Source organism: Bos mutus, chromosome 28 (genome assembly GCF_027580195.1).
Source record: "Bos mutus isolate GX-2022 chromosome 28, NWIPB_WYAK_1.1, whole genome shotgun sequence".
In the NCBI taxonomy this organism is placed as follows: domain Eukaryota; kingdom Metazoa; phylum Chordata; class Mammalia; order Artiodactyla; family Bovidae; genus Bos; species Bos mutus.
The window spans coordinates 6,976,064-7,113,128 of NC_091644.1; the positions used below are offsets into that span (position 1 = coordinate 6,976,064).

The window sequence follows — 137,065 nt, forward strand, 5'->3', positions numbered from 1 at the left end:
TTATGCCAAACTTATTCTGAATTAGGTGCTGGGGACTCATTATTGAAGGATAAAAATTAAGTTCAGAGCCTGTCTTCAAGGAGTTCATTTTCAACCTATAAAACAGCCCTCACATAGGATAAACATTTTTTTCTTTTCTGATCTTTGCCATGGTAGGCCTGTAAGATGATGTCATATTGTTCCTATTGGTTAAAATTTAGAGGGATTTGTTTTGTTTTGTTTTGGTCTGGAGACTTATAGTTTACTTGCCAATGAAATGAAGTGAAAGTGCTGGTTGCTAAGTCATGTCTGACTCTTTACCAGCCCATGAACCATAACCTGCCAGGCTCCTCTGTAGAATACTAGAGTGAGTTGCCATTTCCTAAGCCAGGGGATCTTCCCAACCCAGAGATTGAACTCTTATCTTCTGCACTGCAGGAAGATTCTTTCCATTCCACTACAGAAATAAGGTTACTATAACTGAACCTAAAAGTTATTATTTTGAAACATATATTTTAAAACTTTATGATACAGTATGTTAAGAATGATTATTTAAAACATGGAAGTAAGGCAAAATCATAGGTGGCATGTCCTTCCAACGTTATATGAGAATGGTGTTTAAAAGGCCCTCCAAGGATTATTTAATAATATAAAGGGATTGTACTTTGTACAATTCATTATTTACTGTTGATTAAAAGTCCTAGACTTAGTAAGAATACATGTTAACCTATAAATCTTCATCCTGTAGGGATACAAATAATTTCCGTCTGGATAAAGAAAGATAATACCAAAGATTATAATTTATCGCCCTGTTGGACATAGACCAGGCTTTTAAAATCTGACCTAGCAATCTTCCTCTAACATTTGTTCAAAATACGTATTAAAACCTAGACCCTCGAAATGTTCTCAGAACCACCTTTGCCACGTTCCAGGCTGCTTCACTAATAAATAAATTGAATAAAATCCTTAACACGGTTTCATTTCAAATTTTAATGAGATACATTTTAAATTTTTTGAAACTTCTACTTTTATGAAGGGGGCGGGGGGTGGGTAGGTTTCTTCTTTTTAAAAAGACATCAGGACTTCCCTAGAAGTTCAGTGGTTAAGACTCTACATTTCTAAAGCAGCAGACGTGGGTTTGATTCCTGGTCAGGGAACTAAGATCTCACATGCCATAAGGCCAAAAAAATAATACAAGGACAGCAGTGGCCTTGTGACTGGTACTGAGGTGCTGGACATAAGTGATGAGCCTCCTCTGGAAATAACACTGAAAAGTCAAACATTCATTGTTAAATGAAACCCACCAAGAACGATGCCCAAGCTTCTGCCTCCCAAATATATGACCAAAAATATTTTAAACGATACAATCTTTATAAAAGTTTTTGAAGTATAGTTGGTTTACAACATTGTGTTAGTTTCTGGTGTACACCAAAGTGAGTCAATTATAAACACACACACACAGAGTATTTTCCATTTCAGCTTCTTACAGGGTTTGAGTATAGTTTTCTGTGCTATACCATAGAAGCTTGTTGCTTATCTATTTTATAAACACTGCACTGTGCTCAGTCGCTCAGTCGTGTCACACTCTTTGCAACCCCATGGACTGTAGCTTACCAAGCTCCTCTGTCCGTGGGGATTCTCCAGGCAAGAATACTGGAGCAGGATGCCATGCCCTCCTCCAGGAGATCTTCCCACCCCAGGGAATGAACCCAGGTGTCCCACACTACAGGCAGATTCTTTACCATCTGAGCGCCCAGGGAAGCCCATTTTATATATAGTGGTTTGCATCTGTTAATCTTAGACTCCTAATTTATCCCTGCCTCGCCCCCTTCCGCCTTTGGTAACCGTAAATTTGTTGTCTACGTCTGTGAGTCTGTTTCTGCTTATAAATAAGTTCATCTGTGTATCTTAGATCCCACAGACAAGTGACATTATGCATTTTTCTTTGTCTGACTTAACGTGATACAGACAAGTGACATCATGTATTTTTCTTTGACTTAACGTGACAATCTCCGGGTCCATCCATGTTGCTGCAGATGGCATTATTTCGTCCTTTCTTATGGCTGGACAGCAGCCCACTGTTTATGTTTACCGTATCTTCCTTACCCATTCATCCGTCAGTGGACACTTAGGTGCTTCCATGTCTTGGCTATTGTAAATAATGCTGCTATGAACACTGATATGCATGTATCTTTTCAAATTAAAAGTTTTCTCCAGATACATGCCCAGGAGTGGGATAAATAAATAAGTATTTTTGTAAAAATCAATAAGAAAACAAACCAATTCTAAAATAGGGAAAAAAGCAAAACTGACACTCTACCCAAGAATACGTACAGATGGCAGGGAATTCCCTGGCAGTCCAGTGGTTAAGAGTCCACGCTTCCACTTCAGGGGGCACGGGTTCGACCCCCAGTCAGGAAACTAAGACCCCATATGACACTCGGTATGGCCAAAAAAAAAAAAAGGTACAAATGGCAAACCAGCATATGAAAAGACGCTCAACAGCATATGTCACTCAGTTCAGTTCAGTTCAGTTGCTCAGTCGTGTCTGACTCTTTGAGACCCCATGAATGGCAGCATGCCAGGCCTCCCTGTCCATCACCCCTAGAGAACTGCAAAATAAAACTACAATAAGAGGTTAAGAGCTAACTATCAGAATTGTTCTCCTAGGTATTTACCCAACTGATCTGCAACTATGTCCACACAAAAACATGCATTCAAATGAATGTAGTTGGTTTATTCATAATCAGCAAAAACTGGAAGTAATCAAGATGTGATTCAACAGTGGAATGGATAAACTATGGTATATCCACAATGAAATATTATTCAATGATAAAAAGAAATAAGCTATCTAGCCAGAAATAGATATGGAGGAATCTTAAGTGAATGTTGCTCTGGGGAAAAAAGCCAGTCTGAAAAGGTATGATTCCAGATTGGCTGTATGATTCCAACTCTATGATAAGGCCTTTATCAGATATGTGTTTTGCAAACATTCTCTCCTAGTGTACAACTTGTCTTTATTTTCTTAACAATATCTTTCACAGAAATTTTTAATTTTAATAAAGTCCAGTCTGTAAGTTTTTTCTTCTTTCTTTTGGTCTTGTGTCTAAAAAATTCATTGCCAAAACCAAGGTCATCTGGATTTCTCCTATGTGACTGTGTCCTTTAAAGAGCTATTTTAAAGTCCTAACCTCCAGTCTCCGTGAATGTGAATTTATAGGGCATTTCCAGGTATACCCAGGTAAGGATGAGTTTCTAACCCAATGACTGATATCCTTAAAAGACGAGTGAAATTTGGACACAGATACAGAGGAAGAAATCCATGTGATAACAGAGGCAAAAATTGGAGTCAAATGTCTACAAACCAAGGAACTCAAAGATTACTGGCAATCATGAAAAGAGGGAGGCAAGGAAAGATTCTCTTATAGAGACTTTAAAGCCAGCAAGGCTTGCTGACAACTTAATTTCAGAATTTTGCCTCCAAATGTGAAAGAATGTATTTTTCTTTTTTTAAATCATCCAGTTTGTAGAATTCTGTTATGGAAAACCTAGGAAACTAATATATATTCTGACACCAGAATGTTGTGCTGATGTAATAATTACCTAAAAATGTGGAATTAGGTAATGGGTAGAAGATGGAAGAGTTCTGAGGTACAGAAAGAACTTCGATTGCCTTAAAAACACTATTGACGCAAATGCAAATGTTAGGGATTTCCCTGGTAGTGCAGTGGCTAAGACTCCAGCTCCCAGTGCAGGGCACCCGGGTTCAATTCCTTGTCAGGGAACCAGGTCATACATGTTGTGTGGCATGGTCAAAAAAAAAAAGAATTTAATTTTTAAAATTAAAATATATAAATACAGATGTTAAAGGCAATTCTAGTAAAGGGGTTGGAAAGAAAAGAGGGGAATTTTAGAAAAAGAACATATCCCAAACATATAAGAAGTTTTACAACTCAAAAAGAAAATCAACACAATGTTTTTTCAAATGGGCAAAAAATTTCAAAAAAATAAATTTTTTTTACAAAGTAAAAACACAAATGGTACACAAACAGATGAAAAGATGCTCATCACCATTGGCCAACAGAAAAATGCAAAAGAAAACAATACTAAGATATCACCACATACCTATTTTTAGAATGGCTGAAATGAAACATACGCACACAAAACAATATAAAGTAGTTTTGGCAACAATGTGAAGCAACTGGAATGCTCATTACTGCTGCCTGGATCACTTATTACCCTGTTTATTTTCCTTAGAAGCACCTGTCATTACCTTAAAATTTGCTTACGTATGTATGGAATAAGTCAAAATTTATCTGCTTATATGTTTACTGTGTATCTCAGTCAATATAAGGACCATGAGGCTGGTGACTTGGTCAGTCTTGTTACCATTTTTGTCATCTCCGCACCAAGAAAGATGGCACAAACTGGGCACTCAAAACATATTTATTAAGAGGCAGGAAAGAAAAGAAAGGACACTAAGATAAGTGAACGTGTGGGGGAAGGAGCCAGTCACAGAGCACAGAGGACGACATGCAGTTAGACTGTACCCTACAGAGGACGACATGCTGTTAGACTGTACCCTACAGAGGACGACATGCTGTTATAAAAGAAGATGAATGCAGACCACCAGAAGGCTCCATGCAGAGGCCGTTAACTTCAGCTGCGTGTCAGAATTACCTGGAGAGCTTTGCAAAGTGCCGATCCCTACACCAGATCAAGTTGGGAACCACTGAGGAAACGGAGCCTAAACCACAGAGCTGCCTGCATCTGGGTGTAAATCTGGGACAAGTCACTTAACTTCCCTTTGCCCCAAAATTCTCACCTACAAAGTGGAAATAATACACACTTCCCGGAGTCACTGTCTAAAACTAAGACTACAGATAAAGTTCTCAGTAAATGATAATTCTCCTCCCCAGGGAAAACTTGATGAAATCTTCACTGCCTGGTGATAAATACTAATTCAATCATTAACTTATTTCAGACAGTGCCTGAAGCCATGAAGTTAAAGGCACTTGCTCCTTAGAAGAAAAACTATGAAAAACCTAAGCAGCATATTAAAAAGCAGTTAACATCATTTGGCAACAAAGGTTCATATAGTCAAAGCTACGGTTTTTCCAGCAGTCATATATGGATGTGAAAGTTAGACCATAAAGAAGGTTGAGCGCTGAAGAATTGTTGCTTTCAAACTGTGGTGCTAAAGAAGACTCTTGAGAGTTCCTTGGACTGCAAGGAGATCAAACCAGTCAATCCTAAAGGAAATCAACCCTGAATAATTTTTGGAAGGATTGATGCTGAAGCTGAAGTTCCAATACTTTGACTACCTGATGTGAAGAGTCAACTCATTAGAAAAGACCATGTTGCTGGGAAACACTGAGGGCAGGAGGAGAAGGGGCAACAGAGGATGCGGTGGTGCGATGGCATCGCCGACTCAATGGATGTGAATTTTAGCAAACTCCGGGAGATGGTGAAACACAGGGAAACCTAGTGGGCCGCGGTCCATGAGGTCTCAAAGAGTCAGACACAACGCAGCAACAGAACAACAATCATCAATTCGTATTTTTCTTTCTTACTTGATTATTAAATTGAACATCTGCATTGGGCACATTTAGAAATACAAACTTTTTTACTCTCCTGATAAGATGATGTCTGAAGCCACGTGATTCTCAAACCTGGCTGTAGGTTAATTACCTAAGAAGACTTTTTTTTTTTTTTTTTAATATCACTTGGCCCAAGTCAACTGACTTAGAATCTCTGGGGTGAGTCTAGAACATCAATATTTTTAAAAAAGTTTAACTCAACAGTGATTTTAAAACACAGGACTGAAAAGCACTGATTTGCATTAATGATATCCCATGCTAACTGCACATAAGAATCATTCAGGGAGCTCTTAAAAAACAGATTGAGTCCAGAACCCCATCATGACTTACTGATTCAGAATCTGTGGATGTAAAGCCTATCATTTTGCAAAGCTTCATAAAACTCCCCCAATTATTCTGGTGCAGACCCACTGGGAACCTTTACTTTATGCCATGCATTCAGTCTCCCTGTTGTCCACCAGAAAACATCCTTTAGGACTTTCACTGGCCTCCTGTGCCAAGCCTGCTCAGTGGCTCTTAGTCAGCAGATGAAGTGACACATCACAGTAGGTCTTGATTTTACAGATCTTTTCAGAACATGTTCCTGTGATGCCCCTTGACCCAATCATTTACCACACACTGTGCCCAGCACTAGCTATATAGTCCACTGTCCTTTCTAACCAAACCCCTGTGAGAGGCTGCTGATCTGGTGAGGACAAAATGGAATCACATTACTCCCCAAGCTTTATTTCCCTCTAAATAGTATTGCAATGCCAGGACAAATTAAATGAATATCACTGGTCAGATGAATCTGAATGAAATCCAAGTTGTTCTCTGCACTGAGAAGAAAACTGATATGTTTGCTTCCCTCGGAGAGGTCATAAAAGTAGGGAAAACAAAGATGATCCCTGAGTTAAGAGCATTTCCAAGCTCAACCTAAATCCAGCAGCAGAAACTTCAGAAAATGATTTTAGGGGTGTCAGTCAGTACACACACCACCATGGCTGCGCGACCAGGCATTAATTTAAGTTTATTAAGTATATTAATTCATGTGATCCTCACAAGAACCTTATAGATAGGTATTATTATTATTCTTATTTCATGGATAAAAACAAAAAAAAGGAACAGAGGTTAAATATTTTGCCCAAAGTCACATAGCTAATTGGTAGCAGTTTCTGAATCCAGTCAACCTGCTTCAGTCCATTATCTTGTCTACTCCACTAGTATGGTATAGATGAGTGATGGCTAAGTTCTTAGGAAAAAAAAAAGTTGAAGTCTGCAGCAGAAACTAGATATCAGACCATGTGTACCTAGGGCAAGTTACTTAACGCCTCTGAGCCTACTTTTGCATCTGAAAAATAGAGATGATAATAGTACCCGCCTCGTTGAGTTGAGGTGACAATTCAACAAGACTATGCATATAATGTGCTTCTAGACAGTGCCCGGCACTTTTAAGCGCTGTCAGGGTCAGCCATTATTATTATCTGTATCATAATACAGCCCAAGCAGTCAGGGAGAAATTACAACCTATGAGGCTGAACATTTTCCCTGCTGATCTTAGATCTGTGGATTCCCATTAACAGCAGAGCCAATAAAACAAGTAATAATAGACATTCACAAAATCTTACACTGTCACTGAGGAAAACCCCCAGCCCCTCCAGTCCAAGGTTATGAGTTGGTCTGGAAATGGAAAGCTCTATTTGCTACAGTTTGGCTGTTTTTAGAAAAACATGCTCAAGTATCAAGTTGTATGAATGTAACCGCACCAGGAGCTAGACTTTCAAGTAGCTGCAGACTGTGGTGGACGTTGGTTAGAGAATATGTCACGGGAGAAGATTCAGAAGATTCCCCTCCGGTGGTAAATGTCGCTTTCCTCAGTCACATTTGTATAAACAAAAGAAAAACAAAGTAAGGACTCAAACAGGTAACAGTCACCATATGCTTGCGACCATACTAAACGTTTTCCATGTATTACCTCACCTAATCTTCACAACACTTTTCCCACCCACAGGAAGCCAACAACCCCACTGGGTTAATCTCACTTTTAAGTTCATGAATACACATCTCAAACAGGCACTCAGTGCTGCCTAGCAATCCAATTCCATTTCCCTTAGTTCAGTTTCCCACCCTCCAGAAGGGCTACGTCACATGTATCTCCTAACGCCTCTTCTCCTCTCCCCTGCTGCCCTTACTCTCAGCGGGTGGCTGCCTTCATAGATTGTGCCTCTACCACCTGTCTGCATCTGTACTTTCCTCAGCTTCCCCTCTAGATATGATGGAATGTATTTTCCTATTCATTTCAAAGCCAACTGCTCACCAGCACTGGGGTCTCCTCTCTGAGGTATTCAAGTACTTCCCCTGAAACGTTCCCCTTTCTCATCTGCATCTCATCTGTTCCCCTTTCTATGAATTCAATCCCACGCAATGGCACCCCACTCCAGTACTCTTGCCTGGAAAATCCCATGGATGGAGGAGCCTGGTGGGCTACAGTCCATGGGGTCACTAGGAGTCGGACACGACGGAGCGACTTCACTTTCACTTTTCACTTTCATGCATTGGAGAAGGAAATGGCAACCCACTCCAGTGTTCTGCCTGGAGAATCCCAGGGACGGGGGAGCCTGGTGGGCTGCCATCTCTGGGCTCACACAGAGTCAGACACGACTGAAGCGACTTAGCAGCAGCAGCAGCAGCACATAAACGGAGAAGCAATGGCACCCCACTCCAGTCCTCTTGTCTGGAAAATCCCATGGACGGGGGCGCCTGGTGGGCTGCAGTCTATGGGGTCGCTAAGAGTCGGATGTGACTGAGCGACCTCACTTTCACTTTTCACTTTCATGCACTGGAGAAGGAAATGGCAACCCACTCCAGTGTTCTTGCCTGGATAATCCCAGGGACGGAGAAGCCTGGTAGGCTGAGTCCATGGGGTCGCACAGAGTTGGACATGACTGAAGCAACTTAGCAGCAGCAGCACATAAACATATTCTAGTTTCCCTTATCTTAAAAGAAAATTCCACTTGACTTTAAGACCCCTCTATTCTACCAAAGTTTTTCTTCTTAAAATGATGAAAATCCTCTTAAGTGCCAAACTATTCTTGCATATTCACCGTGGATGGCCACCATCTCCCTCCGGCTTCCCTTCCTCTTCTCTATGTACACTCCCAACCTAGGTGGTCTCACCTAGTCCTTTAATTTAAATCCCACCTACGTGGTAATGATTCCAAAGACCGATTCTAGCCCTAAAATCCCCTAGGACTTTAGACTCAAATTTCCAATGGCATATTTGACATACCACCTTAAAAGTTGACTAGGTGGTTTACATTACATATGTTTTACCACAATGAAAAAAAAAAATATACCAGGTGATTGACAGATAGAGTGATGGAGAGATGAAAAACAAGCATAGCTAAATATTAATAGTAGGGTCTAGGTGGTAAGCATATTCAATGTAAAATTCACTGTAAAATTCTTTCCAAGTATATTGTTCCTATGTTGTATGTTGGGGGAAAACCTATTAGGAGTCTCAACATAATATATTCAAAACAATCTTTGATTCCATCCACCTACAGCATTCTCCCATCTCATTAAATAGCAAGGCAAAAGTAGGCAAGGCAAAAGCCCAAAACTCAGCCTTGAGTGGCTCTCTCCCACCTGGAATATAATTCTATGAAGGCAAGTCCTAGCACACAGGAGGTGTTCAAAAATACCTTGGAATTAATCATGAATTAATGCTCTGTTTCTAAGTCCTACAAGCCTCACTAGTCCTTGAGTGAGAATGGAGCTCTTGGCCTCCAAACCTGCCCAGCCCAGGGAGCAGAAACTGTGTCATAAGACCCGATTATGGCTTCTTACCAATCATAGCAGTTCCATGCTCGTCAGCGAGAGTTCAACGCCTTTCTTTACCACAGAACCAACGTGACTCCTGCCCCAAACCTGTGACACACAGGACCCATGACACATGTCACAGCACAGCTGGGCATCACACTGCCCAGGCTATCTTCCCCCAAGGATTCAGCGGACTCTGACCTCACTTTGCCCAGGGCCTGCCCGAATCCAGCCCAAAGACCTCTCTGGGGCCACAGTCCACTCTTCAGTGGGCACCAGTGGCATCTTCCTCTCAAGACCATTGGCTGGACCCAAGTCAGCCCTCTCACGCTCCTGTGCAGCAGCCCCTCTGCCCTCCCCCATGTTCCACCTGGCCCCCACTACCTGTCCTCACCTGGATCATACCCCGCCCAGCCTGGCCCCAACCGCCCCGCCCGCCAGCCTCCAGCCCCCTCCCTAGCCAGTTGGGTTCACGCGGGAGCTCTCCGGCCGGGCGAGATCGGTGCCATCCAATCCTGGAGGTTCCCGTGGGCCTGCGCGCGGAGCCTCGCCCTGCTCCAGAGCCTCTGCAGCAGTGCTTCCCTCTGCTGGCCTTCCGAAGCACTGCCGCGATCACCGCGGACCCGGTGGTGGATTTCCTGTGGTCCCTGGTCTGCTCCCCTGTGTATGCTCCTTCCCAATGCCAGCAACTCTCTGAACTATGCCCACATCCACTGAACCACTGAGGACTGTGTTCTCTGGGGGTGACCGCCTGGTTCACACCTGCCCCTAAGTTTCCTACTGAGTTGCAGAGGAGCCAGGATAGGGTGCTGGTTTGCAGTGTCAGGATAAGGAAGGTAGTGTTTAGGCACTTCCGACAGGATAGACTATTGGAAAAGAAGTCACTAGCCTGTGCCAGAATGCGAGGTCATTTAGCTGCTAAGTCGAGTGAGACAGTTTCAGCTAGGGTGGTCAGTGTAGGGGGAATTCAACGTATAGACATTGTCTCAGTACTACAAGCCGGAATTGTTTTATCCTAACAAGAGCACCTCTCTTCATTTGGTCCTGACCAGAGCCACTCCGGTGAACCTAGTTCCTTAAGGCATGATGAGACCTGCCTCACTTAGCCCACAGCCTGATCCAAGGGAGCCATATAACTGAACTGAGCTGGAACTGAGCAAAACCGGTCACCCTCTGTCCCGGCATAGGGGTCAATTTCCTGCTTGGTGAGTCACAACAGCTGCCTACTCTCCACCAGAGACCTGGCCATCCCTCCAATCTCAGGATAGGATTCCTCCTTAAAAGATGGGCTCCTGTTGGTGTTTCTGTTGTTTCTCCTAGTGTCTAATGCCAAAAGTCTGCGCACCATCACTGTTTCACAAATCTGAGCAGCACAGATGAATCAGAATGTTCTATTGATGTGTTCCTACATATTAGAGAAGTGTCACGCATGGCATAGGGAAATCACTGAATGGAGACTGAATGAACACTTGGTGGAAGTGGTCCCTGAGGTCTCATCCTGTCCCTCAGCTTTCTCTTAAACCATATCCTATTCCCAGTGGTTACATACCCAAGAGGCTGCTTCTGTTTTCACCAGTGAAAAATTTGAAGAATTATAAAGTTAGTTTTTCATCAAAATGTCTGTCATTCTTTGGCAGTCTTGCTATCACAAGTATTACAAGGAGTCTGGCAGGCCAAGATTTAAGTTCCTCCTTTGCTACTGAGAGGTCCCCTTTCTAGCCTGACTGAGGAGTTGGTTGTCCAACTCCGTGGACAATTGCAGAGCAACAGCTTGGTTGTCCCCTCCCTGCTGCCCCCAGATACCATCTTTTCATACCCTGCTCAGTTCCAGGTCCATTGTGGATCCCTCAGAAGCTCAACTAGTGTAGCAGCAGTGAGCAGCACAGAGGTGATGCAGATTCTGGAACCTCCGTCTGCCTTCCTGACCCTGGTCTGAGCACCCAGACTCCCTCAGGATGAACTCTGAGAGCCAGGCATACTCTGCTCTCCCCTGAGCTAAGACCCATCTGCTCCTTTCAAGTGCAAGAATTTACTGCCCAAATGGCCACTCATCTCAAGCTGTGAGTCTCCAGACACAGTCAGAAAGGACCCTTGAGGGCCTCCCAGATTCCAGTAAACAGCTTGCACCCAGAACCTCAGGACCCAAAGTCATGTCTTCACAGTCCCTAAGGCCCGTGTTCAAGTTCAGGGTTTTCTAAACCTTTCTTGGGGCCAGGGAAGAGCAGATAATTAAGAACAAGCAATGCTGACCAAAAAAACAAATCATTTCAGCCACACTGCCCTTCCACAGGCTCCCAGTGGTACAGACCTCTACTTTACAGCCTGGTTTATTTTTGGATGGTGCTCTTCACACCCAGCACCACCAAGTGTGAGTCAATGGGGACTGTGAGCTTGGAAGAAGCTGCGGGCCTTTTCTGTGTGTTTCTATCTCTCTGTTCAGTCTTGAGATACTTCACATAAAAGACTCTATAAAAATAAATTGTGGAAAGTACAAGGCCAATAAAAATCCCAGTGGAAGCTGAACACTAGTTTATTTAAAAAGCCGAAGAACATGCACTTACCTCGTTCTGGATTCCCAGCTGCCTAGTTCCTGGGCCTGGCACATGGTCAATGCCCCATAAATATTAATTGATCGATCCATTAAGTTGGTTGCTCACCCATTTGCAGAGCAACAGTCTACCGCTCTGCTTGCACACACACACAAGCCTAAGGAGAGAGTCCTTAGGCTATGATGGGAGAGTTGCTAAGTTGGCGGGGGAGCCTGCCACAATGCCCTGCCTTCTACTTCCAGCTCTGCTTATTAAGAGTCAAATAACGATGTGGCAGGAAGTGAATTGCAAACACTGCCAAATTCTAAGAGAGGAGCTGGACACATGCCTTTCAGGCCTCATGTATTTGGTCTTCTTGGTCTGTGCCAAGCCCTGTGCTTTGCAGCAAAAATCCAGATGTTGCCATCTTACTGCATCTTATTAGCTGGACAGAATAGGGTGCATGCAGAAGGCAACTTCTTTGTTCCTTTCTAATGTCTTTCGAACTCAGTGCTCAGATGCATTTTTCCCCGTGGGGTCTTGCATATAAAACCTTGGGCAGGTCTAACTTTGAGCCCCCAGAATAGTCCTTTTCAGTGAAAGACTCCTTCTGACTTCTTATCTAACTCCTGGGCTCTCTCTATCTTGAGGCCAGAACTGCTTTGGGCTAGAAATTGGCATGGGAAATGGGCACTTCAGTTTCTCCTTTCTTACCCAAATTCACACCCACATTCTACCCTCCAGACCCAGCATCTGACACCTCTGCATCTGGAATCCAACACAGGGCCCTCTGCTGACTGTTTGTCCTGAGAAAATCCTGGGCTTTCCCTAAGAATTTCCCCAAGAATTCCTTTTTGAGATACCTCCAATGGCAGCTCTGGGTCTTGGGTAATGTTGCCATTCGCCAGTTGTTTATAACGCCCTCCCTCTTTTCAAATGAAGAAAGGGCCGCCTTCAGGTCATTCTGAAACTTCCTATAGAACACGCCCTGCCAATACATGAGCAGTCATGGCATGGTTGAAGCAGAGTAAAGAAGACCACTTTTCAAAATTAAACTTTTTTATTTTGAGATTATTGTAGATTCACATGCAGTTATATGAAACAGATGATCTCCTTACTCTTCACTCAGCTTGCCCCAGTGGTAGCATCTTACAAAACCAGCAGGACATCACAACCAGGATATTGACATTGATGGATCCATCCTGTTGTTCAGATTTCTTTTGTTTTACTTGTACTCATTTTTATGTGTGTATTTTAAGTTCTATAAAACTTAAAATTTACATACATAATACTGTACATCAGCTGTGTTTCAATTTTTTGAAAAAGCTCTACATAATTTTATCATGGGAGTAGGTTCGTGTATCCACCACCACAGTCAAGATACGAAACACTCTATCACCATCAGAATGGCGCCCCTTTATAAGCACACCCACTTCCCTCCTACCTGCCCCTCCTCCCCACTTCCTCCTAAATCTAGAGTAACCACAAATCTATTCCCCATTTCTATAACTTTGTCACTTTAAGAATACTATATAAATGGAATCATGCTGTGAAAACTTTTGCGATTGACTTTTTTTCCAGCATAATTCCCTGGAGATGCATCCAAGCATGAACCAATAGTTTACTCCTCTTGGTGTGAATGTACAAAAGTTTGTTTAACCATTGACCTGCTTGAAGGGCATCCAGATTATTTGCAGTTTTTGGCTCTTACAAATAAAGTTGCTATAAACATTCATGTACACGATTTTGTGTGAATATGTTTCCATTTCTCTGAGATAAATGCCTAATGTGCAGTTGCCGAGTCCTATGGAAATTGCATATTCGTGTTTTTATAAGGAATTGTCAGTCTTCCAGAGTGACTGTATAATTTTATATTTCCACCAGCAATGTATGAATGCCCAGTTTATCCATATCTTCACCAGCATTTGATATTGTAATTATTTTTTATTCAACCATTCTGATAGGTGTATAAAGATATCTGTGGTTTGACTTTGCATTTCTCTAATCACTAATGAGATTTAACATCTTTTCATATGCTTCCTTGTCATTTATATATAATCTTCAGTGAACTATCTGTTCATTTGCTATTTTCTAATTGGATTTTTTATATTATACTGTTAACTTTTGAGAGTTACATTCTAGATACTAGTCTTTTGTTGGATACATAGCTTGCAAATAATTTCTCCCAGTTTACAGTTTGTCTTTTCATCCTCATAATAGAAACTTTCACAGATAAAAGGATAGATTTTTCATTTTTCCTTTTATGGACTGTGATTTTGATGTCAAGTGTAAGAACTCATTGCCTAGCCCTAGAACCCAATCCAGGGTTTCCCAGGTGGCACAGTGGTAAAGAATCTGCCTGCCAATTCAGGAGACACAAGGGATCCAGGTTTGATACCTGGGTCAGAGGTATACCAGGTCAGATACCTGGAGGAGAAAATGGCAACCACTCCAGTACTCTTGCCTGGAGAATCCTATGGACGGAGGAAACTGGAGGGCTGCAGGCCATGAACTCGCAAAGAGTTGGACACGACTGAGTATGCATGCAGCACAACAACACGAGAACCCAATCCTTTCCTTTTATTCTTCTAAAATTCTCACGGCTTTACATTTATATTTGACTCTGTGATCCATTTTGAGTTTGTTTTTGTTTAAGGTGTAAAATCAATAGGGTTAATGGGGGATTTCTGTTGTTGTTTGGTTGTGGTTTTTTTTTTTTTTTTTTGGTCTATGTATGTTCATTTATTGAAAAGCCATTTTTTTCCCATTAAATTTCTTCTGTACCTTTGTCAAACATTAATTGGGAATACTTGTGCAGGGTTATTTCTGCATTCTTTATTCTGTTCCATTGAACTATATGTTTATCTCTCTGATAGATTATACTGACAAAGTATAGATTATACTTCGATTATTGTGGCTACATAGTAAACCTTATTATTTAGTACAGTGATTCTTCTCACTTCAGTCTACTTTTTCAAGATTATTTTAGCTGTTCTAGGGTTTGCACCTTTTCAGAACATTTTTAAAAATAAAAATATAAAATAAAATTTATAAAATGGATTTCAGAATAAACCTATCTATGTCTACAAAATGCTTTCCTGGGAATCTGATAGGAATCACATTAGACCTGTAAATTAATTTGGAGAGAATTGACATCTTTACCATGTTGAGTTGGGAAGGCCATTTTTGCTCTGCAGTTTAGTGATGAACGTGGGTATGTTTGAGCAACCTAATACAAATAGTGTGCTGGCAGATAATAGAAGCTTAATAAATATTTTTGGCAGAAAGGAAGGATGGGAGAGCCTGGCAAAATCTTGAAAAGCTTGCATCAGTGGTTCCCAAATTTAGCCACACATACAATCCTCTGCTGACAGTAAAAGTACAGATTTCTGGGTTTCACCTCAGCCTACCCTGCTGGTTCCGACTCTCCAGGGTTGAGGCCAGTGGACCTCTATTTTTAACACTCTCTATAATTGATTCTCAGGTACAGTCAGGTTTGAGAACATACGATACAGAAACTAGACATGGAAGCAGTTTGCAGGCAATGAGCTGAGTCCCTTAGGACCACACTGTTCTTTTTGATATTTGCCCTGAAACAAAAGAAGTGGCAGCTGAAATCAAGTTCACTTAAGGCAAATGAACAAGTCCTTCAAGAAATATGGCTCAAAATGAGTAAACAGCCTTGGAGGGAGGGGGAAGGTCCTTTCCTATAAGGAGAAAGATTAAATTCACTTTGAAACTGTAGCCACCCATTTCTTTTTCAAAGACAAAATAAGAAACCAGAGTTCAGAAGACTGCAAGCAGTTGCAAAGTTGTAAATACTGTTATTTATTCACTGCATTGCCTACTTGATTAATCCCCTAACCTTGAGGCCCATGAAACTGTGCATTAGGGCCCCCAGGGAGCTGACTCCAGCCCCCAGAGCGTTGGAAACATGACTGTTCAGATGCCTGCAAACTTCTTTCCAAATAACCTATCAGTGCCTGCAAACTTCTTTCCAAATAACCTATCAGACTTTTCTATTATAAAAGAAAGTGAAAGTGAAGTCACTCAGTCGTGTCCGACTCTTTGTGACCCATGGACTGTTGTCGGCCAGGCTCCTCCGTCCATGGGATTCTCCAGGCAAGAATACTGGAGTGGGTTGCCATTTCCTTCTCCAGGGGATCTTCCTGATTGAACCCAGGTCTCCTGCATTACAGGCAGATTCTTTACCTTCTGAGCCACCAGGGAATCCCTTATATTATAAAGAAAACAGGAAATTATAAATAAAATTACATAGAGAAGAGCTCATAAATTAAATTTTTAAGCACAGGCTTCTTTAAACCTTTGTCATTGTTTTTGTTTGTTCTTTCTCTCTGCTGCTTCAATTTTTTTTTCAGTGTAAAATTCATTACTTAAGTAATAAATATATAAAAGTAAAGGAATTTTTAACAAAATATTCCCCTAATTCCATCACCCAAACACTGGGCAATTTCTACTAATATTCCTTTGGTTCACCTTCCCTGCTCTTCACTGTATTCCTCTGTGTGCATACACACATTTCTGTTGCTTTTTATTCAGTTCAGTTCAGTTCATTTCAGTTGCTCAGTCGTGTCCGACTCTTTGTGACCCCATGAATCACGCCAGGCCTCCCTGTCCATCACCAACTCCCGGAGTTCACCCAAACTCATGTACATCAAGTCGGTGATGCCATCCAGCCATCTCATCCTCTGTCGTCCCTTTCTCCTCCTGCCCCCAATCCCTCCCAGCATCAGAGTCTTTTCCAATGAGTCAACTCTTCGCATGAGGTGGCCAAAGTACTGGAGTTTCAGCTTTAGCATCATTCCTTCCAAAGAAATCCCAGGGCTGATCTCCTTCAGAATGGACTGGTTGGATCTCCTTGCAGTCCAAGGGACTCTCAAGAGTCTTCTCCAACACCACAGTTTAAAAGCATCAATTCTTTGGCACTCAGCTTTCTTCACAGTCCAACTCTCACATCCATACATGACTACTGGAAAAACCATAGCCTTGACTAGATGGACCTTTGTTGGCAAAGTCATGTCTCTGCTTTTGAATATGCTATCTAGGTTGGTCATGACTTTCCTTCCAAGGAGCAAGCGTCTTTTAATTTCATGGCTGCAGTCACCATCTGCAGTGATTTTGGAGCCCAAAAAAATACAGTCTGACACCGTTTCCACTGTTTCCCCATCTATTTCCCATGAAGTGAGGGGACCAGATGCCATGATCTTAGTTTTCCGAATGTTGAGCTTTAAGCCAACTTTTTCACTCTCCTCTTTCACTTTTATCAAGAGGCTTTTGAGTTCCTCTTCACTTTCTGCCATAAGGGTGGTGTCATCTGCTTTCAACTAGCATACAATTTGGAGTTCTTATGTCAAACATTTTCCTAAGTTGTGACTTTTCAGTATTTACTTTAATTACTTTCTTGGCTGCATAATATTCAATAGTGCTAATACACCAGAAGTGCTCTCTTTCACCATGTTGTCTTTAGTATTACCATATTTTATTCTATTACCATTTCTATTCTATACTTTTTTTACCAAAAACAATTGTTTTTATACTATTACTGATATATTCTAAGGCATTCCAGCCATTTTTAGTTTGTTGTTTTAATCAATAATAATGAGATGAACATCTTAAACAGACATTTTCTTATTCTGAATTATTTCCTTGGGATAAATTCTCAGGAATATCATTGTTAGGTCTTTGGGCATAAGTATCTTTATGACTTTTGATATTTCTTAGAATACCAAAATCACCAAAATTTTGCCAAAATTGGATAGTATGTTTTTTAATTTTGCAAATGTGGTGGATGCAAATGTATATGTTGGCATTCATTATTTTTTATTAGAATGTGTCTATCATTTGTATTTTTATCATATACACTGTCTATTTAAATACTTTATTACCCTATTATAAATTATAATGACCTTTCTAACTATTATAGATATTAATCTGTATTCACAATTATGTAAATGTTTCCCTATCCACTGCTCCTATTTTTACATTAATTTTGTCATTGTTACTAAACAGAAGTTTTAACTTTTCCAATACTGTCAACTTTGCAATTCTTGTTTGTTATACGCCTTGTCTATTGCGGGCTACCAGAGAAAGTTACTATGCCTGTGTAGATCTGATAAAACCAGAGTCTATTTTCTACCAGTTTTCCTATGCTTGTTTTAAATCAAACCGTATGTAGTTTTCGTGGATGAAGTGAATTTGGAATCTAAGTCATCCCTTCCAGCTGTTTCTGTTCTGCCTGTGGAGCTGGCCTCTGCCCCGCCCTGAGGCCCTGACTGCCGTAAGCCCCCGTCACAGAGCACTCGGTGCTCCTTGGCTCACACTGTGGCCCACCAAGCCTGTTTCTTCTGTACACTTGAGAGCTCCAAGTTTCAGGACTTTAGTTTCGCTATGGTGGTGGCTATCTGGTAGCAGTGGATCTGCCATGTCACTCTTCCTTTTTCCTATAGGGTCCCGTCTTATTTTTCTTTTCTGTAATTTTTAGAATCAGAGCCCCAAAAGGAAAATGTTCTTAAAAGAATGTATAACTATTTGGAATTGCATGGGAAAAACACAGACAGATAACAAAACATATTACTCCCATGGCCTTTGAGCCAAGTCTCTCATCAGATTCCTTCAAGGAATCTGGGGGCACTTTGAATACCATGGAGATTCCTTCAACCAATGGAGAACCCAAAAGTACCAGCTGCAACAAAGCCTGTGTCCCAGAAAGTGTGACCAGTGCTCACTTGTGGTACAGTGAGAATGTACCCTTCACTGGTTTATCTTGATGTGAGAGGTTGATTCTCAAATTCTTTCACCAGAGGAAGTCCCACTTTGAGCTCGCAGGGGCATGTGCATGCGCCTGCATTCACACACACACACACGCAGAGCTTTATTCAACATAAACCCCAGAACTAAAGAGGGTCGCAATCACTATTCAAAAAATGAGTTTCAGAAGTGACAGGCATGTTTTTTTTTTTTTTTTTTGAAGTTACTTCTTAAGTGGGCCAGACCTTCCATCCCAGGTCACCTTCTCAGCTGGCCTCCTTCCTGATTGTAGAGTATGTGGGTACATTCTTTAGACCAACACCTGAGGCTCTTCCATGTGATCAGGGTCAGAAGTATGTCCAGGCAGAAACCCTTGGGTTCTGCCTCTGGAGACTGTCCTGCTTTTTCTGTTCACCTAAAACAATAGTAGCTTTTACTGGATTGCTTTGCCATTTGGCCAGCAGCCTTCCCTAAACAGAACAGTTCAATTGTCTTTTTAATCTTACTGGACAGCAGTGGTTTCTTTAGCCTCGGAAGAGAGAAGCAGGAGGACGCATGACATGTGATGGAAAGACGTGTGTGTTATACAAGTCCACGTGGACGGGCACATTCTAGGGGAAATGTAAAAATGCACCAAAAGGGTAATCAGACAGCAGAGGTGTGAATCTGCCCCTCATGGCTGCATGATCTCAGACAAATTAAATAAGCCTTCTAAGCTCTGTTTAAAAAAGAGGGATAAGAATACCACTCAAAGTTGAAGATTCAGTGAAGTCATTTATAGAAAGTACCTATATACTATTACTGTCTTAATATCTAAAAGAACCAAATAAAATAATTTGTTACACAATTTTAAAGGATGCATGACTCCATCCATAAGCAAAGTCCCATTATACCCTCCAAAACGTCTCCGTACTTCCAGGATGAAAGAGAAAATGTATACAACAGAGACCCTTAACCTTTGGGAGATTTATTCTCCTGGAGAACTTGGAGAATGTTAAAAGTTACTTTTTCCAAAGATGCAGCAAGTCAACATTCTAACTGTAGAGCTCCCCACCTGCCTCAAAGCACACCTGTGGGCAGCTCCATGGAGCCCAGGCTGGGAACTCACGCCTTGAGCCTCACCGCCCACAGGCCCGCCTTCTGTCAGCAGGGAGAATAAGTGACCACAACAGGAGTCGGCTTAACTACACCCCAAGCCATCGTCCATCTGAGGGCTATTCAGTCACCCTGAATCTTGACATCTCTGCCATAAACCAGTGCTTCTCCTCACCCCAACTCACACCCCATGCTCGGGCACAAGCTCTTTGTCTACAAGGGAAAAAAGAAAGACAGTGTATTGAATGCACTAATAAGGCTGCATCATCTCACTGCTGTAATTTCCTCCTTTATGATTTATGATTAAAAGCAGCTAACGCTTTTTGAGTTCTTACTACACGCCACACAGTGTGCTAAACGTGACTCAAATTGTCATCTAGCATGCCCAGGAACAGCACACAGTGGATTTCATTATCTCCACGTGGCAGTCAGCTAGCTGCATCTTAGATGCTTTAAAGAGGCTTCCCTTGTGGCTCAGTTGGTAAAGAATCCGCCTGCAATGCAGGAGACCTGGGTTTGATCCCTGGGTTGGGAAGATCCCCTGGAGAAGGGAAAGACTACCCACTCCAGTATTCTGGCCTAGAGAATTCCATGGACTCTACAGTCCATGGGGTTGCAAACAGCTGGACGTGACTGAGCGACTTTGACTTCACTTCACTTCACTAGATGGTTTAGAGTCACTTGCTGCAGGTCATCTAGTCAGTGAGTGGCGGAGCCTCGCTTGGAGCCGCGCTCTCACGACTCTGATCTCTGCCTCCTCCCTTCAGGGCACTGCAGATCTCCTAGGACATTCCATAAGTACTGACACTTTCGGTCCTTAACTGTTTCCCCCTGGATCCCCAAAGCATTGCTCACCCTATTTTCTTTAACTCTCCAGCCCTGAGGAGCCCCCTCTAGGAAGACTGCCCTCCATGTATAAGCTGCTCTCTGCTTGCTTTACACTTTTGTGAACCCATAATGCATCACTCCTCGGAGAAGGCAATGGCACCCCACTCCAGTACTCTTGCCTGGAAAATCCTATGGATGGAGGAGCCTGTTAGGCTGCAACCCAGGGGGTCACACAGAGTCGGACACGACTGAAGTGACTTAGCATAGCATAGCATAATGCATCACTCCTAAAGTTGTCAGAGTGTCCAACTTTCCCATAAATGGCATGCAGGGTCTTCAGAGCCTCCATGTCATCCTCTCTATTAACGCGTTGCTTCCTATTTCAGATAAGAGCCAGCCCATTTGTCATATTTGAATTTCAAATATCCACCCACCTTATCAGCTTGCCTGCCACTGTCCGTTGAGAGTCCAGTTCAGTCATTTGTGATGAAAATGTAGCTGGGACACAATATAAATGAAAGTGAAAGGCTGTGTTTCAATTATACCTAAATCTTCACAGCCAGTGCCTTGGTAAGTTTCAGTGTGTCGTGAAAATGTGTTGACGCGAACGCTTCTTGAATGTTCAGCATTTTTCAAATACTGGAACTACCTGTGTTGTAGGCACGTGAACAGAATTCTAGAGGTTAACCCTCTCTACTTGCAGCCTGACAGTTTTTGTGACACTTACTCCTCCCGTGTCTTCATCAGTCTGATCTGACTCCAGCCTGGTCATCCCAGCTTCTGGTAGCAGTTCGTGTAAACAGTTTGGCTTTCTTGATCAAGAAAGAGCTCACTGTGTTAAAACCACAGGGGACCTTGAGAGGGGCCACATCACATGTCACCAAGACTCTTCTCTGAAATACACTTAGCCCACGGGAAGGCATAAGCGCACAAAGTAACCCACCGAGAGACAGCGCTGAGGAGGGACAGAGGGCCTGGCCGCGTGCTGCAGGTAGCAGAGGTCCATGAAGGGGCCCTGAAGTGGGAGGCCTGGGGCTGGATTCTGACTCCATCACTTACTTACTGATGACCCTGGGAAAGTCCTGAATGTGCCATCGGAATAGCATGAAGTGTCAGGGCATAGGGCTGTCGCCTTGGAACATGGAATATGATACGTACCACGAAGAGGTGTGACCCCAGGGGGGAAGCAAGGGGAATGCTATAATGCCCATGGACCATCACCCAGCCAAAGTAGAGATGCGGACTCCCTCTAGAAGAATTTAGCCCAGCCTTATTCCACCCAGAGTGCTACCCACCTGAGGGGGCCGTCATCTGCGTCCTCAGCCTCCTCGAAGTCTTCCCACTTGCTCTCACTCTCATGGGACACTTCTGGAGGCAAAGACTGTGAGAAAGTACTCCAGGAACAGAACTGTGGTAAGAGAATGGTCCCTGAATCTGCCTCCAAACATTCTCCACAGGGTAGCTGGTCTGCCAGTGAAGGGTTGATAGTAAGATACACTTCATCCTTGGAGGTAGGAGAAGGGGTCCCAGGTGGATGGTGCATGTCCCGTTCCTCATTATCATTGTACAGTTCAGGACTAGAAAACAGAAATCCACGTTTCTTCCAGGGTTGATCACAAATCCCGCTCCCCACCTTCCCTTGCCTTCAGGATGCGGTCATGACATGTCACAGGCAACTGTCACAGGCTTCAGACAGTTGCTGCCAGAGCCTCCTCTGGGGTCAGGAGGTGAACAGTGGACAGGGTGCAGCCTTGACCTTGAGGAGTCCGTGATTTACTGAGAAGAGTAAGCGGTGAACAGACGTTACCATCAGGTAGTTAGTGCTACAGTACAGAATGCTATGAGGGTGGGCGAGCTCCTTACTGAGTCCAGGAGATGGTGGGGGGACTCACTAGAGGACACGGATCAAAAGCAGAGCTCTGACCCATGCTTCATATGGGAAGAGAGTCAGACCTCAGGCAAGTTTATTAACTTCTCTAGAGCCTCAGTTTTTTCATCTGAAAAAATGGGAAGGTCGCAAAACATATGGGAGTGTTGGAATGCTTAAGTTAAATAATTCTGATACAGCCAGCCGTGGCTCCTGGTAACAGGGTAAGTTCTCAGTAAATGGAGGAGGCCATGATCACTACTATGATTATAGTTCTTTCAACAGAAGAATTAGATGGAAAGGGCCAAAGCAAGAGGCTCAGAACAAATCCAGCAGGTGACCTTCAAAGTACTTTGTGCAAATATCAGGTCCTTTTCTGAGCATTGCAAAAGTGCTTATTTGGAGAGGCAGCTAGCTGGAGTGACATTTACTCCCTGTGTGACATAGGAAGCAGGTGAACAGCGAGGCTCATTGGCGACGAAAATGCAGAAGCAATGGTGAAAGAATAAGGCTTCCAGGGGTTTCCAAAAGTCACCACACACTCCTTTTTGATTAGAAAGAGCAGTTCATGAAGATGACAGAGCATTTTGCACAGGGCTTCCAACATGCAAAGAAGGTGCTCAGAAAATATCTGTAGAGAGTCTGGTTAAAGAAGATGAGTAGGAAAATCTACAAGAAATGCAGACAGGTTGATCTTTGTACCAAACACACAAGTCCTTGTTTATCAGCCTCCTTACCCACACCCATATCAACAGATTGGTTTTGTCAGTATCCCCTGCCCTCCCCTTCCCTTTCCTGCAATACGTCTTTCCCTTAAAATCAGCACTGGCAACGCCCTATAGCCAAGAACTCCCAAACACCCATACAGGTGGCCCTCCTTCCGGTAGAGCCAGAGTAGCTGTCTCAACCTGAGTTTTGCTGTCAAAGAGACATCCTTTCTGCTCATGAGAGATACAGGGTTCAAGTAAATGTGCATTTCATGTAAATATACACACACTCATGTGCTTTAAAAGGGACTATATTCTGTAAGGACATTCACTTTAAGGAAATATTTTAAAATCCCTAAGCACTTGAAGAACTTGGTTTAAAACCTTAAGCTACTCGACCAAATTGTGTAGAAAAATGTGTTTCTTTGTAAGTATAGGGAGGGAACATCATGGAAGCTTTACCAAAGGGCAGGAAATCCAGCCTGGTGCCCAGGCACACTCTGTCCCCCTCCCCCAACCCCCTCGGTAGCCAACCTGTGCCACCTTCCCTGTGCCACCTTCCCTGCCAAGAAGCAGGTGGCAGCAGGGCCACGCCTGGCTGCCTGCACTTCACCTCCCACGACTGTGCTCCTCCAGTCTTTCTAATGATCTCCATGCTCTCCAGATTGGATCTGGGGCTCTAGCTGCTGGCCCCACCAGGAGAGAGATCCAGGGAAGCCATCAGCCTGAGGGGCAAGAGGCAAAGCTGCTGGGTGTCTGGAGAAGGGATGGTGATCTCCAGGGTGGCATTCTGGCCATTCTGGTGACATTCTTACCTCAGGGAGAATCACTGCCCTTCCATCCACCCTTCCACCCAGGCTCCCGACTGCTCTTGGAGCTCTGACCTGGGGTTTGTTTGTGGATGTGGGGAAAGAGGGGAGGCAAGAAGAGGCACAGGAAGTCAGATACTGTGTTGCTTTCTTTCTTGTTTTGCAGAGCCCTACTCCTGTGTGGCAGTAGTATGTGTACAGCGCGGTAAAAGAAGAGAACAGGGCGAGAAAAGTAGAATTTCATCTTCTCCATGAACACTCTGGGTTTGCAAGGGTGCTGGCAGCCACTTGACTGTGGAAAGTAACCACCTGGTAGATGGTAAGATCTGGCAGTTTGCTGGGAATTTCAATTGATTGGCATCTGTCTTTAGCTGGAAATGGCTGAGGAAAGAGAAGGAAAACTGACTGGTGTTGAGTTCTTGCTGTGTGCCAGGCTCTGGGCTAGCGCTCTGCATGTGTTATTTCTTTAGAAGGCCACAGCACACTTTGGAGTTACCGAGGTCTTCATTAACATTTGAGAAGCCTCAAGCTCAGAGAAATCAATTCATCAGACACGCTAGTAGGTAGTAGAGCTGAAACCAAGGCTATATGATCAAGAAGTCAGTCATCATTTTGATCTAAACCACTGAAAGAAAACTTCACTCGTGGATGCCAGAAGCAAAGAGGCAGTTAGTTACCTGGGGCAGTCGCTTCAGAACTGAACTGTGGACATTCAAGGAAGATCCACAAAGAACCACAATCCCACCTTGAAATCCTAATTCTGATGCTGCCCAGGAGCTGGGGGAACTGTGTCCAGAGATTGCTGGTCGTGTGCCATGGCTTTCCTTCTGTAGGGGGCAGCCACTAATTATGCGTGCTCTAAGTGCAAGCTAAGGCTCTCTTGGAGGAGAAGCTAACACAGTTGAATGTTGTTTGCCTGGCACAACACAGTATACTTTTAAACAATCCTATCTGGATGCTCCTAGGAAACAGGCCTGGCTTCTGTCTGTCACAGATCGAGCCCTGTCTAACTGCATTACCCCACTGCTTTACACTTCCTGTCCCTACTAGTCCCTGTAGATTTGCCCGTATCAGCCTTCTAGGAGGCCAACAGTTAAAAGCCATTTAGTGTCAGTGGGTTTATACAATGTCAAACATGAAGCATTGTTCCCCGTTGTTTGGCTGCTTTGTGCCCGTGCATCTAACTAACAACATGCCTAGGAGCAAATCGTACCCTCTCTCCGTATCCGTGCCCCTCTCTTTGCTCCTGACAGGTTTCCAAGCACCTTGGATACGTGTAGTAAATACTCATCCAACTGAATGAAAGAGTTTGTTTTCGATCAGAACAGGACTGAGAAGGACTCATCCACCCACTCAGGGGTGGATGAGCACAAAAATGCAGACTAAGTTAAAAACAAATGGCTATTAAAATGAACATCACAGGGCTTCCCTCGTGGTCCGGTGTTAAAAATCTGTCTTGCGGTGCAAGGGACACCGGTTTGATCCCTGATACGGGAAGATCCCACATGCCTCAGAGTAACACACCCAGGCACCAAACTCGAAGCCAGCACTCTGGATCCTGTGAGCTGCTACTACTGAGCCCATGTGCTGCAGCTACTGAAACCCAACTGTCCAGAGCCCGTGCTCTGCATGAAGAGAAGCCACTGCAATGAGAAGCTCTGCACACCGCAGGAAAGAGTAGCCCCTGCCTCACTGCAATAGAGAAAGCCTGCGAACAGCAACAAAGATGCACCACAGCCAAAAAATACTATTAAATAAAGAGATCTTTTTTTTAAATGAAGGTTTCAGTCTGGTTTTGAAGATGTAGGGTTTTTTTTAAGCTTCTGTTGATTATAAAGCATCATATTAGCTATAGAAATGATGATGCACACAACGGAAACTCTTTCTTATCACAAAGCTTCAGGAGGCCATGAGGGACGCAGAACAAAGGCTTGTATGCGAGGAAGAAATCCCAAGGCCTGCCATCTGTAGCCTCCAAGGATACTGGAGGACCACTGGGTGGGGTTTGCGTTCCCAAAATCTCACAAGTTGTGATTACCTCAGCTCCAGATTTCATGTTTCTCTTCTTTCATCCTCCTCTCTCAATGCCCAGAACCCTCCTGGCCCAGCAAGCATCTGAGCCATGTTATTAATTGTTTGCTTGTAATTTCTAGCAATGACATGCATACAATTTACAGTATGTCTGAAAATGGACTGAGCCTTACCTTCCAAGTCTCCTGATATCACAAACTGAATCACAGTTTTGCCTCAAATCCTTCTCCAAAGAGGTAGCCAATGTTGGTGCCTCCATTTCTTGGTGAAGTCTGCATAGATGAGGGAAGGAATCCCGAGGATCAGTCAAGGAAGTGGCCCAGGGTCTCTCGGTGTCTTGGTCCCATTGTGCCTCTTGGGTGGCTTGTTGGAAAGACTCTGGCCGGAGACCCAGGCCCTCCCCTGTGTCTGGGGAGGCACTGTCCCTCCGGCTGTCCCCCTGATCCAGGCTGGGGCTCTGCTCCAAGTCAGTGCATGCTGCCCTGGGGAATTCTTTGTCTGCTGCGAGCACAGGTGTCTATTGAAAGAAATACTATGGATTATTGGATCCATGGTGCACATTGAGCCAAATCTAAGTGTTGCTTTGTACCCGTGGGTACCGCACTTGGTGCCAATCCACCCCTTTCCGTGCTCTTAAATGAGAGCCTAGTCTTGCTATTTCTGTGTCCACCTCTCCTTCCTTGCACCCACTCGAACCAGGCTTCGGTCTCCATCCCTCAACTGAAAGATACTAATTAGGATCTCTAGTTACCTACATCTTTCTGAAGCCAAAAGATAATTCTCTGTCTTCATCTCTACCTCTCAGCAATGTTCAACATAACTGGACCCTCCTCCTTCCTGAGAATGTCCTTTACTCGTTTACTCTACTTAAACACTGAGTTTACCCTAAGCTCCACCTTTATCCGAATCACCTCCAAGGCTCCTTCTCAGTCTCATGCGTTATCTCATTTCTTTGGGGTGTCGCATCGCTCGGCCCTCTTCTTGACTTTTTTGGTATTCCTCCCCGAGAAGATCTCATCAAATTTACAGCTCTCAGTGGCATTATCTGCTGGTAATTTCGAATTCACATTTTCCAGCCCTAGCAGATATCCCCATTGAATGCTCTATAAACATTTGTTTGCAGGCTATCAAGAACTGCTGCTTCTTTCCACGTACCTTAAAGTGCTCCCTCAAGCACATCCTGTCTCGGTAAGTGGCGCCACCTTCATTCATTCAGTTACTTGAGCCAACTCCACTCCCGGTCTTCACACCAATGTCTCGTCCAAAAATCATCCCATGGGCTCTACCTCCCAGAGTATCCTAAATCAGTCCTTCTTACAGCTATCTGGCTACAGCCCGAGCCTAAGACACCATATGTTACGTGAATCACTGCCAGATTACCTGCTCCACTCCATCTCTCCCGGCAACCTAAGTGACCTCTCCGAAGTGTGGACCAGATGAGGCCACATTTCCGCTTCACCCTTCATCCTCCCACCTCCCCAGCCCAGTGCCTTCCCATGGCAGCAAGGATGGGATCAGCACATTACCAAAACCTCCAAGCCCTACCTGATGCGGAGCCCAACCCCCTCTACAACTCCTCCCCCTCCACAGTTTCCTTCATTAACTACTGTCCAGGCACAATCCTTATCTTTGTGTCCTTCAAAAATCTAGGTCATTCCTATCTCAGAGCCTTTGCACTTGCTATTCCTCCTGCCTGAAATGACCAACTCCAGATGTTTACAGAGCTGCCTCCTTCTCGTAACTATTCTAGTTCTAAACCAAAGTCTCCCTTTCTTGTTCTTCAATCAGAGCTCTGGAACCAAGCGAATGAATGAAAATTCTTCTTCCATGTGGCCCTCAGGTATGAGGAGAGAAGAAGCATGCCCACCATTCCTCGCCTCAAACCCTCTCCATTGGACACTTCTGGGTTCTCTGGTAGAAGCTCTTCTCCAGGACAGGACAACTGTTTCCCTGGCATTTACCAGATATCTGAACAAAGACACAGGGTACCAGCCCCTTGGCCTGCTGGTCTCTGAGTGTGTGAAATGTGACCCTCTCCCACCCCGTTCACTTGCCTAACACAAGTGCTGTCATCTACCTTCTTTCCAAACTAGCAGCTCTCTGCTTTCCTTCCTATAGCTCTTGTCTCACCAAAGTTGGTATAAAACGACCTCTTAGAGTCCAAGCATCAAGAATACGTGGGTCACCAAGTCCCTGTGCTGTCTCTACCAACTGTCACCCTCAGTGAAAAGTGACTGATTGTGACTGATAAGCCATGGACACGGCTTGTGCACGTCTCAGATGAGGCATCATGAGACCTAGAGAAGTTAGGCAAGTGCCCAAGGTCCTTGCCGCAAACACAGCAGGTACAGATGATTCCAGGTGTCCACGCAGACCCTCCTCCGTGAGTGAGCCCCTCCCCAGGAATTGTGTTCAGCTTAAGGGAACTGCCTCAGCCAAAGCTAGGCCCCTCCCTTGGGCAGCTCATACCCCAGTGCTGTTTGGTACAGATAGCAAAAGTACAGGCTCTTCTGTTCCAGTTAAGGACAGCTCTGAGGGGCCATCTCAGCTTCAGAGTTCCCTCTGGGGCCAGCTGAAGCCCCTGTTGCAGCTGAAGCTCATTTACTTCCCCTTCCGCCCAGCCCTGCTTCTCTCACCCTCACAAGGGTGTCCCGAGAGCTGTCCCCGTCCACCTCCGGCACAGAGTCTGTGTCCTGGAAGCTCAGCAGGTGGCAATGTGCTGGGTAACACTAAGTGTCATCCCGGCTAGGCCGTAGAAAGTGAAAGTGAAGTCACTCAGTCGTGTCCGACTCTTTGCGACCCCATGGACTGCAGCCTACCAGGCTCCTCCATCCATGGGATTTTCCAGGCAAGAGTACTGGAATGGGTCGCCATTTCCTTCTCCAGGAGACTACCCAGATATTTGTTCAAATACAAATCTAGATGTTACTGTAAAGGTATTTTTTAAATGAGAGAGTTGTCTATAAATCAGTAGACTTTGCGTGACACAAATAACCTTCTATAATGTGAGAGAGCCTCATTCTGTCAGTTGAAGGCCTTAGGAGAAAAATGACTGAGAGCCCTAAGAAAAATGAGTCCTGCCTCCAGACTGCCGTAAGAGTCACACTGTGACATCAACTCTCTGCTAGATATCCAGTCAGCCAGCCTATTCCACAGAATTTAGACTGGCCAAGCCCCACGACAGGGAAGCCTGGTGTGCTGCAGTCCATGGGGTCACAAAGACTCGGATACGACTGAGAGACTGAACTGAACTGAAGCCCCACAATTACCTGAGTCAGTTGCTTAATCTCTCTCTCTCTCTCCACACATGCACACACATATCCTATTTGTTATATTTCTCCCAAGAACCTAATACAGGCATCAACATAATAATCTGAATTTTCCAGATTCCAATGCCTGTCTTCTCTGCACCAGACTATACATGCCTAATCCATGTTTTAGAAGGGTGGACTTAGATCCTTCCTATTTTCCCCTCCATTTCATTCTTCAGAATGGAAATTCTTACCTCCCCTTTGTCTGGTTTTATATGCACTCTCCTTGTTCCTGGTTTCCCCTCTCTGATGCCTGGCTGCCTCTGATGCCAGAGAACCCAGCTCTAGAAGTTTCTCAGTTAAGATTTAAGTATGTAATCAACTACGGGAAGACCTAAATATTGGGACAGACAGAATCAGGGAGAGGAAGGGAGAAACAGGGCCTTATGAGCTTGTCACAGACTCACTGAGGTTAGGGTGGTGAGCTACATTCCTGCCCCAATGAAATAAGACGGCATTGAACCCTATTCAAGGCAAAAGTCAAGCTTCTCAGGACCCACCAGACAAGAAAGGGGTGGCTGAACATGATGCATGTGGAGAGAGCAGAGGGCAGCACCCCTTACCTGCCAGCCCTGGTCCATCTCAGGCAGCGCACCTGGAGGGGGTCGGCAAAGCAGGAGCGTGACTTCCTGTGAGGCGCCTCGAAGTAAATGGAGCACCTCCTACCAGAAAGCAAAACCTATGGTTAGTTATGGGGCTGGCCTGGCTGTGGGGGTGTCCTCCTCTGTGTTCCCCACTATCTCTCTGGCCCCTCCTCTCCCTACCTTGTTCTGTGTCTTGGCTGCAGAGAACTTTGGAGAGCAGGGCTGTGGGCCTGACTTCCCCAAACGCATGGATCTAAGGCCACAAAATGATGAGCCAATGCTGAGCTTTAAATGACCAAGGTCTGCTCAGGGCCTTTTCATAGCAGTGTCTGCCAATACTGATGCCTCTTCTTCAGAGAGAAAGAGTGATTCTAGCAAATGACTCTTCCCATCTCAATGTTCATTGCTTCTCTACCCAGCTCATATCAGAAGCTATCGGTCACAGAAACACCACCACTCCAATCTCTAAAGCCTGACCCTCAGCTCCAAGCTTCTGCCCAGGCTCAGCTCAGGCCCTCGGAACTTCTCACCTGTGACACTGCAGTGACCTCCCCTCTGCTCCCTGGCTCCTCCACCCTCACCACCTCCCTTCCTACACATTGCTAATGTGCAATCGTTTTAAAACGCAGATATCATCAGGTTCTTCTTCTGCCGAACCCCCTCTCTGGCTCACCTCCCCCTCAGCATAAGCACAGCACCCAGAACCTGGTCTTACCTGCTGTCTCTCTCCCACTTTCTCCTCCCTGTACCCACATCTGTAGCTCCCACCATAGTGAACCTCTTGCTCCAAGCCATCCTCTCAAAGCCCCAGGCGTGGGGTTGCCTGAGGAGCTCTTCTTACCTAACTAGACCAGGGCTTCTCAACATCTCAGCACTACTGGCACTTTGGGCTGAATAACCTCATTGTCTGAGCTGTCCTGTGCATGGCAGGATGTTGAGCAACATCTCTGATCTCTACCCACTAGACACCATTAGCTGTGACAACCACAAGCGTCTCTGAGCTTCACCAAATGTCCCAAGAGGCAATTTCACCCCTACCTGGGAACCACTGATCTGGATCCTACTCAGTGCCCCCAGCTACAATGGACTGCCACAGAGGGGGCTCCTTCCCAGCTCCCTTGTGCAAGCAGTGGAGCGGGGCTTTTCTCTCTCACTTATTTCCCGCAGTGAGTGTTGTTCTTGTCTATCCCACCAGCCCCATGAGCTCTGAGACCCTACAAACTGTCTGTCTGTGTGTCTCCAGTTCCTCATACAGTTGCTGGCCCAGCAGCAGTTCTCAGAGGACAGTTCCTGGACCAGATGAAGGATGCAGGGCGGATGGAGACATCCCCCCTCTAATCTTGTTCCGAGGATTCTCCACCCTTCCCCATCCCTCCTTCATGCCCCTTGCTCTGTGCCCTGGAGGTGGACCTGCATCGTGAGCTACAGAGAAGCTTTCTGCTGGGTTCAGCCAACGAGTGGGTGAGAAGGGGTCAGATGTGAGGAAGAGGGGGATGTCCAGGTTGGCTTTCCTGCCCATGCGGTTATCATGGAATCATGATATCTCTCAGCTAATTTCATAGCTCATGTCAGCGAGTCTACTTCACCCAGCTCACTCAGTTTCTGCACTTCGGTAACTGCTTCTACCCACTCCCTCTGGACCGGGGGGAGAGGGTCGATAACTGCATCCTCTGCTCTCAGCCCCAGGGCTCTACGCTTTCCCTTGAGTTTCCCAACAACCTCCACACCTTCATTAAGCTTTCTCATATGGTCCAATTTCTGCCAGGACCTTGACTGATACGTACAATATTTCACTGAGATGTTATGCCATAAACATCGTTGTTGTTGTTCAGTCAGTAAGTCGTGTCCAGCTGTTTGTGACCCTATGGACTGCAGCACGTCAGGCTTCTCTGTCCTTCACTATGTCCTGGAGTTCACTCAGATTCATATCCATTGAGTCAATGATGCCATCTGACCAGCTCATCCTCTGCTGCCCTCTTCTCCTTTAGTGTCCACTTTTTGCCTTCTTTTTTATTACGTTTTTTATCATAAACACAACAACCTACACAACTCTACATGTCAAAGCTGTAAATTTAATAGAGAAATGGGAAAGAGAGCAGAAAAGGACCTACCGTGGCCCACTGAAACTTCACGCCCACTTCTGGGAGTGAGTGTTAGGAGACCTTTAGCACAGAAGTCAGAGTTTTATCTCGAGTTTCATTACAAACCTAACTCGAAACAAGGTTTACTCAAGGTCAGATACTTAAGAATTGAGATGAAAATTTTAACATGAGGATGTTCTGCCAGTTTCTGTCTTTATGTGATTCAAGCTCAGACTCCAGGTGTGATCTCCAGGAGCCCACAGTATTCCTCACTGAGGGTGGGTGGCCCTGAAGGGAACGTCCTCAGCCCACAAACCTTAGTCCACAAACAGGACTGCATCCCTCACGTCCTCCCACCTGGAAGTCCAGGCCTTCCGTGGACCTTCCATTCACAGCCAGGATAAGGTCACCAACTGCCATGGCCCCGTTCTCCTCTGCCGGCTGCCCAGGGAAGAGCCGCTTAATCATCACGAGATCACTCTTGAGGTGGCCGCAGTGCTCGCTCTCCATCTGCACAAAACTGAATCCCAAACCACTGGCATTCTTTTTTAGCTTGACTTCAAACTTGGGGCCTGTATCACGGGATGTGAATGAGATCCATCCTTCAGTAAATTACAGATGAAATTTGCCAGCCTCAAAATGCAAATTGTCAAGTAGATGAATTATTTCTGTTTTATGTTAAAAGATTTCACTTTGTTCACTTTTATACAGAGTCTGTTATACATTTTATAGGTCAATGTCATCCAGTAGAAATATGTGAGCTGCATATGCAAACTACATATGTAATTTCAAAGTTTAACCCAACATATCTAACGTATTACCTTTTCAACATGCAATCAATGTGAAAAAAATTATTAATGAGGTATTTTACATTCTTCTTATGAACTAAATCTTTAAAACTGAGTATGTATTTTATCAATTTGGATTGGCCACACCTCAAGTATTCAATAGCCACATGGGCAAGTGGCTATCATATTGGACAGAGTAATTATAGATAGCCAACAAAGTTATATGTAAAGATACAGTGTATAACCATCTACAATAGACACATATCATTTAGTAGAACTTTTATCTCATATATTCCTGTTACCCTTTTAGAACCCCAGTCATCTTTTAGTGTACTTGAAAAAAACTTCTGGAATAACTAGACCATGACAATAATTATGCCAACTCTATGAAAACGTTTTTGCTGCCATTTTGTTTGGCCCTATGAACTGACCATAGACAAAACAACTGCTTCTGGGCACCAAGGTGGACACAGACTCAGGAACTTTCATAGTCTGGCAGCTAAAGAGGTCTCTAGGCCTCCCCTGGCCTGCCTGTACCACCCCAGTAGAGGGACAGAGCACTAATTTATAAACTCGGATTTGGGGCGAGAATGAAAGTGTCTGAAGCAATTAGGTTCGGGTGCGTCACATGACCAACTTCAGCAGCATCATCATCTGACCACCGTAGCTCACTCTGTAGTCGGTTTCTCAAAGGCCCTCCGTGGAGTGAGCTGAGGAATGATGAAAGAGCAAACGGGCTTGTTTTACGCACACGCCTCTCCCTCCACCACGTGTATTCAACCTGACTTATGCCTTCAGAAAAATCTCCATAAAGGGGTTGAAGCTCCAAATCATGATATTTTAAGGGAATAAGTGTATTCCAGCAGGAAACAAAACCATAGGAAAGTCAGAAAGGCAACCCATCAGAAGATGTGCTACAGCGTCCCGGTAAACTGATCGTGGGTTCGCTTTTTTAAATGCTAATAACTAGGCTAGGTTTCTTAGCACCTTCCTCTCCTCACCCACCTCAGCATTCCTCAGATTTTGCCACAAAAATCTTGGCTGAAATATGGACATTTGGTCAGAAAAGGCATGACCCTTTCATTTCAATTTCAACCCCAAACACTTATACACAAGCATTCCAGCAGCTGATCCGAAAACCTCAGAAGGCTTTGGGGCAGAATTATACCTGGTCATCATATTTTGGACACTGCATTTTTTTCCCTAGAAATATTTCATTAGATTGCCTTCCATCACATCAGAAAGTCGGCCCCATTATAACCACCACTGCTCATTATCTTTTGAGAACCCAGATGAAGCCTTCCTGCTTTCCCTTTGGAGATGACAATTCAAAAGCAGCACAGGATGACAGGACAATAGTAACACTCAACTCTCTCTCCTCTCACCATCTGTCGCCGAGACACTGCTTGCGGGCCTTCCAGGCAAGACTGTTGCCAAGGAAACAGCCGTGCACTCCTCTCCCATCCTGTCATTAGCAGAAGGACACTGCTGTGCAATCCTGGGGCCTCTTCTCTCTAAGACCAGTCTTGCAACCTAGAAGTGTGGGTGGATGAACTCAATTTACACCTCATATGGAAACCAGGAGGCTCTCCCTCCACACTGCAAATGCTTCATAATTTTTTTGATACTTCTAGTAGCTGCCTCATTTGAATCTCAAATCCAAATCTCCAATCTAGCCTATTTGTTGGGGTCCAGAGCCACATTTCCAACTGTCTATTGGACAAATGATCCTGGAAGTAATGCATGTACTTCCATTTCAGTATATTCAAGTCCAAATCATCTTCTTTGTCTCGCTCACCCTCCCTGCCCACTCCTCATTCTGCCTAAAACACTTCTATTCTTGCCTTTGCTCTCTCAGAACCCAGACCTGTCCCTCAGCTAACCTCCCAGGGGCCACTCTTGCAGTAGCCCAACTCTCTTCCTTCCACCTTCCAAATACACATCTGGCTTCCAAGGCTTGCATGTTCTCCACCAGAAACATCCCCCACAATGTTCCCTTCTCCATTCCCTTCTCCCTTGCCAATGGCCAGCTGAACTGGAGCAAGTGCCCTCTCACTTGACGTCCTGGACCCTATCTCCTCTTCCTTCAGTCCATTCCCCTCAAGGTTATTGGTGGATTAAAATAAGACAGAGTTGAACGTGCAACACTCTTGATTAAAAGTCTCCAGTGTTTTCCATCACCTAAAATTCAACCCCTCGGGACAGTATCCCAGGTGGCTTAAGTCCATCCAGCCTCCCCCTTTATTTCTGGTTCAGTTTCCCACCCTCCTCCCCCACACCATATGCTCCCATTACCCAGAGCATGACCCTATCACCTGGAAGCTCTTGATTCTAAGCTTCCACTCAGGGAACCCAACCCTGCCAACATCCTCCTGCAGCAATGGTCATTCAGCACCAAGCCTGTGACCCCAGAGTGACAGTTGCTACCTGTCATCACCGCTAGTAGGTTGGCCAAATACATTCTCTGAGCACGCCCATTAGCAAAGTTCCAAAGAATACAGAATACTAATAAATGATGACTCTGTTTTCAAGATATGTCAACCACGGTCACCAAGACAAGTAAATCTCACCACAAACTAGAAGAATGCTTTGGGCAAGGAAGCAAAAGGAGGCCCTTCCTTGCCTCTATTTGCCAGAGGGGGTCCTAGGGGTTCTCTGCATTTCTGCCAATTGCTCAGTTGCCAAGAGGGAGACCCCAGCTCTCTGGCTTAGGACACTGTGGCAAGCAGAACCTCCCACTCCCAGGTGGAGGATGGGACAGAGAACAACAACATCCAGATGCTGCCTGGATACTGCACAGAAAGAGAACTTTGAAGTTAATGCTCTGTGCATCCTGATTTCTACGTCATTGTTGTTAAAGGACCCCCAGGACAGTGTGTCCTATAATTACAAAAGATGATGGGACTGTCACGAACTTGGGGTGTGCTGGGGTGTCAGTGCATGCCAAGACCAGTGCTGAGAGGCCCTGAGAGCAGATGGAGGCATTGGCCAGCTACGGCTGGAACTGAGGGTATGAGAGGATGGCCGGAGCCAGGCAGGAGAAACCCCTTCACTTCATCAGCTCAGTCCAACTGTCTGATTCCAGACTCTAGGCAAGTGACAGTAAGATTTTCAGGGCTCTCTGTGGGAGGTGAGCTTCCCTGCCTGGGAACATCTGCCTGCTTCCCTCCTGACTTTGACACCTCCAGGGAAAAGTGCAGCTAAAAGGTAGATGTGAAAGGAAAAAAAAGCAAACAGAAAAGAAAGTCGCATTTGTTTCCTGCCTACCCCTCTCGCACCCAGAGGCAACTGCAGCTTCCAATGTTGCCAGGAAATCTCTGGAGGGATGGGAAGCTCCCCAGTAACCAGTAATGTTGCACTCACCTGTCCAGAGCCCTTGAGGCACTGCACGGCCTGCTTGTGGGTGAGGCCGCACAGACTCACTCCATCCACCTGCAAGAGCCGGTCACCTGGGAGGGGAAGATGTCATGTCCCCGAGCTCCTCAAGCTGCAGGAAGGACTTGGGAGACCCTGCCCAGCACCTCTCCATGCAGCCTCAAGGAGGAAGCTGGGAGGAGCCCCGACTAGGCCTGAGTACTGGCCCCTATGAACACCTCCACACTCAGTGGTCCAGAAACTTCTGTCATTGGCTCAGCGTAGTTAAGCCAATTAACAAGCACGGCCTTGTCCTTTTCTCAACTTCCCATGAGACTATTTTTGAAAGTTTTTGCAAGTCTCTTACAAGTAACATTCATATCTCCAGGACATTTTTTATTTCAAAAAAAGGTCAGGGAGACCCAGTTGATGCCAGGGACACTGAAATTCTAGTGGAAATGTATGTAGGTAAGATCTCAGTGCATTTTTTAGCTCCATTCTGGCCATTTTGGAGAGCAGTGAAAACTCTCCCCCTTCCTTCAGAGCAATGGGCTTGAGGAAGGGCAGATAGGAGGCTTGCTGGAGCACTACTCCCATGAAAGCCAAATGGCCACAAGCTTATTTTAAAATCTCATATTTTTAAATCACCTGTTTCCCAAGTATTTTGAGCCCCATGTTACGTGTCAGGTAGGTGGGCTTTTCCAGGTGAAGAGGCTGAGAGCTAGAGAGACAATCATTTGTACAGGAGAAAGAGTGAGAGTTGGGCAAGCCTTGCAGGCTGCAACCCCCAGGCCAGGGATCCTCACACCACAGAATGCAGAGCCCATCCCTCACCCTGCAGGATCCGCCCTTCTTTGGCAGCTGGCCCTCCAGGAACGATGGATTTCACGTAAATACCTCCACAGAACACACTTGTGTTAATTCCTCCCTGGAAAATACAATAAAAAAAAAAACTCACCAGCCATTTGCTCCCCTCCTAAAGGGGCTTCCCCAACCTCCCTGACTCAGAGAACCCCCATCTGCAGTGCAACTCTACCTATCACGTCCTATTTATGTGACACCATCTTATATATTCACTTGTTCGTTTAGGCTATATTATCCCCTGAGCAGGAAGGTGAGATGCTCATAAGAAGTATAACAATATGAGCTGGATAAGAGAGTTGTGCTGTGTCCAGCCCAGCACTGGCCCATGGCAGATGCTCAGAAATGAATCATATCAATGCTCCACTTTGTGTCTCCATAAGCAGAGACCAGCAAAGGTGGATACAGCTATGATCCAAAAGGCTGGTGCCTGGCCTGTCCCACACACTCATGTGTTGATCTGTGTATGCAAAGGTAGAATTCAACTACACAGCGTTCTGCAGTTTACTGTTTTTTTAACTTAACAATAGATCACTAAGGTCCATACCATCACTAGACAAAGACCTAACCCTTTTTCTTCTAGTTTTTCCATGCATGTATGTACACACGTATAAAGATTCAGTGGGGTTATATCATCTATGTACAATTTTTATCCTCACTCCTCCAGGGTCCGCCAGATGGAGCTCCAGAATCAAATGCAGTGTCCATGCTGAATAGAAGTCTTGCCAACCTGACTTTGTCCTGGCCTTGGACATGGGAGCTTGAGGCCCCGCTGTGTCCCTGCTGTGGATGACTGGAGACAACCCCACCCATCTTTGGCTTGTGTCCCTGAATCCCCACCCTGCCACCCTCTCCTTATTGTCCAGTGTAACCTTAATTCCAACCATGCTCCTTGGAGTGTCTGCTCATCCCAAGCTTGTCATTAGTCCTCCAGTTTCACCTACAACTCCCATTCCTCACTGAGGCCCCCACAGATTTCCTTGGTTCATCACTTCTGGCGTGCTGCTTGTACCCAATGGGCACTGGGTTATTAGAGACTGGCATATGAGTGTAATGCCCACCAAGGCTCCAGATGAACATCTTTCAACTATTTACTTTTCAAACTCTTAGAAATTCTTACAGTCACGCTGAATCCAAGTGTCCCATCTTCTTTAACCAGCTCCACAAAGTAAATTTCGCTGGCATTGGTTTCTGAAGGTGATGGAGGACAGGAAGAACCAGCACCCTGCACAAACAAACAGAAGGAGAGAAGGTGTGAAGGCACGGGCCCTGCCTGAGCAGATGGCATCTCTTACCTCTCCCTCACTCTCAGGAGATAGAGAAAAAAAATTGCACACTAAAATAATCATAAGTTTCAGGGTTGGGCCAACAGAGGATTCCTTGTATTCCAGGACTTGTCTCCTGGTCACTCCAGCCTTGTTTCCCAATCCACAGGACTGGAATGAGCGATCTCCTTCTAACAGTGAGTATGAATGATGCCTGACGCCTAACAAGGACTCAATCGATTCCCTTCTGTTTCTACTTGAGATGCAAATATTGTTATGAGAACTGAAGTCATTCAGACACTTCCTACACACGACACCATTCAAGTGAGGGCATGCTGGATACCAGACACATAGTAGCTGCCCCAGCAGAAGAAAACCTCGGGAGGATCTTCAGCCATGTCTAGCGAGAGTAGCTGCATGGGTCTCTACTCTACAGTGAGTGAATGCATGAGGGAAGGACAGAAGAGAAAATCATCGACCTCATCCCAGGCATTCTGCTCAGTGCTGTGACACATGATATGTTAAGTCATCCTTCCAATCATAACCTTAATTGAGCACCCACTATATGCCAGGTACTGTAAAAGTTGGGGAGGTGGCAGTGATGAGACACGCATGCCCATATCGAACACTTCTAATGGGGAAGGATCTTCCAATGAGCTGTGCCAAGATGGGGCCACATACTCCCAGCCTTTTGTCCTATCTGCCTCCTTGACCTAGCTTCTTCTTGGTCTGCCTTGTCAGAAAATACAATTAGCACATAGAAAATAAATAGGCTGAAGTAAGCTAAAAAAAAAAATCTTGATACTAATATTTGGTCTTTGACTTTAGTTCCTGACACAGAACTCTCAAATCCCTTGGAATTTTCTGGGTGAGGAGAATGTCTTTGGTTCTAAAGAGTGGACTCTGACTTCCTGTACAGTTTCAGGATGGGGACTGGTGACCAGAAAATCAAACCATGATTAGAAGCTTGGAACTTTCCACTCCACCCAACTCCCCATGCTCTGGGGAGGCAAGAGGAGCTGGAGGTTGAGCTAAAGATCCATCATGTCTGTGTGCTGAAGCCTCCATAAATATTTTAAAAGTATGGGATTCATAGCTGCTGTGTTGATAAACGCATCTACGCAGGAAGTATGGCACACCCACACTCCAGAGGGAGAAGATCGCGCTCTCAGGACCCTTCTAGACTCCATCCTGTGCATCTCTTCATGTGCCTGTTTCCATTAAAAACATCCTTTACAGAAATCAGCAATGGCTGATTTCCATTTGAAACTGAACCGTTTCTGAATGAAACTCTTTTCCTGGGTTCTGTGAGTTGTTCTAGGAAATTAACAAACCCAAGGAGGTGGTTACAGAGAACTCCAGTTTGCAGCCGCGTCGGACAGGAGTGTGGGTAACCTGGGACCAACGACTCGACTGTGGTCTGAAGTGGAGCCGTTTCAAGGACCTAGTCCTTCACCTGTGGGATCTGGTGCTAATTCCAGCCCATTAGTGACAGAATTGCTCGATGTGGAAAATCCACAAAACTGGGGTCACGGTGAGATAAAGGAGAACAGAGGTTCATTCTGGACGCAGGGCTTTGAGGCGGAGTGAGCCAGAAGACACACAGCTGACAGCGCTCCATGGGGCCCAGAGCAAAAGGGAAAGAGATCTGTGGGGCAAGGAGCCCTTTCCATCAGTGAAACACAGCTGGAGGGTGGTGGCCCAGGATCTAAGGCAGACAGTTCTCTGCACCCCGAAGCCAGCCTTTCTCTTCTTCCTCCTTGGTGTGCTGTCAAGAGCAAAGCCAATGAGTTGCAGCCTGAGGGCCAACTAGAGGCCAACAATGCGAGAGGTCTGATTGTCCCTGCATTGGCCGCAGCAGCAGCCAGTCATTACCAGCCGCCGTTTTAATTAGTGGCCGGGGCCACTGAAACCTCGAACACTGGGCCCCGGCACTGCACGCGAAGTTTTCCCTTTTGCCTTTTACATTTTTCTCAATAACCATGTACTGTGAGCATTTATTTCCATTTTGAAGATGAGAAAACTGAGGGTCAGAGAAGTTAAGTAACCTCTATCCGCCTGACGTGGCAAATAGAGAACAAAGAACTTTTGAGCCAAGGCTGCTGGGCTCCACAGCCTGTTCTCTTTACTCCGGGCTCTAGAGTGAAGCAAGAGGATGATTACCTTTAACGGCAGAGCAGACAGCTGAGGGCTCAACCCGGGCATTACGCTCTGAGTCTGAGCCATTTCCAGTTCTTCGATATTTCTCTCCCGGTCTTGTGTGTGTGATGAAAGACTTCCCTGGTGCCCATTGCTCAGGCTGTCTGTAGAGCATACCCCTGAATTGGCTGTGCTGTTCTTCTCCTCGCTTGAGGTATTGCCACAAACACCTAGAAAAACAAGCCAAGAGGAAATTGACAGCCTGGAAAAAGGCTGGTGTCTCGGTGGCATTTCTATGTGGGGCACCGTGTTTTCCTCCAGTGATGGAGAGGTCTTTCATAGCAGCTGGGAGCCGGGTGAGTTTAGCACCTCACAAAACATGATGCATTCAGAGTAGAGGAAGGGAGGATTCTGGATGTGCTCTAGAAGCTTAGATAGAGCTCGTGTGACCCAATTATGAAAACGCAGGAGCAACAGACAGCTATAATGGCAGTTCCCCCTAACTAAGCTCTTGTCATGGGATGAGCACCAAACACACACATACATATGTATCTTTCCATCTGTTTTACATGCCCGCCAGGAAGGTGTGACCCCAGCTCAAACATAAAAAAGCAAAGTGAAAAGGATTAAATCTTGCCCAAGACCCCATAACCAGCATGCACTCTTAAAGCTGGCCTCTTCCAGGGTCCCTGCTGATTGCACCTGTAATCACCCTATGATTCAAAGACCAAAGTGTCCAGTCACTGGGAGCAGCTTTGCACTAACTGATGGTGGACTCCTTTCTGGTGAAGACTGGGCCACTGATTGCCTTTTACCCCATGTCTTACCCGTGAGCTGACATACAGCAGAGGAAAGAACCTGAAGAACCAATAGGCAAAACCCTGGGCAAGGTGATTCCCATTTCTGGACCTTGACTTCCTTCTATCTAAAATAGAAATAATATCAAGCACTTCACAGGGTTGGTGAGGCTTAGAGATTACATACAGAGAAAGATGTTTATATATGGAGAGAGAGGGGGAGAGAGAGATTACAGCTTAGTACTTGGTACCAAGAGCCTGGATATGTGTATTTACTATTCATGCGTTAGTATCAGTGATTCAACTAGATCCCCGTATATACGAGAAAGGAACACAGTTAGATTTTCTTTAAATCTGGATATATAGACACATAAGTAAGTTTACGACTTTTGATACAGACTCATTACCACCCAAGAAGGTGCCCAAATCCAGTGAATGAACTTAATTTAATGAATTAGATTAGAAGTTGTTCAATCCTAAAGGTATTCGGTAGAGAGTGGTGGAGCCACCATTCGGTAATGCCTTATTTCTGGCCATTTTATTCAGATTCTGCTGCCATTGTCCTCTGGCAACGTTGGCAGCATCGGTTCATTTTCTCCCGTACCCTCGACAAGAGATGAGGACAGGACTTACAATTGTATTAAAATGTCAAGCTGTGCAACGTATGTCCTGCCTAATGGAAATACAAGCTAGGAGACCTTCTACGGGTAATTAAAACTCATTTTACTGTAGATGGTGATGACTTCTCCTGAGAGAATGATACCTGTCTTGTTCCTGACCTCCAATCTAGAGCACCTCCCCCAGTAGCACCTCAATCACATAGAAACTCCTGGCGATCAAGCCTCTGCCCACAGTGACCAGCTGGAGTCTCTGTGAAAACATCTTCCTCCAAAGGCGGCAGCTGTGTCGAGGATCTCCAGCTGTGACCAGGCAGTTACTCACAGGTGACAGGTCCCCAGGATGAGAGTGCGTGTAACTCAGAGGCACTGTGGCTGCTCTATCATCTAAAGTTCTAATGTGAGACTGTGATTTTGAGCCTCACAGATTTGGGGTGCCACCCTCCAATCCTAGCTGGCACCCTTGACACAAATGACTCCAGCTCACCTGCATTATGTTTCTCGATTTAAGAAAAGGATGATTTGATTTCTCCTTTCTGTCCCTCCTGTGGAACGTGTAGAGGGAAACCAAGGACAGCTAAAGTAATGTGGGAAGGACAGTGACAATATACAAAAGCCAATACAGCGGTGAGCTGCGGCTGGTATTTTGGAAGGGCTGGGCAGGCTCCTGGGTCAGCTCTAAACACAGGGTGAAAGGCATACGTCTGCGGCCCCAGCTTTGCCGCCTCTCCCACTCCCCGTAGCTGCTGGGCCCGGGGGGGCTGCAGCCCCGGGAAAGCCATCTGGGGATGGTGTGCACACGTGCAGGAATGAGAGAGATTTTTCGGTGGGCACAGCAAAGGGGCAACAACATTCAGGACCCAGCACTGCTGGCTGGTGTGGCTTGAAGCGTTGCTGTGCATGAGAGGGAATTATACAAAGCTCCTCGAGCGCGAGCCTTGCTTTGCAGGCAGTCTGCTGGCAAACAGGATCATCCAACCAAAAAGCAGTGGAGGGCCTAGGTGACTGGGAGGGAAAGAGATGTTAATACGCCCCATCACTTCCATCAAGCCCCCACCAAATCTGCCCCAGATAAACATAGTAATATCATTTTTTGATAGTAGATAGTCGTGTAGTTATCTAAAGGATGAATAAAAACATCTTAAAAAGAGAAAAACAAACCTTTACTCGATTGATCTGTAACACGCTAAGCCTTGGTGAAGTAAGAACAGAATGCTTGTTATGTGAGTAGCCCCCACCCCCATCTCCTTCCCTTTTGATTGCCACACCTATGCCCCCAGCTATGCAGAAACCCCGCAGCAGCCACTTTCAATAAGGACTTGGGTGACAGAAAGCAGATCCTCCCTTCTCATGCAAGAAAACTGGCACCGAAACACGCAATGGCTGCATCTGATAAAGAACCAAGGCAGGCTTCTCCCGTTCAGCAGGACAAGCAACGGTAGAGCCTGTGCTGGCCCTGAAATTGTGGAGTTTATTGATTTGTGCCAAAGCCATTACCACGGGGAAAGTAATGAACAAGACCTCCATGACTTAAAATCCCAGTCCCAGAAGGTAAAGATGCACGCCTGAGAATAAAGAAGACTCTCCAGCTTCTGAAAGCAGATGAAGACATACCTTTTGACTGAGAAATGATTAACTCTATGTTGTCAGGAGAATTCTGAATCATTCTAACAGCCATATCGAATGTGAAGCCCTCCAGACTGATGCGATTCAGGGCTAGGATCTGCCCTCCTGGAAGAATTAGACATCTCAATCATCCCATCAAGAAAATGAAAAAGAGCAATTCCTTAAAGCAGCATCTCTTGCAATTTAAAAAGACATACCTGGTTTGATCTTTTTGGCTTTTTCAGCTGGTCCCCCAGGTATAATAGAAGATATAAAGATGCCAGGATCCACTTTGCCTACATCTTCCCCTTCATTAATCACAAAACCTGTAGTCCAATTATATTAAAGAAGATGATGATGATTTTGCAGCTCAGAGAGGTTGGGTTATTTACTTGAGATTATGCAGCTGATATTTGTACCTAGGCCCTCTGATCTTCAAACAACTCTTTCTACTCTGCCATGACGCATGGAGAAAAGTAGATGGTCTCCCTTTCAGAAGCACAGCTAAAGCCCATCAATGTACATGGATTTTGCTCCAGTACATAATCAGAGATAAGAAAAAGATGATATTTAATCAAGTACTTTCTCTCAGTGCCTTATTTCTTATAAGGTTATAATAAGGTTCTTAGGGGTCTTCAAATGTGGTAAATTGTAAGAGGTGAAAAATATTGTCTATTCTTCTCCATCACTAAGAATTTCAATATACTAAGATATGGTGTTAGGTGAAAAATTGTTTTTCTACCTTGTTCTTAGATTTTCAAGATACACACTCCGAAATCTTATAGGATCTAAAAAGAAACTTTTGTCCCCAAAGTCCCATTACTCATTAGGGATATTTAAAGGGAAGAAAAAGAAGTGATCACTGAAAAAAGGCAAATTGGAAGAGGACAGGCAGGAAAAGGGAGTAGGAAAGTCTAAAGGGAAGATGGTACACACTTCCTTTCTGCCCAGAGAGAGAGAGACTGGGACTCCTCTACCGGGGGCCCTCTTACCAAAACCACGGTGTGGGTCCCGGCTCAGAGTCACATGCACAATTTCTCCATCTGGTTCAGCTATAAAGCTCCTTCTCCTGTTATTTCGTGATCCTAGATATGAAAATAAAGCCACACATTGTGCTTTTTCCCAAAATTATCTGAGAGGTAATGCAAAGGGTGTGAACAGCATTTCACACACACACGGGTGTGCACGTGCATAATACTGTGCACCGACCACAGAGCACATACCGGATGAGCTCACTGGGCCAGCGGTGGCTCATCAAAAGCAGAGGAAGGCAGGGTGGGCCATGTGCTTGTTCTGCACGACTTATTACAGCTATTCTTTTTCTGCACTGGTCTTAGGATAAGACAGAATTTGAGCAGAGGTGACTTTGCTGACAGGGCTTCCCAGAGAGTACAATGGTAAAGAATCTGCCTGCTGATGCAGGAGATGCAGGAGACATAGGTTTGATCCCTGGGCTGAGAAGATCCCCTGCAGGAGAAAATGGCGACCCACTCCAGTATTTTTGTCTGGATAATCCCATGAACAGTGGAGCCTGGAAGACAACAGTCCATGGGGTCACACAGAGTTGGAAACGGCTGAGCAACTGAGCCTGTACAACCCTGCTGACGATGAAAGCCAGAACTAAAGTTGAGCGCAGAGATGACACAGCAAAGCCTTCCTCTTGTTGGCCCCTCACCACCAAGCGTGATGTGGCCTCAAAGTCCAGCGGAGGCACCCTGCAAGTTTGCCCCCAGCTTGGGTCTTGCAGGGGACTCAAGACAGAGCCTTAAGGGGCATTCCAATTCTGACCACAGAGCACATGGACAAATCCCCAAACGGTAACCCACCCCTCAAAGATTTCCACATCACGCCCTCCCACAGGGCACCATAATAGGACTGGCACACAGGTCATGTAAAGAGCCTCCTGGTGGTATTCCAGATTCAGCCCCCAGGCTTAATGCTCACAAATAATATACATATTAATATTTATCAATATGTATATTAATATCTTCATAACACAAATATCTTCTCTAACTCAGGAACTTTTATGTCCCACTGGGGACCTTCCTAGAGGATATATGACGAAGAGGGAGGCCGTCTGCCCTGATTATGTTTTCTGATAAGAGAAAGTGAAAGTGTTAGTTGCTCAGTCATGTTTGACTCTTTGCAACCCCATGGATTGTAGCCCACCAGGCTCCTCAGTCCATGGACTTTTCCAGCCAAGAATACTGGAGTGGGTTGCCATTTTCTTCTCCAGGGAATTTTCCAGGGATTGAGCCCAGGTCCCCCACACTGTGGGCAAATTCTTTACCATCTGAGCCCCCAGGGAATAGCCTTTCTGGTAAGTAGTGGGAGATGATATTCTGGGACTGCATGAAGAGTTGTAACAAAAATGAATGAAGCATTTTTCTAACCATGCCTCTCCATGGCAGGTATTCCTCACACTGGACCAGAGTGCTCAGAATCTTGGCCAGTGCTCACACATTTCAGATCAATGTGCCCAGCCCAAGCCAAAGGTGGACAATAAGGGCTCTTCTCAACCATAAGTACTTTTGAGATTAATGGAAAAGCAAAAAGACTGTGAACATTGTTGGAGAAGCAAAATGAAGTGATGGCAAAAGACTGAAAGCAAGCTTAATGGGTAAGGTTTCCTTTACCCCTGCTTGGCCGATGGTTGGCCTGTACCTGTGCGCATGCTCTGAGCAGGCTGCCTAGAGAGAGGGTCACAAGTTGTTGGCTTCTGAATCAAACAGAGGCGCTCCAGCTGCTCTCGGCCAAGGCAGGGGCTGTGGGGAAAGACAACAAGTTTAGACAAGAGGCCCCTGGGAGGCAACTTCCCACCATTCAGAGTATGTGTGGTGGTCCCATGCTCTATTGGTCAGCAGATCTCTAGATGCCATCAAAGGCTGACCTGGTTATTCCCTTTTCATGGAAAGTTATCAGTAACCTCTGATGAAAGAGATGGGAATACCAGACCACCTGACCTGCCTCTTGAGAAACCTGTATGCAGGTCAGGAAGCAACAGTTAGAACTGGACATGGAACAACAGACTGGTTCCAAAAAGGAAAAGCAGTACATCAAGGCTGTATATTGTCACCCTGCTTATTTAACTTATATGCAGAGTACATCATGAGAAACACTGGGCTGGAAGAAGCACAAGCTGGAATCAAGATTGCCAGGAGAAGTATTAATAACCTCAGATATGCAGATGACACCATCCTTACAGCAGAAAGTGAAGAAAAACTAAAGAGCCTCTTGATGAAAGTGAAAAAGGAGAGTGAAAAAGTAGGCTTAAAGCTCAACATTCAGAAAACGAAGATCATGGCATCCGGTCCTATCAGTTCATAGCAAACAGATGGGGAAACGGTGGAAACAGTGGCAGACTTTATTTTTGGGGGCTCCAAAATCATTGCAAATGGTGACTGCAGCCATGAAATTAAAAGATGCTTACTCCTTGGAAGGAAAGTTATGACCAACCTAGACAGCATATTAAAAAGCAGAGACATTACTTTGTCAACAAAGGTTCGTCTAGTCAAGGCTATGGTTTTTCCAGTGGTCATGTATGGATGTAAGAGTTGGACTATAAAGAAAGCTGAGCATCGAAGAATTGATGCTTTTGAACTGTGGTGTTGGAGAAGACTCTTGAGAGTCCCTTGGACTGCAAGGAGATCCAACCAGTCCATCCTATAGGAAATCAGTCCTGGGTGTTCATTGGAAGGACTGATGTTGAAGCTGAAACTTCAATACTTTGGCCACCTCATGCAAAGAGCTGACTCATTTGAAAAGACCCTGATGCTAGGAAAGATTGAAGGCAGGAGGAGAAGGGGATGACAGAGGATGAGATGGTTGAATGGCATCACCGACTCAATGGACATGAGTTTGGGTAAACTCCGGGAGTTGGTGATGGACAGGGAGGCCTGGCGTGCTGCGTTTCATGGGGTCACAAAGAGTTGAACACAACTGAGCAACTGAACTGACTGACTGACTGATGTGAGTCATTAAGGGTTGTGAAAACCTGGCATTCATAAACTAAAAGTAGAGGAGATTACTGAGGACTCTGATTCAGCTTTCGATTGAGAAGGCCGGCTGCCATGCAATGTTGCCAGTCCCCTCATGGGCATGTCCTCTAGTGAGAGAGTCAGTTCCTAGGCAGGTTGATAAGGAGTCTAGGGGTCCCCAAGGAGAGAGGGGTCTGGAATTCTCAAGGAGGAAGAAAGGACAAACTTTTTTTCTTTCTCCACATTCCTTAGGATTATATAGCAATAATGTATCCTACCTGAGGACAGTCTCTGGATTAAACCTTCTGGCTAATTCTGTTATCTTAAAATGTAAATTATGGGAGGTCTTTACAACCTCCAGACATTCTTTGGATTATATAACTTCGTTGTTAACACTAGCAAGCGGGTAGTCTTTCTGCTCCCTTCTGATGCCTATGTCAGAAGCTTTCTCTATCTCCTTTATACTTTAATAAAACTTTATTACACAAAAGCTCTGAGCGATCAAGCCTCGTCTCTGGCCCCAGATTGAATTCTTCTCCTCCGGGGGCCAAGAATCCCAGTGTATTCGCGTGATTCAACAACAACCTTTCACTAGCAGGTCACTGGAAGGGTATTTTGCAGTCAAAGCATTCGCAGATGGCCTCGAGTCAGTCATGGCTTCTTTGAGCTTTTAATCTATCAGGTGAGCTGAGCTCACCGTCCCAGTCATCCCCAGCAGTGGGCTGGGCATGTAAATAACACAGTCTTGGAGGCTTCAGACCAGTCCAGATGAGTACCGTCAAGAGGAGAAGAATCAGCCAGCCAAGCCCTGCCTTAAATTTGTAACCCAGAAAATTGTGAAATAGAATAACGCGATGCTTGCTATTTTAAGCCACTGTGCTTTGGGGTTGTTCGTCACACAGTAATAGATAGCTTGGCTTCATCATTACTGATTGGGTTTGCAGTATATGGTGATGCATATTTGCATCAACAGATTGGGAGCCATAATTTTCTATGAATTGCTTTAAGATATAATATATGCATCACAATCCAAATCAACCACCCTTTCCTCTTGCTGAAACAGATGTATAACTCATTCCAAAGAACAGCTCCTGTAACATCTTCATTGCTCCTGTAACGTCACATGCTGCCTGTGAATCTGTGCTATTTTTATTGCACCATGTTAGTGCAATCCAACTGATAGGCTAGTTTAAAATTTATGGATCATTGTGTTATAATGTAGAGTTATGTTGATAAGCTCATTATTTTGCCTTGCAAATTAAATTACAAGTGATTCATCAACAAAGAAAGCAGCAGTAGTGTAGCAGTTAGGAGTGCAGATTCCAGGGCCAGTTGTGTGTGTTCAAGTCCCAAAATGGGAGAAAATAGAAACTACTCTGTAGGGTTGTGAAGGCTAAAGTCTTTGATGGATACAGTATTTAGAACAGTACCTGGTTCATGACAAACCCGAAAAGGTACTACAACTTGCTTATTTCGTCCTCATCAATTTCGTATCATCACCTAGCTCTTTCTCCGCCAAAAGATAGAGCAGCATAGCAGGGAGACATGGGATATCGGCCTTAGAGTGTTTAGCATAGATTTGGCCCACAGACAGCCTTCGGGAAATCTCTGTGGAATTAACTGGTAATTACCCAATGAACACGTACTTCCCTGAGACATCTGACCTCCTTTAAACAAGGTCTTCACGTAGGGATTGCTCCAGAGCACCAAGTACACGGCGGTTCAGGCCCAGAGAGCAGACGTGTCAAACCCACCTGCCTCTGAGTCCTTGGGCCCTTGTCCCCTTGCTGGTGTCCATGGTGAAGTTATCCAGCGACCTGCGCAGCAGGCCCCCCGCGGCATCCTCCAGCCCAGGTATGAACAGCGCATTTTCTGAGCTCGACAGTCTCTGAATCCAAGTGAGTTGGTTGGACTGGGCCAGGTGTGCAAGACTCAGACTGGCCATTTGCACACACTTATCAGAGTCTGAAATGTGGCAGAAACAGATAAACATAAATACCCACAAGAATGATGCTGGTTCCATCACTCTCATGGCAGCAACACATCACAGGCCCCAGGTGCTGTCCTGGCTTTACTTTGTCTGCAGCGAGGGACCTATTTTTCCTCATGCTGGCTCGTGGAGCTGCTGTGATGAGCCCTGAGAATGCCAAGTCTGTCTAGTTAGCACTCACTAAGGAAAGAAAACTCAGACACACAGGTAGGAAGAGACGGGATACCCTCCATGCCCTGGCAGCTGAAGGACTTTGAGGCACAGTTCATGGCAGTGTCACAGCGCCAGCAGAGCCTGGTGTAAAATTAACTGCCGCCACCCGTTCTGCTCGCTGCCTTTACAAACCATCCTCCAAACGTTAACAAATAGGTCTGCAGATTACCTGAGCTCCCAAGACTCCTCTCTGCCCTGTGGAACACAATCTTTCATCTCTACACAGCTTAGTTTCCTTACTAATAAGATTTAAGATCCGATTTTCTGAAATATGAATAGATCAGATGTGTTGTCTTCCAGTTTTAACAACGCCCTCCCTCTCTTCTTACAGAAAGAGGTAACAAATGGTTTTGATGAAATCCCTAACGTGAGCCCAGGAATGTGAGTGACTCTCACCACTTCGTTCGTAAGAAACTGGATTTGATAGATAGATTCCTTAACTTAACTAGGATTTATACAAAGTCCAGTTTGTAATTTGAAAAAAGAAAATGATGACTATGTTCTGACTATCAACAGATGGCACGACCCTGTTACGACCAAGAAGAAAAGAATGCTCAGCCCGTGGCACTGGTGTGGCTCCAAGCTGTGTGTGTGAGCGCGTGTCTGCACTCATATCTAAAGCAGTGAGGTGCCTTCAGTGAGAGCTTGTCCGTGAGCGTTTACTTCCTCTAGGAGACAATCCCCCTAACGCACAGCGGGCCTGGTTCACTGTCCGTACCGCACCCACTGAAAAAGGTAGCTCTTTTTTTCTTTTTGGCCTCACAACATGGCATGTGGGATCTTAATTCCCTGACCAGGATCAAACTTGCACCACCTGCAGGGATCGTAACCACTGGACTGCCAGAGAAGTCCCAAGGTAGCCTTTAAAAAATATTTTGGGGAAACGTTCTGTGTCTAGGAGGCACTCAGCACCATCATTCACGTACAGCAGGCAAGGGAGATGGAGAAGGAAATCGCAACCCACTCCAGGATTCTTGCCTGGGAAGTCCCATGGACAGATGGGGCTACAAAAGAGTCAGACACGACTTGGCGACTGAACACAACAGGCAAGGAAGAAAAGAAGACTGAACGCAATTTGAATATGATACAGCAGCAATGGCAGTGATATCCACACTAGCAGCCCACCCGTCCTGTGTGCTTGTCACATGCCAGGCACAGTGGTAAGCATGTTATCTGTATTGTCTCACTTAATCCTCACAAGAACCCTGTGGGTTAGATATTATTATACCCATTTTATAGATGAGGAAAAGTGAGGCTAAGAGAGAGTTGACAATTTGCTCAAGGTCCCCAGGGCTTGTAGGTGGTAGAGCAGGACTCACTCAGCTGGCTTTATAGCCCATACCAGAAAATGGATGTACCGAGGCCGTGGAGATGAAAACAGCACGGGAGATTCATCTGAGGCATTTCCAGCCCCCTCCGATTGCCAAGGTCTAAAGGGACAGTGACCTTAGCCTTAATTATGGTGGATATTTAATACTCACAGGGAGACACTGTAGAGAAAGAAAGTGATGACAGGGACTCAGCTCAAAAAGGTTTTGTGGGATTTCAAAGAACCCTATGTACAGAGGTTGGCGGTATGGGAAGAAGAGGTGTGCCCAAGAGAGGAAGGCTCCAGAAGGTAGCAGAGGAGTAAGATCACAAAGGGCCTGCATTCCCAGCAGAGTTCTATCCCCAGCAGAAGATGGGGAGCATTGGTGCGCCAGAGAGGAAGCCACAAGGAATCGGAGAAGGGGACTAGGGCAGGACGGCGGCTGGTCACTGCAGGTCTGTGGAGTCTGACAGCCACAAGCTTGCAGAAGGGCCACAAGCACCCCTGAAGCTTTCGGCCAACTGTCTGAAAGGACGAGAAAAGGCCTGTGGTCCCCCTCTGCGATGCTGACAGATTCTCTCTGATTTAATCCTGAATTTATGCACTTGTAGAAGCTCGGTGATTTTTCTCTCACCCCAGGGAATCAAATATAACTATAAAGTAATATGCTTGTTGAGACAATTCACAGAAGAATGACTAAGAAACATTTGGAAAACGTCCAGCTTCCCAACAGTCAAAGAAATGTCAAATGAAACAACACCAAGGAATCATCTCTCCCCATAAATGAACAGAGATAAACATGATGATATGTCTTCCAGCAAAGATGCAGTGAAGCAGGCACGGTGATACTGGGCACGGGAATGGTGCTCAGAAAACCAGCAAAAGCCCTAAAACTGCCCCTGCCTTTGTGTCCCAGATTTAAATGAAATCTAGCTTAAACAAATAATACAAGATACAAAAAAGTTTTTCTCCCACTGATGTTTGCTGCAATATTATTTATGATATTGGAAACTGAAAACCAAATATAAAATCAAAATAGAGGCACAATGAATTAAATGGTTGTATTTCCACACCAATTATCCATCCATTCATTCAAAAAACGTGTGTTAATATTAACCGTCTCCCACTTGATACACCTCTGTTTCATGTTGGAACAGTAAAGGCGGGGACCCTCTCCCTACCCTCTGGGAACTCCCAGCTCACTGAAAGGTGGAGGCAGACACATCCACAAATCAAAGGGGCTGAGCACCACGCGTGAGAAGGTGGAGCCTGCACGAAAGGAGGAGCAGTCAGCTCCATCTGGGAAGGGAGCACAGAGGCGGTTAACTGGCAAGGACTGCAAGGAGCGGATTGTCCTTGAACTTATTCTTGGAGAATCAGACTTATCTTGGTTGTCTGAGCCTGGAAGAGCATGGCAAGTAGAGGCCATGCAAATATTAGATTCCCCAAAATTCCTATTATGGTCGAATCTGTAGTTTGAGAAAACAGTGTATTATGAGCAAGACAGGCTTAAAAGGACTAATTTTGCTAGTAAGCCCATGGAGTCTTTATAAATATTTTATGTTCATTGATATCAGGCAATAAAATAGATACGGATGATGTCTCACACTTTATTTTAGCAATAGCAGGTAAAACATAATTTACATTCATTATTTCTAGCTCCCTGGAAACATCATAGAAATGCTAGTCTGTGACTTCAAAGACATATTTATATATTTGTTTGGTTTTGCTGAAAATAATAGGCCACTTTTATTTTCTGTATTTGGTTCTGCATCTGAATGCTCAACAATTTTGTTTCCTATTTGATCCCCAGGATCTCCAGGATGCCAGGATGCAGGGACGCAGCTCCCCTGTGAATTGACTGGTGCCAAACAAAACCCCTTGGCATGCTGCAGTCTATGGGGTCCCAGAGAATCGGACACGACCGAGTGACTGAAAACAAACAAAACCCCCACAAGCAGGAAGCTTCCATAACGTGTCACGAGGAGCCATAAACATCAGATGTTCATTCTAGATGAGTGAGAACAGCACGTCCTGTTGGGGCACAGCACGAACCCGCTGGATGGGCAGTTGCTCAGTTGAGGACACCGAGGCCCAGAAAGGCAAGTGAGTGTTCACAGTCACGCAGCTAGTACCTGGCATAGCTCTGAGTCTGCTGGACTCCAGGGTCCACATTCCAAGCCTGGGGTTCATCTGCGTCCAGATCACCTGGGTCTTCACAAGGGCAGATTCTGACTCAGGGGCCTGAGACTCTGCCTTCCTAACTGGCTCCCAGGTGACGCACACACAGGGACCACTCTGGGAATATGAATGGTGAAAGCACTATATTATATTGCTCCCTTTTATAAATGAATAGGAAATAATGGTGAGAGCTCAACAGTAACCAGGATACACCCAGCCTTCAAGCCCAACTAGCTTTAGGCTGAGAACGTAGTGTGTACTCACCACTCGTAACTCCAGGAGAACTCATCTGAGCATTAAACCCATGCTGGGCGCAGCACAGGCCCAGCAGATATTTACAGGTCTTGACTGAATCAGCGACAAATGTGTGCTTTTTCCCAGTGACGCTTGTGATGATGAACTTCTTCCGCTGCGGGGAACAAATGCAGACTTCAATCCACTGACCATTCTCACCCATCCATCGAAGTATAACTATCCAGAAAATAACCAAATGCAGGAGCTGTCAGCTGGATACCAATGTAGGCATCCAGAAGGGTATGGCAGACATTGTCTGACTATGGCCCAATATTTTTTCTTAGTTTAAATACAACCCCTCTTTTTTTCCCCCTTCATTCATAAATCAAATGTTTCTTTATTGAGCAATTGGTATCTGCCAAGGACTGTGCTAGGTGAAAAGAATATGAAGTGAGTTCAGTACAGGCATTTCCCTCAGCAAGAAGTGAACATAATCTCCACGTGCGTCGGGAAAGGCCACTGAATATACTTATAGTTTGCATTGTCCGAACTCCTGGGCTTGGAAGGCAAAATCTCAGCTAGCAGGTTTACAGAAAAGATAAAATCACATCAGCAATCTCATGTTTTCATGCTGTTATGTGCCAGGTTCTGTTCTAAATCCTCTCTGTGTCTTAATTCATTTCGTCCTAGAAGCTACAGAATGAGAGCAGTCCCATCATTATCCTTATTCTACAGATGAGGAAGCGGACGGAGACGCCTCAGAATGCAGCAGGAACTGAGGTCATATCACCAAGAAACACTTCCTCCGCATTTATACCTTCAAGGCCCATGCGCAAAGGGATAATTTTTGTACCGCTCACTGAGATAAACTGGAGAGGAATATCTATCTGGGGCTATCTATATCGAGCTTCCAGGAAAAGATCCTTAATGTTTGCAATATATAACTCTAATAAGAACAATGAAATATACAGTAATAGAAATGCTATTAAATACAAATTTATATATAACTTCCAAATAAAATCTCTATTCTAGATATTTCATAAGAACCTTGAGCTTGCTCCTATAAAGATAACTTTATAAATACAGGTTTTATGCTTGAAAGGGCATTCTGAAACTCCTGCACTTCTTTAAGGCTGCTGCTGCTGCTGCTAAGTCGCTTCAGTCGTGTCTGACTCTGTGCGACCTCACAGACAGCGGCCCACCAGGCTTCCCCGTCCCTGGGATTCTCCAGGCAAGAACACTGGAGTGGGTTGCCATTTCCTTCTCCAGTGCATGAAAGTGAAAAGTGAAAGTGAAGTCGCTCAGTCGTGTCTTACTCTTCACGACCCCATGGACTGCAGCCCACCAGGCTCCTCCATCCATGGGATTTTCCAGGCAAGAGTACTGGACTGGGGTGCCACTGCCTTCTCCGTCTTTAAGGCTAATCCCTTTTAATTTTTGATAATTGCCATTCCCAAGAACCTCCATTCACACAATCAAATATTAACAAAGGGTGACAACTGTTCATTACTTCCCTTTTAAAAAACTTTTTTTTACCATTAACCTAATTTCAGATAATTTAAGCATTCTCTAAATATCCTTTACTTTTATTAACAAATTAATGTTGAATCTATACTAATGTGAATGGATTTTGAATTCAACTGAATTATATCTAGTATTTTATATTTAATGCATTTTCTCAAACATTAATAGATGCTATCTAACTATCCTCACTAATTTTTTCCTCAGTATTCAAATTATAATGTCTAAACTCCACTGGCTGATCATTTTATCCATACTTTTCCAAAGTTGAATATTTGCTTAGAATCCATCTACTTTGTCAATATGCATTGATATGCTTATATACAGTCATGACAATTTTATATTAAATTCACTCAGGTATTAAAAATCTTAGATAAGTCATTTTCTAAAATTGAATAATTCTTCTTTAACAAATCTAAAAAAAGAGAATTGTTCACATGTGCACACGTATACACCACATCTTTCTTTCAGACCATAAACTCTTGCCAAACCATTGTGCTTTCGGACCCCAGTGCCCTAAGGTATTAAACACCCCAGAGAGGAGAACTGCTATCTCATTTCTTGGCATGAAGCTGAAAATAGTCTTGACTGTAGTGGTTTAGATTTTTTTTTCCCACTTTGATAACATCATTTAATGGGAAATCCATATCTTCAAGCCAACTTTCACACAAGCAAACTGCTCCATGAATAAGATGATGAGTAACTTGAATCTCAGGGTTTTCAGCACAAACACAAAAAGTGTATTTACATCTGTGTTGTTACAGAATAAAAATACTTGGTGTTTCTGTAACATCATGCTTGTTTCAAAGCATGTTTTATCATTTCAAATATTTCTTCCCTTGTAATTTTATTGTTGTTCCTTTGCAGGCTCATTTATTTGTTTGGCTTGACACATCTTTGCAGGATAAGATTCTCTCAGACAGAGGCAGATGTGCCCAGGTAAGGAAGTTGAAACTCCAGACCCCTACTTGGGAAGGCCATTTCCTGGAAGGGACCCAGCAACAGCTTCCTGTGTTTTTATAAAATGTAGAAAGAAAGATGCTTTCACCACAATCAATTAAAATCACTGACTCTTCTTTCCACTGGAACTCAGTCTTATTTTTCTCACCAGAGATAACACTGCACGATGGAGAAGCAGACCCCGCTAAGGAGAAGCAGAAATGAATGGGGCTGCTTTCAATGTAGAGTTAATGGGATTTATTTACGTGATTTACAGTCTCTTCTGCAACAGTGTATTGCCAGCCATCCCAGAATATTCCTTCCATTGGACCAACTCACCCAAAATCTCAGCATAAAGACAGGACCCGTAATCATGTAAAAATTGACTATGCCCTACAATAACCAGCCTCAGAAGTATGTGGCGTCAGCCCTAGAGAGGAATAAGATTTGAAATGCAGAGCCAGAGGCCAGTCTGCAGGAAACATTTTCAATCATCAGAAATGAAAACCTGTAATTTAATTCTCAAAAACATCGAATTAAGTGGGATTTTTATCCTATCAGGAATGTACTTTGTAATTGTACATATACTGCCTTATCAATACAGTGCACATATTTTTCTTTTTCTTTTCTTGATGGGAATCACACAATATGAAATTTATTTGATTTTCCTGTGTTGGTAGCCTAGAAACCTGCAGTGGCGCTTCAAAGAGCAAGAATGTCTGTCGCAAAGCTGCATGTTTTATGGATCTCATCAACAATAAAAACAACTTTCAATCAGATGTGCTAGATTTCTCTTCTCTCTAGAAAAAAAGATATTACAAAAGTATCATCCTATGGAAAAGTACAAAGTGTGTGCCACCAAAACATTGAAAGAGAAAAAAAAGAATTATAGAGTTTATCCGGAAATTCATTAATAAGAATATTAACTTTTTTACTTTGGGGATTTTGCAGTAGTTGATCTTTTACAATTCAAGAGTTGTGGTGATTAATTTTCTCATTCTACATGAGCAGTCACTTTAAAACCTTGTTTGTTTTTGGAAATTTGCATCCTTGTTTTTAAAGAGAGCCCTACAAATGCTGTATCCTCCCAGGCTTCGCGCATTTCTCTCCAGACATTTTTAACTACTATTAATATCCAAGAACAGTTATTAGCATGGGTAAGTTCATTATTTCACAATGAATGCTTTCGTGATTGAATAATCTTCTGAATTGATGTCTCTGTCACAGGCGGGCTGCCAATGTACCTACAAATCATATTCATTGTAAAAATGGCATTTTTTTCCTATTTCCTTGGCTACCTCTCTTTAGGATGACAAAACATGTTAGCAATTGTCTGAAGCATTCTGGCTTCCTCTAGTAATTAAGCTAATTTGAAACTAGCTTCCTAAGTCGTAGCATGAAGAGCTCAAGTCATTTTCTGTGTAAGATGCTGGGTTTGTGGCAAGCAGCTGGTGACGTTACTTCCCATGATGACTTTTCCATAAAAAAGGATATTTATGTTGAGGAAGAGACTGGTCATCAGAACATGGAAATCCTAATTAGTGACTGGGTGTTTTTAAGCTACAAAGTTTGTTTTGTGAACCAGATGACTTTCCAGCTTTAAACAAGAAATTCTTTGTGGTCACAGGGAAAACAAATATCTGTAAAAGTTAAACCAACTTAAATATAAAATACTTCAGGGGGCTGTTAAATTTATGGCTTCAAAAATTCTAGTTTTCAAAATTACTTGGTAGGTTGTCTGCACTTCTACAAATGTTTTAAAAGAAATTACACTGAGAATTGAGAATTTTGAACAATCAAATATGAGATAGAGAAAATAGGAAGTAATAACAGTATTGAATATTCAATAATCACGACCCCACTGTGGCCTGCCAGTCTCCTCTGTCCATGAAATTCTCCAGGAAAGAAAACCGGAATGGGTAGCCATTCCCTTCTTCAGAGGATCTTCCTCACCCAGGGATCAAAGCCTGGTCTCCTGCATTGCAGGCAGATTGTTTATCATCTGAGCCGCCAAGGAAGCCCTCATTGTGAGTCGGCTCTTCACATCAGGTGGCCAAAGTATTGGAGTTTCAGCTTTAGCATCAGTCCTTCCAGTGAACATTCAGGACTGATTTCCTTTAGGATGGACTGGTTGGATCTCCTCACAGTCCAAGGGACTCTCAAGAGTCTTCTCCAACACCACAGTTCAAAAGCATCAATTCTTCAGTGCTCAGCTTTCTTTATAGTCCAACTCTCATATCCATACACGACCACTGAAAAAACCGTAGGCTTGACTAGACAGACCTTTGTTGGCAAAGTAGTGCCTCTGCTTTTTAATATGCTGTCTAGGTTGGTCATAACTTTTCTTCCAAGGAGCAAGGGTCTTTTAATTTCATGGCTTCAGTCACCATCTGTAATGATTTTGGAGCCCAAGAAATAAAGTCTGTCACTGTTTCCACTGTTTCCCCATCTATTTCCCATGAAGTGATGGGACCAGATGCCATGATCTTAGTTTTCTGAATGTTGAGCTTTAAGCCTACTTTTTCATCAAGAAGCTCTTTAGTTATTTGCTTTCTGCCATAAGGATGGTGTCATCTGCATAGCTGAGGTTATTGATATTTCTTCCAGCAATCTTGATTCCAGCTTGTGCTTCGCCCAGCCTGACATTTCACATGATGTACTCTGCATATAAGTTAAATAAGCAGGGTGACAATATACAACTTTGATATACTACTTTCCCTATTTGGAACCAGTCTGTTGTTCCATGTCCAGTTCTAACTGTTGCTTCCTGACCTGAATACAGATTTCTCAAGACGCAGGTCAGGTGGTCTGGTATTCCCATCTCTTTAAGAATTTTCCACAGTTTGTTGTGATCCACACAGTCAAAGAATTTGACATAGTCAATAAAGCAAAAGTAGATGTTTTTCTGGAACTCTCTTGCTTTTTTGATGATCCAGCAGAGGTTGGCAATTTGATCTCTGGTTCCTCTGCCTTTTCTAAATCCACCTTGAACATCTGGAAGTTCATGGTTCACGTTCTGTTGAAGCCTGGCTTAAAGAATTATGAGCACTACTTTACTAGCGTGTGAGATGAGTGCAATTGTGCGGTAGTTTGAGCATTCTTTGGCATTGCCTTTCTTTGGGATTGGAGTGAAAACTGACCTGTGGAAGTGCAGGTCAGCAGTGGCCTGCTGCAGGGGCTCTGGGTGCAGCAGACCTGGGTATGGCATAAGCCCTCTTGGAGGAGGTCACCATTAACCCCACCATAGAACCACCAGAACTTACACAGGACTGGGAAAACAGAGTCTTGCAGGGCACAAACAAAACCTTGTGTGCACCAGGACCCAGGAGAAAGGAGCAGTGACCCCACAAGAAACTAACCCAGACATGGCCATGAGTGTCCAGGAGTCTCCGGCAGAGGAGTGGGTCGTCAGTGGCCCGCTTCAGGGCCAGCTGCTTCAGGCTGCATTTGGAAGGCCCCGAGTGCAGCAGTGCATCATGGGACCTTTTGAAGGAGGTCGCCACTGTCCTTATTACCTCCACCATCGTTTGGCCTCAGGTCAAGCAACAGGCAGGGAACACAGCCGCGCCCATCAACAGAAAATTGGATTAAAGATTTACTGAACATGGCCCTGCCCATCAGAACAAGACCCAGTTTCCCCCTCAGTCAGGCTCTCCCATCAGGAAGCTTCCATAAGCCTCTTATCCTTCTCCATCAGAGGACAGACAGAATGAAAACCACGATCACATAAAACTAACCAAACTTATCACATGGACCACAGCCTTGTCTAGCTCAATGAAACTATGAGCCATGCTGTGTAGGGCCACCCAAGATGGACAGGTCATTGGGGAGAATTCTGACAAAACATGGTCCACTGGTGAAGAGAAGGTCAAACCACTTCAGTATTCTTGCCTTGAGAACCCCATGAGCAGTGTGAAAATTAATTGTAACTAAATTCAAATAAATGATGTTCAAATGTTATTTCAAACACTGTACATTTAATAGGTGTGTTATTACTGTAATTTTTTTTTAATGACTGACAAATGTTTTCACATCTGTAGTCCATGGGAGACAGGCCAGATGCCTCCCCACTATGTGTGCAAAGGGAAAATTAAAATAAAAGGAAAATGTTTCAAAAGCATGCAGACTCCATTGCACCTACTTCAAACTCTCCTTCCCCATCTGCCACTCCCAACCTTGCCACTCCCAAAATCAATAGATTCCCCAAACTAAAAGAACTTCACCCAGAGGGAAGGTGTAGTCCTTTAGGCTAGTGGCTGCCACTGGAGGTGACAGGGGCCTGGGTGAAGGATGGCAGAAGAAGTGGCCTCTAGGGGACTCAAATCCCCTGGTAGACTTCTCCCAAACATGCCATAGTCAACGGAGTACAGGTTAGCTGACAGGCTGTGAGCTTAACTTCTTAGGAGAAGATCATCTGACCTATTGTTCCTTTAAAGGGGTAAGAGATCAAAGGAAAACAAAGCCGGGGTCATATCAACTGAGTGACACTCACATAAGCCAAAATCTTTTCAATTTCTCTCCACTGGAACCGTAAAGTTGCAATTCGGCTGTTGTTTCTCACTTCGTATACGATAACACCCTTGGCACAGATCCCCAGAGCCATTTCCCCTTCCAGCCGTGTCTTCTCTGGAAGAACTTGGTACACCAGCACACCATATTCCGGGAGCTGCTGAGCGACCTAGAATGAGAACAAGGCCAATTAAGAAGAAACAGGCACACTGGTCTAAAATAATGGATTTCAAACCATTCCATGAGGAAAAAAAAAAACAAAACCTTAACAGATGTTCTGAAAAAAGGAGTAAGATTGCCAAATAAGTTTCGGAAACACTAAGCTACACATATCTCCTTACTACAGCATTTCTCTGCACCTCTAATATGATGGTGTTGTTATATTTTATTAATAGAATGAAGGAATCCTTCCCTAATGAAGTACCTTGAGACGCTAGGAACACTGATATTAATTATGAAAGGGATACCAGAAAATAATAATATCCTGAACAAGGTTGTAGAATTCAGATTCTTCTGAATCATCTCACAGGGATTTCTTTTTCTAAAGCCTACTGCAGTACTACTGATACAACCCCTTCATTTTACAGGGGGAAAAACTGAGGCCCAGGCACAGAAAGCAGCCTTCCAAATGATCAGCAGCACTATTAAAACAAGATAACATCCTGCAGAAAAAAGGAGCAATCACTGGCATTTCTCAGCATGTGGCAGTGATTGGGTGGGGTCCCCACAGTCCAAGATCTGTCTTCAGTTTTCCAGTTTAGGAGACAGAATTTTGTCAGGAACCTGAGGGTCAGTCAGAGCTGGGAACTGCAGCAGGCTAACCAAAATCTTCAGAGACTGGTGTGTAAATCTAATCCAGATATTCTTTTTTTATGTCTGAATGGTAATCATGTCTCTGTTCTGGTCTCTGCCATCTTCATCCTCACCTGGTAGACTCCAGTTCTTACTAGAAGACTGATGCACCTCGGCTCAAGGCAAGTGGGCTAAGAATGTGTACATGTGCTCTCCACACATTTGAAACTCTCTCAGAAGGGTTTCAGGGGTGAAATCCGGTGCTCATCCTACCCCAGAGCAGAGGGGACAAAATCCTGCCCAATCTCTCTCATCCTCACAAAACTGAGGACAAATTATGGCTTTGGAGAGCTCCTTTCTCGAGCCCTTTTCTGTCTTTTCTCCCTGTACTGATAAGTAATCTATGCAGATAGGTCACACTGCCTACAAAACCTATAGCCTTTTGCATGATCTTGATTACATTTCTGCAGCCAGAATCTCGCTGTTTCTTTCAGCTTTGGAAAGAGCCTGTCATCATCACTGTCATCGTCATCGTCTAAAACAGTATTACCAGACATCAGTGCTGAAATGTCCAATGGCCAGACTGAGCATGTGCCTAAAGTACGACAAAGCAGGGCCAACCCAAAACAACTGCATAAATTCTTTTAAAGAATTTGATGTGATATTTCTAAAAAAAAAATTAAAGCACTAAAATAGTCATCATTAGAATAGAATCAATAGAATAATAGACTATTCGATAGAATAGAATTCTATCGAATATTCATCATCAGTAGAAGATTCTATTCATCAATAGAATAGCCTCTATTAGACTTTCTTTTATTTTTTAAATTGTTTAGTTTTGATTTTAATTTTTAATTTTTTAATTATATAGAAAGGGATATGATATTGAAGTACTTGGACCCACAACATTTTTAAAATGGTTCAGTGCTGTTCTGTAACAGAGCAGGACCCTACGGGGCTTTCCTGGGACAGACTTCCTCATCCGGTCTCTTTCACCTGCTTCTCGTTGGTAGAAAACCTTTATCTTCCTAGGCCTGCCCTTCTTTGACCTATCATTGCACTTCCAGGAATCTGTCCTAAGAAAATATACCAAATGACCAAGATCAAAACCCTTTGATCAGAGTGATGTTTGGTGCAGACTTCCAGAGTTGGGTTGAGAAAACTAGTTCCTTGCAATAAATGTTCCTAAAGGCCCTGCCTTATAGAGTACTTGGAGAAGGAAATGGCAACCCACTCCAGTATTCTTGCCTGGAGAATCCCAAAAGCAGAGAAGCCTGGCTAGCTAGTTACAGTCCGTGGGGTTGCAAGAGTCAGACACGACTTAGTGACTAAACCACCACCTATAGGGTCCTACCTAAAAGGTATCACCTAAAGGTAAGGGAAGCTGGTGGCTCAGAGGTAAAGAATCTGCCTGCAGTGTAGGAGACGCAAGAGATATCAGTTTGATCCCTGGGTCTGGAAGATCCCCTGGAGAAGGAAATGGCAACCCACTCCAGTATTCTTGCTCAGAAAATCCCTTGGATGGAGGAATCTGGTCCAGAGGGTCACAAAGAGTAGTACATGACTGAACAACTAAACACAAAGGTACCACCTTAAAAGGGATTATTGGGCAAGCTTTGCAAGGGATATTTACAAAGCATTTGTATTTGTCTGGGGAATGCATAGGTTATAATGCTAAGTGGGAAAAAATACAAGGTACAATCAGTATGACTTCAACAACAAAAAGAAAATATTTTAACAGCATATGGCAATCCCTAGTTATGTGGAAAAATGGCTCCATGGTTGAAGAAGTTTGGAAAACACCAAGTTAACCTTGAACAAGTTGTTCTGAGATTAACATGCTAATATAGGTGTGAATCTTGCCAGCAGCAGTACCCAAACTGGACTCTCGCCAAATCTGATGAACTAGCAGCGTTAGTCATCAGTGAAGCTCAGGCCAATAGGTGTCATCTGATAATGGAAAAGGGAGCCACCAGGAGCTATAATTAAATAATCCAGGAAATGTTTATTGGAGTAACTGGTCTCTGTGCTGAGTTCTGGGGATCCAAGGCCCTCTGGACATTTACAACCTGGAAGAAGGGACAAGAAATGAACAGAGATGTCTGTGATGTAGACTGTCAGCAGTATATGCCAACATTGTATAAAATGTTTCTAACCTTTGACCCTGTGATTCTACTCATGAGAGTCTATCCTTAAGAAATTAAGCAGAAATGCAGCTAAAGACATATGCAGAAAAAAATATGAATCTCAGTGTTGTTTAAAATAGTCCCATATTTACAATAATTTATGTGCCAAATAACAGGATACTGAGAAAAAATTTGGGGTACCTCATGTGTTGATTCAAAAGAAAGTTTCAATAGTGAGATGAGATTTAAAAACAGCCCACAAAACTGACTATATAATATAAATCCAGTTTTAAACGTAAGTGCATGTACACATGTGAATGTACAGACAAAAGAGGGAAGGATGAACACATACAAATGGATGGTGTTGTCTCATTGGGGAAGAATGAAGTGAAAAGTGAATGTGCATTCACTCAGTTGTGTCTGACTGCAACCCCATGGACTGTAGCCCGACAGGCTTCTCTGTCCATGAAATTCTCCAGGCTAGTATACAGGGGTGGATACCCATTCCCTTCTCCAGAGGATCTTTGTGATCCCAGGATCCAACCCAGGTCTCCTGCACTGCAGACAGATTCTTTACTGTCTGAGGCATGAGGGAAGCCTATTTGCGTGTGTGTGTGTGTGTGTGTGTGTGTGTGTGTATGTTAGTCGCTGAGACATGTCTGACTCTTTGCAAGCCCATGGACTGTAGCCCACCAGGCTCCTCTGTCCATGGGATTATCCCAGCAACGATACTGGAGTGGGTTGTCATTTATATATATATATATCTCACTTTGCTGTATATACTTGAAATTAATGAAGTATTGTAAATCAACTAATTTGAAAATGATATCCCCCAAAAAAGTTTCCACATTTTTCCTTGAGTTGGTGGCTTCCTTTACAACTACTGGTCATCCTTCAATGAGAGGAAGAAGGGACACAACGAGCCAGGCACACTAAGCCAGGGCTGCGCAGAGGCCTGCAGACCCAAATCCTTGGCTTCTCTGCTGGCTCTGTGGTCCTGCACCCTCTCTCCACCAGAGGTGTGCTCATGGCTTTGAAGTCCTCACTTGTTCATTGTCAAGGGAATGCTGCATCCACTTAGCAAGGAACCGGAACAAAGGCTGGATTAGGGAACACACTGAGCGCCTTTCTCCCAGAGCTGCTCAAATGAAACACTCAAGTGTTTATACTGTACTAAGTGCTGCAGAAAGTTCCAAGTGACTGACCAAAAAAAATATAGCCCTCACCTCAGCAGTTCTGCTTTCAAAAGACTATCTCTATCAAAAGCTAGAAAACGGAATGTTTTTGTCTCAGGAGACATTGTAAAAAGAAATATAAAAGCCCTGGAGTTCCCTTTTTAAACTGCTCCCCAACTCTAGAAGCCCCACCAGGGACATCACCCTGGGGATGCTCGGGGGCCCCTCCCACATGTCTCTCCCCCACCCCCAGCTCTATCTGCACGGGCAGAGCGGCCAGCCCCTCCCGTCCTGAAGCAGAGTAACTGGTACTGTTTCTGTTCTCACTGGGCAGCTATCAGCTCTCACAGTGCTGCAAGCCTCTGGGTCCCCTTCTGTCCTCCCTGCAAAACTTAAACTCCCCAGAGGCAGAAAGCACGTCCTTCCTGTCTGTTTCCTGTAGTGCCTGGTCCACTCCGGGTGTTAAGTTGTGAACTGAGCAAAAGCTGTGCATCGGAGGCTCTGTGCACCAACATAAGAGACTTCGCTTTTGGCTCACACTCAAGTTTGCACTTCAGATGTCAAAAATGTCTCTACAGTAAATGTGGCCTGCCCCCACTCACAGAATATTGACAGTGTGAGCTCCAAGGTTGAAGAAAGGGCCTGCCATGCCCACCCTGGCCCAGTAAATCCTGCTCATTTGGGGGATCATTTCCAATGCCATCTACTTCCAAAAGTCTCGAGCCCTGTGCTTGTACCTCCCTGTGGCTCTGAGCACACCCAGCCCCAGGGAAATCTCTGGAGGGTATTGCTGACTACGTGCCCCCTCAAGAGTCCAAAGGCCTCACCCTCAAGAACTCCAACTCAGCATCCTCTCCCCAAAGCATGGGGCTCAGACGATGCATCTCTGAGACTTCGACTTGGGCCCGGAGAGCCGTCATCCTCTCAATGAGACTTGCAGGGATATAATCTTCAACTCGAAAATAGGCTTTGTTCTCTACCTGCTGGAAAGATGCAGAAGAAAAGGGACACAGCCAAGACAGCTTCTATAAGACTCTGAGCAGAACAGAAGCCTGTCTGCAGTCGCAACTCAGTTAGGGGCCCCAGGAAAAGATGCTCTTTTGAAGTGCCCACTGGATATCATATTCTACCATAGTAGAGATTGAGCCAAACCACGTAACAGAAACAGAAGGGAAAGGGGAAAGAAGCCACCTGTTTTTGACCCCCTTCTGTATGCCAGGAGGTCCCCAGAACATATTAGCTCTTTCTATCCTCCAGGTAATCGTAAGAGGACAGTATTATTATTGTCATTGCCAACATGAGCCAAATGAACAAGAAAGAAAGTCATTTAACAGAACTAAGTTCACACCATTTGGAAGTGACAGAAACAAAGCCCTCGCCCGTTCCGCAATGTCACGCCACTTCCCCAATGGCACAGTGAAACCCTGGCTCTAAAGCTGTGTTCCTATATATTCACTCAGCACTTCTATCTGCATGCGCTACCAGCACACTTCCCCTTCTCTCAAGGGAGGCTTGTCTATGGCACCATCTCTTCACAACAAAGTGATCAAGAAGCGTCCCCCAAACAAGAGAAGATCTGGCACCAACAGCCCAGGCCTGAGCCTTCGGCGCCGACTCTTCTGGAAACCTGAGGCTGCAGCCCTGCTAACACTGTGGCTCGCCATCACTCACTTTGCAATACTGAGTTCCCTGGTACGGACTCTGGGGCACGGAGAGGTACACAGACATTTTGGAGGAGTGGTCTCAAGGTTCACAGGAAGGAGTGAGGAAGGTAGAGCTTGGCAGATAGAGAAGCTGACCCTTCCCTGGTGTTCCTGAATTAGCCCATCCTAGTCTCAGGAAGCCAATACCAGCCTAATCTTGGGCAAGACGCAAGCTGAGGGCAACTGTCCATGAGGGAGGCAACTGGAAACTGGGAGCATCTGGCCTTTTCGGGGCTGGGAATGGGCACGTTGGTCTGATGAGGGGGTCTGCCAGGAACGGCACAGCATCCACTACATCCCCATGTTCCTGGTCTGGCACAGGAGTCCCCATGTGGCTGGAGACAGAATCCTCCAGCCTAGGGCTGGCCCATGCCAGTTCTGAGCTCAGCTCAGAGGAAGAAATTGCTTGGTAATCCAGTACACAAAAAAGCGTTCAGAATGCTGTTAGAATGGCCCCGACCCGGAAACTGACACCAAATGCTGGCAAAATGTGGAAGAGCCGGAAGTCATTCAGTTACTGGTGGGAGTGCAAGATGGTTAAGCCTCTTTGGGAAGACAGTTCTTCAATTTTTTATGGAACTAAACACATTTGTGCCATATGATCCAGCAATCACCTCTTTGGTATTTACCCAAAGGAGCTGGAAACGCGCGTCCACACAGAAATCGGCACATGGGTGTTCACAGCAGCTTTATTCACAGCTGCCAAAACTCAAGCAAAAGAGGTCCTTCAGTTGGTGAGTGAATAAATAAACTCTGGCACATCCAGACAATGGAATATTATTCAGCACTAAAAAGAAATAAGTTATCAAGCTGAAAAGACATGGAGGAAACCTACATGCATATTACTAAGTGAAAGAAGCCAGTTTGAAAAGGCTATGTACTGTATGATCCCAACTCTATGACATTTTGGAAATGGCAGGACTATAGAGACTGCGAAAAGATCAGCAGTTGCCAGGGGTAGGGGAGGAGGAGGGGGAGCACGAAGGAGTTTCAAGGCAATGAAAGTACTCTGGGGAATTCCCTGGTGGTCCGGTGGTTAGGCCACTGCCAGGGCCAGGTTCAGTCCCTGGTAGGGGATCTAAGACACTGTAAGCCACGTGGTATGGCCAAAAAAAAAAAACCACTATTCTGTATGATTCTGTAAGAGTAGATATCTGTCATTATCAATTTGTTCAAACGTAGAGAATGTACAACACTAAGAGCGAACTCTAATAGTGACTGTGAACTCCGGAGGATAAGGATACATCAGTGCGTAGGCTTATCAGCTGCAATAAATTGGAATTGATAGAAGGAGACGATGGGAGTGGGGGAAGCGTATGTGGGGCCAAAGGGCACGTAGGGAATCTCTGCATCTTCCACCCAATTGTGCTAAGAACCTCAAACTGTTCTAAAACAGAAGTCTATCAAGCATTTTTTAAAATTGTTTAGGACATTAAACATTTTTTAAAAGTGTAGGACCTTTGACCCAGCATCCTTTTGCTAGAACTAAAGAAGTCAGATCAACAGAAGTCAGCATGAAACTAAAAGAGCTCCAGCATCAGTATTTCTTTCTTTGTCAGTGGTTATGCGCACTTCCATGGAGCCTCTAGGTGACGCCCACGAGCGAGAAAACAAATAAGAAAGCCAAGTTCCGGCCCTAGTGAGGCACGCCACGTGGTTATCCCAAAAGCTCATTAGGAAGGCCAAGGGAAGACATACTACTGAGTGAGAAAGCAGAATGCAAATCAAATGTGGCAACATTTACAACTGCATAAAATCCCCATGTGTGATCAAAGGCTGGAGGAGAATGCACCCAGAGGAAATTTGTTCTGCTGCAATGATGTGATTAAGGAGATTTATTTTTGTACCAAACTGTCTTTGTCTCCCTTTTTAAAATGCAAATGTAATCATGTTACTTCCCAGCTTACAATTCATCAGTGCCTCCAGTCTTTCACTGCAGTGGTTTCCAAATCATGTTTTTTCCCCCGGCACCAGAAACATTTATCAGACAAAATATCCACCCCTTAGAAGGGCACACGAGGTTCCTTCCTGGATCTGACTGGCAGCACTGCCCAGCCTCGAGGCCCATTAACTAAGGCTGCCGTGAAATCCTTGCAGCTCCGGACGGGCCAGCCCCCTCCTCCTGCTCACTCAGTGACCCAGATGTAGGGAGAGGCCTGCACTCTGAGACCTCCTTATGCCCTTTGACATGCCCACTGCAGTGCTGGCACATAGGATAGCAGGGCCCTAGAAATGAGTCCCAACTGTGCTCTCACTAGCTTACCTAACCTCACAGAGGCACAATTCTTCAATCTGCCTGCCAGTGCCCCAGACACATTTTCGTTCCCTGATCCAGGAAGATCCCACGTGCCTCGGAGCAAGCATGTAAGCTCGAGCACTGCAATGACTGAGCCTGTGCTCTAGACCCCGGGGGCCACCACTGCTGAGGCCACGCGCCCAAACCACTGAAGCCCTCGTGCCCTAGAGCCCGTGATTTGCATCAAGAAAAGCCTCCACAGTGAGAAACCTGTGCGCTAGAGAGTAAGCCCCACTCACCACAACGAGAGAAAAGCCTGCACGGCAGCTAAGACTCAGGAAAGCCAAAAACAAACAATTAAATAAAATTATTTAAAAAAATTTTTTAAATAAAATGCAACGGAAATAACACCAGCTTTGCAGGGTTGACACAGGCTTAGATGATGCAAGCAAGGAGCAAGCCCTCCATAAATTAGGGTTGAGCGAGTAGATGCCCAAATGAACGGGTATGTGTAATCTGTTACTTTCACACACACGCATGCATGCACACGGGCGTGCAAGAAAGGGAAAAGGTCCGCCTTTAGAAGCCACATGGGGGCAGCAGAGAATACCTTGGAACCACACCGGTGGCCAGAGCAGAAGCAGAGGTGGTGAGACAGGATCTCAAGCAGGAGCTGAAGGTGAAGGGTGAGATCCAGGCTGAGGCAGAAACTAGGTGAGGCCAGTCAGAAGCCGGGCAGCTGATGGGCGCAAGGGGCACCAGAATGGGGTGCCCAGGGTGAGGTCTGGGCCCGGATTGCAGAACGTGTGGGAGGGTCTGGGCCTGTGTGCTCCCGGCTGCCTTCGGTGGACCTGGCCTACTGTTTCTGTCAACTCTCAGCGTTAGATCCAGGGCATCAGGTTGAAACTGTATGTCTGAATCCACAGACTGAAAGCTGGTCTTTGTTCTCCAGCAGAGCACTCCTGGTCCAGGGCGGGGCAGGAAATCTCCAGCAGAGCGCTCCTGAGTCCAGGGCAGGGCAGGAAAACTTGCAAAGAGCAGCTGCGTCGCGGGGCCTCAGCATACATCACCACCTTCCACGCTTGCAGTAGTTCTGACCTACTCTTATCTCCTATTTCCATTTTGCAGATAAAGAGCTGAGACAGAGAAATAATGTCTAATGCCACGTGGCTACTTAACAAAAGAGGCAGGGTTTGGATCTCATTCCGTCTGACTCACAAACTCCTTCAATCTATAGAGCCTGCTAAGGTCAGCCCAACACTGCCCCGGGAGGCCACACTTCCCTGTCTGTAGGAGCCATCACAGGGCTGGACTAGAGGCTGCAACAAGGATGGCGACTGTCGCCAGGGCACCCGTGGCTTACAGCACCCTCCATGTGCCTGGGCCGTTCTCCTCCCAAGACCCCCTCAAAGTAGCAGCACACGGGCAGGAGTGAGCAGGCCCAGGCGTGGATGGGACTCCAGCTCTAGAAGCGAGGAGACACGAAGGGGCTCCAAGCAGTGACAGGCCTGGAGTTTTGCCAAAGGGGCAGGGAGGGGCTATGTGGGCTAGGCTGGCCCTGGGAGACTGCCTGCCCAGGCAGGGGGTAGGGTGGGGACGTGCCAAGACAGGAAAGTGAGGTCTCAGTCCCTGTAGATGAAGTGGGAGCAGGAAAGTGAGGGTCAGAGAAGGCTGGGTGTTGGGAACTGAACTACATTTCCCTGACAAGCAAGGTGCTGACTTTCCTGATGGATGACTTTATCCACAGTGTTATCCAGCCAAGAGCCTGTACTCAGTTCATCCACCCACTCCTCAGATCAGTTGGTCTTGAGCAAACTCCCCATGTTTGAGGCTCTGCTTTGGCGTGAGGGAAACAGCAGAACAAAACAAACAAAATCTTTACCGTCTGGTGGATTCCATTCTAATGGAGAGACTGACAGCAAGACTGATAAGGAAATGGATACTCCATACCAGACGGTGAAAAATGCAAGGGGATAAAGAGGGACTTAGACGGCTCCAGACATAGAGGCAACTTCTGAAGATGTGCTGGGAAGAGAGCGAGATATTGGTGAAGCCTGAAAAATGGTTTTCAAACTGCTGCCTGTAATCCATGGGTGATCTGTGAGTGCTTCATAACCAGCACTTATAAATTAACTAGACTATAATAGGAAATACCAGTGTGTATCACATAAGTGCATCTTATTTCCTAAACTTTTGCCTCACTTCTGTTACATGGACACATGTGTACAGGTTGAGTTATAATGTTTGTCTTTTTTTTTAATTGGGGTCATGGCACAAAACATCTGAAAGCCAGTGATGATGAGCCCAATAAATTAGTACATTACTGGTTGTAGGCAAGACTTTAGATTAGAACTACCTTACAATGTATAAACTTGACCTGTTCATTTTTGTATCCCCCAGAGCCGAGCAAAGAACACTTGATGGATACTTGTTGGATGGATAGGTGAATGGATGGATGGGTGGGTGGGTGGGCGGGTGGATGCAGTTTACCCCAATCTCAGTGGTAGGTGCTAAGAACACAGGCTCAGTCTTCACATTTACAACAGCTCCCCAGTGTCCCATAACTGCCTCTCTAGTGACCCCACCCAAGGGCCCCTGATCTCCACACCTACCTCCTCTGGGTAACTGCCAAATTCAGCCTGCAGAGCAAGGACCCCCAGCTGCAACAGCGTCTCATCGCTGCAATACAGCTTCTCCTCCAGGATGTCTTTCCGAAGTTGCAGGTAAAATTGATGCCTTGTCCAGCTGTGCCTGCCAAAGAGATGCAGGAATAAAGGTTACCGGAACGCTGAGGACAAAGGAGAGCACTAAAGCCAGAGGGATTCCTCAGTCTGCGAAGCAGAAAAAGGAGAGAAGATGGGACACAAGTCAGTGGAACCCAGAGGGCAATGCCAGTAACGCAAGGGTGAGCTTGTCTATCCACACCGTGCCTCCTGTCACTTGCTGAGGGCTATTCTGTACCCAAGACACAGGGTTACTCACTTCCCACCATGTCCATGGAGATGTTTGTTCTTGTGGCTCAAGTAAGAAAACGAATACTTAGTCAGATGGTATGTCTAATAAGCAAAGGAATAGAGAGAGTGATCCAGTCCCAAAGCCGTGACCCTCTCCTCCCATCCTCATCACTGAGCTGCTGGGAGGTGGGCATGTTGGGGTCAGGGGAGAGAGAGCTTGACCTTGACTGGCATATGTTTGAAACAAAAGGGTAAAGCTTTCATTTTGACCAGGGCTTGTCCCCAAACACTGACTTTTCCCCCTTTTCTGTCATATTGGAACCCAGGAAAAAGAAGACCAGGTGCAGTAACTGTTGTAATGTGTGCACACATTAACTTGCCAAGCACTTGCCTACCCATTATCTCTAATGTCAGCCTGGACAGACATAAACGACCTAAGGAACAAACCAAGAAGTTTGCAGCACTCACTGGAGCAGCCCGTAGTGACTCACGAAGAACTTTATCCTTAGAAAGAGCACAAAGGCATTTGGGGAGCTCTTCTTCTGGGGCTGCTCACTCCAGCCTTCAGGGGCTATTTTGCACAACCTGGTTTCAGCATCCAAGAAAAAGAACTCTTTACCTGAAATGGAAGTAGAGAGTGTTTAGAGGGAAAAGCAGCCGGGCAGGCACCACGCTTCAGACTCACAGCTCTGAGCTCTGCCCGAAGGGTGAGACAAGAGCCAACTGAGTATAGGAGAAGCAGGTTGTCTGGATTTAGTGCACAGGACCTCTGTCGGGTCCATGAGGGGCCAAGAAGAGGGAACAAAGACGAGAGTGCCAGTGAAAAGAAACTTAGCACCCAGAAAAGAAAGTATGAATGTTTATCTCAGAGGAGATATCACTTATCTGCCTCCCAGTGACCACCTTATCAGAGAAGGCAATGGCATCCCACTCACTCCAGTATTCCCGCCTGGAAAATCCCATGGACGGAGGAGCCTGGAAGGCTGCAGTCCATGGGGTCGCTAAGGGTCGGACACGATGGAGCGACTTCACTTTCACTTTTCACTTTCATGCATTGGAGAAGGAAATGGCAACCCACTCCAGTGTTCTTGCCTGGAGAACCCAGGGATGGGGGAGCCTGGTGGGCTGGCATCTATGGGGTCACACAGAGTCGGACACGACTGAAGTGACTTAACAGCAGCAGCAGCAGCAGCAGACCACCTTATAAAAATAAAATTAGAAAGCACGGAGCTGAGCATTTATCCCATTTCTGTCTCGGGCGGGCGCTCTGTATCTAGCTGTGCAAGTGCAGCATCCTAGTCTTGGGCAGTTTTGTTAGAGGGCACAGATCTCGGGGACCTAGACATTGGGCTTCCCAGGTGGCACAGCGGTAAAGAATCGACCTGCCCATACAGGAGACCAGGGTTCAATCCCTGGGTCAGGAAGACCCCCTGGAGTAGGAAATGGCAACCTGCTCCAATACTCTTGCCTGGAAAATTCCATGGACAGAGGAGCCTGGTGGGCTACAGTCCATGAGGTCACAAAGAGTCGGAACAAATGTGTGACTGAGCACACTTAGCACACACACACCAAGACACCAGGGCTGCCTGAGGCATCAGGCCAGCTGTGGGCTACCTGGGAGCCACTCACCTTTCATGTAAGCCAAGCCAAAGTAGGTGAGCTCCCCAAGGCTGGCAAAGGATGCAATGGCACTGAAGACAGCTCCCACTGTTGATGTGATGTCACATTTCACCTCCAGGCACTGCCCGCTCAGCAGCACCACACAGAGGTCCCTGAGAGCCAAGTAGGACTTCGCTCTTTTGGTCTGAAAACAAGAACAGTATAAACCGTAACAATAACTGAAAGACGTGGAGTCTTTACCATGGGCTAGTGACTGTGCTCGGAGAAGGCGATGGCACCCACTCTAGTACTCTTGCCTGGAAAATCCCAGAGACAGGGGAGCCTGGTAGGCTGCCGTCCATGGGGTCGCACAGAGTCGGACACGACTGAGCGACTTCACTTTCACTTTTCACTTACGTGCATTGGAGAAGGCCATGATACCCACTCCAGTGCTCTTGCCTGGAGAGTCCCAGGGACGGGGGAGCCTGGTGGGCTACAGTCCATGGGGTCACGAAGAGTCGGACACGACTGAGCGACTTAGCAGCAGCAGCAGCAGCTACCGTGCTAACCACTTTATGCGTATTTTTTCATTTAACTGACAACCTAAGAGACAAGTATGTTTATGATTCCTGTTCAGCAGATTAGAAGCGAGGTTCAGAGACTGTAAGGGACCAGCCCAGAGTTGCACAGTTAGCAAAAGGCAGAACTGGACTCAAATCCCTGCTCTTTGCCAGGCTCTGCAGGGGCCAGGAAGGCTGGGGGGCCTCATGTAGAGGATGTCTCTCCCCTGCAAAAATCCCTGGGGCTCCACTTCCCAAGAGGACTTCCCAGGGCCACAATGGTGAGCCATACCCCCTCAGAGTAATGAACCATGCAGTACTGACCCCAGGTCAACGCAGAGCACAACAGAGAGACCTGGGCGGGCACCTGTCCAAGGAGGAGGGAGGGCTAGAGCTTAGCGGATTGCTGTGAACCGAGCAGTTGATCTGCAGAGGTGCATCCAAAGATGTGGAGCAGCGTCTGCCTTCTGGCCCTCGCCCTGCTCAGATTAATTCCAGATGCATCCGCCTCTGTAGCCCCACCCCGACCACTGTCACCTCCGCCGAGCCCATCGGTCGCACCGCATCTCTGCGCACACTGCCCACTGCCCCTGGTGCCCTCCCCTCCATCCTCTCATGCCAGTTCCTACCAGGTTTCCAGGTCGGGCTCAGGACCTCTTGTCTGCAAGCTGGAGGGTTGAGCCACCCACTCCCTTCTCTGCTCCCCTGGTTCCTAGTGTTCAGGGGCCCTGCTCCCTAAGGATGAGGGCTAAGCATCCCCTGTGCCCCAAGCCTAGCCTGAGGCCTGGCCCAGACCGCCTCAGAATGTCTTCACTAAAAGACAGTCATGGATGGACACTGCGGATGGCTTTAGTTCCACTGAGACCAAGCCTGCCACCACACCATGACCCTCCCACACCCGCGGCAGCTGCACTCCCAGCACGGGACTGGGGACCCTGGGAGGCGGTGTTCCCCCGACCCCAGCAGGGACGGCCACGGGGCACACTCTAAGCCACTCTGGCTCCTGCTCATCCGCACCTGTGTGTCCTGGTTGTTGTGTAACATACATGCCCATGCTTGAGTTTAATGCTTTGCAGTTGTCCTCTTGAAACTTGTAACGATTGTATGTTTGAATGTGCATTTTCTAAATGACGTCCCATTATGCACAAAGAGCTTGGATCCACGGCGGCCCTGCCTGCCCACCTCTGGTAGCGGGCTCTGGTAGCGGGCTCTGGTAACGGGCTTTGGCTGCAGCTTCTCTGTTCCCTGGTGCCCTGCCCCTTCCAGTTTCCTCCTCCCCCTCCCTACCCTGCGACCTCTGCCAACCTTCACTCAGGGCAGCTACCCGCTTATATATTCCAACGTCTCCCCTCCTCCCCGGAGTGCTGGTTCAGGAAGGGTCCCAGTCAAACATCTCAGAGCAAGGCAGGCAGTGGCTGTACCCACAATGGACTAACACCACCAAAGCTCTTTCCTTGAGCCTCGGGCGGGACAGCCTGTCACTCACCCCCAGCCCAGGTCTGCCTGGGTTGAGCCAGCAGACCAAGGGGAGGGAGATTGACTTTTCCTCTTCAGAAAATAAATGCATAAGGCTGGAACACAGACTCCGTGTGAAAAGGAATATCTGTTTTTTTTTTCATATCAAGAGATCTGGGGTGTGGAGCATTGCCTGGCACCTACTAGATGCTTCAACAATATTTCCTGACTAAGTAGGATGATGAAGACAGAGCTCGTCTGGAAGGACAAGCAGGACTTGGTGAGAAGTCACGGAGGTTTCTTCCAAAAGGGGAAGACGGTGCTAAAGGATGGATGTCAAGTAGCAATGTGACTCGGCAAGGGCTGGTAGGCTCCTGGAGGACAGGGTAAGCCCTCGGAACTTGACCAGCCTCGGGTACTGCTCAGCTGGCCACGCACCACCCTTCAGCCCGGCCCAGTCTAACCCAGAGGTTACCACAATTGATCCAGGCAAATACAAGGTCACCGGGGCCTCTCCAGCCATCAGGACAAACTCCGGCCTGGAGAACTGAGGAAACAGGCAGAGTTACTCTCAGTAAAGAAGTTCCATAGGGCTGGACTCCCAGCTTCAGAACTAAGCTTCTCCCATGGTTTCACCTCCTCCTACCCACTATCAGCCTTCCCTTCCCCAAAACCAGCAGGAAGCAAGTTCCAATCAGATGGGGTCAACTGCGCTGAGGCCCTAGCTAGGCTAGGCATCTCGGAGCAGATGTCTTAAACAGGTAGGTGTGGCTTTGGTGATGTTCTGGCTCTTCATTTAAATGTCCACTTCATTTTAAGTGTCGTAATTCATGCATCACCATATAATCTCTTATATATCTCAAAATTATACAACACGTTGTGTGTATAAATATACGCACCAAGAGTTTTTGAAAACAAAAATACTTTGGGATTTAGATTCAAAGTAAACATTTCACCTTGTTCTGGATGTTGGGTCGGTAGTGTGCCTGAGTATTTATTCTCAGTATCAGAGTACTTCATGTTCATAGCACACCTGTGACCCAGGAAATGCCTTGATGCCATTATTATTTATACCCAGCCATCATCCTGTGGGGTGCACATTCTCAGCCCCTTTGCAAGAAGCGGAGGTTCCAAAAGGTTAAGAAATTCACCCAAACTAACACCAGTGAATCACAGGATTGGGTGGGCCTTTTTCTTTAAGATTTTTTTTTAATGTGGATCATTTTTAAAGTCTTTATTGAATTTGTTACAATGTTGTTTCAGTTTTATGTTTTACTTTTTTGGCGACAAGGCATGTGGGATCTTAGCTCCCCAACCAGGGATCAAACCCACATCATTGGAAGGTAAAGTCTTAACCACTGGACCTCCAGGGAAGTCCCTAGGTGGGCCTTCTAATGTGTCCCCCAAGGGTACCCATCAGGACTCCTGTCTCAAGAGGCCAAAAGTGCAGCCCTGGGGTAATGCATGTCCTGAGAGAGTTGCTAGTATTATAGAAGCATTCAACCCCCATCCCTCCAAGCTCATGAGGACCTGAGAGTGGTCTTGGAGGGCAGCAGGGGCTGGAGCAGAATATGGCGCTCATTGCCACACAGGAGAGGATGTCCTGAGGCTATGCTGGGCTCCGCTCATCCCTAATTAGTTGAGCACATCAGGAAAATCTCTTCACAACAGAAAGACAAGCAGACAAAGCCTGCTGGGGGCTTCAGGGTCTGACATTCCCAAAGGGCTCCTGATGCTCAAACAGAAGGCCAGGCAGAGGCGGCCTCATCCGTGAACAGCCTGCTCTGGAGGGCTTGTCACAGATCCAGGGGTGCCTATCCCCATGGCCACTGTGGCCTTGTGTGGTTAGTTTTTCAGCTAATGTCAGTATCACACGTGGACGAAGGGGTGCTTTTTATCTAAACACTGAGAGCGGCTCTGACTGCTGGTGCCAGGGCTGTTTTGGGCAGAAGGTACAACCTGGGACCATGCCCGATCTCACCCTCCAGCCCGGGAGCTGGCCCCTCAGCAGAGACCAGACTGCCTGCCAGGAGTCTCGGGTCCCCAGAGCCACGAGCAGGGGCCCCCCGACATGGTCTCTCCTGTCAGCCTGGACTTCCTAGCAGGGCAAGCCGGCCTGCCACTCTTGAGCTCCAGCTCCCCACACCATCCAAACTCCCCTGCTCCTGTGCCAACCAGCCTGGAGAATCTCTCTCCCGAGCTATCCCACCCACTCCTTTGCTTCCACATGTCACCTGTTCAGAAGGCCCTTCCAAGCATGTTCAGCCCCGTCAGCTCTCTGACCACCTCCTTTGTTCTGTCCCCACCGCACATCAACAGCTGTGAACTTCCTGAACGGTGGGACCTGGTACCTTCAACCTGCTATCCTACAGAGTTTGTAGCAAGGCCACTCCATAACACCTATCGCCCTGGATTGCCAGGTTGGAGGTTATTTCAGTCCAGCTCTGTAAGTCTCAGCCCGGGGAGGCTGGCCCTCAGCAGGATCCTGCCCATTTTCATTTGCTGTGTCAGCCGCACACGGCTCCTCTCTCACACCGCCTGTGGCAGTGCCCTTCGATCCTCTTTGCTCACCTTTCCCTTTCTTTGCAAAAAACCCCTTTGGGAAGGAGTTGCCGGCTGTGAGTTTTCCGGGAGAGCAGAAGCGGAGCTGAGCCGTCGGCCTTCCTGAAGGTCTGGGGGAACTTGAACTGGAAGGGCGCTGGCCAGCAGTCAGAGAAGAAGCAATAGTTAACAGTGGAAACAGCTTCCCTCTAGGCTGAACGGAGCCTAAATTCCTAACACGGAGTCAAAAGCTAAATAAATCATTGTTTTTAACACTGTGTTTTGTGGTTGTTTGTCGTGCAGCTCACGTAATGTAGATAGTCTCTATGTAACAGCACGCTGTTTCCAAACTGAGCCTAACTTGGTTCCTAGAGGACAGAGAACACCCTGACGGGACAACTGCCATCAGGTCCCTCGTCACCCCGAATCCAAATCTGCTTAAACGTGGCTTCCTCACCTGCCACTGGAACAGGGTCGGGTTGTCCTTGAAAAGCAAGAGACTTCTCATTAATAATCAAAAAGCCCCGGTGGCTCAGACGGTAAAGCATTTGCCTACAATGCGGGAGACCCGGGTTCAATCCCTGGGTCGGGAAGATACTCTAGAGAAGGAAATGGCAACCCACTCCAGTACTCTTGCCTGGAAAATTGCATGGACGGAGGGTCGCAAAGAGTTGGACACGACTGAGCGACTTCACTTTCCCTTTTCTCATTAATGATCAAAAAGAGAAGAAGCAGGGTTCAGCCGCTCCCATGCCAATACCCAACCCCAAGCTCACAGCTCTGTGCCTACCTGTTCACAGCGAGGCTACAGCGACCGCGTGCTGAGGTGTTCAGTCCGGGCTCCAGGGAGCTCTGGGTCTCTGTGCTTCTCTCTGAAACTAACCAGACATCATAGTGAAAGGCGCCGGCAGAAGCAAATAGCACAGTTTTCTTGCATTAAGCAACTTAGGGTACGGATATCAGCGTCACGACTTCATAGCCGTGCGATGTTGACAAAGTTGCTTGAACTTTCTGTTTCCTCATGCAAAAACGCAAACAGAAACAGCAGTCACAGCGGGTGGGGGGAGTTTGGGAGAGATAAAGGCTAACAAGAAAGAGCACTTTGTTTTAGGGACGACAGACAGCAGCATCATTTTCTTTTTCGAATCCCACATTCAGTTGAAAAGTAGAGAACAGGAGAAGATTGGAAGATTATTCTAAACGCCATTCTTCCAACACACTTAGAGCAACAATAAAAACAATCTTTACAAATTGCTTCTCCTTTCATTCCGCCTAGAAATCAATTAAAGGAAAAAATTTTCTTTCATGATGTTTGCTTAAATTTGTTTTTATCAACTCGGACAGGTAAAACTCAATATAAAAAGAGTCTACGTTGGCTATAAATAACTCAGCTAAATTATATCTCCAAGTGAAGCTTTCCTCAGGACACCGGAGGAGTCCTAAGCTCAGTCCCTTCTCTTCAGGGGCAACCTGGAAGAATGGGGCTTGCCTGGGCTTTCTCTGAGCCCACAGCATGGACGTCAGGCCATGAAACAACAAAAGGAGCAGGAAACGATACAGTGGATATCATCGGCCTACCCAGAGAAGGCTCAGGGTGCTGCACCCACCTCTGCAGCGATGCGCACACCCCAGAGCCCACGCCGCCTGGCTCTCACAGCTCGCTTGATGCAGCCTGTTCCTGAGCAGGTGGCTTCTGTCTCGCTGCCCAGAGGAGCTCTCCTCCACGGCCCTCCTCTCCACCTGACGGCCAAGTGCATCACACATCCACATCCCAAGGTCAAGAGGGAACACTTACATAAAGACATACAGCCTGGCTGTCAGTTTGAGTCAATGTGGAAGAGTCTGTCCTTCACACTGGGAGTCCAGCAAGGAGTACAGTAGCCACCAGGGCGGGCTCACCCACACGCTCGCCCACCAACCACACACTCGCCCCCACCCCCCAAAACCTGCCCACTCACGCACACCTGTGCCTTGGCTCACACGCCCCCACCACAGGCCAGGGTCTCCCTGATGATCGCCCTGTGCTTCCAGGACTCAGAGCTACATCGTCTCCACCTCTAAGCCTCTCCACCTCTGGCCTCTCCATAACCGCTGATACGAACGTCTTCTCATCAGCTCCCTCAGCACTTTGCTCACATCTGCCTCTATCACACCACATTCCAACAAACTCACTTGCTTGTCTGCCGCCTGCGACCTCACTGTGTGCTTCACACACCCCTGTAACTCACCTAGCTCGGTGCCCCGTTAGAGCTGAGTAAGTGATCAAAATCACTTCACAGTGTTCTGGTGACGATGCTGAGCGTCATCACAGTGTCCGTCAGGGCACAATGGCACACTGATGGAAGGCAGGCTCTAGTGTTTTTCAAATAAAAGAGCCCCTCCTTCGCCACTGAATCCTGCGGCTCAGTGGACAGGAGTAACGTGTTTACACCCCAAGAGAGAAGTTCAAAACAGGAGGACAGGTTGGGAGAGGCAGTTTTTGACTCTCTGTGGGCAGCTTCCCCAGCTACTCCCTGCTCTCCACCCACATGGCTCCTTGTTAGTCTTGGTCTCAATTCTCCAACACGCCCGCTACTAAAAGGGCAGCGCTGCACAGCTGGCACCTCACTTGCCCCACCTGAGTCCCAGCTCTGACCTGGCCTCAAGGGGAACCAAAGCTGGTCCGATTCCTGCTCTGGAGCTACCCGTGACACCAGGCTGAGGCCGTCTCCACCTGAGACCACCACCTTACTCAGCTTGACCCACCCACACATCCTTCCATCACTCCCTGTCCTAGGAGCACCTCCCCAATAACTGACTTGCACAAAAATGCCCTGACTTTGCTTCAGGGTCACCCAGCCTAAGCCAAATGCTTAGTATGTGCCAGACCCCTCGTTAGGTGCTGGAGAACACACAAAGGGTGCAACCACACAGCGTGGCAAGCAGCGCAGGAAGACAACCACAGCAAGGGGACCCCCTGCAGGCATCAGATGGCAGAGGAGACGGAGGCGCCAGGGACCACGTGGCACAGGCAGGGAAGGCTTCTCATGTCAGGCCTAGATTTGAATTTTGACAAGAGAGCTAACTCATGGGTCATAAATATAATCATTTTAATGCAAAGAGGCTCTTTTAAAGATCGCAGAGGTCTTGGCCACATTAGAAATCTAGGCTCCCCCAAAGGTCTTCACCAGCGCTGCCCAACAGAACTGCAATAACAGGAAAGTTCTGGATCCTCCCTGTCCAGCATGGCCCTCACCAGCTGCAAGTGGCTAATGAGCACTGAAGTGTGGTAGGTGTGACTGAGGAATTGAATGTTGTATTTCCTTCTGATGAACTATAACTTAGCTCATTTGAATTTTAACAGCTGCACATGGCCAGGGAAAGGCCCCAAGGTTGAAAAGCACAGCTCCACACTGACCTCAGAGATGGTGCCCAGGACCAAGCCGACTAGCTGTCTGACGTGAAGATTGGCAGAAGTTGGGTGGACAGCTGCTTCTTCCCAATGAATCTGACAAGCTTCCAGGACAGACTGCAGCGGCAGCCTCCTGCCAGGCTGGTCTTCGCACATGGTCAGCAAGATGGAGTGCAGGGGTTGGCAAAGCTGCAGGGGCTGGAGAGCGGGGCAGCCCTGTGAGAGGCTGACAGAGCTGCAGCCACGGAGGGCGATGTCCGGTCAGGCATGCCCGGGGACCAGCAAGAACGGATGTTCTCATTAACTAGACAGATGCCCACTCCTTCTGCGTGGCTTGGGGGGGACACAGGCTACTTCACCGAGACCACAAAATGCAGAGCAATTATCTCTGCACCAGCTGTGTGCAGTTTGCCGCTCTCTAATCTGGAACGCCCTTTGGTGCTTGGGGAGCCCAAACACATGCTTAAAATCCCTACAAAAAACAGGTGCTTGACAAACTGGGTTTCTGCCTATGCAAGGACCCAGATCAAACCAGGATCAGCCTTTAACTCACATTCACTTGGGCAGCCTATCATTTTCTCAAATTATTTAGGTGGTGCTTACCGGGTCTTTCCCCTAGTATGTGAGCTCCAAGACCATGAGCACTGTGGCTTTTTCACTTTGGAATCACCAGTGGTAAGCATAAAGTAATAATTGTTGATTGAACTTCATGTCACATGAACTCATCAGGCAAAAAGAAAAATGGATATTTTATTAAACACTTTCCTCATGCGTTTAAGTGGCCACCATTTATATGGAAAGGGTGCCAAGTTCAGACTCACAATCAGATGTTTTTCTAACGCTCATCCACACTGCAAGTCATTTTTCAGATGAAGGCTGTTCTAGCATTTCCTGCCATGGAGCATCAGCTGTGAATTTCTATCTTCACATGGTTGCAGACTGCTGAGTCCTACACTCATACAGCACATCCGAGGGCCTCTAACATGCCTAAACTGCACAGCTGCTTGAGATACAAGGTGGGAGACAGTCCCTGTCTTCAAGAGGTTCAAACTCTAATGGAGAAGATGGTCACTAAGAGACAAGCACAGTGCAGGGAGACAAGGGCTTTGATCTTGGGAAGTACAAGACAAGGTCATAACACAGAGGAAGGCACTCGGCCCATCCTGGGGAGGGAGGAGGGAGATGGGGAAGCAACTTGAACTAAACATCAAAAAGCACACTCGGATTGATTGGGAGAAAGGCGGGAGGTGAGCCACAGATGGAGGACGCAGTGGGGGCAAAGGCTGGCACGTGTCTGGAAGGAAGGGGACCACGGGCAGAACCAGGCCCAGGGCAAAAGGACAATGCCCTTGTTCAAATGGCTCAGAACTTTAATGCAGAGCATTAAATCAAGTGGGGGGCCCTTGCAAGTGCAGGGTGCTATTATGTAGGCCACACACTCTGTGCTGAGGAGTGAAGCGCAACCCCCTGGGGAGTGGAGAGCTGTGAATGATTCCACAGAAGAGGAAGGTGGCCAGGTCTCTGGGAGCACCGGAAGCACTAGAATGTTGAACTGGAGAAGACAGGGGTGAGATGGAAAAAAGGAAGGGAGGAAGGAAGAGAGAAGCCAAACAGACTAGACAGAGTTCTCCAACGTGTATTCCCATCACACTCGTTTCCACAAAATAGTCATAGTGTCAGAGGAGTATTTACACGCACAAGCAGACACGTATGCATTCAGATGAGTATTTACACGTACAAGCAGACACGTATGCATTCAGATGAGTATTTACACGCACAAGCAGACACGTACGCATTCAGATGAGTATTTACACGTACAAGCAGACACGCACGCATTCTGCGGTCAAAATGTTTATAAAATGCTATGATAAGCTTAAAAGTTTCTGCACTTTAAGCCTTCTCAGAGTCTCTAATAAACTACTCTGATAAATCTTCAAGAAGAAGACATTGTAGGGAACATTTTCCCAGATGGATTAAGCACAGAACCCTTTTCATGGAAGCATATCACTTCAGTAAGGGCTGCTTTAAGACCTTTTCTATAAATCGGTATCTTCCGCATCTATAAAATTCTCTAGCTTCCTACTTCCCCTGGACTAGAGTGGCATATAAGCCTTATCTTGCTCGCCAATCCCAAATTGTGGCTGCCTGGAGTGCCATGTCGAGTAGGATTCTGAGGTTCTTTCTGGATTCAGCAGAAGCAGTTCTTTAAAATCAATTGGCAATCCTTCCTAGAACCCAGGAGGACAGAGTGATGGTGCATAGCTCAACAGATGTGGTCCCTGCCCTGGGGAAATAGACTAAATAAATCCAAAGACATCACCTGGCAAGACTTTGAGAATCCTGTTCACAGACCTGATTTGGTGGAACGTGAAACCCTGCTGACCAGTAGAGAGTCATTCCCAAAGAATAGACATGCATCTATCCAAGAAAAAAAGCACATGATTAGATTTGTCATTTCTGTTATTCCATGGTCCTGTAAATGAAATATAATCTATTTTCATGTGTGGCAGACATTGTTGGCTGCCTAGCCTAACAACCATCTGCAACTCCTTTAAATATTGCTGCATCTTACTCTAGAGACTAAAAGTCTCAGTGACCATGACACTCATTTTTTGTGAAAGACATGAAGTAGGGGAATTCTGAAAAAGTTTGTTCTTTACTGTCAACAGGAACATGTGCATCTGGTCCCATTCTTTCCCCCCTTGTTTCTGTCTTGAACACTGATGTGATACATGGAATCGTGGCAGCCACCATGTGACCATGAAGCAACAAGCATAAAGCCAAATAGTCAACAGCGAAGGAGGATAGAATGAAAATATACAGCTTTAGTAAATGATGACATTCACTAAAGCTGATGACCAATCTCTTGACTTCTTGTTACATAAATAACTCATCTGTGGTTCCTGCCACTATATTTTAGGCTTTTTTGTTTCTTGTAGCCAAAACTGTCTCTACATGACATACTATGACTCAGCCTGATTAAGAAGCATCATATGTTGTCAGAAAGCAGCATGGTATAACATCTCCATGGAAAAACAAAAATCACCACTGATTTGACATCCAGAAATAATCGATGCAGACATTTATTTTTAGAACCTTGGGCATGTGTGTGTGTGTGTGTGTATACACAACTAAGATCACATACATGTAAATATATATACATATAATATAAATTATAATATATATAGTTAATTACTTTTCAAGTCATTAAGCTTCTACAGTTTCATTGTAATGCTGTCTTGTTTCATCTCCTCTCTCGCTGGACATTTAGTTTGTTTCCAGTTTATCCCTAATGTCAACAATACAGATAAACATTGGTGCAGCTACATCAATCTTTACTCAAGCCTTGGGATACATTCTATTTGAGGATTTGTTGGGTCCTTTTAGGGTTTTTGCTACCTGCTGCAAGACCACTTACCTATAGTTCTTCCAGCACTTCCTTTTGAGTATTTATAATAAGCTGATTGATTAGGTAATATTACCCCCACTTTACAGATATAGAACCTGGGGCTCAGAGAAGTTGACTTGTTCTCACCTAAGAGCTAATAAATTACTGGCAAGACAGCCTGGGAATTTTTAAAAAAATCATTTAAAATTCATTAAAACATTTGTTAAATCCATTCTGCTTCAGTACTCCTTGGGGCTGAGCTGGGAGCTGGGGATGACCTGGGACCAGGCCCTTCCCAGAGGACAGGCCCAAGATGCTGCAGAGACAACATGCGCCTTACCTGAGATGCACCAAGCTGCTCATCATCGCTCTGTCCCTGTAGCAGTTCAGGGGCCTTGAAAGGAGCTGCCTCTATATGGGAAACATGGTCTTGGAAGGAAAGACTTCCGGTCGCAGAAAGCAAGACTGACCAGGGGCAGACCACATAGTTCGAGGAATCTGAAACCAAGGCAGTGATGGGGGTGTAGAGACAGGGCCACCATCTGGAGCACCATCTGTGGGAGTGTGCCCAGCAGGTGTCTTCCAAAACCCTCTCTGAGATGAACTGTAAGCAAGACCCAGGGAGTGGAAGGAATTCAACCCTGACACGTGCAGGCACAGGAGCATGTGTCACAAAATGTGGCTGCAGCAGTGGCTGGGAAACTAGTAAGCACATCCAAGTTCACAGGTGGCCCAAGAGTCTCAAGGCAAAAGGTAAAGAGCGATCAAATCGACTTGGAAATTAGCACAAGTCTTATTTCTCTGGAGTCAATTTAGAAACCAAGGCAGCTGGTCTTCTGAACATACTCTAGCTGTTCATTAAAGCCTCCAGGGCAGGGAAGACGAGTGAAGACTAGGAGCAAGATGTAGCGGTAAGTACAGGTGCACAGCCCCACTTCATACAGCACAGCCAGGGTCCTCACCCTGATTGCGTATGTGTGATCTCCCACATGGGGAAACTCCACCGCGGGCTGGCAGGAGTGTGAGCACTGAGTGTTACCACTCAAGTGTGTGTCCCAGTTATCAGTTCAGTGCCTGGAAACTGCAAATCCACGTTTCAATACCTGCTCTCTCCTTTGACTGCAAGAGTTCTCGCTTTCACTGCGAGAGTAATGTACAGCTTTCTCAGTAGAGGGCGCTGGAGAGACATTAAGGGAGGCGGGCTCTCTTGCTGTTTCTTTGGGGTTAGCGGTGTGTGCATGAAGAATGACGCTCTGCTCCTGCACACGCCCTGGACTCTGGGTCCCTAGGCCACCCCTCGGCCTGACCTTGTGAAGTGATCGCTTCGCAACCCTATCTCCAGAGACAGCAGGTTCCGGGCCTCCTGCAGGCATTAGCTCCTGGAGCTGTGGCTCATCTCTGCCTGCCCACATCCAGGGGGTCACCCTGCCCCCGTAGGCGATGCCTGTACCGTGAGTGTCCCGTGGCTGCAGACACCCATAGCCAGGTAGAGCAGAGAACTTCTCCATCATCGTGGTCTGCAAGCACAGCTCCTCCAGCAGATCTGAACCCCAACTTGGAGAGGGGGCTTCCCTTCAAAGTCTGTCCCTCACTGGGTATGCCCTCAGTCCTGGGAGACCATGTCAAGCTTTCTCATATCTGACGGTTACTCCTCTATCTTAGTTTAACAATTCTTCATATTAACCTCCCCTGTTTAGACCACTGAGTGTGTGGGTTCTATCTACTAACGGTTGCAGCATCTGGCAGGGGATGATGTGGGAATGCCAGCCATCCCGGTGATTGCCCCCTGCCTCCTGTCTCTGATTCTGCCCAGGCTGCCCAGGTATTGGGAGAGCCCCATAGAGCTCCCAGCCTCTCTCTCCCTAAACACCATGTCTGGAAAGGCTACCGTACCAAGGCAAAAAGACTTTCTTCCAACTCTGTGGCATTCCATGGGTCCAAGAGACAGGGCAGCCCTCCCAGAGCAGCTTCATGGGAGTGGGGTAGGGGTGTCCCGTGCCTGCTCAGTCTAATCAGCCTGTCACCTCGGACTGATGACACACCAGTAAGCTGTGTGGGAAGCTTCACATTCAACTCCCTGTGACTCAGCTGCCCCAGACACACTCTCTTACCATCACAGAGGTCCTCCAAGAGCCGCTCAGCTGCCAGGGACAGGAGGGACCAGATGTCCTCCTCAGATAGAGCTTCACCCCGGACCTGGAGGGCACTAGCCAGAGTCACAGAGGCCGGGCTCATACCTGCAAAGACACACATGTGGCAGAGCCCTGGCATCGTCCAGGAGCATATGTGGCCATGCCAGCCTGTGCGGAGTCCAGCCCCTCTGCAGCACAGCCCCATGTTTTGCCACGTGTCCCCAGGGCTGGGCGCAGGGCCAGGCACACAGGAGAAGCTAAAGAAATGTTCACTGGGAGGCTGGCTGGCTTTGGCGGGTTCTCAGTGAATGAGCACTTCAGTAAATAAATAAACTCCCAATTAAGGGTTAAGTCAATAAATGAATGAATGAACAAACCATGAGAATGGCTCCCGCTGAGCTGGGCATGCGCTGTCACAGAGAGCTTCCTGCTGGGGACTGTCTCTCGCCTGCTCCCCTCTCTGTCTGGGAAAGTGGGTTAACAACCTTTTTTGCCTCCAGTACGTGATTCATGTCTGCTCCTCACTGGCTGCCACATGCAGAGTTGGATTTGGCTCCAGCAGCAGCCCTGTCTCTAACGATCACTAGCACCTGCCCAAAGGGCGAGAATCACTAGAAAGAATACTAAGCCCTGTGTTTTGAAAAGGTGCAGACTCACAAGAAGGCACGGGCCTGATTTGCTGGAGGAGGAGGTAAGGAAGGAGGCTCTCCTCTTCCCTCTCTCCTTAAATATACTCCTTTAAAGCTGACATTTAAATGTCTGTCCCCCTGACAAAGCTGCCACCCACTAATCTCCAACGTGGAGAGCCCCAGGTGCCGTGGCAGTGGGAAGAGGCCAGGCAGGCTTTCCCTAATCCATTTACGTCACTGATCTCCTCCACAGCTGAGCTCGGAGGGCGGATGTGCAGAGTTGGGGGTGGGGTGGGGAGCACATTATGGCCCCGCCATCCCTCTATCCAACATGCTAATCCAAGCTCTCCACTTGCCAGCTGCTCAGCTCTCTACATATGCCTCTAAGACCAGCTTCCTGCAGCCTCAGGAAGAGAGATGGTTTCCCAGAAGAAAGTCTGGCTTGTCCATCTATCTATCCCCTGGGGCGAGAAGGGCACTGCAGCTGGACCTAGACGCTTTCTGTATGTGATGTTATTTATCACAAGGAATCTGTGAAGAGGAACTGTTGATCCCATTTACAGGCAGGAAAACAATCCAAGGGAACCCAAGAAAAAAATGATGGAATCAAAGCTGAAGTCCAGGCCCTCTCTTGTCTTTCTTTTCTTTTTTCTTCCTCCGACTTCTTTCACACTTTTCTTAGGACTCATGGACTAGGCATTCCCACTGTGCCACATTTTTCTAAATCTTTATAACCACAATGAAAGGCTGCTTAGTAAAGGAAAACCAATGAGACAAGATATTGATTCTCAAATAGGCAACGAGACCTCTGAATATCAAAATCAAATATCTCACACAAATATCAAATATGGTTTTTTCAAGTTATTTTATGACTAGAAGAAAATTGCATTAAATGTATAGAAAGGCTGCAGTAATTAATTAATATCATCTTTTCAATATGGTAATTGAATGGAGGAAGGGCAGACTTTTCAACAAATAGTACTGGATCCATCATGAAAAAAACTCACACGTTATACAAAAATTAACACTAAGTGGATTATAGATTAATGTAGAACATCAAACTGTATGTTTTTAGAAAAAATACAGATAATATTTGGATCTAGGACTAGGCAATGGGCTCTTAGACTTGATACCAAAAGCACAAGCGATAAAAGAAGAAATTGATACATTGGACCTCATCAAAATTCAAAACTTTTGCCCTCAGAACAGTGCTGTTAAGAGAATGAAAAGACAAGCTAAAGACTGGGTGGAAATATTTGAAATACGTGTGAGGTGGTGAATGTCGCCATGTCTGTTTTTCACTAGATATATCCTGTGGCAAAATTCTAATATCACCTTTTGAATAGCTGCAATTGAGCAGAAGAACAATATTTTGCCCATCACAGGTTTTTGTTCAGGGTTTTAAAATAAGGAGGCTGAAAGTGGGGAATTAGTGATTATTGCACATAATGTAGATGACACTTTCCAACCCACGTGAATAGGAGGAGCTAAATATATATGCTGTGTGTATCCACATTTGCAATTTACTACAAACCAAGCAGAGACAAATGAAAAATGCACACACTATGCAAAAGAGGGTAAGACAGGGACTTTCCTGGTCGTCTGATAGTTGAGAATCCACCTTCCAATGGAGGGGATGTGGGTTCAGTCCCTGGCCAGGGAACCATGATCCCATATGCCACAGAGCAACTAAGCTCATGCTGCAACTAGCAAAGACCCAGTGCAGCCAAAATAAAAGTAAATACATTAAAAAAAAAATTAAATGGGGATAGGATAGTGCCTAGCACAAATAGGCACTATATGCATAAGTATTAACTTTTAGGATCATTACTGGGCAGCACCAACCCAATATTCATAGGGAATTAATACACTGTATGGAAATATTATAAAAGTTATTATAGTTATAGATGTTCTTAGATCCTAACAATTCTATATTAAACAAACCAACACATTGAAATTTTCCAATGTGTTAGCTGGCTGTCCCAATAGCCAGCCAAGAGGGTTTAGGCATCGTTGAATGAGATTTCTGCTCCTATTTTAATTTTGGAGCTTCCCTGACAGCTCAATTGGTAAAGAATCCACTTGCAATGCAGGAGACCCCGGTTCAATTCCTGGGTCAGGAAGATCCACTGGAGAAGGGATAGGCTACCCATTCTGGTATTCTTGGACTTCCCTCGTGGCTCAGCTGGTAAAGAATCTACCTGCAATGTGGGAGACCTGGGTTAGCTCCCTGGGTTGGGAAGATCCCCTGGAAAAGGGAAAGGCTACCCATTCCAGTATTCTGGCCTGGAGAATTCCATGGATGGAAATGTATTTACCATCCTGTCTGAAAGTAAATTTGTTCACGTGGTAGGTTTGCCCTAAAAATTCATATGTTGTGTCTCCCGCAGAAGGAACACAGCACCCGCTATAGTCTTACAAAGGGCTTAAACCTGAGTCAGGTCAGGTCTCTGTATCTGACTGCCGTCTTATGACCTTTAGAGGGTAAAGAAGATATTGAGCTACACAGAGAGTATGCCATCACAAAATCCATACTTGGGAAGCTGGGTCAGTCAAACTACCTGGGTTCTTCAGTAAATAAATTATGTAAAAAAGAAGGAAAAAAATAAGGGAGAGAGGAAGGGAGAAAAAGAAAGGAGAAGATGAGGTAATGGAGTGGCAAAGTTAAAAACCTCCACAATCCCTCTCCTCCATAAAAGCAGTGAAGAAACACGCAGCCTCGTAGACACCATGAGGGTCAAAGCATAGTTGTAAGCTCTTTCAAAGCCCCATAACCAGAGAGTTATCATTATCTGACCCATCTGACAGTTCTTTGGAAAGCCCCTCTCACGATGTTTGCTTTTACTTAACCCAATTCAGAGTTTGCCCCATGCAAGCAGACTTTTCCCAGGGGACATTTCTCAAAAACAGTCGACAACAATTGTTCAACGTTGTACCTGCTGGAGGTAGCAATAACAGTTGGGCAAACAGCAAGCTAATTAAAAAAAGTCTTGAAGAAACTGGGAGGACTTCTCTGACATTTCAATGGCTAAGAATCCACGCTTTCACCATACAGGGTGTGGGTTCCATCCCTGATCAGGGAACTAAGATCCTGCATGCCATGCCGTGCCACCAAAAAAAAAAAAAAAAATTCTAAAACTGGGAAATGCAGTGACCTTATTTATCTTTGAAAAGCTGCAAAATATCCTTAGAGGCTAAAGGTCACATGTGTAGATAGGGCTGTGTACATGGCCAAGGTTGTAAAACATGAAAAGGCCCTAAACACTCACCTCTGGCTGACCATGAGACTCTGAGCAAGTCTAAAGTGAGCTAAGGCAGAGTGTCTATGCCTGACTGAGTGTTGAAGGCACGTTCTCACATCAAACAAAGCCCTTCAGTGAAGACTGGGAGAATTGTTGGTTACGAGCCCTTAGAGAAATCCTTGTCCAGTCATTAGGTACCCTCTAAATTAACTGAGTGGAGACTTCAGCGGCCACACAGAACAAAGAGTAGAGACTTGCAAAGTTAATTCAGGAAAGTAAATAAGCTAAATGGCATACGGGCTATGAAACAGTCATCGTCAGCCTTTCGCCAGCATGCTGTGATGCCTCTGGGCTTTTCTCCAAGTTTTTCTAAGTGGTCTGGTGGGTGAGTCCATGCTACTGCTGTATCATGGACTAAAGAGGGGACTGGTAACTGCAAAAAGGATGGAGGGATCCGGCCATACAGATAAGCCTAGTCCCCCTGTCAGTGAGGATGCTTGGAGAAAGTGTCTAGCCAATGAGCATGCCCTTATGGGGGAGTTCCATGGCTGCACCCTCGTCTCTCAAGCAGCTTGCTAAATCTCACCTCCACTGCCTCTGTATCCACTCCATTCTCTGAAGACTTCTGTGGTCATGTAATAACCTAAAAGTCTCTTTTTCCACCTGAAACCCCATTGCCCATTCAGAAGTCTCCTAGGGCTCCCTTCCATAAGTTCTCATGCTGTAATGCATCTCTCCTGCCGCCTTCCAGCAGCCTCACACTGGGTCTAGCTTGGCACAGAAGCGCCATCCATGACTTTGCTCTTTAGTGCTTCTTCTGCCCTCTCACATGGGTGGCGGCAGCCCTGAGCTTCATCTGTGATGTTGTTCCCACACCCTTGCCTCAGCCATCCCTTTACTTAACAAATATTTATATATTATAAGCCCTGGCAACAAATAGAATAGTAGGTCCGATAGAACATCCTACCCTCGTGAGGCTTATATCCTAGGGAGGACGGGGTTCGGTGGAGGGAGCAGTCAATGAATAAGTAAACAGATAAAATTATTCCACAGAGAGAAGACTAGACAGAACAAATAGACAAGGGGATGCTCTACAGCATGCCTGTGGTGTGGGGACACCTGCTGTTCAGTCACTCAGTCGTGTCCAATTCTTTGTGACCCCGTACATGGCAGCACTCCAGGCTTCCCTGTCCTTCACCATCTCTCTGAACTTGCTCAAACTCGTGTCCATCGAATCGGTGATGCCATCAAACCATCTCATCCTCTGTTGTCCACTTCTCCTCCTGTCTTCAATCTTTCCCGGCATCAGGGTCTTTTCTAATGAGTCAGCTCTTAGCATCAGGTGGCCAAAGTATTGGAGCTTCAGCTTTAGCATCAGTCCTTCCAATGAACAGTCAGGGCTGATTTCCTTTAGGATGGACTGGTTTGATTTCCTTGCTGTCCAAGGGACTCTCAAAAGTCTTTTCCAACACCACAGTTCAAAATTGTCAGTATTTATTTAATAGCTTGCAGCAGAAATGCAACCCAAGCTGCTGAGTATGGAGTGGAACTGAGGGAGTGACAGTGCCTGGGGGCTAGAGTGTAACACCTTAGCTTCTTGAAGCCCCCACGCAGAGATGGCTTTTCTCAAGGGCAAGGCTCACATCTGCCTCCCACCCCCTCAGGAAGAATCATGTCCGAGTTACCTAGACAGCTGCTGAGTGACAGTCACCAGTGCCAGCTGGCGGATCAAGGCAGCTACCTGAGGGTGTGCCTTGCTCATTTGTTGCCATGATATTTTACAGTGTTTATAAAGTGCTGGCTTCTAAGGAACTAAGGATCTCTACTAATCGTAATCACAGACTGACTGTGTAATGGCTTTTGAGCTATGGGATTTTAATCACGTTCCAGTATCCTGGGTTCATTTCCCTCCCCTCCCTCACCCTCTGCCAAGGCACCAATGATGATCTCTGGCCTTGAAACATGTGTAGTTGGTATCATTCACAACCCTCTGCGATGCCCTAGAAGACACCCCTGTATTGGGACAGAACTTGGACCAAGGTGTCTGGAGTTTCAAAAACTACAGCCTAGGAATAGAGGGCATAAATGTGGAAGTGAGGGCAGCAGAGGAGACCTGTCCAGTGGGGACAAAGCACAGCCTCTGGTCTCACGGGGACAAGCCAGTGGGGGAATACACCCTCCAGGAAACTCTCCTTGTTACTTCAGATTCCTGGTTCCCCCTAACTTCCTCAGCATTCTTTCTCCTTCTCACTGTCCCTGAAATGCTGTCCTTTATGACTCTATCTCAGATCCTCTAATAGTTTCCTGTGGCTGTAACGATAAGTTACTACAAACTTGGTGGTCTGTAGAAATTATTATCTCAGAGAAACCAGTTTCATGGAGCTAATACCAGTGTGGGCAGGGCCACACTCCCCCTAGAGGCTCTCAGGAGAATCTGCTCCTTGTCTCTTCCGGTGTCTGTGGCTGCCAGCATTCTTTGGCTTGTGGCCACATCACCCCAGTCTCTGTCTCTGTAGTCACCTCACCATCTCCTCTTCTGTCTGTTTTGAATTTCCCTTTGCTTGACTCTTAAAAGGACATATGGGATTAGGGTCCACCTGGATAATCCAGAAAAATCTTCCCATCTCAACACCCTTCAACTTCATCACATCTGCAGAGTCTTTTTGCCTTGTAAGGTAATATTCACAGGTTCCACAGACCAGGATGTGGATAATTGGGGGATTGTGGGTGGAAGGAAGCATTATTCAGCCTACTATAGGTTTTTTCATGCAACACTTTCTATCTGTTGGCTAAAAACAGACTTGAGTTCGGGGAGGTTGAATCCCCAGCCAGGATATTGTGCTATGTGAGCTTGGGCACAGAGCACATGTGTGGCTTCGCTGAGCCTCAGTTTTGTCATCGGGGTAACAGGGTTAATCATGGCAGCTCCCTCATGCAACTGTTGGGGAGATTCTACCAAAGTGCTCTGTATGCAAAAAGTGCTGAACCCATCTTATTTCCCTTCTCTTCTCATCTCTGCTCCAACCACCCAGAGAGGAATTTTAAGCATCAGGGCTGCTGAGCAGCTTCCAACTATGAGAGTTTTAAGCTATGGTGTTAATTGTTTCCATCTGTCTGCCAGGATTGAGGCACTATAAACTTCCCATTTTCAACCTTCACAAAAAGCCTAAAATATCTCAGTGTCCCCAAAATGACACCCCAGGGAGGGACCAGAGAAGGATGCGGGGCTCCCAAAGAATCAAAGCTTTCAGAATGATCCTTGTTTCTCTCCTCCCCTTGTTCCATGTGTCTCCCTTCATTCCTCTTCCTTTGAATGCTCATTAAAAACTATCTACCTGCATTCAGGCCAAAATCTGAGCAAAACTTTACAGAAGGCAAATGCCAGCTTCCCCTTCAGGAGGAAAAGACAGATTCTGCTTCATCTGGGCTCTGTTTAAAGAGGTAAAGGTCAGGGTTCTTAACCTTCCAGAAGTCTCCCAAAGTGAGCTAACCTGACCTCACAGACCCTGGCCTCCTCCCTGGTCTAAATACTGGCTGCAGCACCCATGCAGTACGACCATGAATACGTTGATTCTCAAAATCTTGTTCCCCTTATCCATGAAAGGAAGATGATGCTTCCCACCTTACAAGGTGGCTGTGAGAAACAGAACAAACAAGTGGAAAAAGCCATCCAGCAGGTGGCCTACCTTTTCCAGCGCTCCGAGGTAGAGTCTTGCCTTTCTAGACAAGAGAATGGATATCGATGTCCAGAAAAACTTCCAGAGCGTCTTACAGTAGTGGTACACCCATCTTCCACTTTACATACCATTTCCCCAGTATCTGCCACATTCACATGTTATCTGTCTTAATGAGACAAGTGTTTTGGTTTTGGTTTTGTGTTTTTTAACTTCATAATGTTTGTTTTATACTCCCTTCCCTGTTGGCTCAGATGGTAAAGAATCTGCCTGCAATGCAGGAGACCCCGGTTCGATCCCTGGGTCAGGAAGATGGAGAAGGGCATGGCAACCCATTCGGTATTCCTGCCTGGAGAATTCCATGGACAGAGGAGCCTGGTGGGCTACAGTCCATTGGGTCACAAAGAGTCGGACATGACTAAACGACTAACACTTTTGTTCTCCAGGAAATCTTTCCAACCCAGGAATCAAATCCTATTTCCTGCATTGCAGGCAGATTCTTGTACCATCTGAGCCATCATGGAAGCCCCATTTTAGAAAGAAAATGTATAATATACTTAAAAGAAGTGAAACATTAGTATTATTGGACATAGAAGGTAATTATAACTAATTTTTAAAATCATTGAATGCTTGCTAGATAATATTGCCTTCCAAATTCTCTGAGCCCAAGGCTTGATCTTTCACGGTAAAAGGAGCAGTTTGTTCAGGAAATGTGAAAGGCCTTTCATTCTGAACAGACTCTCTTCTTGACAGAATCTGAAGAATCAAAGTGAAATGTCAAAAACATAATTCAACGTTATTAACGCAGCTTGTGTTCCACCTCTGCTCTTTGCTCCTGTGTATCCTTTGGACCCTCGGTTACCCTTTTATACAGCCTCAGGGCCAGTTATGATGCAATCTGTACTCAGAGGACACCAATTTTAAATACTTAAATCTGAGAAGATGTAGATACTTAAATCACCTTCTCAGTGTTGGTATTCTGCCAGTTGCTGAGTACACCTATTCCGATTACGTATTTCGAAACTGGGTAAAGATGCACAGGATGCATTAGGGCACCGCGTCCACCAAACACTCTCACAGCAACAGCCAGATTAGTACTGATTGAGTAGCTGGGTAATACAGCCAGCCAAGTTGACACATCATAGAGTAACCATACACCCATGATTAACATATTGTGTGCTGTGCTTAGTCCTTCAGTCACGTCCACAACTTTGTGACCCCATGGACGGAGGAGCCTGGCAGGCTACAGTCCATGGAGATTCTCCAAGCAAGAATATTGGAGTGGGTTGCCATACCCTCCTTCAGGGGATCTTCCCAACTCAGGGATCCTACCCAAGTCTCCTGCATTGCAGGTGGATTCTTTAACATCAGAGCCATCAGGGAAGGCAGATCAACATATTAAATACTCCTAAAAAGTTAACTCTGTTTTCAAAATTAGTTAAGTAAATTCCTTTGAACATTTGAACTGCATTTTAAACTTTAATACTTTTAATTAGGCCAAAGTAAATTTATAAACTTATCAGTCCAAGTCTTATATATATACATATATATATATATCTCTCTCTCCTATAAATGTAATGAATGTAGGTAGAATATCAAATAAAACAAGTTTTCTTAAACATTTCATATTTTTTTGCTGCTGATGCAATTGATATTATGTTTATAATTTCAAATTCTAGTCATCAAAGAGCAGTTGACAATTTTTGAATTGTGTCTCCCTTAAATTTCCACATGTAAACACCATATATAAACTTAACTAGTTACATTCGTATAATTTCATATTAAACCAAGGTTGTTGAGTGTTCTCTTATACATCATATTTTCTTAGATATTTCAAATATCTTAAATATATAAATATATTTCTTCATGATTACAAGGCTTATCCCTAACACAACATTACAAATATTAGTGCTCTTTGTCTTTCCAAACATTTTTTCACTTCCCCAGTGAAGGCTGCTAGGTCTAAATATTTAATTTATGTATGAGTTATAGACAGAACACGTGTCGAGGTTTCACAGAATAACTGGCTGAACTTTTAGCTTTGGGACTTTTTATTCTACAACACAACCTCTTAAAACTGGAAGTGAACACTTTTTCATGGTGTTTGTTGCATCAGTTGGATTCCTCACTGGCTCATTCTGACTCTTATTAAGTGCTTTATCATCCAAGTTACACCATTAAAACACTATGCTATCTTTATAAAGCTTTCTTATCTATCTCCTGTATCTACTTTATCAACCACTTCTCCACAGTGTTTTAACTTCCTACAGGTGGCTGAGAATACTCACAGCCCACCCCTGTCCTAACAGGCCTGTGCTTCTCAGGGCACATCACTGCCATGCAAAGTGAAAGCAAAGAGAATGAGAAGACCCCACGTGACCAGTCAGGCCGTGTTTGAACTCAGCCCTTATGGCACTTCGGCACTTTTTTTGGAAAGTGCCTTCTTCTATTTATTTGGAAATTGTTTACATTCTATGACAATTTCACAGCATATGAAAGAAAATTTGGCTTTGGTGGACTCTCTCTCGTAATCAGCTCACTGAATAGAAGAAGAAAGCTCAAGACTAGAGTTTCTGTCCACAGAAATGCAGTGCCTTTAATAGTCACAGTTACATATTCCAAAGAAAGGACAAATCGTGCTATGATAAGTAAGTGGTTGTATTAACACCATTCCTCTGCCCTCGGCACCTCCCTGTGAGCATTGCCTTCCTGGCTGAGAGCTCGATGTAGCTGAACAGGAAAGAGGGTCAATGACAATAACTTACTCTTGTCCTCCAGACCACAGATTAACAATAATAATAAAGACTACACATATCAACCCTGTAGCAAGAATTATAAACAGACATGCACACATAAATATTTACCAATAAGTAACTACTCACATGTATTGGGTGCATGGTCAGTTGCATCTAACTCTTTGCAACCCCATGGACTGTAGCCTGCCAGGCTCTACTGTCTATATTTTCCAGGCAAAAATACTGGAGTGGGTTGCCATTTCCTTCTCTGGGGGATCTTCCCAACCCAGGGATCAAACCCACGTCTCCTGCATCTCTTGCGTTGGCAGGCAGATTCTTTACCACTGAACCACCTGGGAAGCCCTATACATATATGTTCATTCATTTATAATTTCATTTAACCCACCTAGAAACCCCCTATAAGGTAGTTATTAATATCAGCATTTTTTCCTATTAGGAATCCAAAGCTCAGAACTGAAGTAACATGCTTAAATGCTCACAGTTGGTACATGAAAAAAAAAAATTTAAATCAGGTCATTGAAGTCTAGTTAATGATATGCATGTTGAAGTGTTTAATGTCTGCAACTTTCTTCAAAATGCATCAAAAAATAAGAAGAATTGATGGATTATAGAAGGAAGATTGGATAAGGCAATGGCAACCCACTCCAGTACTCTTGCTTGGAAAATCCCATGGACGGAGGGGCCTGGTGGGATGCAGTCCATGGGGTCGCTAGGAGTCGGACACGACTGAGAGACTTTACTTTATTTTTTCTTTTTTTTTTTTCATACATTGGAGAAGGAAATGGCAACCCACTCCAGTGTTCTTGCCTGGAGAATCCCAGGGATAGGGGAGCCTGGTCGGCTGCCATCTATGGGGTCGCACAGAGTCGGACACGACTGAAGCAACTTAGCAGCAGCAGCAGCAGCAGCAGAAGGAAGATTAAAGGACTATCCAATATCAAACCAACCCCCCACCAAAATAACTGAAAATACTGGTTAACGGTTTTAAAATATATTTGAAGACATCAAAGAACTAATGGTACAATAAGGACTTGAGAATGGCAAAAATTAAAAATAATTCCCAGAATTGGTGAGAATGTTGGTTTACTGGAAGCTGGTACAATCACATTAGAATATTTATTTTAATGATCTACTAAATAAATACATGAGCTATGACCTTCTGATACTTATCTGAATTATATGTGTATGTATCAAATGGTGTGTACAAGCACGTCCATGGCAGCACTATTTATAATAACCCCAAATGGAAACTATAGAGTTAGCCATCAACTATACAGTGGGTCAAATGTCACCTCTAACAATAAAATACTAGGCAGCAAAGAAAATAAACTATTTCTATAGCATACACCATGGAGAAGGAAATGGCAGCCCACTCCAGTGTTCCTGCCTGGAGAATCCCATGGACAGAGGAGCCTGGTGGACTACAGTCCATGGGGTCGCAAAGAGTCGGACACAATTAAAGCAACTTAGCATCACAGCATACAACAACATGGATAAGTATCATAGACATATTTAAAGGAAATAATCTGAGTGAAAAATAGTACAAGATTCTATTTACATAAAGTTCACAAAGTAATCTAAGTGTTAGAAGTCAAAATTATGGTTATTTTTAGGGAGACGAGCATACTGACTTGAAAGAAAAACAAAGGAAGGGGGAATCCTGAAGTACTGTTAATGTCCCCTGCTGATCAGGATGGTGGTTACATGTGTGTGCTTACAGTACATTATGTTTTAATTAAAAGTTATTAATTTCCAATATTCTGGGAGGTGGGTCATAGAGGATCCTGCTGTGATGTATGTCGGAGAGTGTTTTGCCCATGTTCTCCTCTAGGAGTTTTATAGTTTCTGGTCTTACATTTAGATCTTTAATCCATTTTGAGTTTATTTTTGTGTATGGTGTTAGAAAGCGTTCTAGTTTCAATCTTTTGCAAGTGGTTGTCCAGTTTTCCCAGCACCACTTGTTAAAGAGATTGTCTTTAATCCATTGTATATTCTTGCCTCTTTTGTCAAAGATAAGGTGTCCATAGGTGCGTGGATTTATCTCTAGGATTTCTATTTTGTTTCATTGATCTATATTTCTGTCTTTGTGCCAGTACCATACTGTCTTAATGACTGTGGCTTTGTAGTAGAGCCTGAAGTCAGGCAGGTTGATTCCTCCAGTTCCATTCTTTTTTCTCAAGATAACTTTGGCTATTCAAGATTTTTTGTATTTCCATACAAATTGTGAAATTATTTGTTCTAGCTCTGTGAAGAATACCATTGGTAGCTTGATAGGGATTGCATTGAATCTATAGATTGCTTTGGGTAGTATACTCATTTTCACTATATTGATTCTTCCAATCCACGAACATGGTATATTTCTCCATCTATTAGTGTCCTTTTGATTTCTTTCACCAGTGTTTTATAGTTTTCTATATATAGGTCTTTAGTTTCTTTAGGTAGATATATTCCTAAGTATTTTATTCTTTTCGTTGCAATGGTGAATGGAATTGTTTCCTTAATTTCTCTTTCTATTTTCTCCTTATTAGTGTATAGGAATGCAAGGCATTTCTGTGTGTTGATTTTATATCCTGCAACTTTACTATATTCATTGATTAGTTCTAATAATTTTCTGGTGGAGTCTTTAGGGTTTTCTATGTAGAGGATCATGTCATCTACAAATAGTGAGAGTTTTACTTCTTCTTTTCCAATTTGGATTCCTTTTATTTCTTTTTCTGCTCTGATTGCTGTGGCCAAAACTTCCAAAACTATGTTGGATAGTAATGGTGAAAGTGGGCACCCTTGTCTTGTTCCTGACTTTAGAGGAAATGCTTTCAATTTTTCACCATTGAGGATAATGTTTGCTGTGGGTTTGTCATATATGGCTTTTATTATGTTGAGGTATGTTCCTTCTATTCCTGCTTTCTGGAGAGTTTTTATCATAAATGGATGTTGAATTTTGTCAAAGGCTTTCTCTGCATCTATTGAGATAATCATATGGCTTTTATTTTTCAATTTGTTAATGTGGTGTATTACATTGATTGATTTGTGGATATTGAAGAATCCTTGCATCCCTGGTATAAAGACCACTTGGTCATGGTGTATGATCTTTTTAATGTGTTGTTGAATTCTGATTGCTAGAATTTTGTTAAGGATTTTTGCATCTATGTTCATCAGTCATATTGGCCTGTAGTTTTCTTTTTTTGTGGCATCTTTGTCAGGTTTTGGTATTAGGGTATAGAATGAGTTTGGAAGTTTACCTTCCTCTGCAATTTTCTGGAAGAGTTTGAGTAGGATAGGTGTTAGCTCTTCTCTAAATTTTTGGTAGAATTCAGCTGTGAAGCCATCTGGACCTGGGCTTTTGTTTGCTGGAAGATTTCTGCTTACAGTTTCAATTTCCGTGCTTGTGATGGGTCTGTTAAGATTTTATATTTCTTCCTGGTCCAGTTTTGGAAAGTTGTACTTTACTAAGAATTTGTCCATTTCTTCCACGTTGTCCATTTTATTGGCATATAATTGCTGATAGTAGTCTCTTATGATCCTTTGTATTTCTGTGTTGTCTGTTGTGATCTCTCCATTTTCATTTCTAATTTTACTGATTTGATTTTTCTCCCTTTGTTTCTTGATGAGTCTGGTTAATGGTTTGTCAATTTTATTTATCCTTTCAAAGAACCAGCTTTTGGCTTTGTTGATTTTTGCTATGGTCTCTTTTGTTTCTTTTGCATTTATTTCTGCCCTAATTTTTAAGATTTCTTTCCTTCTACTAACCCTGGGGTTCTTCATTTCTTCCTTTTCTAGTTGCTTTAGGTGTAGAGTTAGGTTATTTATTTGACTTTTTTCTTGTTTCTTGAGGTATGCCTGTATTGCTATGAACTTTCCCCTTAGGACTGCTTTTACTGTGTCCCACAGGTTTTGAGTTGTTGTGTTTTCATTTTCATTCATTTCTATGAAAATTTTGATTTATTTTCGCAGCACTGTTTATAATAGCCAGGACATGGAAGCAACCTAGATGTCCATCAGCAGATGAATGGATAAGAAAGCTGTGGTACATATACACAATGGAGTATTACTCAGCCATTAAAACGAATACATTTGAATCAGTTCTAATGAGGTGGATGAAACTGGAGCCTATTATACAGAGTGAAGTAAGTCAGAAAGAAAAACACCAATACAGTATACTAATGCATATATATGGAATTTAGAAAGATGGTAACAATAACCCTGTATACGAGACAGCAAAAGAGACACTGATGTATAGAACAGTCTTTTGGACTCTGTTGGAGAGGGAGATAGTGGGATGATTTGGGGGAATGGCATTGAAACATGTATAATGTCATATATGAAATGAGTCTCCAGTCCAGGTTTGATGCACGATACTGGATGCTTGGGGCTGGTGCACTGGGATGACCCAGAGGGATAGTATGGGGAGGGAGGAGGGAGGAGGGTTCAGGATGGGGAACACATGTATACCTGTGGTGGATTCATGTTGATATATGGCAAAACCAATATAATATTCTAAACTTAAAAAATAAAATTAAATTAAAAAAAGTTATCTATAACAAAACAAAAAAAAAGTATTTTTAAACCATCCAACATGTTACATTTGCAAGAAAACTGACCTAGTGGACAATAATAAAACACTTGGGTATGGCTCCTACTAAAAAAAATAAATAAATAAAATAAAAGTTATTAAAATATCAGGAGAATTTTAAATCTAGCATTATTGTTTCATTCATTCAGTCCATGAACATTGATTACTTGCCAGTTACATGAAAGACACTGGGGATATAGCAAATTCCTTTCTTCATGAAGTTTATGTTCTAGTGAGGAAGAAGGAAGAACAATTAAATAAATGACTAAAGAAACAACACACTATAAAAATAGTTTGGTAAGTGTTTTGCAAAGATAAAAACATGAATGAGAGTAAACAGCTAGCTTTTTTAGAGAGAGATTTCTCTAAGGAGGTAATATTCAAACTGAGGTCTGAACAACAATAAAGAAGTTAGCCCTGCAAAGGTGGCAGAGGAGAATTGCTGACGGAAAACCTCATGGCAGTAATGAATTGGAACTGTTGAGGAGGGGTTATAATATCTTAATACAACCTTACTAAAAATTTCTGTTGAAATCATGATAATGTTAATGGTGCTTAATGAAAGACTTCAAATAAACAAATTGTTGACCCAGTGTTTGAAATCTCAAGGTTAGAAAGATAAGGGAGGAGATTAGTGATTTGCCTATGAGGTATTCCAAAATTTAAGTTGAATTTATATTTATGCTATAGCTTATTAAAAGGGAAGTTCTGAATAAGTACTTATTTGCTTTTATAGTTAGTCTATAATCTCTGTGACTTCTAACCTTGAAACTATGTATGCTTGGAAATTAAATCACAGTTGTTTGAAGGTTTGCCATAGAGAAGCATGTTTGTTTCACCCAAAAATAACAACAGTGTTTGCAATAGGAAGTTAGGTATGTCCAGTCCTGTAATAACGGATTCACTATAGTGAATAACTAATTCACTGAGACCGCTTTACACTTTCTGTATATCTATTAAAAATACATAGCCAAAGATGCTCTTAAAGGTAAAAATGTATATTAAAGCATTTGTCTTTGTGAAATTTAGGAATTTATTTGCTTTTAAAGTTAGTCTATAATCTCTATGACTTCTAACCTTGAAACTAAGTGTGCTTGGAAATGTCTTTGTGAAATTTTGGAAATAATACAAGAGATTTTTAAAATGGACTTTAAAATATTATGCAATACCTTATTCCTTCACAGGTCTCTAAGATGTGTGTGGGTGGTATTTCCAAGACCACACCTAGGTTCCATGATTCAGGAGGAGGATTCAAAGACTCTGCATATAGTCCTCATCATGTTATTATTTAACGCAGAGAAAGAATACAAAGCAAAATCAGTGAAAACAAGAGGTACATAAGGCAAATCCTGGGGGAAAAAGGCACAAAATTTCCAGAGTCCTTTTCCAGTTGTTAGAAAGGATGTGCTCGCCAACAATGAGTTGTAATGACATGAGTGAAATATTGTCAACCATGGAAGCTCATCACCCAAGGTTTTTACTGGGGAATGATCCCATATGCACCCTCTGCATAGTAAGTACCAAAATTCCAAAGTTCCAGAAAGAAAGCGTGTTCTCAGCACAAATCATATTGTTTGCACCATCTAAGCACAGATAACCACTCTGATCAGTTAGGGTGGTGGAGACTTTCCTGAAAACTAAATTCCCAGACATCAGTCAAGGGCTAAACTTATAAGCAGGCTTTTCAAAGAATAGCAGTCAGTCGTGCTTGTTGTCTTTTGTGTGCATGAGGCTAATCTGGCTAGTGTACGACAGAGGCGAGACTGAGGAGGTAAACAAGTCACATCACAGAGGAGTGTTCAGGCCATGCTAAGGCATTTGGAATTTTTCCAAATAAAATGGTAAATTAATGAGGAGTACATCTGTCAGAGATCATCCAGGATAACAAAAAATTAGGTTTCTCAAAAGGAAAAAAGTTAATACAAAAAATTGACTGTGTAAGTAATTGAAGAGCTAGAAAGTCCAGAGGGTGGTTAGGAAAACGTCTAGCATAGAGAGTTGCAAATATGACCAACATAATAGAATTCATACTTTTGAAAGATCACATTAGCTGCAGGGTATGTGGTACAGTTGGAAGGCTCCAGCATTTTTCTAGTGTAAGTTCCAGAAGGGAATGGAAGGAGAAGAGAGGAGGACTATTTGAAGAAATAAATGAATTGCTGAAGATTCTCCAGAGTTTAAGAAATATGAGTCCTTAGACACAAATGGATAAATCAAAATAAAATCACACCTAGACACATTGCAGCAGCACTATAGAACATCAAATACAAAGTCTCTATGTTATCAGATATAAAAGTAGATCATTTATAAAGCAATTATACTCGCCCTAGAAATTATCTTAACAGTAGCATATAAAGCTAAAAAAAAACTTTAGGGTACTCATCTCAAAAATAGAAATCCAATCAATAGTTTCCAAATGACAGAGGATTATAAAAAAAAATACAAAAAAGTTTATCAATCCAACAGAAAGCAGAAAAAGGAAAAAACAGGATAAATAATGATAAATAAATAAAACACAAAATATGGCCAAATACATCAGTAATACATCAGAAATCAGTACATGTAAAAAGGTCAAATGTACCTACTAAAAGGCTGGTGCATTTACTCTGTTTAGCAAAAAACACCATTAAAGAGTAAAATGATAATTCAGAGGAGGAGGTGATATCTAGAATACATATATCAAAAAAAGCAATTTTATCCAGAATGTATTTTTAAAACTATCACAAATCAGTTTTTAAAAAACAGACCAAATAGAAAAAAAAAAGGACAAAACTTAAGCAAGCAGATCACAAAAGAGGATACACAAAAATGGCCAATAAACATATTAAAAAATGCTCAACTTTATCAATCATCAGAGAATTACAATTAGAATCACAATGAGATACCACTATACAAGTGTCAGAAAAACTAAATGAAAAAGACATAAAGTACCAAGGGTTGATGAAGATATAGAAGAACTAGGACTCTCCTACCTCATTGGCAGAGATATAAATTAGTGCTGAGTGCTCAGTTGCTAAGTTGTGTCTGACTCTTTATAACTCCATGGACTGTAGCCCTCTGGCTAGGCTCCGCTGTCCATGCGGTTTCCCAGGCAAGAATACTGGAGTGGGTTGCCATTTCTTTCTCCAGGGGATCTTCCCAATTCAGGGACTTAACCCACATCTCCTGTATTGGCAGGCAGGTTTTTTACCGCTGAGCCACCAGGGAAGCCCCATAAATTAGTACAACCATGAAAAAAAACTGTCTGGCAGGGCCCACAAAAGCTACATATCCATGAAGTCAAATTTCTACTCTTCATATATGCGTGTCTTCATATATGCGTGTCTTCATATATCGTGTCTTCATATATGCGTGTCTTCATATATGCGTGTCTTCATATATGCATGTCCGAAAGGCATGCAGTGAATGGACATAGCAACAGTATTCACAGTACCACCGAACTGGAAACTACTCAAATGCCTATAAGCAACAGGATAGATAAATCTTAGTGTATACACCACATAATAAAATACTCAACGGCAAAGAGACTAACAAACTACAACTAAACGTACCTGATAAATAGAATGGTGAGCAAAATAAGCCATGCACAAGATTACACTATCTGAGTCAATCTACAGTTATTTAAAAAGAGGGGTAAGGGGAGGTCAGTTATCAGAGTGGTGGAGACTTTCCTGGAAACTAAATTCCCAGAAACCAGCCAAGGGCTAAACTTGTAAGCAGGCTTTTCAAAGAATAGCAATCAGTCATGCTTGTTGTCTTTTGTGTACAGAGGCTAATTTGGCTAATGTGCAATGTAGGAGAGGTAGAACGGAACAAGATGAGGTTGAGGAGATAAACAGAGGTCATGTCCTAGAGGAATGCTCAGGCCATGGAAAGGCATATGGAGTTTTTCCAAATAAAATGGTAAATTAATGAAGAATACATCTGTCAGAATTCATTCAGGATAACAAAAAACCATGAGAGGTCAGGATAGAGGTTACCTGGGATAGGGATCATGTTGGAAGAGGCACAAGGAAGGGTTCTGGTAATGGTGCATTTATTGATCTGCGTGTTGGTTACTCGAGTATGCTCAGTTTGTGAAAATGCATCAAGATGAGCACTTACGATTTTTGTACTTTATATATCTTTAATATCAAAAAGAAGCTCTTCTAAAACCTGAGTTTATCAGATTAGAGGAAAAAGAAAACTCTGCTAAAATTGTTTAAAGGAAGCTATCTAAAATAGAAAAGTGGAAAAGATAGAATTAAGTATAGTAGTTCTATGGAAGCACCAACCAAAATAAAGCTATTAATAGCATAGCAATATTAATAAAGGACAGAAGTCAAATTTTTGTCAAACTTATGACCAAGAAAGTCCTTAAAAAAATACCAATCATGAACTTAAATGTACCAAAAATACAACCAGAAAATCTAAAAAGAAAATATTGACAACATTATGCAGAGAAATTTAGAAACTGACAGTCATAGGAAGAGATAATAACATTTTTCTTAGAAATTTGTTAAGATAAAATAATAAAAATATTGAAGATAAACAATAACATGAACATATTTCTTCTAATACACTCCAATCAACAAACACATCTCTATTATAAAAATAACATGATTGGCAGATCGGGGAAATAAAGTCAATGTTATATGGAAATAAGATTGAAAAACACTTCACTAGTCTTTTTCGTAGAGATATTTCACACCAGCAAGTAATAACAAACGACATGAAGTAAAAGAACGGAATTCAGCAAGCTGATAGGCTACCGAGCTCCTATCCCCACTCATTTCCTGTGCTTCATCTTCATTCACCGCGCTCTTTTACTCTCCTTCGGAAGTATTCTGTCTCAAAGTTTTCTCTGATCTTCGGGCAACATTAGCCAAATGTTGAACGCCGAACATTAAGCATGCAAAGTGGTTTGAAAGTGTCACAGAACCATGCTGTGACATATTTATTCTGGCAAGTGTAAGAGAAGACAAGTTTTAACAATAAAAAAAGCATGAAATTCTAAATCATTTTTAAAAATTAAAGAACATAGGACATCCCTTGAGCTACTGAGTCAAGGGCATTAACATGCTTGCGCACAATTAGAGACAGTGTGAAAATAAAAGAAAGTTACCTAGCTGGAACAATTGATTGTTTTTCGCTCAAACAAAAATCTAAATGAAGATGAGAAGAATAATAAAGGCAATGGAAAGACCAAGGATCAAACGCAGATGTCATCAAGGGAAAACTCCACAATTAAAGAAAAATCCTCAGCAACATATAAAGACCTTTTCATTAAAGCTAAAATATTGCAAGTATATTATCCTTTAAGTTCACAGTGGCTGATTTAGTGGCTTCAAACCTGGTATGTTCTCCACAATGCTAGGCTCCCTGGTGAAGCTGAAAGTGCAAAATAAGGAGCTGCAGAGACTTTTTACTTAGTATTAAAACAAAGAATAGTTGTATTATAAAACCCCTTTGAATAAAACAGTGTGGTATTCACATATGAACAGAGTAACAAAATATAAAATAAACCAAGTTGAATAAGAAAATTTACTCATTTAAACCAATGAGGAAAGATGCACTGACTAATGAACTGAGTTCAGTCACTCAGTCGTGTCCGACTCTTTGCGATCCCATGAACCACAGCACACCAGGCCTCCCTCCATCACCAACTCCCGGAGTTCACCCAAACTCATGTCCATCGAGTCGCTGATGCCATCCAACCATCTCATTCTCTGTCGTCCCCTTCTCCTCCTGCCTTCAATCTTTCCCAACATCAAAGTATTTTCCAATGAGTCAGCTCTTCGCATCAGGTTGCCAAAATATTGGAGTTTCAGCTTCAACATCAATCCTTTCAATGAACACCAGGACTGATCTCCTTTAGGATGGATGGTTGGATCTCCTTGCAGTCCAAGGGACTCTCAAGAGTCTTCTTCAACACCACAGTTCAAAAGCATCAATTCTTCTGCACTCAGCTTTCTTTATAGTCCAATGAACTGACTATTCAGTGGCTAATTAATAATATTAGGATAATAGCTGTTCATTTGGCAAAAATAAATTCAGATTCATACTTCATATCACACACAATATTTAAAATTAATTAAAGTACTAAGTATTATATATCTATATAGGAAAGAGAAAGAAAAGAGAGGAAGAAAGGGAGAGATTTAGGATATAATAATACTGAATTTATAAATGAAATGGTGAAAATCTTCTTTCTTAAATAAGATAAAAAATTAAAAATCCATGAAACACGAGTGATATATTGGACTACATTTTTAAAAAAATCAAGGTTTGGTATGGCATTTACATGAATTAAGTCTTAAAATATGCAACAGGCAGTCTTCCAGTTTCTGCTGCAGCATGTGACAAGCTTGGAAGTCATCACTCCCATTCTCACAATAAGAAAAAAAAAGTGTCTGGAATCAGTACCAGGAAGGGAAACAGACTATAATTGACATGCTGCATAGGCTTAGGGTAGACTAGCTATCTTGACAGTTAAAAATTCTGCAGAGCCCCATCTTAGAGGAACCTCGCATTTTGTGAGTTTTATCTCCAGGAGTCCCACCAGATTCTCGTGGGGAATATGAGAAAATCCTCTTATGCTTTCCAGCAGGAGAAGGAAAAACATAACCATTTAAAAAGAGGCCAAAAGCGTCCTGATCTCCTCCTCAAGGAAAACTACTTTACGAGTCTAACCAAGATAAGGGAAGGGAAATACCCAAATCCAGTGCCTCCAGCCTGCCTGTCTCACCACAGGGGAGAAGGAAGCTAAGAAGAACGTGTGAAGGTCAGAGCCCAGTGGAGCAACAAAGTTACGGAGATTGAGACCTAATCACAGGATTATGGAACATAACTTGTCTTCTGCGTTTCACCACCTGGACTTCCCAGCTGGAATTAGTGGTAAAGAATCTGCCTGCCAATGCAGGAGGCACAGGAGATGTGGGTTCAATCCGTGGGTCAAGAAGATAACCCTGGAGTAGGAAGTGGCAACCCACTCCAGTATTCTTGCTTGGAAAATTCCATGGACAGAGGAGCTTGGCAGGCTACAGTCTACGGGGTCGCAAAGAGTCAGACATGACTGAGCAACTACCATTACACTTCACCACCACATCAACAGGACTCCTGTATAAAAACAGAAGATGACAGCAAAAGGCTTGTATTTAAGAAGTCATTTTTAGAGAAACCCAAAACAACTGGGGAAAGAAAAGCAAAGATACTAGAAGTTGAAGCCTTAGACACCTATGGCTACACCAAATGGTAAAAACAATGTAAATCCCGGCCAGATTAACGTAAGTGCTCACACTAAGAGCCTGTGTATCTCAGTTCCTATTACTCAATACATAATGTCTGGGTTTCAACAAAAAATCGCCAAGTCATATATAAAAGCAAGAAAAAAATCAGTCTAAAGAAATAAAGCAAGTGATAGAACCAGGCTCAGGTAAGACGGAGCCCTTGAAATTACCATACCAGGAAGTACATAGTATTATAATGAAAGAGTCAATATTCCAAGAAGACATGACCATCCTTAATACGTATGTACTTCACAAGGGAGCATTCAGAATGATATTAGAATGGCCAATATCCAGAAGACTAACAGCACCAAACGCTGACAAAGATGTGGAGGAACAGAAACTCTCATTCATTGCTGATGGGAATGCAAATGGTACAACCACTTTGAAAGACAGTTTGGGGATTTCTTACAAAACGAAACATACTCTTACTATGTGACCAGCAAGTACTTATCCAAAGGAGTTGAAAACCTACGTCAATATAAAAACCAGCACACGAATATTTATGATAGCTTAATTTATTATTGCTAAAACCTGGAAGCAACCAAGATGTCCTTCAGTAGGTGAGTAGGTAAATAAACCATGGTACTTCCAGACACTGGAGTATTATTCAGGGCTAAGGACAAGTGGGAATACAGACCACCTGACCTGCCTCTTTAGAAGTCTGTACGCAGGTCAGGAAGCAACAGTTAGAACTGGACATGGAACAACAGACTGGTTCCAAATAGGAAAAGGAGTTCGTCAAGGCTGTATACTGTCACCCTGCTTATTTAACTTCTATGCAGAGTACATCATGAGAAACGCTGGACTGGAAGAAGCACAAGCTGGAATCAAGATTGCCGGGAGAAATATCAGTCACCTCAGATATGCAGATGACACCACCCTTATGGCAGAAAGTGAAGAGGAACTCAAAAGCCTTTTGATGAAAGTGGAAGTGGAGAGTGCAAAAGTTGGCTTAAAGCTCAAGATTCAGAAAACGAAGATCATGGCATCCGGTCCCACCACTTCATGGGAAATAGATGGGGAAACAGTGGAAACAGTGTCAGACTTTATTTTTTTGTGCTCCAAAATCACTGCAGATGGTGATTGCAGCCATGAAATTAAAAGATGTTTACTCCTTGGAAGGAAAGTTATGACCAACCTAGATAGCATATTCAAAAGCAGAGACATTACTTTGCCAACAAAGGTCCGTCTAGTCAAGGCTAGGGTTTTTCCTGTGGTCATGTATGGATGTGAGAGTTGGACTGTGAAGAAGGCTGAGCGCCAAAGAATTGATGCTTTTGAACTGTGGTGTTGGAGAAGACTTTTGAGAGTCCCTTGGACTGCAAGGAGATCCAACCAGTCCATCTGAAGGAGATCAGCCCTGGGATTTCTTTAGAAGGACTGATGCTAAAGCTGAAACTCCAGTACTTTGGCCACCTCATGCAAAGAGTTGACTCATTGGAAAAGACTCTGATGCTGGGAGGGATTGGGGGCAGGAGGAGAAGGGGACGACAGAGGATGAGATGTCTGGATGGCATCACTGACTCGATGGACGTGAGTCTGGGTGAACTCTGGGAGTTGGTGATGAACAGGGAGGCCTGGTATGCTGCGATTCATGGGGTCACAAAGAATCGGACATGACTGAGCGACTGAACTGAACTGAACTGAAAGAGAAGTGAGCTATCAAACCATTAAAATATGTGGAAGAAACAAATGCATATTGCTCAACTAAGTGGAAAAAAATCTGAAGAGGTTACATACAGTGTCATTCCAATTACATGACATTCTGGAAAAGGCAAAACAATGGACACAGAAAACTACCAGTGGTTGCCAAGGATTAGAGAGGAAGGTGGGATGAACAGGTGGAACAAAGATGATGTTTAGGGTCGTGAAACTATTCTGTATGACATTGTCGTGGTGGATGCATGTCATTTTACATCTGTTCAAGTTCTGGAACGTGTAACACCAAGTGACTCCTAATGTATACTATGGACTTTGGGTGATGATAAGTCAGTGAATATTCACTGGTTGTTACAAATCTACCACGCTGGTGGGGAATGTTGATAATGGGGAAGCCTATGCATGAGTGGCTTCCCTGGTGGCTCAGCTGGTAAAGAATCCACATGCAATGCAGGAGACCTGGGTTCGACCCCTGGGTTGGAAGATACCCTGGAGAAGGGAAAGGCTAACCACTCCAGTATTCCGGCCTGGAGAATTCCATCGACTGTATAGTCCATGGGGTCTCAAAGAGTTGGACACGACTGAGCAACTTTCACTTCTTGCATGCCCAACAATGGGCCCCACAGAGGGGAATTCAAGATCGAGAAAAGCAGGCTACTGACTTTAGATAGTTAAGATGCAAATCAAAGGAAGAATTTCAAGGAGCCCAGATGAAGAGGTATCTTGCATCTTCACATACATAGGTGCAGGGAAAATCTCTGTATCTTCTCTCAGTTTTACGTGAACCTAAAATTTCTCTAGAATATAAAGTCTATTTTTTTCAGTTTTATTTATTTATTTTACTTTACAATATTGTATTGGTTTTGCCATACATTGACATGGATCTGCCAGTTTAATGGGCAACAGACAAGAAGAGACACTTTAAGAAGTAGATACATACACAATGAATAAGCACATGGAAAGATCACCAGTTCAACATCATTGGCCACAAGAGGAAGGAAAATTAAGACTATAACAAAGTATCACTATCTACCTGTTAGTAGAGAAAAAAGTTATAATACTAAATGCTGGTGAAGATACAGAGAAAAAATAAAAACTATCAGCAACCATAATGTCCTTCATCTGGTGAATGGTTAAACAAACTGTGGTGTGGCTACGTCACATTATACTGTTCAGCAATGGAAAGCAGTCTGTTGATATCTGCGACCACTTGGATGGACCTCAAGGGCTTTATGCTGAGTGCTCCAAAAGGAAAGTCTATTAAAATAAAACAATAAAGTAGGAAAATAAAGCTCAATTAAATTTAAAATATAAAATAAAATAAATATCGTGACAAAGTTCTTGGAATGGGCATTAACAAGTCAGGTTTCTGGTCCTCGTTCTCCAGATGTTCACTTCGGTCTATAAAAGGGTCGAGGCTTTATATCTAAATGTAACCATTTCTGCCTGACAGCCGAGACAAAGAGTGATTGATTCCTTTTGCTAATTGCATTACTCTGTGGGAAAGGGAAAATGTGAAGCAGAGAGAGGTTAAGTGTGTTGGGGGCAATGATTTGTGAATACCAGCTAGCTAGATGGAGTCTGCTGCCTCCAGAGGGGTCCAGGAGCCAGACAAGTCTAGCAAGGTCCCTCTTCACAGAGACCTTAGTCCCCTCTTGTCTCAAAGTGACAACTAGATCAACCTCTGATGGACGGAACTCAGGCAGAACAGGGACTTTAGTGGGCTCCCAACTTAAGCTGAGAAGAGGCTCACCCTGTCACAAACTCTGCAAAATGAATACTTGGTTTTAAATATTTGGGGGTAAAGATACATCCTTCAGCCAAATTTATCCATCCAGAACATACCATTAAAAATAACACCCAGAGAGACTTCCCTGGTGGTCCAGTGGTTAAAACTTTGTGCTGTCAACGCAGGGGGCATGGGTTCAATCCCTGGTTTGGGAACTAAGATCCTACATGCCATGCAGTGTGACCAAAAGATGTCTTAAAAATAACCGTTGGAAAAGACACAATCCTTAACTCTTGAGAGTCCCTTGGACTGCAAGGAGATCAAACCAGTCAATCCTAAAGGAAGTCAATCCTGAATATTCATTGGAAGGACTGATGCTGAAGCTGAAGCTCCAATACTTGGCCACCTGATGCAAAGAGACAACTCACTGGAATATACCTTGATGCTAAGAAAGATTGAGGACAGGAAGAGAAGGAGATGACAGAGGATATGATGGTTGGATAGCATCATTGACTCAATGGACATGAATTTGAGCAAACTTAGGGAAATATTGAAGGACAGGGAAGCCTGGGATGCTTCAATCTATGGAGTTACAAAGAGTCGGAGAAAACTTAGCGACTGAGCAACAACAGTTTATGGAAGAGTCAGTTCTGATGACTTGGTCTCAAAATCTTCCTCTTGAACGACACCAACCCACCATGAACTGGTGCTTTTCCAGCATTCTATAAATCTCCTTTCACTACCTATTCACTTTTCTTCACTACCTACTCTATTTCCAATAATGTTAGGCTATTACAACCATTTAAACTCAAGGAAATATAAGCAGAAGTTCTACAATCAAGGCAAGAAAAATAAGGGCAATTAACTATACAGCTGCCTGTGACCAAGAATAAAATGAAAACCAAGTCTGGGGAAGGAGAGTTAGCCAGTCTCAGGAAGAAGAGTTTTGGGAGGAGAGCAACTAAAAACACTAACTTCAGGGCCAAAAAACCCAGAAGGAAAACAGGACTAGCAAATCATAGTGGCTGAGAGGGCAGGTTCAAAAGTCAGAGTTGGACTGACCATTGTCTGCCTTGGGCAGTTAATTTTCTCTGTGCGTGTATGCATGCTAAGTCGCTTCAGTCATGTCTGACTCTTTGTGACCCTATGGACTGTAACCTCCAGGCTCCTCTGTCCATGGGATTCTCTAGGCAATAATACTGGAGTAGGTTGCCATGCTGTCCTGCAGGGGATCTTCCTGACCCCGGGACTGAACCCACATCTCTTACGTTTCCCTCATTGGCAGGTGGGCTCTTCACCACTGATGCCACCTGGGAAGCTATGTGATGTTGGTTATCGTGTCTGACACACAGTATCGTCTCAAGAAATGGGAGCTGTTTATATTATTAACGGTGAGTAAACACTGATGGCAAGGGATAAAGCAGGGACAAACCCACAAAACTAACACTTGAGAACAGAAGTAGCTCTATCAGTGGGGCTACAGGTGCCATTGGCCTAAGCTGTACACCCCATTCCTTGCAGCTCAAAGCGTGGTTTCTCAGATGTAACAATATTGGCATCAACGGGGAGCTTGTTATAAATAGATTCAGGCCCTCCTCTAGTCTCCTGAGTCGAAATCTGCATTTTAACAAAATCACCAAAGATCACTGGGTGGTTCACAGCACATCACAAGCCATAAGCCCTGCTTGTTCCATTAGCTTGTTTGGAAGAACCAGTGACAAGCAGGCAATGGCTGTAGTCAACTAAAATGTGGAGGTATAATTGCTGTGTTAAGTAACCAAAGAGACCCCCAACTAGGGCTGGTCAATGTTCTGGGTGACTTGGGTAACTACTCTATCAAATCAAAGAGAAGGAATTTGGTGAAGGACTTATCAGAGGATAAGCCGAGGCCATGAACCAGGACCAGATGCTCAATGTCAATTAGGCTTCTGTGAACGCAAAAGGTAGGCTTCTGAAGACAAAAGCTATGGGTAAAAGAGACTTGCAAAAAAGGATAATGGGGGCAGGGTGAGTGACCACCAGAGCCAGAGACTAGGAGGGTTGATAAGGGGAAAAGTGGTCAACAGGGCTGTTTTCATTCATATTCCCATACACGCTGTGTGCCCTGTGCACACTTCCCTGGCCCACCAGCAGCACTTTCTCGGGTCAGCAAGTCCTTCTAAGCCAGCCCTCTCCTTCCTCCATAACCTTAACTTCAATGAGCAAGACTGACAGAGAGGCAGCGTGAGTGATGGACAGTCCTAGAGTCTTTCCGGGGAGGTTTACATTGCTTTCCAGGTATTTTTAGGCTAAAAACAAGAGTAGCATTACATTCATTTTATAGCAGGGCAAAGTAAACACTCCGTTAAAAAATAAAAGGATTACTGCACAACAACTTGGCCAAACAAACTCCACTGAATGATGATGAGCCAGATCTGGGGCTTTAGATACAGGGAATTCAAAGAACAGGATCCCACCAGGGGAGTGAGCGCCGTGTCTCTAGGCATATGAAGAAGTCCGGCGACATTTCCTGAAGGCTGTAAACATTCCCCATCCTTCTCTGTTCTATATTTAAATCATAGTCCTCTTTCCATATTGGTCTTTCCAAAGAGTTCAGCCTTGACTTGCACCCCTGGATCCATTCCTGTATTTCCTGTTTTGATGAGTGATGTATTTGCCCGTAGAGAGAAGCAGGTATTCTTCTTAATTCCTGTCTTTGTCTCTCCTTCTATCCCTACTAATCATATTTCGCTCCCCATGGATTGTGCCTCTTTAAAACTTCCTTTAAAAATTTTTTTTTAATTCTCTTTTAAGACTTGTTTTTTTGATGTAGATCCTTTTAAAAGTCTTTATTGAATTTGTTAAAATATTGCTTCTGTTTTCTGTTTTGTTTTTTTGGCCGGGAGTCATGTGGGATCTTAGCTTCTAGTTCAGTTCAGTCATTCAGTCACATCTGACTCTTTGCAATCCCATGGACTGCAGCACGCCAGGCTTCCCTGTCCATCACCAACTCCTGGAGCTTGCTCAAACTCATGTCCATTGAGTCGGTGATGCCGTCCAACCATCTCATCCTCTGTCGTCCCCATCGCCTCCCGCCTTCAATCTTTCACAGCATCAGGGTCTTTTCCAATGAGTTGGTTCTTCACATCAGGTGGCCAAAGTACTGGAGTTTCAGCTTTAGCATCAGTCTTTCCAATGAATATTCAGGACTGATTTCCTTTAGCTTCCAGACCAGGAAGCAAACCTGTACCCCCTACATTGAAAGGCAAACTCTCAACCACCAGACCACCAGGCAAGTTCCTCCTTAAAACTTTCTTGGATCCTGTGATGTGCTGAAGAATGTTCCTACCGACTGGTGAGAGCCAGCTATTAAATCCCCAGAAATTTTGCAAGCTGGTTGTTAAATATAGGTATTACAAAAAATTAAGTTATAGGAACTTCCAATTAAATAAATTATATTAATCATAAGCTCAAACCCACCATTTCCTAATTATTTTACTATATACTATACTGCAGTCTCTGCTCTCCTCCACGTATATGATAGAAATTACACACGATGGTGTATTAGTACTTATCTCTTCCAACTTCCTGTCCAGAGATAGAGCATTGGAAACTTAGAATTGGCCACAGTGGGGATATTTACACCGAAGAAATTAACAAAGGCTGCAAATGAGGACTTGGTTTGTTGTTTTGTTGACTGTCTACACTGTTGACAAACATAAAACTCCAGTAAACAATGAATGTTACCCACCGCTGCAGCCACCCCGACAGCGGGCCCCGCAGAGGGGAATTCAAGATAGAGAAAAACAGGCTACTGACTTGATAGTTAAGATTCAAATCAAAGAAGTAATTTCAAGGAGCCCAGAATGTTGCATCTTCACATACATAGAAAGGCACTAAAATCATTAACTTGAGATGTCTGATTTTTGTGTTTAGCAGTAATCTTTCGATGCTCAATTACGTGAGTGTTTCTTTTTTTCTTTTCAGCAAAAACTCCTATGTGTCCCGGCTCCTCCCTTACCTCTTTGGAATAGTCCCCTAGAGCTATCTGAGAGGCTTCCTTCCCAGGCGCCGGTCCTAAATAATGCCCTCACATAAAAAATAAGGCTCAACTTTCAGGTTGTGCTTTTTTTTTCAGTCAACAAGACTTAAGAAAGTGATAAAAAAAAAATCAACAATGCATATTAAAGCTAAAAGTATGTCATATCTGTAGCTATTATATTGAAAATAGAACAAAATTTGGGGAAATAGTCTTCCAGAATTCAAAACTGTTGTCCAATTCTGCACAAAAGTCATTCATGTCATTGACAATGAGTAGAAGCAACACATTCACCTTCATTGCTTAACTTTCTTCTTACTTGTCAGCGTAAACAAAAATATCAGTTAATGTTGAAACTACACACGTTGGTCAATTGCAAACATAGGCTGACAAAGGATACAAGAGTTCAGCAAAAATCAATGAATACATTCCTTGTGAATTCCTTGACTATACTGAATTAGCAGTAAAGAGTATTGTGTATTTTATCACTTGTAAATTGTGCAGTATACATCCTTCACATCAGTAATGTTTATAATGAATTTATATGTATATGAATGAATGTATATAATGAATATATATATATATATGCATGATTGGTTTTTTCAGTGTTAGCACCTGCTTGGAGGTTCTCGACATCCCCTTTCTTGTTTCCTTAGGTTAGGCTGAAAGTTACTCAGTCGTGTCTGACTCTTTACAACCCCATGGACTCTACAGTCCATGGAATTCTCCAGGCTAGAATACTGGAGTGGGTAACCTTTCCTTTCTCTAGGGGATCTTACCAACCCAGGGATCGAACCCAGGTCTCCAGCATTGCAGGTGAATTCTTTACCAGCTGAGCCACAAGGGAAGCCATCATTATTCCAGGGTCACTCTTCCCATACCCATATCACTACCAGAATAATCTTTCTAATATCTGTATGCAGTCATGACATCTCCGTCATTAAAATCACTAATGACTCTGTAGGACCTTCTGAGTGAAAGACAAGCTACAGAAGGCCTTTCTTGATCTGCCCTGTTCACCTCTGCAGCCTTCTCTCTTATCAGATGCCCACACTCACACTTTACTCAAGTTATTCCAACCTGTTTGCTGTTCCCAGAATGTGCTTAGCTTATTCATGCCCCTGGACTTTTACATCAGCTTCTGGCTTTCCAGGTGGCGTTAGTGATAAAGAACTTGCCTGCCAACGCAGGAGATGTAAGAGACGATGGTTTGACCCCTGGGTAGGGAGGATCCCGTGAAAGAGGGCATGGCAACACACTCCAGTATTCTTGCCTGGAGACTCCTGTGGACAGAGGAGCCTGGCGGATGTAGTCCGTGGGGTCACAAAGAGTTGGACACGACTGAAACGACTTAGCATGCATGCACAGGCCTTTACATGAGGTTTGCTTTGCCTAAGATGCCTTTCCCCAACTCCTGCCCTCCCATCTCTCGCTAGTTCTCACCTAGAATTCAAACAGTGCTCAGTCAGCCCCTCTTCCAGGATCCCTCACCTCTTCAGCACTTGCTACCACCACAAGCTATTGTGCAGGTAAACTTGCTGTCTCCTCCACTCACCTGGAAGATCTTCTGAGCAGAGAAAGGTATTCCCAACACCCTAGAACCTAGCATGGCACCCAGGAGACACGAGTAAGTGCTTCTTAAATTGATAAGGTCATAGCTTAGTTTCAGCTAATAGCCTATAGCAAACTGTGGGATTTAGCCAGGAGATACTCATCTCTGATTTCAGTTGTTGCTTTAACAACAAAGGTTGTTTAAAGTGTCAAAAAACTCAAAACTGAGTGTTTTTCTTTCCTTTAAGCATGCATATTATATTAGACGAATTATTGACATTTTTTTCTTTTGTTCATTGTTTCCTAGACGTTACATAGACATGACTTGAGACTCTTTACCTTAAACCACTGACCTCCTGTAAGGAATAACTGCAACACTCATTCCTAGAAGATAGGGAGAGTTAGCATATACTGGGTTACTTTTATCCTCCAAGCACCTGCCTTCCATATATCACCTCAGGGATCTTCAACATTGCAACAAAGTGTGTACTATCATCACCAGTTAACAGGTAAGGAAAGAGTCTCAGCAAAGTTAAAGAGTTTGTTTCAGTTTGAACAGATGTTGAGTAGCAAAGTGGTGATTCAAACAAGGGTTGGTCTGACTCTAAACTCTCCGTTGAGCCCACTCTTTGTTAGGAACAAATGTACCTTCACTTGTTTTTGAATGAGTCCATGCCAGTAACCTGAAACAAGTAATACTCCAAACAACACTGCGAAGAGCCTTTAACACAAGGCCTAGCCCTGCTGAGCTCTCCTTATTCCCCACGGGTTTACCCTTCCCCTGATGCAGACTGATAGGAGAAAGTAAATGACGTCAAGAAGTACCTGCGTCCTGTGTCAAAGGCTGCGTCCAGAAAGTCTCCGTGACCGTCTAGGCCTTTATCGTGGCCCACTCTCCAAGGAGCAGGGGTGCTGTCTCTCCCCTGAGCTGCTTCTGCCGCCTGTGCTTCTGCCTTTGTTTACTGTTTGTTACTGAGCACTCGGTGGCCCAGCAACTGAGTCAACAAGGGCCCTTCCCTTTCCGGCGGCTTGGTCTCTGCCCTGAGCCCCGAGCAGCCTCTGGCCTGTTAGCAGGCACAGCCACCCCAGCAGTCTGTGCCCTCAAAGCCAGTGATCCGAGAGAACCTCTAAGAGCTCAACTGGATTAGATGCCACTGAAGGCGATGGGATTGCGGCTCAGCGGGAGCTGTGACCATGATGTCGCCTTATGTCCCGGTCCAATCAAAAAATGGAGCCCTGCAAGGAACCGGGGGCCGGCCAAGAACGAAGTCTTAGTTTCACTAACTCCGCCATTCTCCATGCCCTTTGGACCCGCACCACAAGAACAGAGAAACATCTGAGAACAATGAGAAATAACCTGGAGCTGCCAGTTAGAAGGCAAGAGAAATGTGACTGTGATTCTCAGATACACACACATAATAATAATAACAGGACAGGAGGAACTTTGGAGATGATGGATATGGTTACGGCATGGATTGTGGCAATGTTTTCATGGGTGTACAGTGATCTCTACAAGCTTCCAGTTGTGTGTGTTAAATACAGACTGCTCTTTGTACGTCAATCAGCCCTCAATAAAATGTTTGTTTTTTTTTAAAGGAAGACTACAGTTGGAGAAAAGGAATTCTCACACTCTCTGGTTGCTGCTGCTGCTGCTAAGTCGCTTCAGTCGTGTCCGACTCTGTGAGACCCCATAGACGGCAGCCCACCAGGCTCCCCCGTCCCTGGGATTCTCCAGGCAAGAACACTGGAGTGGGTTGCCATTTCCTTCTCCAATGCATGAAAGTGAAAAGTGAAAGTGAAGTCGCTCAGTCGTGTCCGACTCCTAGCGACCCCATGGACTGCAACCTATTAGGCTCCTCCGCCCATGGGATTTTCCAGACAAGAGTACTGGAGTGGGGTGCCATTGCCTTCTCCGCACTCTCTGGTACTTAGGTTCAAAAAGGAGCCAGTAGACAGAGGGGAACAGCAAGAATTGGTGTGACGTTAGCTCTGTAAAGGTAAAGGTGAGAGAGTAGACTGTCGGAGCCCTTCAAATAAAAGGCAGTTTCAAAATGGAGAGACTAAAAAAAAAAAGGAAACCATGCATTTTACTTCATATAAAGACCAAAGCATATAAAAATGACATCAGATGAAACCCAGGGCTAGGTGAGGGCGTGCCTGGTGAGCAGTCCCATATGCCAGGAGTGGGAATGTAGGTTAGTGCAACCTCTCAGTGGGGCATTGAGTGATAATTATTAAAACTGTGAATGCACATGTCATTCATAAACACAGCTGCAAGGAACTAACCTCATGAATCATTCTGTAAAAGTTCACTCAAGCATATAAAAAAGGATGCTCATCACAATGTTTTTTGTAATAGTGAAAAACTAAAAGCCACCAAAGTGTCAATCAATAGTGGACAGCTAAATAAATTGGAGTTCATACACAGTGGAAAATCAACTACACAGCAATGTCAAGGAGACAGGTATATCTATACACACTGGCATTCAAAACTTGTCAAGACCTTTTAAAAAACAAAAGGTGTGGAATAGGCCTGTATTATTCCTCTTATTGTAAATATGTACATAATATATATAAATATAAAATATATCATTTATATATAGTGCTATTTATGTTATGAGATGAGATGGCTGGGTGGCATCACCAACTCAATAGACATCAGTTTGAGCAAGCTCCAGGAGTTGGTGATGGACAGGGAAGCCTGGCATGCTGCAGTCCATGGGGTTGCAAAGAGTCAGGCACAACTGAGCAACTGAGCTGAACTGATGTATGTTATATATATTATGTACTCATATATATATATATATATATATATATATATACTCTAGAAGGAATCACTAGAAGCTTAACAGTGGTTGCTTTGGGGTGTTTTGAGTTGTTATCATTTAGTCATTAGTTATTACTTATTCAAGGAAATTATTGTCCATTTCTGGGATTTTTTTTCTCCTTGTACCTCCTTGTGTTCTATTGCTCTACAAAAACTAATAAATATTATATAATGTTTTACAGAATTTATCTTTTTCCTGCTCAAGGCTACTCGTTTTCCACACGAGCTAGTAAAGCATGGTACAACCACCTTGTGCTGCTTCTCCCAAATTTGTTTGTTTCCCAAATTTATTTCCCCCAAATTCATCATTTGCAATCATCTTGTGCTGTTTCTCCCAAATTTGTCAACTCATCAGATTTAAATTAGAACCTGATGAAATATAGATCTCCCAACACCTCCCCAGACCTGCTGAACCCTAATCTCTAGGGGAGAGCCAGGGGCATCTGTATTTTAGCTAGCCCTAGGTAATTTTTATTTAGTAATTTATTCTGGTCAACCATGTACAGTTGAAGAAACTGAGGCTCAGAAAGAGAACATGAACTGCTCCCATCATGTGGCTGTTTTACAGTAGAGCAGACAGCAGCACGGAATCATGGATGCCCAAGTGTGGGCTGGTCTGCTTCAAGTCACCACCACATTCACATTTTTTGTTACCAGTGTTAGCACTCAGCAGTAATCCCCTTCTACAATTATCTCTGTTAAGATTTCACTCATTCACATTAGAGCAAGAAAAAAATCCTAATTCAGTATTGAAATTTTTGAACTGGCATATCTTTAAAAATTCAATTGTTTCACTTTTAAGAACCATGTTAATCCATATTTATCTACTGTTCTTCAGAGCAAGGTATATAATCAAGTAGAATTCAATACTAAAACTGATCCCCAGTTATGCTTTTTATGCTTTTTATCAAGGCTGTGTCCAAAGTTTAAATTAATTAAATATAAAATAATAAAGTTGTATTATTCTGAACAGAATCCAGGACCTCACATACATTGCTACTGAGAATATAAAAATGGCACGGCCACCCAGAAAAACAGTTTGGCAGTTTCTTTAAAAAAAAAAAAAAAAAAAAGCTAAACCTATCTTTGCCAGTAACTAAACTGTTAGGCATTTATACTAGAGAAATTATAACTTCTATCCACATAGAAACGTGCAAATGATTGTTTGTCAGCTTTATTTACAACAGTCAGAAACTGTTAACAGGCGAAATGTCCTACGGTACATGGACAGTTCAACAAACTGTGGTCCCTGGAGTCCTGTGTTCCCGGCAGTCACGTCTGGTCCACCGAGTCCTGTGTGCCCGGCAGTCATGTCTGGTCCACCGAGTCCTGTGTGCCCAGCAGTCATGTCTGGTCCACCGAGTCCTGTGTGCCCGGCAGTCATGTCTGGTCCACCGAGTCCTGTGTGCCCGGCAGTCATGTCTGGTCCACCGAGTCCTGTGTGCCTGGCAGTCATGCCCCACTCTGCAGCCCCGTGGACTGTATGCAGCCCACCAGGCTCCTGTGTCCATGGACTTTTCCAGGCAAGAATACTGAAGTGGCTGCGCCGTGGAATCTTACTCAGCAGTAAAAATGAATGAATCACTGGTACGAGCAATGCGCAAATGAATCTCAAAGGCATTATGCTGAGTGGGAAAAGCCAATTTCAAACACTCACATACAGTATGATTCTACATATATGACATTCTTGAAATGACAGAATTATAGAGATGGAAGTCAAGTTAGTGGTGGCTAAAGGTTAGGGATAGGGTGAGTGGTTATAAAGGGATGGCATGAGGGAGATCTTTGTAGTGATGGAATAGTTCTGCGTCTTGCTTAAGGTGGTGGTTCTGCAAAGGATGTGCAGCTCTGCCCATCCTGAACCCTTAGCTAGGATCTATCTCTGTAGCCTTGACTCACCTGACTGCCTCCAAAGGGTCCAGGAGGCATCTTGCTTGCTTCTCCAACCACTTGTCTTAGCTCTTCCTTCCAAAACCTGAGTATCTTTGAGATACATGGCAAGATGTCCTGTCACCCTTCCTGCCACCATCTATCCACTCCTAAGAAGTCCCCCACTCAGACTTAGACAAGAAGACCCACTCCTCCCTTCTCTGAAGGCACCTCTCCCCAGTAAGTGAGAAGTTCATGGGCCAAGGGTTCATATGGATCAGCCCCTGAGATGAAGGAAAAAAGGAGTATGTGTCTCTTGGGTGAAAACCGAAGAATTTCTGCCACAATGCTGCACCTCCAGCACCCAGATCAAGACTGTGTCTCATAACAGATGATCACTAAATACATACTGATTGGATGAATATTTGGAATATTTGTGCCCTTAAAGACTAAAGTGACAGACACAGGACCCAGACAGTACTCATGATGACACTGTAGAGATATGGTTTAGTTTAGACCTTGGTTTAGTTTCACTAGCCCTGTGAAGTCAATGCATTTTTGCTGTTTTTCCAAAAGATGATTAAATCTCAGAGAGACTAAATGAATTGGGTAAGGTCACCTAGCCGGGAAACGGATAAAGTGATCAAATGCGTGGAGAATTCCTAAAGTGGCAGAAACTGCATTCAACAGCATGGGAATGACTGATGATGAGAGGTCTACAGAGGCGCAGGACCAGAAACCACTTGCTTTAACGAAAGTCAGCTGTGTGTCAAGGCTTTTTATCACATACACATCCTGTATGATTCCATATGCACACACCTTAGGATGTGAGGAGTGTTATCTCCATTTCACAGATTAGGAAACTGAGGCTCTGAGAATTAAAATAGTTTGCCCAAGGACACATAACTATAAACGATGAATTAGAATTTGAACCCAAAATAGACTTCAAAAGCTGTGTACCTCCCACTGGAAGCACCCACACAAGGGAAAGCCTTGGAGAGGTGGAGAGGTCGTTGTTTCTTTAAGGAAGAAGAGATGAGTAGATGAGATGAGGGGAGAGATGAGAGGAAGAAGAGATGAGATGAGAAAGGATGAGTGAAAGGGCATAGAAATGTTGAGGCCGACGGGGAGAATTTGAAAAATCTCGTGTCAGATGGCCTCAGTCCTTCCAGGAAAGCACTTTCCATGTTCTTTCTTCTCATGGCAACGTATTCCAGTTGTTGACAAAGTACCAGGAAGAGACAAATAACCCCTTGAGAGCCCAAGTGAAAAAGGAAATACCAAATCAGAAAAGGGGCCCATTCTTTGGTAGTCTCTCTGCACTCAGTAGGTGAGGAGCAGAAGTTCCCCTAGGTTTGTTCATCAAGAAAGGGGCCAGGCACACTCTTCCCACCATTTCTTGCTTGAATATTTTCGTTGATAGATGAGACAGCTGTAATCCATAAATGGCCCGCCCACTCAAATATGGGGAGGAGGCCATAATGAAAAAAAGAGTAGGGGATATTGTCTGAGGTGCTTTTCTTTGCCCCTGTCAAGTTGCTAAAAAGAAAGGTTTTCCTAGAGTAGTGACAAGGCAGTCCCACATTCAGCAAGACAGACCCAGCAGGCAGTATCCCACCTGTGACCATGACACCTACTGGTCATCACTGGAACTACAACTGCCTCAGTCATGAAATGCCAGCCGACCTTAATGGCTGCTTGGCAGGTAACACAGTCTAATTAATGCAATTATATTTTAGAATTAAAGAACCTCCCTCCATCTGCCCAAGGACTGATAATGAATTTGATAGGGCCAGGGACTGGAAAGGTCACGGTGGCCAGAGAGATGGCAATGAGGTAGCAGATGTGAGGGGTGCTGGAGAGGAGAGGAATCTCCTTTGTGAAAAGGAGGTGGTACTTTAAAGGTATTTAAGATGCTTTGTTTGAAAAGAGTGTTGGAGAGAGAGTAACAGAAGAATGGAAGGATTCTTTCCAAGGCCAAGTCAAAATATGGGGCTCTAGAGAAGGCAATGGCACCCCACTCCAGTATTTTTGCCTGGAAAATCCCATGGACGGAGGAGCCTGGTGGGCTGCAGTCCATGGGGTCGCTAGAGTCGGGCACGACTGAGCGACTTCACTTTCACTTTTCACTTTCATGCATTGGAGAAGGAAATGGCAACCCACTCCAGTGTTCTTGCCTGGAGAATCCCAGGGACGGGGAGCCTGGTGGGCTGCCGTCTCTGGGGTCGCACAGAGTCGGACACGACTGAAGCGACTTAGCAGCAGCTGCAGTCCTATTTAAGAATTTGATAATGACTGCATTAAATCTTTAAGTATATCTAGGGAGAATTGGGAGAAGGCAGTGGCACCCCACTCCAGTACTCTTGCCTGGAGAATCCCATGGGCAGAGGAGCCTGGTAGACTGCAGTCCATGAGGTCACTAAGAGTCAGACACGACTGAGCGACTTCACTTTCACTTTTCACTTTCATGCATTGGAGAAGGAAATGGCAACCCACTCCAGTGTTCTTGCCTGGAGAATCCCATGGACGGGGGAGCCTGGTGGGCTGCCGCCTATGGGGTCGCACAGAGTCGGCCACTGACTGAAGCGACGCAGCAGCAGCAGCAGCAGGGAGAATTGGCAACTTTGCAACAGAGTCTTCCAATTCACAAACACAGTGTATCTCTCCACATATTTATAGGTCTTTTTTAATGCCTTTAGTTAAGTTTTATAATTTTTTTATAGAGGTCTTGCATAATTTGTTAGATTTATATCTGTGTACTCCATATTTTTTATACAAATTTAAAGTATCTTTTAACTCATTTAGTACTTATTTTAGTATGTTTGTTGTTGGCATGTAGAAAAACATAATTAATTTTTAAATGTTGATTACTTTGCCAAACTTGTCTATTAATCATAATAATTAATCTGTAGAGTCTCTTGAATTATCTCTCTCTATATATATATTATACTTCCTTAACAATAACAGTTTGAATTATTCATTACCAATTCTTTTACCTTTTACTTCTTATCTTGCTTTATTATATTAGAACATACATTCCAAATAGGAAAAGGAGTATGTCAAGGCTGTATATTGTCACTCTGTTTATTTAACTTATATGCAGAGTACATTATGAGAAATGGTGGGCTGGAAGAAGCACAAGTGGAATCAAGATTGCTGGGAGAAATATCAATAACCTCAGCTGCAGATGACACCACCCTTATGGCAGAAAGTGAAGAAGAACTAAAGAGCCTCTTGATGAAAGTCAAAGAGTGCCAGAGTCCAGCCCCGGTGGATCCAGGAAATTCAAAGCGGGGACAGCGTCCGAGAGGATCAGGAAACAACTGCTTAATTAAACGTTAATTAAGGATATAAAGAGTGGTGAAATAAGGATAGCTCAGCGAAGAAATTCAGTGAAGAAAAGAGGCTGAATAAAATTCCAAAGCAGGGAATTTACGTCACCTACGAAGGCCGCAGACGTCCTCCCGTTCTCCTGAAGGAGAGGAGACACTAAGGCCTCCCCGGTCAGATCTTAGAAGCCCAGGCAAAATTAGTAGGCTTGACGACCTTCCCCGCCTCAGAGGAAAAAATTCAGCCAGAAGGAGAAAGAAAGAAGGACATGGGGAGACTAAGTTTCGGTGAACAAGGCCCGCACTTTATTTTCCAAAGTAGTTTTTATACCTTAAGTTATGCATAGAGGACAATGGGGGAAGGGGTAGAGTCAGGCAGCAAGCCAGGCTTTCTTCCTGCAAACTTATCATATGCAAAAGTTTAGGTGATTTGCATCATCTTCTGGCCCGGAGGCCTGTTAACATTTTAAGACCCTTTCTTCAGAAAACTTATTTTTCTCTAAAGGTGATTAGTCAAGCGCCACCCTCCAAAAGCATTACATAAAGTTGCATTCCTACAGAGCAAAGGTGTGGTGGGCTATAACAAGAAAAAGAATTAACTCAAGGGTCCCAGGTTACAAACATTAAAGCTACTACTTACACCAATTATATTAATCAATACACTGCCAGGGACACAGCAGGTAAGGGATATGGAAACTTAGCAGCAAACATTGGCCCAACAAGTGCAAAACCCTTCACCAATACAATTTCTAATCAATCTTCTAACTGCTCAAAGGAATCTGTATTTAGACAGTTTAGAACACCTCATGCCTCTCACAGTTGGGAGGCTCTGAGCAATCACATGTGGCCGGAAAAACCTATTCAGGCAGGCTAGAGGACTTCCAAAGGAGTTTGTAGGTTGAAACACTATCACACCCAGGAACTTTATTAACTGGAGCTGTAAGCTAACTCTTTTTTTCAGAGAGAGGTAGTGGGGGACAGCCCCCCATAAAGTCAGAGGTGTAGGTGAAAGCACAAAGCAGAAAGTAGGCAGACTCTGGTTTTGGGGGTAGATGCTCGAGAATTTCCAGGGGGACTCCTGAGGCTCGATCCCGCCTTGGTGTATGCCAAGCCTCCTTCCTCATGACCTTTGCCAGGGGTGGAGCTCGCTCCCAGCAAAAGAGGAGAGTGAAAAAGTTGGCTTAAAGCTCAACATTCGGAAAACGAAGATCATGGCATCTGGTCCCATCACTTCATGGGAAATAGATGGGGAAACAGTGGCTGACTTTAATTTTCTGGGCTCCAAAATCACTACAGGTGGTGACTGCAGCCATGAAATTAAAAGACGCTTACTCCTTGGAAGGAAAGTTATGACCAACCTAGACAGCATATTAAAAAGCAGAGACATTACTTTGCCAACAAAGGTCCATCTAGTCAAGGCTATGGTTTTTCCAGTGGTCATGTATGGATGTGAGAGCTGGATTATAAAGAAAGCTGAGCACCAAAGAATTGATACTTTTGAACTGTGGTGTTGGAGAAGACTCTTGAGAGTCCCCTGGACTGCAATGAGATAGAACCAGTCCATCCTAAAGGAGATCAGTCCTGGATGTTTATTGGAAGGACTGATGTTGAAGTTGAAACTCTAATACTTTGGCCACTTGATGCGAAGAGCTGACTCATTTGAAAAGATCCTGATGCTGGGAAAGATTGAGGGCAGGAGGAGAAGGGGACAACAGAGGATGAGATGGTTGGATGGCATCACCAACTCTATGGACATGGGTTTGGGTGGACTCCGGGAGTTGGTGATGGACAGGAAGGCCTGGTGTGCTGCAGTTCATGGGTTTGCAAAGAGTCGGACACAACTGAGCGACTGAACTGAGCTGAATGGTACAATATTGATTAAAAATGGAACAGGGCTTCATCATTTGATCTCTGAATTCAGAGGGAAAGTTTTCAGCATTTTGCCATTAAGGATGATGTTTGTTGTTCTGAGTAAACACACACAATAATAACTAAGGAAATTATTTTCTGTTTAGTTTGCTTACAATTTTTACTATGAATGGGTTTTGAAAAACCAGCACTTTTTTAGAATCCATTAGGATGATCATATGATATTTTCCCTTTCTTCTGCTACTGTCATCAATTATTTTAATTGATTTTCTAAGATTAAATCAGTATTCCTGAAATAAGCTGAACTTGGTCATGATAGTTATCCTTTTTATGTATCACTGGATTCAGATTGTTAATATTTTGCCTAGAAACTTTATATTTACATATGTGTGATTTTAGCTTATAATTTTCTTTTCTTTATTGACCTTCTAAATTATAAAGGTTATGCTAAATAAAATGAGTATAGCTCATTTATTTAAAATTATAAATAAAATTTTATAGCTCCATAAAATGAGTAATATAATAAGAGGATTATCTGTTCCTTGAATGTTAGATAGGACTTGCTGATAAAGCTTGTACGGTCAATCAGAATGGGGTGGGTAGCCCACTGCACAAGCCTCCACCTCTTCTTGGAGCTGTGAAAACCAGAAAACAACTTGACTTTGTATTATCTTTTTTTTTTTAACCTGTCTTGGTCATCCAGTGCAACCATCAATGGGAAAGTCTTCTTTAAGTGTGCCATGAATTCCATTGTTTTACTTGTCCTGGTTTTGGAAGATCACCCCTCCATATTTCCCTCTACTATTCCACTCAGTGTTCTATAAGGCCCTATTTTTGCAATTCTAAGTAGCCCACATTCTCTAGAAGATAGGCAACAAATGCTCATTACAATGAAGTTTTCGCTACCAATGGAAAATTCCTAAAACACAAGGATACTTGCACACAAGCACACTCATTTTGGAGGTCTTTAAAATTTGTGTTTAATTGGGAGCTGGTGGTTCTCCATGCGCCATCGGGGTGGAGAAGAGAGCGCAGCATGGCTGCCTGGAGGCCACTCCCAGTGTGATCTGGCCCATCTCTATACTTGTACGGGTATCACATTTGGGGCAGGCACTGACAAAAACCCTTTGTAGAGCAATCCTGTGTCTCTTGGATTCTAGTGAGCATTAATTTGGATTGGATGTTTCCATTTTCTCACCCTTTCAACTCTAACGTAGAAGAACTAGTAAGCTCAATGAGGGTAAATTCTCTGTGATCTCCAAGGCCCGCCATCCTTGGCAAGCGTTGGGAAAATGATGGACTGCAGGGGTCAACAACTCACAAGCAGGCCCAAGAGATATTCTGGGATCCCCGGAGACTGGAGGAATTTGACCAAATACTAAGGTCTTGGGCCTCAGTATTTTCTTGATGTGAACTTTCTCCTGGTACATCCAGTGAGTTCTAACGGAGGAACTCTGTTTAGAAATACTGGAAAATTTCCTTTTAAAGATTCATCTCTTAAAACCAGAGTGTCTTGGGGCAGGACACAGGAATGACAAGATCTGTCTGTGACTGACATCAGAACCCCCTTAGGAGTCTTCAGTTGGTTTGGGGGAGCAGAGAAAAGAAAGACGAGGTAGAAGATTTGAAGGGCACAGGGTGTGGAGGGAAGATGAGATTCCTGGCATTTTACATGTGAGGGGAGAGAATCAGGTTGAAGAGAATGACTAGGAGCTGGAGAATGAATGGTTTCCTGACAAATCCAGCCAAAGACATCAAGACCCTGGAACAACGGAAGTGTCCTATTTCCACCTCAGGCTACGCAGTTTCTAGACGTTTTCTTTGCTGCTATCTGCACTGCAGCACCACCCTACTTTAGTCCTTGCAGGGGGCAGGTGGACTGGCCCACACCTTTTGTACCTGGCTCTAGGCCAGTGAGGATCGTGTTCAAACATGGATACATTTAAACAGAGCAAGAAGGAAATTACACTATCAGCCTCCACCCTAAAGCCCCGGTATCTGACCCAGGTGTCTGCCCTGTACCTCCACCCTACACACACACACACACACACGCACGCACACACACTTACACACACAACCAGAAGCTGCCTCCTCTTCTCCATGGAACTCAGGTCCTTGGTTGCTCCTGCCTGCCCCAGGGGAAGTGTAGCCAAGAAAATTAGAAAGCACTCTTCTTTCTGGCTAGCTTTATATTCATAGAGTTTTGAAAGAATCAGAAATATGTAAGCAATTATTAGCAAGTGATAAATTTTTGTTATAATTTTTCTATACTTCCCAAGTTCTAATTTGGCTATGTTTCTTCTATAATATGTATGTATTGACAGGTAATTAATTATATATATAAAATATATATTGGAGAAGGTCATGGCAACCCATTTCAGTATTCTTGCTTGGAGAATTCAATGGACAGAGGAGCCTGGCAGGCTACAGTCCATGGGGTTGCAAAGAGTCAGACACGACTGAGTGACTAACACATACTGTGTGTGTGTGTGTGTGTGTGTGTGTGTGTGTGTGTATGTTGATCTCTAGTTCCCTCTATCCTTGACAAGATTATAGTATATAAAATATGATGTTATATTATAATAGATGATAGATATCATATGTAATACATATGGAATATATATAACGGGTGGGCTTCCATGGTGGTTCAGTGGTAAAGAATCCACCTGCCAATGCAGGAGACGTGAGTTCGATCCCTGGGTCAGGAAGATCCCCTGGAGAAGGAAATGGCAACCCACTCCAGTACTCTTGCCTGGGAGATCCCACGGACAGAGGAGCCTGGCAGACTCCATGGGCTTGCAAAAGAGTTGGACATGACTTAGCGACTATACAACAATGACAAATACATACACCGTGTACACATATCCCGTGCAGAATATCTTGTCCCTGCAGATCCACTCTCCACCCTCTCACCTGCCCTACGATTTGAGCCGGGCGGGCGGGACTCCTCTGTATACACTGTTCAGTGGGCTCCCTGGCCTTCTGCCTGGGGCTCTGTTTGGCCGATGGGAGGCAACGTGCAATGGCAGGAGACAGAAGGTGAGAAGTCAGGGTGCTCATTCCCTCTCTACTCATATGTTGAGGGTTGTCTGTATCCTTCTACCACAGACCACAGCTCCTGTCAAGTGGCTCTTTCCTCTCACTGCCCTGGCGTGGTGCTTAAACCACTGCTTCTCCTCGCCCCTCGAGACCACCTGTGTTTCAGGCTCCCGGGTTGTTGGCAGCCCCAAGACGCTGCATCGCCTCCTGGTGGTTCCCTTTAACCCTTCCCACACCTCTGGAGATAGTCCTTATTAAACTCTCCTTAATTACCCCACTTGAGTGAGGCTATTTCCTGCGGGGATATTGACTGGCACAAACAAATAATGCAAATGCTTTGTGCGAATCTTAACAGAATTAAAAGTTAACCTCCTTGAAGGGTAAGGCAGCCCCCACTTACAACCTCATCCTTGAGAAGAATTCCTTGCCCCTGACTCTACCTTCTCTTGAACCTTGCTGAGGGGAAACAGACCAATCAACAACTGCCCCCGCCCCCACCAAGGGATTCCATAGAGACATTTCTTTAACCTCCTTACCTTGAGTGCCCCTGACTTCCCTGAAGACACTGCTGCCTTTTCAGTCCTCATGGCAAGTGCAAGCTCTTATTCCTCATGGCCCAAGCCCTCCTGTTTTGAGAGGTCTTCTATGTCTTTGCCAAGCCTTCCTTCTGCTCTTTCCATATTTCCTGACATTCACGAGGTATTTGGAAATGTTTCTATGCCATATAATACAATCAGTCTGGGTAAATTCAACGCCCAAGTCAGGGCCAACTATATAATTGCCAGTACAAAATGAGAACAGGAGGCCCCTTTTTCAAAAAGCAGGAAAAAATACATCATTAAAGGTGGTGGTGATAGTTTAGCTGCCAAGTCGTGTCCGACTCTTGTGACCCCATAGCCTGTAGCCCACCCGGTCTCCTGCATTGCAGGCAGAGTCTCTATCAACTGAGCCACCAGGGAAGCCCATCATTAAAGGTACTGCTGCTGCTGCTGCTGCTGCTAAGTCGCTTCAGTCGTGTCTGACTCTGTGTGACCCCATAGACGGCAGCCCACCAGGCTCCGCCGTCCCTGGGATTCTCCAGGCAAGAACACTGGAGTGGGTTGCCATTTCCTTCTCCAGTGCATGAAAGTGAAAAGTAAAAGTGAAGTCACTCAGTTGTGTCCCACTCTTCGCAACCCCATGGACTGCAGCCCATCAGGCTCCTCCGTCCATGGGGTTTCCCAGGCAAGAGTACTGGAGTGGGGTGCCATCGCCTTCTCCGATTAAAGGTACTAAAATACAAAATTTTTCCCTTTAAAGTATTTTACTACTTACCAAATTGTGATGCTGGAGAAGACTCTTGAGAGTCCCTTGGACTTCAAGGACATCAAGCTAGTCGATCCTAAAGGAAATCAATCCTGAATATGCACTGGGAGGACTGTTGTTGAAGTTGAAGTTCCAATACTTTGGCCACCTGTTGGGAAGAGCTGACTCCTTGGAAAAGGTTCTGATGCTGGGAAAGACTGAAGGTGAGAGGAGAAGGGTGGGGCAGAGGATGAGATGATTACATAGCATCACCAATTCAATGGACATGAGTTTGAGCAAACTCCAAGGGTTAACGGAGGATAGAGGAGCCTGGCATGCTGCAGTCCACAGGGTCTCAAAGAGTTGGACACCACTTAGTGACTGCACCACAACAATAATGATTCATGAGTAACAGCATAAACCTACAAATTACAAAAATGATTGCATTTTTGCCGTTGTAATTTGATATTATTTCATATTAATTACCTTTGGTGTCATAATTTTTATAATGAATATCAGATCAGATCAGATCAGTCGCTCAGTCGTGTCCCACTGTTTGTGACCCCATAAATCGCAGCACGCCGGGCCTCGCTGTCCATCACCAACTCCCAGAGTTCACTCAGACTCACATCCATCGAGTCAGTGATGCCATCCAGCCATCTCATCCTCTGTCGTCCCCTTCTCCTCCTGCCCCCAATCCCTCCCAGCATCAGAGTCTTTTCCAATGAGTCAACTCTTCGCATGAGGTGGCCAAAGTACTGGAGTTTCAGCTTTAGCATCATTCCTTCCAAAGAAATCCCAGGGCTGATCTCCTTCAGAATGGACTGGTTGGATCTCCTTGCAGTCCAAGGGACTCTCAAGAGTCTTCTCCAACACCACAGTTCAAAAGCATCAATTCTTTGGCGCTCAGCCATCTTCACAGTCCAATTCTCACATCCATACATGACCACTGGAAAAACCATAGCCTTGACTAGACGGACCTTTGTTGGCAAAGTAATGTCTCTGCTTTTGAATATGCTATCTAGGTTGGTCATAACTTTCCTTCCAAGGAGTAAGCGTCTTTTAATTTCATGGCTGCAGTCACCATCTGTAGTGATTTTGGAACCCAGAAAAATAAAGTCTGACACGTTTCCACTGTTTCCCCATCTATTTCCCATGAAGTGGTGGGACCAGATGCCATGATCTTCGTTTTCTGAATCTTGAGCTTTAAGCCAACTTTTTCACTCTCCACTTTCACTTTCATCAAGAGGCTTTTGAGTTCCTCTTCACTTTCTGCCATAAGGGTGGTGTCATCTGCATATCTGAAGTTATTGATATTTCTCCTGGCAATCTTGATTCCAGCTTGTGTTTCTTCCAGTCCAGCGTTTCTCATGATATACTCTGCATATAAGTTAAATAAACAGGGTGACAATATACAGCCTTGACGAACTCCTTTTCCTATTTGGAACCAGTCTGCTGTTCCATGTCCAGTTCTAACTGTTGCTTCCGGACCTGCATGCTGGTTTCTCAAGAGGCAGATCAGATGGTCTGGTATTCCCATATCTTTCAAAATTTTCCACAGTTTATTGTGATCCACACATCAAAGGCTTTGGCATAGTCAATAAAGCAGAAATAGATGTTTTTCTGGAACTCTCTTGCTTTTTCCATGATCCAGCGGATGTTTGCAATTTGATCTCTGGTTCCTCTGCCTTTTCTAAAACCAGCTTGAACATCAGGAAGTTCATGGTTCACATATTGCTGAAGCCTGGCTTGGAGAATTTTGAGCATTACTTTACTAGCGTATGAGATGAGTGCAATTGTGTGGTAGTTTGAGCATTCTTTGGCATTGCCTTTCTTTGGGATTAGAATGAAAACTGACCTTTTCCAGTTCTGTGGCCACTGCTGAGTTTTCCAAATTTGCTGGCATATTGAGTGTAGCACTTTCACAGCCTCATCTTTCAGGATTTGGAAGAGGTCAACTGGAATGCCATCACCTCCACTAGCTTTGTTCGTAGTGATGCTTTCTAAGGCCCACTTGACTTCACATTCCAGGATGTCTGGCTCTAGGTCAGTGATCACACCATCGTGATTATCTGGGTCATGAAGATCTTTTTTGTACAGTTCTTCTGTGTATTCTTGCCATCTCTTCTTAATATCTTCTGCTTCTGTTAGGTCCATACCATTTCTGTCCTTTATTGAGCTCATCTTTGCATGACATGTTCCTTTGGTATCTCTGATTTTCTTGACGAGATCCCTAGTCTTTCCCATTCTGTTGTTTTCCTCTATTTCTTTGCATTGATCACTGAAGAAGGCTTTCTTATCTCTTCTTGCTATTCTTTGGAACTCTGCATTCAGATGTTTATATCTTTCCTTTTCTCCTTTGCTTTTCGCTTCTCTTCTTTTCACAGCTATTTGTAAGGCCTCCCCAGACAGCCATTTTGCTTTTTTGCATTTCTTTTCTATGGGGATGGTCTTGATCCCTGTCTCCTGTACAATGTCACGAACCTCATTCCATAGTTCATCAGGCACTCTATCTATCAGATCTAGGCCCTTAAATCTATTTCTCACTTCCACTGTATAATCATAAGGGATTTTATTTAGGTCATACCTGAATGGTCTAGTGGTGTTCCCTACTTTCTTCAATTTAAGTCTGAATTTGGCAATAAGGAATTCATGGTCTGAGCCACAGTCAGCTCCTGGTCTTGTTTTTGCTGACTGAATAGAGCTTCTCCATCTTTGGCTGCAAGGAATATAATCAATCTGATTTCAGTGTTGACCATCTGGTGATGTCCATGTATAGAGTCTTCTCTTGTGTTGTTGGAAGAGGGTGTTTGTTATGACCAGTGCATTTTCTTGGCAAAACTCTATCAGTCTTTGCCCTGCTTCATTCTGTATTCCAAGGCCAAATTTCCCTGTTACTCCAGGTGTTTCTTGACTTCCTACTTTTGCATTCCAGTCCCCTATAATGAAAAGGACATCTTTTTTGGGTGTTAGTTCTAAAAGGTCTTGTAGGTCTTCATAGAACCGTTCAACTTCAGCTTCTTCAGCGTTACTGGTTGGGGCATAGACTTGGATTACTGTGATATTGAATGGTTTGCCTTGGAAACGAACAGAGATCATTCTGTCGTTTTTGAGATTGCATCCAAGTACTGCATTTCAGACTCTTTTGTTGACCATGATGGCCACTCCCTTTCTTCTGAGGGATTCCTGCCCACAGTAGTAGATATAATGGTCATCTGAGTTAAATATACTTTGCTATTATGGTTCTTGATTGATCATAATAATTTTCTGACTCACTTTTCTGCAAATTCATTTGTCAGGTAATCAAAATTTATAGTTTAACAACTTTTAAAAAATTAACTTTCAATTGATATAATTAAAAATGACATCAGTCGCTCTTGGCAAGTGAAGATAACAAATAATTTTTTATAATTTTAAGTTTGAGGAAAGTTCCCTGGTGCCTAGTAGTTAGGATTCTGGACTTTCACCTCTACAGTCCACGGTTCAATCCCTGGTTGGGGAACTGAGATCCTGCAAACCACACGATGTAGCCAAAAATAAAAATAAAATTTTTGAGAAGGATCTTTCTATGGATGCAACAGCCATTGGTGCTGTGGTATTTTATAGGCTGTAATAACATCAGGATAAATTTCTGACAAATTATTTTAAAATAGAAATTTTAGTACATTTGGAAATGATGATTATTAAAGAACATTTTTTCTAAAAGAAAATTTATCTCCATTTTATGTCTTACAGTTTTAAATGTAAATTTATGCAATGTCGTTTTAATATTTCCTCTGATACCTTCTGTAACTTGTGCAAAGTTGAACAAGAAACGAAAAGCTGCTTCATGATTTGTGTGTAATTTAAAACAGCTATTTGTGCATTATTGCTTTATTGCTGTATCATCAATTACAAGGAAAAATCAATTTTTAAATTGTCTTCGTCATTAATAATTGGTTCATCTGTAGCTTCACATGAAAATGGTATTCATTTTCATTGAATAAAATGAACCTTAACCTTAATTTCTAAGCTTGTAGATATTTGCTTTGCCATGTCACAGCAGTTTTCAAAACCAGGTATTCTAAACTTTTTGAAGAACTCTAATAATACCCTGATACAATTTACTGCAATGTCTGTGTCGCATCTGTATTTTCTAAAAACGTACAGTTTACAGCTAACAAAGTTATTTGAGGCGGAGCAGAGCCTGCCGCTGTGCGTGTGCATGTGCCCTAAGTTGTGTCCAGCTGCTTGTGACCCCATGGACTGCAGCCGGCCAGGCTCCTCTGTCCACGCGGATTCTCCAGGCAAGAATGCAGGAGTGGGTTGCCGTTTCCTTCTCCATGCCATTTCCTACTTCAGGGAGTTTTTCTGACCCAGGGATCGAACCCGCGTCTCTTGTGTCTCCTGCATTGGCAGGTGGATTTTTTACCCCTGAGCCCCCTGGGAAGCCCTTCTGTCCTCGAGTTCAAGTCAAAGAATTCATATGTGTGCACATTCCCCAGTGAGGTGCCTCTGGCTGAGGCCCCAGGCCTGCCCCCGTGCAGATCCCCTCCTCACCCCTGGGCCACGGTCATCGCTGCCACCGCTGCTGCTGCCACTGGAATTAATCATCATTCAAACGTAAAAGAATGCATTTGAAAGTATGGGAAGTGCTGTTAATAAACACACTGGGGAAACAGGTGTAAACTGGGCCCATCCTGGACAATCTGAGACATCTAGCTCTGCCTGTCCAACACAAACACTAGCAGTTCCTTGACTACTCACTTCATGAGTGATTTTTAGTTCTGCTTCAGATCCACCATTCAGAGTGGCGAACATGCCTAGGGGCTGCTCCACGTCAGAAACTTAAACTACCTTGTCTCGTCTAATTCCTCTCTGGCCAGCTCCCTCAGGCATGCCCTTATGTGCACCGACAACCATTGTCAGTCCTAAAGTACTGAAAACCCTTGCTCCTTGTGTGAATTTTGCCCCAGTCTATCTGTCCTCTACCGGCCTCACCATACTCCTTGCCTCACTGTACCTCTTGCCCAACCTGGACCCCACAGTCTTTATCCTGATCTTCCCAGGAATACTTTCAATTCCTTGCCCTCCACCCTTTCATTCAACATGCTCAGGAAAACCCCAGCTCCTGGACACTCCCTCCAAGTGTTATCTTTATTTCTCTGAGTTGAGAAAGATTCTACAGAAATATCCACATTATGCCATTTTGAGGGATTTCCCAGGTGAGTCAGTGGTTTAAAAAAAAAAAAAAAATCACCTGCCAATGCAGGAGACACAAGAGATGCAGGTTCGATCCCTGGGTCAGGAAGATTCCCTGGAGTAGGAAATGGCAACCCACCCCAGTATTCTTTCCTGGAAAATTCCATGGACACAGGAGCCTGGTGGGCTCCAATCCACGGGATTGCAAAAAGTTGGACGCAACTGAGCACA

The 137,065-nt window shown here is 44.3% G+C and overlaps 1 protein-coding gene and 1 long non-coding RNA gene across 6 annotated transcripts; both read right to left on the reverse strand.

Moving 5' to 3' along the window:
• Positions 1–14,609: 14,609 nt before the first annotated feature.
• Positions 14,610–17,088, reverse strand: LOC138986086 (uncharacterized). The gene is made up of 2 exons (XR_011462979.1): positions 15,915–17,088; positions 14,610–15,881 (listed from the first exon to the last, which is right to left on the reverse strand). It is a non-coding gene; the product is annotated as an uncharacterized lncRNA (long non-coding RNA).
• An 8-nt stretch (positions 17,089–17,096) lies between these two features.
• Positions 17,097–118,394, reverse strand: FRMPD2 (FERM and PDZ domain containing 2). Of its 5 annotated transcripts, none has more exons than XM_070364614.1 (29): positions 118,262–118,394; positions 86,320–86,445; positions 84,549–84,706; positions 83,173–83,238; positions 80,827–81,018; positions 79,037–79,169; positions 78,220–78,307; positions 77,460–77,586; positions 75,364–75,435; positions 72,904–73,078; positions 71,743–71,893; positions 70,933–71,071; positions 65,209–65,364; positions 60,272–60,457; positions 53,350–53,494; positions 49,147–49,357; positions 46,080–46,180; positions 44,408–44,500; positions 43,634–43,741; positions 43,425–43,541; positions 40,421–40,626; positions 38,113–38,217; positions 36,966–37,059; positions 36,141–36,226; positions 34,163–34,310; positions 32,347–32,561; positions 29,888–29,986; positions 26,187–26,530; positions 17,097–22,176 (listed from the first exon to the last, which is right to left on the reverse strand). In XM_070364614.1, exons 2-29 carry the CDS (start codon positions 86,441–86,443, stop codon positions 21,870–21,872), a joined length of 4,146 nt encoding a protein of 1,381 aa, XP_070220715.1. In that variant the 5' UTR covers positions 86,444–86,445; positions 118,262–118,394; the 3' UTR covers positions 17,097–21,869. The 5 variants fall into 5 exon arrangements, with proteins under 5 accessions (XP_070220715.1, XP_070220716.1, XP_070220713.1 ...); XM_070364615.1 differs by lacking the exon at positions 118,262–118,394 and having other exon boundaries at positions 17,097–19,091; positions 21,895–22,176; positions 86,320–86,461; XM_070364612.1 differs by lacking the exon at positions 118,262–118,394 and having other exon boundaries at positions 86,320–86,461.
• Positions 118,395–137,065: the final 18,671 nt, after the last annotated feature.

Bases quoted from the DNA above. Each gene is read 5' to 3' on its own strand.
- FRMPD2 (XM_070364612.1), bottom strand. From the start codon at position 86,461: ATGTGTGTCTTTGCAGGTATGAGCCCGGCCTCTGTGACTCTGGCTAGT. The intron at 83,239-84,548 runs GTAAGGCGCATG...TTTCTTGGATAG, and splicing joins AGCAGCTTGGTGCATCTCAG to ATGCATGTCTATTCTTTGGG. The intron at 32,562-34,162 runs GTGAGAGGAGAG...CCCGTGATACAG, and splicing joins CAGTGTCTCGGCGACAGATG to GCCCCAAGTTTGAAGTCAAG.